Raw genomic sequence first — 121,896 nt, 5'->3', positions numbered from 1 at the left:
CAGCTCAGAACCGTGGGTGTGCCAAGCCTATAATCACCAGATGTGAGCCCATGGAGTTATGGTGGCATCGTTGCCACTATAATAATTTTGGTGAATTTACTGCGAATAGACATGATGCATTTGCGCTGACTTATATTGTCTTTAAATTTCCCCGCAATCTGAGGTTCCCCCCTCCCCCGAATTTTTATTAGTTATTATTACGAAAATTACATAATGTAATTATGTAATTTACGTTTTTTTTTGTGTAATGAACATGAATAATGATTTTTTTTTTGTTTATATGTTAATTATATACACAGAAATCATAAAATATTTTTGTTCATTGGTATTGTTTATAATTAAAAATTATAAAATGGCAGCTCTCCTAGGACAAGGTAGTGTATCACATCTAGAGAGTTTCATAAGTTTCTACATCAGAAAAGCTGAAGGTTTATTGGTACTGCATATTAATCTTACAATATTGATGGAGTGGGATTTCCATTGTTTAAATTATTGTAAATTGAAAAATTAGATAAATTATTTTTAAATATAATGATTTTTATTTTTATTTTTAGGTTGAGGATTTGAAAAGTAATGTAAGTAGAATTTTTGTTAATATTATATAAATTTAAACGCCTTTTTAACCACAGGGGCTTATATCTGGTGAGTATGGGCTTGGCACACCCAGGGTCCTGAGCTAGATGTCATCATTCTTCTCTTTCTTGGTGATTTCCCTTCTACTTCTGACTCTTGCTCGCTCGCTCTCGCTCGCTCGCTCTCTCTCTCTCAGAGTAATTCAGAATTTGTTTTTTAGCTGGTGCAGCATAAGCCCCAGGCTTCCTAGCTACTACTACTAATAATAATAATAATAAATTCGGAGAAGTTGCTCAATCATTGTCGATTACTGTAGCACAATCACATACAAGATACAACGATTAATTAATGTAAAATGGGTAAATTACGGAAACAGTTTGTTCGTACAACTTAATTAAGAGAAATACGGACAAATGAAATTAAAGGTCGTTACAGTCTCAGGCCATATGACGGGCACTTGAAAAGTTTTCTGGCTTACGTAGAAATAATGACGCAATCGGTAATTGATTTTACTTTCATTCAGCGTTGCCTCACTTAATGCAACGTTCCCTCATGCTTTTTAGACAATTTATGCAAAATCCACTGTTCTTTTTCTCTAACCACTCTTCAAACGTATGGATATCAATTTCGTCAGAAGGGTCGATTCATTTCTTTTCAGAAAGCAAGTACTAACCCAAAGTGGTTAGTTACATCGCGAGAATGATCTTCTCTAGTGACAACTGTTCATACCTTTTTTTAATAACGGCACTCCTAAGTAATTTATTTTATTTTGTGGCACCCCACTCAATTTTCTACCTGTTAGATCTGCTTCTCTCCCTGTATATTATATGTATATATACAGGGTGTTTCAGTTAAACGTTTCAGAACTTCTAAGAGGGGTAGGGTACATCCTGACAACTCGAAATCATATAGCAATGTGGGGTCGGAAATGCTTTCCTGAAGCGGTGTTGTGCACAGAAGCACCATAAAGAAAAGAGACCGTAAGTGAGAAATCGTTTTAATAATACATGAAAAGAAGCAAAAGGTACATGGATTAAAGTAAGTGTTCGAAGTTTCTTCCACGGGCTACAATGCACGCCTCCCATCTCCGACGCATGGACATCCGAATATTCTGGAATACTCCAGGCAGCGTGTCCAGACACAGAAACCGGAGGATTATGCACCTCGTATTGCTTTCGCACAGTGGTACCTTGGAAAATGTGCTACAAATCCCCTTTTTCCTGCTGAAGTGTTGTTTTCCGATGAGGCATCCTTCACAAGGGAAGGAATTTTCAACACGCAGAACGACCATATCTGGGCGGTCGAGAACCCGCATGCAATACGACGTCGTGCAGCACAGATTCGATTTTCGGTCAATGTATGGGCCGGTATTATGGGAGATCACCTCATCGGACCTTACCTGTTACCGTGTCGTCTAACCGGACCTATCTACTTGATCTTTCTGCAGCAAGTCTTGGAACAACTTTTGAGAGATGAACAGATTTCTGCATCGACGCAACAGACAATGTGGTTCCAACACGATGGAGCCCCTGCACATTATAGCGGAGATGTTCGTAACTACCTGGATGTCACATTTGGTCAACAGTGGATCGGACGTGGTGGTCCCGTGCGTTGGCCTGCTCGGTCACACGACCTATCATGTCTTGATTTTTATTTCTGGGGTCATATGAAATCGCTAGTTTATGACACCCCTGTTGACAATGCTGAGGAGCTGGTTGCAAGAATCGCAGTAGCTGCCGAAGAAATTCGAAATTCGCCTGGAGTATTCCAGAATGTTCGGATGTCCATGCGTCGGAGATGTGAGGCGTGCATTGTAGCCCGTGGAAGAAACTTCGAACACTTACTTTAATCCATGTACCTTTTGCTTCTTTTCATGTATTATTAAAACGATTTCTCACTTACGGTCTCTTTTCTTTATGGTGCTTCTGTGCACAACACCGCTTCAGGAAAGCATTTCCGACCTCACATTGCTATATGATTTCGAGTTGTCAGGATGTACCCTACCCCTCTTAGAAGTTCTGAAACGTTTAACTGAAACACCCTGTATATAATATTAACAAAATATGTTATATGATAGTTATTACAATAATATAACTATAAACAAAATTATAATTCATAATACAAATTATATATATACAGGGTGTCTCAAAAATATTGGTACAATCGTTTAGGGTAGGCAGGTAACATTTAAAGGAATGTGAATCGCATAGGAACACATAACCGGAAACGTAACCGTAAGTCGGTACACGGCGCTGTTCGTCAGTCCGTGAAGGGAAGATTTCTGGTTTACTCATTCAAGCAGTAGTCGCCGCAAGAAGAGCATGCTTCGATATACGAACTGTGAGCTGGCAGACATGCACCCAGTGTACGGATTAGCAGAGGGCCCACACGTTGTGCGCCCCCATGCGGCACAACATCGCTTCGCAATAAATGTGTGGGCAGGTATGGTCGGTGACTGCTTAGTCGGCCCATACCTGTTACCATCCTGCATGAATTCTGCTAAATATCGGATCTTTCTTGAACAAGTTCTACCAGGGTTACTTGACGATGTTCCACAAAATGTGAGACGCAACATTTGGTTTCAACATGACTGGGCGTCTGCCCATTATGGAAGGTGTGTTTGTGACCATTTGAACAGGCATTTTGAGCGTCGATGGATTGGCCAGGGTGGACCCGTTGCCTGGCCCCCACACTCTCCTAATTTATTGAGCCTTGATTTCTTTCTGTGGGGGGCCCTCAAATCTTTCGTGTATGAATCGCCTGCGGAGACGGAAATGGATCTCGTGGCAAGACTCGTCTGCGCTGCTGCTACTGTCAAAGAAACTCCAGGTGTGTTCGACCGTGTCCGCCAATCCATGCTGCATCGGTGTCATGCATGCATCGCATCTCATGGTGGAACCTTCGAGCATCTGTTGTAACATCATGAAATGCATCCATCTCGTACTCCATTGTTAATATTATGTCAAATAAATGTTTGCCACTAATTACTGTCTTGTGTCATTTCTGCTTCTTGTGCCTCTGCTACTACTTTCCTGTGATGTTTCCGGTTATGGGTTCCTATGCGATTCACATTCCTTTAGATGTTACCTACCTTCCCTAAACGTTTGTACCAATATTTTTGAGACACCATGGATATATATATTATAATTTTATTCTTTATATAGAGGTATTAAATAAACATCAATTATAGATCACCACAAAATTAAAAAGATACCATACACCTTTTTATAATGAAATAAATATATAAATTAAAATAAACAAATAAGTTTAAGTACTGGGTAACTTAAACCCAAATTAAGTGGCACCCCTTCCGGCACCCTGGTTGAAAACCACTACCCTAAATAGTTGGTTGTTTTGTGGTGCCTAGCGAGAGTTGCAACAATGAGTGTTGGCTTGAAACTTGAAAAGGAAGGAGCCCTTGAAAGTTTTTGCATTTGCAATAGATAAGTTATAATAAAACTCCTGAATGGTTTCAGCAGGACCGAATTTAAATTCGGTCCTGCTAAAACTATATTCCTATATATCATTGACAATACATGGTGTATTGTCAATGATATATAGGAATATAGTTGTGACCCTAAGCTATAACAGATATGAGGCCCTTCTCTCTCTCTTACAGTTCACCTGTGACAATATTAAAAAAGGATTTTTTTTTAAGATGGAGCGAGGCCCTTGTAATGTGAGGCCCTTATCTGCGGCGCCTCCGTAGCCAGGTGGGAAGGAGCAGCAGTGCGTAGCACATGCTTGTTGATTAGACCGGGGTTCGAGCCCGTCACCACCAAATACGGAGGATGTGGAAAGGTCAGGGAATGACCACCGCATATCGCGGAGCAATATGGCCTTAGTTGCTAATGCTCCTAAAAACCAAATAACTAACTAACTAACCCTTATCTGCAGCTTGTTTAAAGTTGTTCTTGAAGTTCTCTGAGCAGTGCAGATGGGCTGCAAGAGTAGCTCATGGTGTATTGTCAATGATATATAGGAATTTTTCTAGCAGGGATAAGGAGGTGATTATTCCCTTGTATAAGGCAATGGTCAGGCCACACCTAGAGTACTGTATACAGGTCTGGAGGCCTCATTTCAAGAAGGATGTAGACCTGCTGGAACGAGTACAGAGAAGGGCAACAAGATTAGTGAATGGAACAAAGGGGTGCTCTTACGAAGAAAGGCTTAAGTTTTGCAAATTACAGTGTCCGGAGACTAGGCACCAGCGAGGTGATCTGATAGAGGTGTATAAAGCCTTGAATGGTTTGAGCATGCTCAATGCTGATGGGATTCTTCCTCTCGCTCAAAATAATCACCTGAGAGGGTGATTATTCTGAGCGAGAGGAAGACAGATGTAGGATAGATGTGCGGAAATTTGCCTTTAGCCAGCGGGTGGTTGGTTGGTGGAACCGACTTCCATCCCTTGTTGTGGAAGTTGATAGCCTAAATAAGTTTAAGGCTCAGCTGGACAGGTATTTTGAACGAACAGAGGGGTGAAGTGGAAGTGGTGTTTTTTTTTTTTTTTTTTTTTCTTTTTTTGGCTGATGCTGCATAAGCTTGCTTTCTTGCATCAAATGCCTCTACTAATGCTAATGCTAAATCTGGCCCTGGGTCTGAAATTACAAAAACGCAGGTGCCTCCGTAGCCAGGTGGGAAGGAGCAGCAGTGCGTAGCACACGCTTCTTGATTAGACCGGGGTTCGAGCCCGTCACCACCAAATACAGAGGATGCGGAAAGGTCAGGGAATGACCACCGCATATCCCCGGAGCAATATGGCCTTAATTGCTAATGCTCCTAAAAACCAAATAACAAACAAACAAACAAACAAAAACGCAAATAATGCATTTTCCCATACTGATGTACACTGAGTGTTCACTGAATTATGACCACCTACCTAATACTTCGTAGGTATTAGTTTTTGCCCTCAGTACAGAAGCTATCCGAAATGCCATTGATTCAACAAGATGTCAGAAGCGTTTGGGAGGTATGGCCAACCAAGCTGCGTCTAATGTGGTCAGCAATGTAAGTATGGAGGTGATTGGTGTATCCAGAATCCTGATATGCCTTTCCATAGTGTCCCACAAGTGCTCTATGGGATTGATATCGGTGGAGTTCAGAAGCCAATCGATATGCTGGAAGTCAGAACTGTGTTCCTCAAACCGTTCCTGCACAATAAGTGCCCAATGGCCCGGTGCATTGTCATCTTGGATGACACCATCACCATTCGGGAAGAAATATAGCATAGCGGGGTGTACATAGTCAGCAAGCAGTTGATGCTAGCAGAGATCACTGGTACGTTGTTCCACGTGAACCAGGGGTCCAAGTTCCTGCCAGTGAAACATGCCCCACACCATACAACCACGTCCACCAGCCTGCACTTTTGATACCATGCATGATGGATGAAGAGCCTCATGTTGTTGATGCCAAATCTGTACATGACCATCCACAGTGTGGAGTAAATAATATGACTCATTCGACCAGCACACCTTCCAGTCTTCTAATGTCCAACTTGCATGCCTTTGCACCAGGTGAGTCTTTTACGCTGATGAACCTTGGTTAGGTGATGATGCCATAGGGTCTGCTGGCATAGCCCATACGTGCGAGTGTGTGATGCATGGTCATGGGCCAACTACCCAATACAACATGGGCCAATCCGGCCCATGTTGTATTGGGTAGTCAACTCTTGAACAGTGCTGTGCCTGTTCACTTGTACGAGTCGTCAGACCTGGTGCTCACTTTTAACATCAACCTTTCACTGACATTTGCAGTTTTGCCACGGGGTCATTGTTTGACCATTTTGATGCCAGTCCTGGTACACTTTAACAGTGGTGGCTCTCGAACATTCCTACAGTTTAGCCGTTTGGGAAATCAAGGCACCAGCTCGTCGAGCATCCACAATCTGTCCTTAATCAAAGTCCAATAAATCCTTCCTTTTACCTATCATGCTCAGAATTTTACTACCTACTGAACCACTGACACTTTATCTATGCTACATAGGTCGACTAACTCTGCACACTCTCGTATGTCACGTGGTCAACGGGTTGCATTCAGTTTTCATAGGGGTGGTCCTAATTCAGTGATCACTCAAGTGTATACTGAAAATGCAACTGACGGAGGGGAATACAGTACATTTTTATACTATGAATGAAATCAGGGGCATGTTCAGGGGTGGGCAGAGGGGGGAATATTCCCCCCTAACTAAAAATTAGAATTTAAAGAAAAAATCCAAGAGGCATTCTACAAAAAAAAAAATGCTGGTCACCATGCCCCCCCCCCTCCCTTACGATGACACCTGGATATGCCACTGAATGAAATATTCATATCCTCAAACTTAAAAACGTTTTAAGACTTCAGAAAGTCAGATCAATGCTTAAAATGCGAGGTGTAGCTAGAAAGTTACAGAAATGATTTCACTCATAAGTTAAAATTCATCCTACCAATTATTTAGTTTTGTCGCCTTCAAATATGCTTTCATTTATGCACATAATAAAGTAATATTTATTTGTTTAATTATAATGCCTTCAAATACATAAAACTATTCATATAAAACAATTTAAAATACAGGTCTATTCCTATGCAAAATAAAGTACAAAATACATTTTCAAATTTCCCTCCTCCTTAGTTGGATGCCTGAAACTATTTTTGTCTTTCATTACATCAAAGAAATTCATGTTGATGTTAGTGTTAATTCTTAATCCCCTTCAAGTGTTCTTCAGTTAATTATCACCTGAGATTTTGCAGCCTACAATTTTGATTTTCCTTCTTCCTTATTTTTTAGACTGCCTGACAAAATTAATAGAACAAAATGTTTTTCATGAATATTTTATTGTGAATAGTACTGCCGAAAGCAAATATTTGATATAATAGGCGTCCCAGCATGCAAATTCCAAGTATCCAACAATAGAAATCTATCTACTGCCTTAAAGAGCCGCACATTATGCAAATTATTCATGCCTATGAAAACAAAGTTGTGACCATATCACTTCAATCCACCTTTTAGGCTCGCTCAGTGGGATAGCCACATCTCCAATACTCAAGATGGCAAGTCGTCGTTTAGATGAGTCTTTAAGATGGTGGGCCATTGGATGACTTGAAGCTGGGCAGTTTCAGGCGGAGCTGACACATTGGCTCAATGAGTCATGCAGTGTCATCTTGGCACTGTGGAAGCAGTTTGATCTGAGGAACTTTTATGGGCTTTTTTCACAATGTGGCTGAGTTAGTCAGTCTCAGGCATAGTTAGAAAATTCTTCCCCATAACTCGGGTTTTTCATCCAGAAAAAACAGGCAAATCAACCAGAGAACATGCACAATTTACAGACACAATATATGTGGGCAGATGAAATAACTTTCTGGGTGTCCCAAATGAAATAGTTTTTTTTTTTTTTATGGAAGCAGTTTTGGGAGACAGGAACCATTACAACAAGAGCAGCCCATGGTCGCCAGGGAGCTACGTCAACCAGAACAGACTGCTTCTGGCTCTAACAGCAAGACGGATCCCTATGATGTCTTGTTATCTACTGTCTCTTCAGGTTGCTACGGCCACAGGCGAAAACATTTTCAACCCAACTGTGTTAAGAAGGCTCAGTTCAAGTGGACTACATGCAAGGAAGCCAGGGTTTGTATCCCATTAATCCCAAACCACTGCAGAGCTCGTCGAAACAGGAGCCATGAACATGTGATTTGGAGCCCTGACAAATGGGGTACAGTTCTGTTCTCTGAGTCCCGTTGTAGCCTACAAACAGATTCTAGACATTATTTAACCTGGACAGAATGAGGAATGTGGTATCATCCCTTCAACATCAGAGAAAGGGACAGAGTGGGACGGTGTTCTCGTGTGGGCCCGAATAATGATTACTGCCTGTACCTCTCTTCATGTTTTTGATAGGGGTACTGTAATTGTGAAAAGGTACTGAGAACCTTTTCACAATTACAACCTTTCCTTGAATCCCATGTGTGACTTTTTAGGTGTGCGGTAGGCCTAGATTTTCTTTTCATGCATGACAGCATCATTGCACATAGTGCTCAAGTGGTGAAGGAATATCTTTAAACTGAAGATATCACATGGCTACCGCAGCTAGCATAATCGCCATACTTAAATCAGATCGAGCATGTGTGGGGTGCCCTTAGGCTTCTCATTGCACGTGGACACCCAACTCCTTGGTCACTTGATGGGCTAGGATGTGCGCGCGGGTGTAAGAATGGAGTTTTTCCACAGAACCTTATAGATACCTTTATGTTGAACATCATTCACCACTATCATGCCTGTTTAGCTTTTTGGAGGGATCATATGTAGTACTGATGTCATGTGACCATATTTTTGAGCATCTTGTATTGACTTTTGTAATGTGACCTTTTTGGTAATTCTTATACATCCCCTATAAATGTTCTTTATACCTGTCCGAAGTTTCTAGCTGTTTTCTCATTTCATCATTATTCTATGGTAAACCACCATACCAAATTTTGTCCCACTTCATCTCAAACTGCACGAGTTATATCACATTTTCCACATGTTCTGCTAATATTTTGTCAATCGGTGTAGTTGGAAGTGGTAGTCTAGGTGTGGCTATGAAGTTCCAGAATGATTTGTATAATATTGAATTGCAAATTACTCACTTCTATCCTTATCAAAGCATTTCCATTGAGTAGTTTTCTTGCCCTCACGGGTCGCATAGTTAGTATAATCACTGTCTTCTCCATGCCAGGATGAAAATGCTGGCTTCCAATCCCATCAATGACATTAGAAATTTTTATGGGCTTTCTTCACAATTTGGGCTCAGGTAAGGGAAATATTTTTTCTCTGTAAATTCTGTAGGGTTTTCGTCCATAAAAACAAGCTTGTTTGTTATTTGGTTTTTAGGAGCATTAGCAACTAAGGCCATATTGCTCTGGGGATATGCAGTGGTCATTCCCTGACCTTTCTGCATCCTCCGTATTTGATGGGCAGGGGCTCGAACCCTGGTATAATCAAGAAGCGTGTGCTACGCACTGCTGCTCCCGCCCATCTGGCCACGGAGGCGCCTAAAAACAGGCAAATCGACCACAGAACATACACATTTTACAGGCGTAATGTATATAGCGCATTATGGTCTAAGTTGCTGATGTGCCTAAAACTCTACAACAACAACAACCCACTAGCTGAAGGCATGAGCAGTTCTCCATAAAGCCATATCTTCTGACATGACTAGAAGTATTTCTGGAACTAATTTTATTGACGTCGATTTTAGGCCTTTGACCTATGTCACTGGACTTCTTCCAAAGACCAAAATGAACCCCTTTCAGTGAAGTTTGATGGAAAAAAATAGATTGCATGAGCTAACTCACAGGATTAAGGGAATTGTTTCATGTAATGGAGCCATATCTGTCAGAAACTGCAATGCAGTTTCTGACAGATATGGATGACAGCACATTAGCTCACATCACTTTGTTGATTAGTTTCAGGTATTCCACACTTTCAGATGGAAAAATGAATACTTCAGATGCAATGTTCTCTGTTCTACCAATTTGGCTCAGTCCTCATGGGTAGCAGAGTGGTTATAATCACCTTTTCCCCCACATTGGATGGAAAAGGCCCAGATTAGAATTCCATCAATGACAGGAGGAACTTTAGTGGGCTCTTTTCAGTCGGTCACAGGCAAGAACTGCAAGGTTCCCCCATTACCTTGGGGAGGGTCAATTGAACATTCACACATTTGCAGAGCTTTGTCATCATCACAGAGATTCGCTGGGTATAACCAGAGTGTGTAGGACTGTTGCCACTGATGTGCTGTGCGTCCTGGTTGGGAAATTGACAGCGGAATTGGTGGTGGCACGTTATGCTCTGTACTTTGCCTTGAAGAGAGGGATTTCCAGGGTGATATTTGGTGTCAGGTCGTGCCCGGTGGGGTAGGCTGCTGTGATGCCTGATTTACCATCTGAATGAAGGTGAATCAATGATGAATTGGTAGCCATATGGGAAATGCAATGGACTAATTCTGAGAAGGGTCGGCATTTATATGCTTTTATGCCTTCAGTTCGAGTTGTGATCGGGGAACGACGTTCTTGGCTCCGGTTCAGGTTTGCAGCGTGTGCTGTTCTCATTGGACATGGCCTGAGATCAAGGCTGTTTCAATTGGGTTTGTCTCCAACGAGGCTGTGTGCTTGGGAGTGCCGGAGACTGGCCTCCACATGGTGCTCGATTGTCCATATTACTTGGACCTGAGATTTCAGCTGGAGCGAGGGACACTCGCTCTTACTATAGGAAATCTAAAGGAATTGTTTACTGACAAAATTGCTTATGGATATTTTATCCAGTTTTGTAAAATGGCCTATTTAAGGAGCAGAGAATTGAGATAGTAGTGACCTACTCCCCGTGGTGGGGACAGTAACTTGTGGTGGGGCGTGATTGGACCATCCCCTCTGCGAGGCTAAAGGTCGATCAATTTCTTAACACAGTTATTTGTTATTTGAGTTGACCAGTTGGTCCCTGTATTAACCCACTAATAGAAATTTGTGGTTTAAATGCAGTTGAGAACTAAGATGCATATGAGTGAGAATCTGGGTGGTGTCTTAGGATGAATGCTCATTCAAATGACAAATGACTACCTTCTCCCCGAAACTCTGGTTTAACTTTCAGAAAAATAGGCAAACTGAAAACAACAGAGAACATATGCAGTTTATATATGTAATACATGTTGGTAGGTTCTTGGGTAACTGTAATATGACATTTTTTTTTTTATTACTGATTTGACTCCATCTGACTCCTTTGAATTCTCAAGCATTAAAACATCGCTGAACAGACACATTTTGGGTTTTTACAGTATCAAGGGTATTAAACTGGAGTAGTTTCAGTAATACTTCTAATCAAGGAAGAAGAGAATGGCTTTGTGGAGAGCTCTCCAAGGGAACTGCTTTGATGGGGAGAAAAGCAAATAATTGGCATTTCAATATTAACTTAATAAGTCATTCTAGAATAGGGTTTTAGGTGCATCAGCAACTTAGGCCATATTGCACTGTATATATTATGTTTGTAAATTTCATGTTTTCTATGGTCTATTTGCTGGACAAAAACCCAAGTTTCTGTGAGAAAAAACCAGGATACTTTCACCTGAGACTGTATAATTCAGCTCTGTTGTGTAAAAGATCCATAAAAATTTCTCGTGCCATTGACGAGATTTGAACTCAAGTCTTTTGCATCCAATGTGGAGAAGACAGTGATTATACCAACTGTGCTATCCATGAGGGTTATTACTGGAACTAAACAGTAATGAAGAAGCAAATTCGAAAATGAGAGCTGCAAAAATCTCAGGAAATGATTAACTGAAGAACACTTGAAGGAATTCAGAATTTTGCCATTAACACAAAGATGAACTTTTGTGATGCAATGAAAGAGAAAGTTTCAAGTATTCCACTAAGGGCAGGCAGTTTCAAAGTTTATTTTTTACTTAAGCATAGAAGTAGAATGATATTTTATATTATTATTATTAGCTATATGGTGCAAGGAAGCCTGAGGCTTATGCTGCACCAGCCGAAAAAAAAATTTCTCTGAATTACCCTGAGAGAGAGAGAGAGAGAGAGAGAGAGAGAGAGAGAGGTTTTGAAAGTATTATAAGTAAATAAATGATGCTTTATTGTGCACAAAGTCAACGATTATTTATGTCAATGGGTTTTCATCTTGTAATTAGATAATTTTAATATATATTTTTTTCTACTAGCCTCATGATGACTAATATATTTAGATGTAGCCCATGTTCTAGAAAGGTTGTACACTCCTGTTTTGCAGCTTCCTCAGATTTAACATTATTATTAAAAAAGAAAATTAAAATGTTTTCATTTAAAGGTTTTTAAGTGAAAGTTTTAAAAGTTTTCCAGTTCTCATTATGATCATTTATGATAATTGAAAGTTATTGAAACTCGAAAAAAAAATATATATATATATATATATAAAATAATAATAATCAGTTAAAAATTATGAGAATACCCAGTTTTCTTAAATTAGACAAAGTTCTGTGTTTTTTTCCCCTGACTTTTAAATAAGACCCCCACTGACTGACCTTTGAAGATGCAAAATAAGAATATATTTTAGCATAGTATTGAAGTTTAGTTTAGAAGGTTTAGTATGTTCCATTGATAATTGCAATCATAATAATAATATGGTTTCCTATAGAAAGCCAATTTGGATGAATTCGAAGATGCTCAATCCCGATTGATAAAAGTGGAGGTGAGTGAGCCTTATTCAAAAAAATGCAAACTTAAGATTTACAGAAGAGCATAGTATGAATAAAAATTTAGAGCAATTAATAAAACTAATAATACTTCATTAAACAAGCAGTTTAACATGACAAGGTTTGATGTTAAACTGTTTATTGCCAGGGTTTGGTGATTAACTTCTCCTGATTTTTGGCTCTTACTGCATAACATATAAAGTGTAAGAAAATTATATGTTCATTTATAAATGTTAAGAAAGTTCACATTTTAGATATATCTCATCAGAACCTGTCGAGATCAATAAATTTGTGCAGACGTCTAGGAATGAACTAACTCATAAAATTCAACAAAAATACAATGGATGTGCATGCCATGGAAAAGCATGCCCTTGAGTATTGCATACAGGTCTTGGGGGGCATCATTTTAGGAAGGATGCAGATCTGCTGGAATGGGTGCACAAAAGGATGCTCTTACCAAGAAAGGTTTAGGTCTGCAAATTGCAACATTTGGAAACTAGGTACTTGTGAGGTGATCTGACTGAGGTGTTTATGGCTTTAAATGGACTGAGCAAGCTCAATGCTGATGACATTCACCCTCTTTCTGAGACTATATATATGTGGAGACAAATTCAAACTGAGGGAAAACAGTTGCGACGGTTGCAAGACAGATGTGTAGAACTTTGCCTTCAGCCAGGGGATAGTTAATTGTTGGAATAAACTTCCATCTGCTGTTATGAATGTTGGTAGTTTGAATAAACTCAAGGAAGAACTAGAAAAACTGTTGGAGGGGATGGACAAGTGAGGTGGGACATTTTTTTTTTTTTTTTTCTGGCTGAGGCTTTATAAGCTTGCTTTCTTGCATTATTTTCCAATACTAATACTAAAACAAACATCAACTCATGAAAATGATATAAATTTCATACTATGAATAAAGCATTATACAAGGTTTATGAAGGGGCGTGACCACAACTTAATGTTACAGAGCTCTCACATGTTACTAGTAAGGTTATTCATGACATCATTAGGCACCAAATTCCATTCCTCTTTGAAGGCAAATTTCAGCTCATATAGAGATTCCAAGGAAGGATGGAAACTTGCACTTTATCCTCAAAAGTGCTCTGCATTTTCTATAAGTTTCAAGTGTAGGGATGTGATAGGTGACTCCATTTTCTAGGTGTTTTCATTTCTAGAAATTCATCAATTTCTGGAAATTCTTAGCCTCTGAATTTCATCTGTATATCATTGAGCAGTCAAGGTTTGAAGACTTGGAGGGATGTGTAGCAATTAATGGTGATTCTTTCCCAGATCATAATTGCTCCATACAAAAACTATCCTTTTCCCATAAGTTGAAGCACTAATCTTGCTTACCGCATTCTCTCTAGATGCGAGTTAACTCAGCCACGAAATAAAAAAAATTGACATATTAGTGCCACCATCTGGCCACGTGTAATATGTCCATAAATTGCATGTGTTCTTTGGCCAATTTGACTGTTTTTCTGGATGAAAAACACGAGTTTCTGTGGGAGGGACTTTGCTGTCCATGCCCGAGATCAACTAACTCAGCCACGAAATAAAAAAAAAAAAAAAAAGTCCATAAAATTTCCTTGCATAATTGAAGGAATTTGAACCCGAGCCTTTTCTACTGGTGTGGGGAGGTCAGTGATTATAATTACTGCGCTACTTGCATGGACTGGACTGGACAGTTACTAAAATGTTTTGAGCCATGTATATGGCAATGTGCTATGATGTTGTTGTTGTTGTAGTGGGGTTTTAGGAACACCAGTGACTAAGGCAGTATTGTTCCATGTATACTGTCTGTAAATTGCGTGTGTTCTGTGGTCTACTTTCTGTTTTTCTGGATGAAAAATCAGAGTTCCCGGGAGAAAAAATCGTGCTACCCTTGTCTGATACTGACTAACTTAGCCACATTGTAAAAAATGGCCCATTAAAATTCTTCGTGTCATCAGCGGGACTCGAACTTAGGACTTTACCACCTGGTGTGCAGAGGACGGCAATTCTTCCAAGTGTGCTATCCTGCTTCAGTTTTGGTATGTGCTAAGGCAAATAGTGTCATGAGTTGCCATTATATTATGTTTGTAAAAGCATGTGTTCCTTGGTCAGTTTTACTATTTGCTGAACGAAAAATGAAAGTTTTTGGGAGATAAAACTATGCAGTAATCTTCAAAGACTTGACTGACTTGGCTAGGTGAAAAAATGGGGGGGGAGGAGGAATGAAAAATAAAATAAGTTCTGGAGTTTGCAGTTCAATCTGCTATCCTGGGTGCTTAATTAGGTAAGAATAAAAGTTAATCTTACTTTGATGGGAATTAAGCTAGCCCTTTTTTATAAAATATAGTAGAATAGCAACAGTAACCTCTGTCTTAGCCACAAGAGTGCATTATTATGCAACGAAATGACACTGTCATCTCATGAATCATTAAATGAGCTTAGATGATTCATGTAATTTTTTGAGTTGACTGTATCACCTCTACATAAGGCTGGCCAAGCACTGGCAAATGGGGCACTTACCCCAAGCAAATTTCTTAAGGCATAAATAAAAAATAAGTTGCAGAGGTGAAGTACGAGCTACTTACCCCAGGAGCTTCTAATGCTTTGAAAAGCCTTGAATTTCTTTAGTCATGGTGATTAGCATTAGCATTAGTAGAGTCATATGATGCAAAAAAGCAAGCTTATATAGCATGAGCCAAAAAAATCCTTCCTGTTTCACCTATCCATTCATTTCAAAAGTTTGTCTAGTTCAGCCTTGAATTTATTTAAGCTGTCAACTTCCACAATGACAGATGGAAGTTTGTTCCAGCAATTAACCACCCACTGGCTAAAGGCAAATTTCCGCACTTCTATTCTGCAACCGGCTTTCCTCAATTTGAATTTATGCCCCCTCAGGAGCAGAAATGACAAAATGACAGCTTTATGTCGCTGTCATTTTGAATAAGGAATGTTCAAGGTCTCTTCTTGGATACAGTCCTATTAATAGTAGAATGATGACGGTTAGACTTCAGAGCCAGCCAGTAAATCTCACAGTTTTAGTTGCATATGCACCAACCAGTGGTGGATTGAGGATAGTTGGGGCCCCTAGGCAAATTATATTTGGAGCCCCCCAAAAAATAATAATAAAAAAAAAAGAATAAAAAATAAATAAAAGTTAGGTGGCAAATAAATGAGATTTTGTACTTTTGAATTTTTTTGCTTAAATTAATCAAGATTTTTATGATGTTTACTGAAAACATTAATCTATTTTAGAACACTATAGGAAAATGTCTTGGCTTGGGGCCCCCCCAAAGCCTGGGGCTCCTAGGCACGTGCCTCATTGCCTTAATGGGTAATCCACCACTGGCACCAAATCAACATCCACAGATGAAGGTATGGATATTTATTATGAAAATCTCCAATCAGCTCTTGATCTGGCCCCAAAAAAGGATGTTTTGATACTTGTGGGTTATTTTAATACAAAAGTAGGCAAGACAGTTTCTTCTAGTCTGGAATGTGGTAGGTTTGATCTTGGCACTAGAAATGAATGGGGTGAAAGTTTAATTGAATTTTGTCATCTGAACAGTCTTGTCATATGTAACACCTGCTTTCAGCAGCACTCAAGAAGGCTCTACACATGGAAATCTCCTGATCATAAAACAAAGAATCAGATTGATTACATCCTTATGCAACAAAGGTGGTGTTCCAGCATAATCACAGCAAAAACGCTTCCTGGAGCAGATTGTGGCAGTGATCATCAGCTATGCCACATCGTTCTCAAGCTGAAGCTGAAAAAGATCACGAATAAGGTTTTCCCTAGACGATTGGATGTAGAAAATATTCCAAATGATTATATACTTGAAACAGGCAATTGTTTTCAAGCTCTATTAGAACTAAATGACGATATGCTGCCTGAGGAAATGTGGGAAAATACAAAAAGCATTATTAAGGATTCAGCAAATAGATACATTAGAGAAAGGTCAAAAATCAGGAAGCCATGGATTACAGAAGCCACTTTTAAACTTATTGAACAGAGAAGAACTGCAAAAGCCCAGGGTGTACAAGGAAACGAAGAGTATCAGGAGCTAAGCAAAGTCATCAAGTGCTGTTTAAGCCAGGACAAATTGGATTATATCAATCGAAAGTGTAAGGAAATCGAATACCACAACAAATGAAACAACACTAAGAAGATGTGTGATGTAATTAAGTCCTTAATATAAAGACAAAAGTTCTGACCAAAACTTAATGTAATTAAAGCCTCTAAAGGGGAAATTTTAACAGAGGAGAACACAATTAAAGGAAGGTGGAAAGAATACTGTGAGCAGCTCTTCCGAGCACCTGCTGACACTAATGATCTGCCACACCCTTTTCAAGAGTGTGATCTTGAAAAGTTGAAAAAGCCATCAGAGAACTGACATGTGGCAAGTCATCTGGAATTGATGAAATCCCAGCAGAATTGATTAAAGCTACAAGTGTAAAGGGCGAGTTTTTTCATAAAATTATTGTAAAAATTTGGGAAACAGGACAGTGGTCATCAGATTGGAAGAAATCAATTTTCATTCCCTTACCAAGAAAAGGAGATCTGATTATTTCCTCAAATTACAGGACTATTAGCCTAATTTTTCATGCTAGCAAGAAAAGGAGATCTGAAAATTTCCTCAAATTACAGGATTATTAGCCTAATTTCTCATGCTAGAAAGCTGCTGGGGACTGAGGGGCGTTTGTTTCATTATACTGTCATGTGCTGGAGGGTTTAATCTTTTCCTCTTCATGCTGACCAGGCGTCTTGAAGAGAACCACTCTACATGTTTGTTGCCACCTAAGTGGTGTAACAGGGCTTACCATCGAGAAGGTGTGCATGAGTAGATTTTAGGAAGGTAGGCCAACTGGACTTCTCCTAAATCTTCTGAAATAGAAAGATATTGGATCCATTAGTGTTTTAGACTGAGTGTCTGATAACACACAGAATGCCTGTTCCCCTCTAAGCCCCTAAAAAAAAAAAGAATTAGTACCAATTTATAGATTTACACCCAAGGCAATGCTTAATTTAAAGTTCAAAATCTCATTTTATTTACCCTTGTATTTACAAGTATATTGTCACCATATCGAAATTTTAATTGAGAAACAGCAGTGTAATTATTTTAAAAAATTATATATTTTTTATTGTTTAACAATCCAAATCCTGTAAAGTTATATATAATTATTTTTATTAGGAAGAGATGCCAGATAAAGCATATCGAAGTGAAGTCGCACATGTGGGTAAGTAATATCAAATGTTTTAGAAATGTATTTTTAAACTTTAATTGTTTTTAGTAATGATGATGTTTTTAGTATTCTTTAAACCATGTGATATGTTTATGTTATATGTCTATATTAATAAGTATGAGACAACAAATTACTGATGCATTTAGGTGATGAAGCATATCACCTAATGAGGAGAGAAAAGTGTATGTTAACAAGAACCTTTCTCTGGAAAAGTGCTTGTTGACAGTGATGCTATCTAAGTATAGATTAGAAACTAGTAGTGGTTAACATTGTGGCTGTTGAAGACCAGCATTAAGTAAATAACGGGGGAAATCTTTTCTACTAGTGTCCACAAACCTCATTTACAAATCTCAATTGTTATTGTATGACGGGTACATGATACAACTTGAAACAATTTCCAGGTAATATAGGATATCTTCAAGTTTTTTGTTTGCCACTGGAGAATGTGCATACTATAGTAGATAGCAGCATAATTGCAAAATCATGGTGGATTTTATCAACCCTGAAAAATAACTGCCTTTTGTGCAATGAATTGCCCCAAAGTGTACAGACTATTCTTTTTTGAAGAAACTGCCATCACAGGCACTGTGTATCTGGACATGTTACAGAATTTTCTTATGCCCCAAGTGCAGGATGATAATGATGGTAACTTGATTTTCCAACAAGCTGAAGCTCCGCCATATTCCACAGAGAAGTTTGTGCATACCTGAAGACTGTTTCCTGGGAAATTGGAAGAGGATTGGAAGAGGAGGACTGATTGTATGGATTATATTCGTGGATTGAAAGAAGAGGACTGATTGTATGGTTCCTGTAATCCCCTAATATAACTCCTTTAAATTTTACTCTCTGGGAATGCACGAAGGACCAAGTGAATGTTTCGCTTATGCCAGGAACCATTATGGATGTTTTTTTTTTTTTTTTTTGTTTTGGTTTTTAGGAGCATTAGCAACTAAGGCCATATTGCTCCAGGATATGCGGTGGTCATTCCCTGACCTTTCCGCATCCTCCGTATTTGGTGGTGATGGGCTCGAACCCCGGCCTAATCAAGAAGCGTGTGCCACTCACTGCTGAACCGTTATGGAACTTAATCAACTCATTTGCAGCAATCTCCTCCATTGACATGGATTTGTTGTGGCAGATATGGGAGGAATTAAATTACAGGCAGGACAATTGCAGAGTAACTAAAGCTGCCTACATTGAAAAACTTGAATCTATCATTTATCTCCTGGACCTGGCTTCAGGTTTGTCATGTATCCTGTTTACACAACAACATTTAAGTTTTGTAAAGGATGCTTGTGAATATCCTAAATTTTTTTTTATATGGCACAAATTAGCACTGTTTGTTTGTTGTTTGGTTTTTAGGAGCATTAGCAACTAAGGCCATATTGCTCCAGGATATGCGGTGGTCATTCCCTGACCTTTCCGCATCCTCTGTATTTGGTGATGATGGGCTCGAACCCCGGTCTAATCAAGAAGCGTGTGCTATGCACTGCTGCTCCTTCCCACCTGGCTACGGAGGCACCTGCACAAACTAGCAACATTCTTTTTGATTCTGAAATTATCTGGCCTAAATCGAAGAGCAGACAGTAGCAAAACTATCATACTGCTATGTCTGCTGCCCTGTGCATGCCAACAACTGGCTTGATATTGTTGTTAAGTTGTGCACACTACCTGGTATTAATGTGACATATTTGTATAGTTTTTTGACTCGCTGGCCATTTTATAGGGTTATATATCATCATAGTTTACCATGGTGGAGTTCAACTACCATTCCAGAGATATCTATCAAAAAACAATACATGTTTGTGTCCATATAAATTTTTTTTTTTTTTTTTTCCTACTGTACGTAAAAACCATTTTCAGAGGTTGGCAACCCTACATGGAGTATAAATGGAAATTGTTATTAATGTATGTAAAATAATGAAGATGCCAAGCTTATGTATCATCAGCCTTACTATCTCCTGTTTATTTCCATCTACTGAATTTCAGAAGGGTGTCTGTATACCCCTTTAATTTACAAAAGCTGTCCAATTCTGAAGGTTACCTGATAGTTTTTCTAATAACTAATTATTCTTGGGCTGAAAGCAATTTTCTGTCTAGTCTACAACCAGAAAGGAAACTATAAATTGTGCAAAATAATAATGAAGGCTTGAGATCAGGTGCATTAAGAGCCAGTATGGGCTTTGGGACAAACAGCCTAATCAACTCCCCCCCCTTCATTTCTTATTTTCTTAACTTATGATAGTATTAAAGATTTTAGGACCTATTTGCCTTTACAGACACAAATTTGTTGCTAAATTTGCATAACAGACCTACCTTAATTGTAATCTTTGTCACTGAGGTCTGCTAGCACATTCTTCTTTTCAAAATAATCTACATCAAAATATATACACCTGCACCATCAATGAATATGCTCAAAGAAGCACTCCTAGAAGCCATTTCTTGATAAGTCTTTGAGAATGGTTGTTGGATCCACAGATTCTCAAGCTTCTTTAATGAAAAAATAATTGCCATTTGAAAATTGTAGTTTTCATCAAACATTAGTCTCTATAAATCTCAGTCTCTATAGTACATAAAAGTTTGTTCAGTCTTCAACTCTTCAATTATGTAACTATAAAGTGGTTTGCACTAATAGAATTTAACTTAAATTCACTTTGCAACTACTAAAAAAACATGCCAGAGTTTGCAACTGTATCAGTATATTTTTGGGCATTGACTCTCCTGCCATCTCCCCACAGTTTTCAGAAACTTGACTGTTTATTAAGGTGGTGCTGTGAATGTCTGGCAACACAACCTTAAGGATTATCTGCCCTTGTATCCAGAACTATCAGACAGAGCCATCAAACACTTCCAATAATCTACAATTGTGAATTGTAGATTTGGATTTTCAAATTTAATAGAAATCAAGAGGATATATACTGAGTGGCTACTTTATTAGGTATGCTGACCTAACAGCGATTTGGTTCTCCTTTAATCCCCAGAACAGCCAACATTCATATAACACAGACTTAGTGAGGAGTCAAAAGTGTGTCACAGGAGCATGCTTCCATGTTGACTTAATTGCTTCTCATAGTTGTTGCAAATTGGATTGTGGATCAGTACTCTGAAGAGCTTATTCCAACTCATTCCACAGGTGCTTCAGTTGGACAGAAGTCTGGTGAGTGAGGAGGCCACCACAGTACATTTGAATTCACTCTCATATTCTTAGAACCAGTTACGTGCAATTCTGTCCTTATGATATGGTACATTATCATGTTGGAACAATCCACTCCTTCACAGATGGATATACTGCAGCCAGGAAGGGATTAGCATTAGCATTAGCATTAGTAGAGGCATATGATGCAAGAAAGCAAGCTTATTCAGCATCAGCCAAAAAAAAAAAAAAAAAAAAAAACAACCACTACTCCCATTTCACCCCTCCGTTCGTTCGAAATACCTGTCCAGCTGAGCCTTAAATTTGTTTAGGCTATCAACTTCAACAACAAGCGATGGGAGTCTATTCCACAAACCAACTGCCTGCTGGCTAAAGGCAAATTTCCGCACATCTATCCGACATCCGTCCTTCCTCAATTTGAATTTATGCCCTCTCAGGTGATTATTCTGAGCAAGAGAAAGAATCCCATCGGCATTGAGCACGCTCAAGCCATTCAAAGCCTTATACAGCTCTATCAGATCACCTCGCCGATGCCTAGTCTCCAGGCTCTGTAATTTGCAAAACTTAAGCCTTTCTTCGTAAGAGCAACCCTTTGTTCCATTCACTAATCTTGTTGCCCTTCTCTGTACTCGTTCCAGCAGCTCTACATCCTTCTTGAAATGAGGCCTCCAGACCTGTATACAGTACTCAAGGTGTGGCCTGACCAATGCCTTATACAAGGGAATAATCACATCCCTGTCCCTGCTAGAAAAATTCCTGTATATCATTGACAAGACATCATGAGCTACTCTTGCAGCTCGTCTGCACTGCTCAGAGAACTTCATATCTGCCTGCACAATTACCCCCAGGTCCTTTTCATTCTCTACCACTGTCAGCGTAGTACCACAGAGTTGATATGTTGATCTGGGGTTACTGTTTCCCATATGTAGTACTTTACATTTGTCAATGTTAAACTTCATTTGCCACCTCTCAGCCCATCTGCTCAACCTTTCCAGATCCTGTTGCAGCAGCATAGTATCAGTAGTGTCCTTAACAACCCTGCCAACCTTTTTTATCGTCTGCAAACTTGGACATTAAGCCTGATACATCATCATCAATATCATTTATAAATACAGAAAACAACAATGGACCCAACACTGAACCCTGAGGAACTCCACTAATAACATTAGTCCACGTTGAGCAGTGTCCATTGATTACCACTCTCTGTCTTCTGCCACTCAACCATCCCTTTATCCATAGCAGCAATTTGCCTCCAATGCCACACTTCTCCAATTTGTGCAGCAGTCTTCCATGCGCAACAGTATCAAAAGCCTTTCTAAGATCCAAATATATAATATCAAAGTTATTCCCTGCATCCAGTTCTTTTGTGACTACATCATAGTATCCAATCAAATTGGTCAGACAAGACCTGCCCTTAACAAAACCATGCTGTGTCTGAGCTATAACTGAATTCTTGTCCAGATGATCCTGCAGTGCTTCTTTAACCAGTGCCTCCATTAATTTTCCTGGAACCGAAGTTAAACTAACAGGTCTATAATTACTTGTGTCAGCCTTTGATCCTCCTTTGTGAATTGGGGTTACATTTGCACATCTCCAGTCCATGGGTACCTCCCCTGAGTCCAAAGAAGCTCTCATAATTATGGCTAGGGGTTTGCTTACTTCCTTGGCTGCCTCCTTTAATATAACTCGATAGATCCCATCCACCCCGGGTGCCTTTTTTATGTTTATCCTCAACAATTTCTCCTCCACTTTCCTCTCAGTTATTAGAAAATCATCTAGCTCACTGCCAATGTTTACTTCACCTACGACATTCCCCTTCCTGAATAACTCCTCATGTGTGAATGTAGATGCAAAATACTCGTTTAGATTGTTAGCCACCTGAGCTGGATCCTCAACTGTTGAACCATCAACATCCAGTGGACCAATCTGATTCATCCCTTTCCTTCTTGAGTTTAAATAGGTAAAGAACTCTTTCCTGTTTTTCTTTGCATCCTTTGCCAAGGATTTCTCATAATCTGCCTTTGCCTGCCTAATCTCCTTTGTGACTTGGTTACAGACCAACTTATATCTATCATAGGCTTCCATGTCACCCATTAATTTGTATGTATCCCATGCATTTTTCTTCTCTGCCATATGTCTCATTAGTTCATCTGACAACCATTTAGGCCTGAACCTTGAACAATATTTCTTGGTTGGTATGTAAAGCCTGGTAGCTTCCAAGATTAGTTCCTTGAATGCTTCCCATTTTGAATTTGCTGTTGGTAACATCATCAGTTGGTCCCACTGTATAGCATTTAAATACTGTCTCAGACCATCATAGTCGCCTTTACGAAAGCAAAAACCCTTCCCTTTACCTCTGATGGTAGTTACCTCCTTGAGTAAATCCCACTTCAGCACACTGTGATCACTGCCACCCAGTGGTTCCTTTATCTGCAGATTCCTAATGCATGAAGTATCACTACTGATAATCAGATCAAGAGTATTACTCCCTCTAGTTGCCTCCTGAACATGCTGGTGTAGAAAACAATCATCCAATAAATCCACAAAAGCCTTGCTAGTGTGTGAGTGACCAACCCACAAATTCCAGTCAATATCTGGGAAATTAAAATCCCCCATTATAAGACTCTCTGATTTACTGGCCCATTCTATTTCCCTGTACAGTATCTTATTATACTCATCAGAGTCATTAGGCCTATAGCACACTCCTACTCTCAATTTTGATTTACCTATGCTTATGTCACACCAAACTGACTCGACACTGCCCTGTCCATCAATGTCGACTGGCTTCACTTCCTTGGATTTTATGTGTTTTTTAACTAATAGCATAACCCCTCCTCCCCTCCTGTCCTGTCTATCCTTTCTATACACATTGTACTCCCCAAATTCCAGTTCTGCATTCCTTATATCTGTGTGACACCACGTCTCTGATATCCCAACAATATCTGCCTTTGATGTTTTGAGCAATACCTCAAATTCATCAAATTTATTTACTAAACTCCTAGCATTGGTGTACACACAAGTATACATGCACCTGTTTCTATTCTTAGCTACCCTAACACAACCCATGTGTTTACTTGTACCACAATGACTTCCAGCAGTCTCTGAAATATCCTGCATCTTGTTTTTCAGGCTTCTGCTCATTCCAATAGAAGCAGTGCAAGAATCTCTTTCACCTCTGCCAGTGGCTACTGTTAATCCATTAGTCTTTGTCTCGCCCCAAGCTAGCAGTTTTCCGACCCACCTAACACTGCCTCAATAGCATCAGCAAATATTCTTGCACCCTTTCTATTTAAGTGTATCCCATCCCTGTAGAAGCAATCTCTCCTGTTAACAAGTACATTCCAGGCTGAAAAAAATTCTACCCCTTGAGCCTTGCACAATCTTTCCAGGGCCGAATTGATCGACAAGGCTCTCATCATATACTCCCTCCTATCGTGTCTGGGCAGAATTGCAGACACTTTCAAATTCAACCCTACTTCACGGCTTTTTTTCAACAGTGACCTGTACTTGTTAAGTAATTCCGCTGGTCTCCTACTCTTAATATCATTAGGATGTGTGATCAGAAACAGGTTGTAGATAACCTAGCATCCAAATGTAGAATAGATGTGCAGAAATTTGCCTTTAGCCAGCAGGTAGTTGATTTGTGGAACAAACTTCCATCTGTTGTTGTGGAAGTTGATAGCTTAAATAAATTAAGGAAGAACTGGAACAACCTTTGGATGACTGGATGGGTGAAATGGGAAGTTTGTTTTTTGGCTGATACTATATAAGCTTGCTTTCTTGCATTATATGCCTATGCCAATGCTAATATTGTTTTTATTTAGTGTATTTTTAATCTGGTCATGCAGAGATAATTTTGATCTCCATGTTTTTTTTTTTCATATTTGCACTCAAAAATCATTTCAGTGCAAAATATACATCACGGTCAAAGCCAGTACAAATGAAGTACATATTCCAAACTGAATTTTTGCAAACTGACTGTAACATAGTATCTTAAAGTCAATAAAGAATTTGATTGTGTGGGATCCGTGAAAGCGTGAGGCCTATTAAGAAATATGTTTTGATAGAAATATTTGGAAATTATCTTTAAAATATATTTTTTGATTAATAATCTGTTTTTTCTTTATTTTTTTAGTGGGCCTTCCAAAAAATATTGCAGAGGAATATTTGGATTTTAGATATAGGGTAATTTTACAAAATATTTTACATATTTATTAATTAATATAATACTGAAATAAATTATTTTATTGCCATTTTCCATGTTTCTGTTGGATGTCTTCATAACTAGTGTTTTATGAGAATAAAAAATATTCTTTTATGCCTTCATAACCTGTGTTTTATGAGAATAAAAAAGATTCTTGATTCTTGTTATTAACAAAAATGACAAACCTTCTCTTTGTCCCCTGCCTCCCTCTTTCCTTTTCTGTTTTGATTTCTTAAACTCATGGAAAAGCCAATATAACCTAAAAGTTTAATTATCTAAAATGTCATTTTACGTATGTACTGCCAAAGGCATTATATTTTAAGAAATTCACAATTTTCTTTTGTTGCATTTGTATGCAAAATGAATATTGTTTATGTATTGCTTAATTGTTTGCACATTAAATGCTAATTGCTGCAAGTCACCAGAGTAAGTTGCCCTATGAAACTGATATTTATTAGGCCATTCTGAACTGCTGATTGCCATTTGTGGTAGTTATGTAGTCTGAACTACCAGTGGCCACTGGTGTTTCACACTGATAACTGCGAAATGCAGAATGCTACAGGAAAATGTCAGGATAATGAAAACAAGTTAGGTAATAGTAGTAGTAGTAGTGGCATGTGATGCAAGAAAGCAAGTGTATGAGCTTATGCAGCATCAGCCAAAAAAAAAAATCACACCATTCCCTCCAAATGCCTGTCCAGTTCCTCCTTAAATTTATTCAACCTAAACTTTCACAACGACAGATGGAAGTTTGTTCCAGCAATTAACCACCCACTGGCTAAAGGCAAATTTCCGCACATCTATTCTACATCTGTCCTTTCTTAATTTGAATTTATGCCCCCTTAGGTTCGTAATCTGAACAAGTGGAAGGATCCCATCAGAATTCAGCATGCTCAACCCATTCAAGGTCTTATACACCTCAATCAGATCACTGTGCAGGTGCCTAGTCTCCAGCCACTGCAATTTGCAGAACTTAAGCCTCTTTTGGTAAGAGGATCCCGTCATTCCCCTCACCAATCTTGTTGCCCTTCTCTGTACACGCTCAAGTAAATCTACATCCTTCCTAAAATGAGGCCTCCAGACCTGCTTTCTTATATTATATGCCTATGCCAATGCTAATATTGCTTTTATTTAGTGTACTGTTAATCTGGTCATGCAGTACTCAAGGCATGGCCTGACCATTGCCTTATACAGAGGGATAATCACCTCCTTTTCCCTGCTAGCAAAATTCCTATATATTATTGACAAAACCCCATGACCTGCCCTGGCAGCCTGTCTGCATTGCTCAGAAAACTTCATATCTGCCTGCACAATTACTCCCAGGTCTTTTTCAATTTCTACCACCTTAAGTGTAGTACCACACAGTTGGTATGTTTCTCTGGGGTTCCTTCTACCCAATATGCAGTACTTTGCATTTGTCAAGGTTAAACTTCAGTTGTCACTTCTTAGCCCATCTGCCCAAATTATCTAGATCCTGTTGCAGTAGCACACTGCCATTACTGTCATTAACAACCCTGCCAACCTTTGTATCATCTGCAAACTTCGACATTAAGCCTGATATACCTTCATCAATATCATTGATAAATATACAAAACAACAGTGGACCCAACACCGAACCCTGTGGGACTCCACTAATAAAATTAGTCCATGAAGAGCAGCACCCATTCATTACCACCCTCTGTCTTCTGCTTAACCATCCTTTTATCCATTGTAGCAATTTACCCTTAATACCATTCTGCTTCAATTTGTACAATAGTCTTCCATGAGCAACAGTGTCAAAAGCTTTCCTGAAATCCAAATATATGATATCAAAATTATTTTTTGCATCCAGTTCCTTTGTAACCACATCATAATATCCTATCAAATTTGTCAGACAAGACTTTCCCTTAACAAACCCATGCTGTGTCTGAATTATTGCTGCAGTCTTGTCTAGATGATCCTGCAATGCATCTTTAACCAGTGACTCCATTATTTTACCCGGAACAGAAGTTAAACTAACTGGTCTGTAATTACTCGTGTCGCCCTTCGACCCCCTTTGTGAATTGGCGATACATTTGCACATCTCCAGTCCGTGGGAACCTCCCCTGAGTCCAAGGATGCTCTCATAATTATGGCTAAGGGTTTGCTTAGTTGCTTTGCCGCCTCCTTTAATATAACTGGATATATCCAATCCACCCCATGTGCTTTTCTTATGTTTAACTTCAACAATTTCTCCTCCACTTTGCTCTCAGTTATTACAAAATCATTAAGTATTCTGCTAAAATTTGATAACCTTCTGCCATTTTCAAACCTTAATAATTCCTCCTGTGTGAATGTAGATGCAAAATACTCATTCAGTTTGTTTGCTATCTGAGCAGGATCATCAACAGTCGAATCATTGATGTCAAGTGGACCAATCAGATTCATCCCCTTCCTTTTAGAGTTTAAATAAGTAAAGAAATCCTTGCTGTTTTTCTTAGCATCTTTTGCCAAGGTATCTCTTAATCTCCCTTTGTCTGCCTAACCTCCTTTGTGACCTGATTACAGACTAGCTTATATCTGCCATAGGCTTCTGGGTCGCTTGATAATTTATATGCATCCCATGCATTTTTCTTCCCTGTTACGAGTCTCATTAGTTCATTAGATAACCATTTAGGTCTAAACCTTGAACAATATTTCTTAATAGGTATGAAACTTTTAGTAGCATCCACGATTAATTCCTTGAATGCTTCCCACTTACAATTTACTGTTGGTAACATCGTCAGTTGATCCCACTGTACAGAATTTAAAAACTTTCTGAGACCACTGTATTCACCTTTACGGAAGCAAAAACCCTTTCCTTTACCCCTGATGGTAATTAAATCTTTAAGTAAATCCTGCATCAGTACACTGTGATCACTGCCATCTAGTGGTTCCTTTATCTGCAAATTCTTAATACACGAATGATCACTGCTGATAACCAGATCAAGAGTATTACTCTCTCTGGTTGCCTCTCGAACATGCTGCTGCCGAAAACAGTCATCCAATAAATCCACAAAAGTCTGACTAGTGTGTGAGTAACCAACCCACAAATTCCAGCCAATATCTGGGAAGTTAAAATCCCCCATTATAAGACATTCTGATTTACTGGCCCACTCTATTTCTCTGTACAATTGTTCATTGTACTCATTCAAGTCATTAGGCCTATAACACACTCCTACTCTTATTTTTGCTTTTGCAGTGCTTATGTCACACCAAACTGACTCAACAGTGCACTGTTCATCTATATCAACTGGGTGCACTTCTTTTGATTTTATGTTTTTCTTAATTAACAGCATAACACCTCCTCCCTTTCTATCCTGTCTATCCTTTCTGTACACATTGTACTCTCCAAATTCCAGTTCTGCATTCCTTATATCTGTGTGACACCACGTCTCTGCTATCCCAACAATATCCGCCTTTGATGTCTTGACCAACACTTCAAATTCATCAAATTTATTTACTATACTTCTAGCATTGGTATACATGCAAGCATACATGCTCCTATTCCTAGTTACCCTAACACATCCCATATACCCACCTATTTCAGGATGACTGCCATCTGTCCCTGAAACCCCCAACACCCTTCGCTCCAGGTCACTACTTATTTTAATAGAAGTTTTGCAAGAATCGCCTTCACCTCTGCCTACGGCTACTGTTAAACTATTAGTCCTTGTATCCCCCCAAGCTATCAGTTTTCTGACCCCCCTAACACTGCCTCGATAGCATCAGCAAATATTCTTGCACCCTTTCTATTTAAGTGTATCCCATCCCTGTAGAAGCAGTTTCTCCTGTTAACAAGTACAGACCAGGCTGAAAAAAATTCTATCCCTTGAGCCTTGCACAATCTTTCCAGGGCTGAATTGATCAACAAGGCTCTCATCATATACTCCCTCCTATCGTGTCTGGGCAGAATTTCACTTTCAAATTCAACCCTAATTCTCGGCTTTTGTTCAACTGTGACCTGTACTTGTTAAGTAATTCTGCCGGTCTCCTACTCTTAATATCATTAGTGCCAACGTGTACAACTATATCACCTTTTGTGCCCTTAAAAGATGATATCCGCTCTACAACGTCATCAACCTTTGCCCCTGGCAGACATACCCTGGTCCTGTTCCACCAATCCTTTTTACAAAGCATGTCTCCTGTTTCCCTGACAATAGAATCACCAACAACTACTAGTTCCTGTGGGACCAGTGCATTCTGCCTTGGGGGTTGCTGCTGTGTTGTGCGATGACCAAGTGCAAGCTCTGGAGTTGATGTGGGCAGCTGAGAGCTTGATGGGCCCCTCAATTTAGATCTTTCGAGGGCATCCACTCTGTCCTTCAAACTCTCATATAGGCCCATAACAACGCTGAGTTGTCGCCTGATTTCCTTACACTCCTTACATTGCGCGCACACACAAAGACATCCCCCATGGCAATATCATGTTCTGTTCCAGAGAGTTTGGCAAACATTTCACAAGTTGTACGTTTTTTTAGGCTGTGATGCGTTGGAGAATCACCCCCCTCACTTCTCCCCCGAATCACAGCACTCCTGCCACTTTGTGTCCGTTGCTTTGCTGCTCTAGTTTGGGGCATGCTATTTTAAATTAATAAGATCAATAAATTAAATTAATTAAATGTCAATACTACGCTATCTAACAGAAACAGTGAAGCGTATTACTCTATATAATTATGCGTTAGAGCTATCTAGCTACCTCAATTAAAAATTTGAATTCCCTACCACTATATACAAAAACAATGGCTGCAAGATTCGAAGAAAATAACGGTTTTACGTATATTAAGTAGTAATCCACAAAAACTCTTTATCTAAATTAAAATAAAAATAACCAGCGTAACTATAACTATAAGACTACATATTAAGTACAATATAAAATAACAATTATGTAAATAAAAAGGCAAACACTTATCGCTTTTTCGGAGCCTGTAACTCACAGCTGTAATTTTTAAAGAGAGTCAGCGCCCTCAATGTATGTATTAAAAATAACACAATACAATGTATGTATTGTGTTATTTTTGGTCTTGTTTGACTATCAAATAATATACCAGAGTGGCTAAAACTTCTCTAATGTACTCAAGAATTACACCTTCCATACTAACTTCTACATTGTACCCAAATTCCAGTTCACTGTTACTACTTGATGAAAACAGATAACAGTTAGGTGGGATTTAGTTAGCAGTACTTTTAAGGGGAGTTGTGCAGAGAGGAAATAGGTTAACCTATCAACATGAAATTTTGTACAGTGGTTCCTAAGAATATTATAAACAAGTCCTGAAATTTTGAAAAAGATAGGCACTACTATTCAAAATTTATAATGTTTCTGTAGGGGAGTTACTTTTCTAACATTATGATTTAATATTGAAAAAATTTTTGATATGATAGAAAAGATTGCCTATATCTTTTTAATACTATTTGCATAACTTTATTCCATGTAATTTGCTTTACCAATCTTAGAGTGTTTCACAGATATAATAAAAATTTGATGAAATTTTGTAGCATGGTATTATTGTTGTATATTTGCTAATAGTTTTATTTAATTATTTCATTGTTTTAGTTCAATGAATTCATCAGAAAGTTTGGTGATGGTGATTATGTAAAACTAAGAGCAAGGACAGATGACTTAGAGAGTGAAGTGGCAATCCATACTGAACGTTTAGATAATCTGTTTACGGATGTTGGTGATATAATGCAGAAACTTTTAATACTGGATGATGTTAGTTAACATTTTTTTAAATATGATAATTAAACAGAAATAAATATACAAAATTTTATTTTCAGTTCTAAAAAGAATTTAAGTTTCCAAGAAGTAGGGGAGTGACTAAAAGGAAAGATTAGAGATTATTTATTTTTTACAGAATAATAAGGTACTGTTTTATACAGGTTGGACCAAAAGTCAGGAGGCTTATTTTAAGGTTAAAAGTGCAAAGATTTAAAATAAATATTTATGTATTTAGTATACAAATAGTTTTTTTGTTTAGGTGATCTGAAAGAATCCATATCATTAACTGTAATGTAAAATTTTCAAATGCTATAGGGACTGTTCATCATTTTAAGAAAACTTTTTGGAAGTTGTGCCCACAAGAATGGCTGTTTAAGCAACCTTGCTGTATAGCCAGGCATTACTCATTTGATTATGAGCTGCCCAGTCTCAGTGCACTGGATTAAATTGATTGTGGCCCCTTTTCCAAAAATTAGGTGTAGATAATATCCATACAGTCCCAAATCACACTCCTCATCACTTTGCCAGCTGATGCTTGGACTTAGAATTTTGTTTTGACATGGAGATGTTTTAGAGAAAAATTTCTTGGACTATTTCTTTTTCTTTGGACCATAGTGGGATTTATTCATGGTTTGACAGGGCTAATATTTTCAGCAATCAGAAACCAAATAACATCATGTTATTTGAACCATGTGTTCAAAGGTGCTTCCATTTAAAACAATGTGGCTTGTAATTGAACAACCATACAGAAATACAACTGAACATATACTAATTAGAAACTATTAGCTACATGGAGAACCTAGTTTGGAATTTACTGTGCCACCTAGCAACTGAGGTTATGAACTAGGATGCATTACTTTTCAGCTTACCCTCATAATTTTCATGGAGGATTCAATCCCCCCCCTACTAATATTACTTGAAGTATTTTTTGAACGAAACATTCTTTGAGAGTATCAGTCATCAGGGTACTATCGAATGATCACCATGTTCACATGATTTAGCATGCTTTGATTTTTTTTATGTGGGGTTATAGCAACAATAGACTCTGCCATGATAAGCAAGGACTGTTGCAGACCTTAAGCATATAATTGTCACAGAATGTAAATCATTATTAGTGGACTTATTCATGTCTGTGTCTGCAAAAGTGTTATGAAAAGGCTATAATTTTGTAAACTCAAAAATAACAGTCATTTTGAATGCTTGTATTAGCATGAGTTATACTTATTTTTAAGTTACTAGCTAACCTTATTTTATTATAAACCCTTATTTTATCTGTACTAACCTTATTTCATTTGAATTTGATAATAAAATATAATTTTATTTATATTAATCTTAATTGTTCTTTATATTTATTTATTCTGTGTGCAATGTGCAAATAAATACCCTACCTAACTTTTGGCCCATCTTGTATAATCAGAAATTTCTCTCTCAGTTGTGCATTTTAATATGGTCTTTATATAAAGTAGTTAAGAAATAATTATATTATGGGATTAGTTGGTGTGAAAATCTCAGAGTGATAGAATTTTAAATTGCTGTAGTAAAGATTATACTATAAATGAATGATGGAAAATTAACAACTTTGAAGGACAATAGTGTTTGGTTTATGAACAGAAAAATTTATGCAGCTGATTTTCTGCTTTTGTTTCAATGTTTGTACTTTACTTATTTCACCAGCAGACTGGAAATTTTAAGTTCAACTGGGCCAAGTTCTTATAAACTCTGTTTCCTTTGTTTATTCATTTGTTCTTTGTCTGTTAGTGTTTTTCATTTTATTTTTCAAATTTTATTTCACAGATAAAATTTAATCTTCTTTATCTTCTCTGGCAGCTACCAGAGAAGATAAAGTAGTCTCAGAGAGAATTTAATAACTTTTCATTAGTGCTTTAAAAGCACTAATGGAAAGAATATTTTTTCAAAGTGAGGAATGCAATAGTACATCATAAAAAAAGAATATACAGTATATTTATGTTTTCTTAATTTTTAAGACAAAAATACTAAAATGAATTACTGAATTTTACAAACTAAAATTTACTTTAAGTATTTTTAGTGCTACTAATAAATACAGGGTTAAAATCAGGATTGAATATAAATATTACTTTGAAATTATAGAGACAATTAAGATCAGTTTGTATTCTGAAGATTTGGAATTTTTTTTGAGTGTTCTGGCTAGCCTTATGACATTTTGTTGGGATCTCTTTTAACTATTTGTGTATTGTACCTTGTAATTTTGTATGTCTTATATTCTGAATACAAGGGAGTAAAATCAGTTGCTAGAGTAAAGTGGACACAAATAATACTGAATACATTTAAAGAAAAAATTGACCTTGATAACAAGTAAAACTGAATGTTAGTGCTTGCTTCTTGTTGCAAGTCATGTACAGCATGCCACCCTTTAAGAATAATAATTAAATAGTATTATTATTCTTAAAGTATAATAATAATAATAATAAATAGTATAAAAAGTATAATAATAAATATTATTCTTTAAATGGAATTTAAAGCTTTTATCTTATTATATTCAAAACTACTCTTTTATTGACAAAAGTAGAATTATAATTCTTGTTTCATTTATGTTGTAGACTGTGGTGCAAGTTGAGGAGATTCAAGGTAAATTGAGGCTTATGCAATATGAACTAGATGATTTAACTAAAACAACTGCAGGATTACTCACAGATTTTGCAGCTGCCCAGAAATGGATGCAGGTAGCATGAATTTTTCTTACTTTCCTTCTTTATTTGGTGACATCTTCTTTTGTATTATAATTATTGTTAGTAATTATTAATTTAATTACATTACACTGTATTATTTTTAAAATTATAATTATTGTTATCTTACTGTTATTCATACTTTTTTAATAGCATAGATAAACTTTTATAAGTTTTAATTTTTCAATAGATGAATTTTTCAATAGCTTAGATTTGATCCTTGAATACTCTTGATCTAATTGTCAGCAGTGATTCTTCATGTATAAAGAATCTGCACATAAAGGAATCACTAGGTGGCAGTGATCACAGTGTGCTGATGTGGGATTTACTCAAAGATGTAACTACCATCAGTGGTAAAGGAAAGGGTTTTTGCTTTTGTAAAGGTGAATATGATGGTCTGAGACTGTTTTTAAATTCTATACAGTGAGATCGACTGATGATGTTACCAACAGCAAATTCTAAATGGGAATCATTCAAAGAATTAATCATGGAAGTTACTAGGCTTTTCATACCAACTAAAAAATATTGTTCAAGATTTATGCCTAAATGGATGTCAGATGAACTGATGAGACTTGTGGTAGAGAATAAAAATGCATGGGATGCATATTAATTATCAGGTGACACAGAAGCCTGTGGTAGATATTAGCTGGTCTCTAATAAAGTCACAAAGGAAGTGAGGCAGATTATGAGAAACTTTTGGCAAAACATGCAAAGAAAAACAACAAAGAGTTCTTTACTTATGTAAACTCTAGAATGAAGGAGATGAATCATATTGGTCCACTTGATATTGATGTTTGGACTACTGATGATCCTGCTCAGGTAGCTAACAAACTGAATGGGTATTTTGCATCTACATTCACACATGAGGAGTTATCCAGGGAGGAGAATGCCAGAAGTTTATCAAACTCATGCAGGAGGTATATGATTTTGTAATAACTGAGAGCAAAATGGAGGAGAAATTGTTCAAGCTAAACATAAGAAAGGTACCTGTGGTGGATGAGATCTATCCAGGTATATTAAAAGAGGTAGCAAAGGAAGTAAGTAAATGCTTAGCCATAATTATGAGGGCCTCCTTGGACTCAAGAGAGGTCCACATGGACTGGAGATGTGCAAATGTAACCCCAATTCAAAAAGGAGGATCAAAGGGCAACACAAGTAATTACAGACTTGTTAGTTTAACTTCTGTTCCAGGGAAATTAATGAAGGCACTAGTTAAGGAAGCACTGCAGGATCATCTAAACAAGACTGCAATTGTAGTTCAAATGCAGCATGAGTTTATTAAGGGGAAGTCTTGTCTGACCAATTTGATTAGATACTATGATGTGGTCAAAAAAGAACTGTATACAAAGAATAATTTTGATATCATATATTTGACAGGCTTTTGATACTGTTGCACAAATTGGAGCAGTGTGGCATTGGAGGCAAATTGATGATATGGATAAAGGGATGGCTGAGTATCAGAAGACAGAGAGTGATGATCAATGGACACTGCTCTTTGTGAACTAATGTTATTAGTGGAGTCCCCCAGGATTCAGTGTTGGGTTCATTGTTGTTTTCTGTATTTATTAATGATATTGATGATGCTATCTCAGGCTTAACGTCCAAGTTTGCAGATGATGTGAAGGTGAGCAGGGTTGATAATGACACTAATGACAGAGTGCTGCTGCAGTAGTTTCTAGAAAAGTTGATCAGATGGGCTGAGAGGTGGCTGAAGTTTAACATTGACAAATGTAAAGTACTGTATATGGGTAGCAGTAACCCCAGAGTAGCATATCAGTTGTGTGGTACTACATTGAGGATTAGAGGCAAATGAAAAAGACCTGGAAGTAATTGTGCAGTCAGACATGAAGTTTTCTGACAGTGCAGACAGGCTGCCAGAGCAGGTCATGGGGTATTGTCAATGATGTACAGGAATTTTTCTAGTAAGGATATGGAGGTGATTATCTCCTTGTGTAAGGCAATGGTCAAGCCAAATCTTGAGTACTGCATACAGGTCTGGAGGCCTCATTTTAGGAAGGATGTAAAGTTGCTAGAATGAGTACAGAGAAGGACAACGTGACTGGTGAGGGGAACAGAGGTGCCCTTACCAAGAAAAGCTTAAGTTCTGCAAATTGCAGCATCTGGAGATTAGTCACCTGCTGGTGACTCCGTAGCCAGGTGGGAAGGAGCAGCAGTGCATAGCACACGTTTCTTGATTAGACCGGGGTTCGAGCCCGTCACCACCAAATGCGGAGGATGCGGAAAGGTCAGGGAATGACCACCGCATATCCCGGAGCAATATGGCCTTAGTTGCTAATGCTCCTAAAAACCAAATAACAAACAACAAACAACAAACATAGTCACCTGCAAGGTGATCTGATTGAGGTCTATAAGGACTTGAATAGTTTGAGCATGCTCAATGCTGATGGGATTCTTTCTCTTGCTCAGATTACAAACTTGAGGGGGAATAAACTCAAGTTGAGGAAAAACAGTTGTAGAATAGATGTGTGGAAATTTGCCTCTGGCCAGTGGGTGGTTGATTGCTGGAACAAGCTTCCATCTGTCATTGTGGAAGTTGATAGCTTAAATAAATTCAAGGAAGAAGTGGACAGACATTTGGAGTGAATGGATAGAAGAATTGGGAAGGTGTTTTTTTTTTTTTTTTTTTTGGCAGATGCTATATAAGTTTGCTTCCTTGCATCATAGAGGTGGTAGATGACTTTCATCAACCGGTGAAATACCACCACTTTGCTTATTGGAGGCTTGAAGTGGTGAAACCCATGTTTAGTCTCTAGAGCAAAGTTTCCGGCAACCCCCCCCCATACTTCTCTGTCAACCCATGCACGGTACTAAGTACTATAGATTTTGATACCTTTCGTGTTTGGGGTTTTCATAAAAAAAAAAAAAAAAAAATATGCCTCTACTAATGTTAATGCTGCCTGAAATTGTTCAGGGGAACTCTCTCCCTGCGCCCACCTCCTGAGCAAACACAGACATCCACTAAGAAATAACAATAACTAGAACACAAAATAAATTTTTAGGGAACCAAAACAGTGACCACTTCATCATGGAGGTATTGGCCCTGTGAAAATTCTGAAATGCCTGTATTTCTGTCGTGGCTTACTACATTGGCAAAAATGACCATGGATGCCTGATATGTGTGATGAAAACAGATTCAACAGAAAACATATCTTAAATATGTTTAACCTGATAAACAGGAAAAATAACTCAAAGTCAATAAGTGAAATGTAAGTTTCTGTGTTGATTGGAACCAATTGACAAACCTGTTGAAATTCAGTATGTGTAACATAAATTTTATAGCTAAAATAAAAAAAGCAAGACAAAAATTAAAAAAAAAAAAATGTCACTATGCTTTCATGGGAACAGCTTATGCTTGTCAACTTAGGTATTTAATTTAATTTTATTTTTGTACTTATATGCAGGTTGCAGTTAACACCTGTTTAGAATTTGTTGGAGGTTGCAGCAATTATTATATAAGGTATAACAGTGTTTAATTTTGTTGTATCATTAGTTGATTATACCATTTCTGATTTGTTTTTTTTTCTTGTGAATAATAATAATAATGCTTTTTTTAAGTGTTTATGTAGTTTTCTGATTTTTTTTTTTTTTTATGCTTTCAATCCAGGAAATGCAAAATGAGATAAATGACTTAAAGTATGAAAAAGCTGACAAAGATGAGATGGAGTATTTACTAAGCTTGGTGAGAGATTATTTTATAAGATGTTTCAAAATTTATTTAAATTACATTATACATATTTATAATGGTGTATTTTTCTTTAATTTCTTTTATTTATGTGTTTTGGTTCATTCTTTAAATGAGAGAGAGAGAGAGAGAGAGAGAGAGCCAGCAGCAGTCTTAATACTCACAGCAGAACAGATTTAGCTTTTGGCAGTATGATTAAATTTCCAGTGCTATGGAAATTGAAGCAATGACCCTTCTTGTACAATAAATGGCAGTTTCAAACAAATGATATTGCCAGAGGCAATGTCATTTGTTCAAAAATGGTTCAATAACTGGACAGCTTATTGAGGAAAAGTTTGTTTTGTGTGAGCATTAAGACCATTGCATTAATTCTTCTTCCTCAGTGCAGAGGCCCTGCAATTCAGGTGCAAACCACCCAAACCAACAGGGATTTTTTGTGGTCTTGATGTAGTGGTTTCCCATTGCTTTCTGCACTTGTGTTTATTTTATCCACATCAGCTGATGGGTAGATTTACACATTGTGCAAACTGAAAAATCTTGGAATGATTCATGGGGAAACCCTACTCCCTCTGCCTGAGATCATATAGATCAGATTAGAATCTAGCCCTCCCTAGATGAGTTGTAGATGGTGATGTTCTGTGCGGACTAAGTTGCTATGGAGGACATAGCATTAACCGAGTAGTTTAAATCCTGGTGGCTGCAAAAAAACTTAAGGACAGGAGAGTTTTCTTTACTTAGTATAATTTAATTAATATTATAATTAATTAAAATTATTAATTAATATTACAGCTATAATTTCATTTCGTTAATTATTAATCAAATAAATTTATTTATTCATTTATTTAATTATAATAAAATTATTATTATTAAATAATAATAATAATAACAATACAATACAATTTATTTATCAAGAGAATATGTTTACAAATTACTGTTGTTTAATTCTGTTGCTGGAAATATTATGGGTATATTTTTGTATATAATGATATATATTTATTTTTCATATTCTTCATGTAGATATTTTGTTCCTGAATTCGAATGGGGGAAAAATGGTTACTTAAGTAAAGGCTGTATATAGATAGACAGATTTATATGCCATCCTTCTGTTAGAATATTATTTTTGAATGTTTTTCTCTTATTAGAAAGCTGATATTGTGCAAATGAATCTGAAACTTGATCGGGCTGTTTTTGAAAAGTATGTTGATGAGACTGCCGATGCCATACAGGATATACTTATGAAATTGGCTAGCAATGTAAGCTTATATAATTTCTTATCTTTTATTTATTATAATGAGATTGAACAACATATTTTGAAAGATTTTAGCAGGCAGGATCAAATAAGTTCCAGCACCACTGCATTTTTATTTAAACAAATATATATTTATAAATAATTACCCATTGAATTTTTCAAAATAATGACCTTGATTATATATATATATACAGGGTGATTCACTACCAGTGCGACGAACTTGCAGGAGGTGTAGGGGGCACAAAGACGAATCGGAATCACATAGCATTGCAGGGTCCGAAATGCCTTCATCATGCGGTAGAGGACGTTGAACGGGAGGTCGCGTGAACAGCGATCCTGCTGTAAGTCAGCATTTGCGAACCGGTTCCCGAGGCAGTAGGATGGACGAGTATTCAAACGTTGAACTGGCCAACATGCACCTTGCGTTGGTTGTTTCACGAGAGGTACCATGAATTGAGAGTGAACGACGAGGACACCAGACAATGAGGAGAATGTCCTACATCTTGCAGTAGGCAATCCGAGTACTCAAGCGATAAGCCAACGATTGGGTATTTCCCAATCCACTGTATGGAGGATACTGTCAACAAACCAAATGAGTTCATACCATCTGCAACGCATCCAATCATTGGAGCCTGCAGATTATCCACTCCGGAGGACTTTTGCTACTTGGTTTCTTTAACAGAAATGGTTCGCAAATGCTGACTTCCAGCGGGATCGCTGTTCATGGGACCTCCCGTTCAACATTCTCTACCACATGATGAAGGCATTTCAGACCCTGCAATGCTATGTGATTCCGATTCGTCTTTATGCCCCCTACACCTCCTGCAAGTTTGTCGCACTGGTAGTGAATCACCCTGTATATATATATTTTTTTTTTTTTTAATTTTTTTTAATTTATTTATTTATTTTTTTTTTTTTTCTCAATTGGTTGTATAACTTGTAAAAATGCTTCTTCAGAGGCCTCTTCTGAAACTTTCCTGTTTGCCTTTATAACTTCTGATTCAGCAAGAAACAGTTGTTCCTTTAATGAGTTTTTCAGTTTTGGTAATTTTAGTAATGAATTTAATTTTCAAGGTCATTTGAATATGGTAGGTAGGATATTGAAATCAGTTAATGAAGGTTTGGAAAGTATTCAGAAATTATTGTTGTATAGTGAGCAGTGTTATGTGGCAATTTCTAATTTTTCCTTTCCTGCAAAGAATCAGGCTTCCACCTGATTGCACCCCCAAGCCCTATTGATTTCTAAGTATATCATAGCTTGATTTTGATGGTTGTTGGCGCATCGGCTTCTGTGGCCATATTGCACCTCCCAAGGTTTTTTCAGTACTTTGATCCAAGCCCGAGGCGGGAATCAAACCCGCGACCTTTGGGTTGCCGGGCAGGTACTTTATCCACTCGGCTAGCCCGGTCGGCTATATCATAGCTTAAAAATCTTATTAATATTATGACTTCCTTGTATAATTCCTTCCACAATGAATTATAATTTTTAGTCAATAAATAATTCTAGCATAACTTTAGCTTTAGTATTAGTAGTGGCAAGTAATGCAAGAAAGCAAGCTTTACATGTCAGCAGAAAAAAAAATAATAAAAAATAAAATCCTCTCATATCACCTATCCATCTTCTCCAACAATCTGCCTAGTTATTCCTTGAATTTATTCAAATTGCCGGCATTCACAACAGCAGATGGAATTTTGTTCTAACAATCAACTACCTGCTGGTTGAAGACAACTATCCTGCAACCATCCTTCCTCAATTTGAATTTATGAGAGGATGAATGCCATCAGCATTGAGCTTACTTGATCCATTCAAAGCCTTACATGCCTCAATTAGATCACCTTTCACGTGCTTAGTCTCCTGATTTTGCAGTTTGTCGAACTGAAGCCTTTCTTGGTAAGAGCACTCCTTTTGTTCCTCTCACCAATCTTCTTGAGGCGCCTCCGTAGCCAGGTGGGAAGGAGCAGCAGTGCGTAGCACACGCTTCTTGATTAGACCGGGGTTCGAGCCCGTCACCACCAAATACGGAGGATGCGGAAAGGTCAGGGAATGACCACCGCATATCCCGGAGCAATATGGCCTTAGTTGCTAATGCTCCTAAAAACCAAATAACAAACAAATAACAAACAACAATCTTCTTGCCCTTCTCTGCACCTGTTCTAACAGATCTACATCCTTCCAAAAATGAGGCATCCAGACCTGTATGCAGTACTCAAGATGCCACTTAACCATTTCCTTATACAATGGAATAATCACCTCCTTTCCCCTGCTATCAAAATTCCTGTATATCATCGGCAAAACCCATGAGCAGGCCTGGCCGCCTATCTGCACTGGCCACCTCTGTAGCCAGGTGGGAAGGAGCAGCAGTGCGTAGCACACACTTCTTGATTAGACCGGGGTTCGAGCCCGTCACCACCAAATACGGAGGATGCAGAAAGATCAGGGAATGACCACAGCATATTCCCAGAGCAATATGGCCTTAGTTGCTAATGCTCCTAAAAACCAAATAACAACAACAACAACTATCTGCACTGCTCAGAAAACTTCACATCTGACTGCACAATTATCCTCAGGTCTTTCTCATTATCCACCACCCTGAATTTAGTAATACTCAGTTGGTATGTTAATCTGGGATTACTATTATTCCTATGCATTACCTTGCATTTGTCAATGTTAAACTTAAATTGCCATTTCTCAACCCATCTGTCTAATTTTTCTAGATCTTGCTGCAGCAGTAGCATACATTGATTACTTAACCACTCCACCAACCTCTGTATCATCGCCAAACTTAGATATTAAGCCTGATATACCTTCTTCAGTATCATTAATAAATATAGACAACAACAGTGGGCCCAGCACCAAACGCTGGGGACTTCACTGATAATAATAATAGTCCACGATGAGTAGTGTCCATTAATAACAATTGTCTGTCTTCTCCCATCCAACCATCTCTTTATCCACAACAGTAAATTACCCATAATGTCATACTGCTTTGAAAACAGTGGCCAAGTTTATTAGCATTAGCATTATTAGTAGTATATAATGCAAGAAAGCAAGCTTATACAAAGGGTACTAGGAAAGTTTTGCAATACAGCTTTGTTTATTTAATTTTTTCAAAGTAATTTCCTCTACATTCAGTGCACCTCTCCATCCTCCGAAACCAATCTTTAAACCAGTTCTGGCAAGTTTCACTAGGGAGTAAAGCACACTCGTTGTCCCAAGCCCGTAGAAGGTCCTCATCACTGGAAAATCGCCTCCCTTTTAGCTTCATTTTCACATGCGGGAACAGTGCAAAGTCACAGGGAGCAAGGTCTGAACTGTAGGGAGGGTGCTCGAGAAGTTTCAGTCCTGTCGTGGTCAAATATTCGGTGCAGGCTTTGGTGCGGTGAGCTATAGCATTATCGTGATGGAGGTACCAGGTGTCCATTCTTGACTTTGGCCGCAGGTTCTTCATAGATCCAATGACTTTAGGCAGGCATTGTTCAGTATACCTCTTAGCTGTGACTGTCTTCTGCGTGTCCAAAACGACACGTTCCACAATTCCACTCGATTTGAAAAATACAGCTATCATTTTCTTCTTTACAGATCAGGATTTTCTGACAATTACGGGTGTGTTGTCATCTTCAAAGACCCAAACTTTGTTTTGAGCCTTGGTCGGCAGATCGTAATAGTACAGCCAAGTCTCGTCACCTGTCACGATGTTGTTCACATACCGAGATTGTCCCTTATCAAACTTTTTTAACATCTCCCGGCACCAAGTCACACATCGTGTCATCTGCTCTTCAGTCAGTTGATGCGGCACCCAGAGAGAACAAAGTTTCTTCACGTGCAAATGATCTTGCAGAATCGAACGAATTGCTGGTGCATTTAGGCCCAAAGTATCCTCTATCTGTTGGTAGGTCACTCGCTTGTTTTCGTCAAGCATTTTCCTCACAGCAGTAACGTTTTCCTCCGTAACTGACGTTCGTGGCCTTCCCGGCCTCTCAGAATCCTCCAGAGTGAAATTTCCCCTTTGGAATTCTCTATACCACCTGAATATCGTTGTACAATGTGGACAATTATCATCTAGTGCAAGAGTCATTTCTTCTAAGCACTGGTCTATGGTTAAACCACGCACGAAATTATACCGCAAAACTGTCCTTATCTCATTTCTTGACCACGATGCCATCGCAAGCACTTTACACTCTCACTACTAATGAATAACTGAGCCCATCGACTTGGCGCAGCGGCTACTATGCACGTATGAACATGTCTCAACATGCAGCAACAAGCAGCTTCCTGTGATTCATTGTTGCGTCATATTGCAAAACTTTCCTAGTAACTTTTGTACAGCCAAAAAAAAAAAAAAAAACACTTTCTGCTCCATCTATCCATTCCTTCTAAAAGTTTATCTAGTTCTTCCTTGAATTTATTTAAACTATACTTCTACAAAGACAGATAACAGTTTGTTCTAGCGATCAACCACTCACTGGCTAAAGGCAAACTTTTGCATATTGATTCTACAACCATCCCTCCTCAATTTGAATTTGGTGATTGATCTTGCTCAATGCATGATTGTACCCTCTTTGAGGACATCAGATGTCATTTCATCACAAAGCTACGCTTTAATCCGAAGGAACGGGAGCACCTTATATTACATGAGGAGGAGTACTACAAGGCCCTCTCGTGCTTTGCACATGAGCTGTTTACTCGGCTAAGGGCAATGACCCAACCTCCCCAGGCCTGATGCAGGACCATGACCACAACCAAACTGGATGAGACCTTGATCCCATGACCAACGCCGGCATTCAACCGATCTGTGAACAAGTCAGTAGAGACCTTGTCCCTGGATGTACCTCCTGGTGGGGCCAGTGTTGTGATGCTGTCCTGAACCTGCTGGCCTAGCCACCACTCTGCAGCCAGGCTGCAAACACGCCATATTGGCAACCTGTGCCGGCTCCCTTGTCCGGCCCTTTCTATCCCACCCCGGCAGGGGGGTGGAGACGGTCATACTGTTTCCTCCCCTCCACGCCACCCCCATTCTTCCTTCTGGCAGGGCATGGGCATGCCTTGCTGACACCAAATTGAGGCCTCCTACTCTATTGGCCTTATCCTTCCTCCTTTAACCCCCCAGTCTTCATTCTTCCCCCCCTCTCTATCTTTACACAAGCGAATTCCCCCACACACATAAATTCAATGAATCCAAATTAACTTACGCCCATATTTCGGTCTATCCTTATTCAAGCGACATCACCCTACGCAATCGAGAGATATCACACATATATCTATACATATATGTGTAAAAAAAATTTTCTTTTTTTTTTTTTTTTTTTTAAGGTCCTAGCCACTGAAATCTCAGGAAATTAGGTGGCAGGACCTGCCAGAGTGAACTAAAGACTATCGGGTACCTGGTCTGCCTCCACGGGGCGTAAGTGGGGCAACGTTGGGCCTCAGAAGCGGTCCAGCGGCTAAATGGCCAGAGGAACAACGGTACAAAACACCACACTTCCATAATCCATACACTTTTAAATCTCTGGCCTTCCCAGTGAACTGGTACACCCACAATAAAAGCAACGCAGAGATGGGGGAAACCCCTGGTGCCGTTAGACACTGAAAACACTTACACTTACACTTACACCTCAGTCAGATCAAGATCAATCACTAGAACTTCATATCTGACTGCACAATTACCCCCAGGTCTTTTTCATTGTCCACCTCCTTGAGTTTAGTACCACAGAGTTGGTATGTTTCTCTTGGCTTACTTCTACCCATATGCAGCACTTTGCATTTGTCAATGTTAAATTTTAGCTCATTTCTGAGCCCATCTGCCTAACTTCTCTAGATCCTGTTGCAGTAGCATACTGTCTTTAGTGTCATTAACAACCCTGCCAACCTTTGTATCATCTGCAAACTTGGACATTAAGCCTGATATAACTTCATCAATATCATTGATAAATACACAAAACAATGGACCCAGCACCAAACCCTGGGGGGGGGCTCTGCTAATAACATTAGTCCATGTAGAGCAGTGTCCATTTATTAGCACTCTCTGCCATCTCCCACTTAACCTTCCCATTATCCACTGCAGTAACTTGCCCTAAATGCCATTCCTCCAATTTGTATAGCAGTCTTCCATGTGCAACAGTATCAAAAGCTTTCCTGAAATCCAAGTATATGATATCAAAATTATTTTTAGCATCCAGTTCCTTCGTGATCACAACATAGTATCCAATCAAATGGTCAGACAAGACTTCCCCTTAACAAACCCATGCTATGTCTGAACTATTTCTACTGTCTTGTCTAGGTGATCCTCTGTCACCTCTTTAACCAGTGATTCCATTATTTTCCCGGGAACAGAAGTTAAACTAACAGGTCTAAATTATTTGTCTTGCTTTGAACCCCCTTTGTGAACTGGGGATACATTTGCACATCTCCAGTCCATGAGAACCTCCCCTGACTCTAATGATGTTCTCATAATTATGGCTAAGGGTTTGCTTACTTCCTTTGCTGCCTCCTTTAATATAACTGGATAGATCCCATCCACCCCAGGTGCCTTTCTTATGTTTATCTTCAATAATTGCTCTTCCACTTTGCTCTCAGTTATTGAAAAATCATCTATCTCACTGCCAGAGTTAAATTCACCTCTGGCATTCCCCTCCCTTAATAACTCTGCATGTGTGAATGTAAATGCAAAATACTCATTCGGTTTATCAGCTATTTGGCAGGATCATCAATCGTCAAACCATCTATGTTAAGTGGACCAATCTGATTCATCCCCTTCCTCTGGTGAGTATGGGCTTGGCACACCCAGGGTCCTGAGCTGGATATCATCATTCTTCACTTTCTTGGTGATTCCCTTTTGACTCTCTCTCTCTCTCTCTCTCTCTCTCTCTCTCTCTCTCTCTCTCTCTCTCTCTCTCTCTCTCTCTCTCTCTCTCTATCTTCCAGGGTAACTCAGGAATTTTTTTTGTTGGTGCAGCATAAGCCTCGGCTTTGCTTCCTTGCACCATATAGCTAATAATAATAATAATAATAATAATAATAATAATAATTCTATTTCTCTGCACAACTGTTCATTGTACTCATCAGCATCATTAGGCCTATAACATACTCTTATTCTCATTTTCACTTTCCCAGTATTTATGTCACACCAAACAGACTCAACATTGCACTGTCCACCCATGTCAATTGGATGCATTTCCTTAGATTTTATGTGTTTTTTAACTAGCAGTATAACCTCCTCCTCCTTTCCTACCCTGTCTGTCCTTTCTGTACATATTGTACTCCCCAAATTCCAATTCTCTGCTACTTATATCTATGTGATGCCATGTCACTGATATCCCAACAATATCTGCCTTTGATATCTTGATCAGCACTTCAAATTCATGAATTTTATTTACTATACTTCTAGCCTTAGTATACATGCACTTGTTCTTACTCTTAGTTACCCAATACAGCCCATGTATTTACTTGTTCCATGATGACTTCCAGCAGCTCTTGAAATCCTCAGAAATTTATCCCAGGGGCTCACATCTGGTGAGTATGGGCTTGGCACACCCAGGGTCCTGAGCTGGATATCATCATTCTTCTCTTCTTGGTGATACCCTTCTGCTTCTCTCTTGGGGTAATTCACAATTTTTTTTTTTTTTGACTGGTGCAGCTTAAGCCTCAGGCTTCCTTGTACCATACAGCTAATAATAATAATAATAATAATAACTTGCTCTCTAGGCTGCTGCTCATTACAATAGAAGCAGTGCAAGAATCATTTTCGCTTCTGCCTGTGTCTACCATTAAACTTTCAGTCTGTGAATCCCCCCCCAAACTAGCAGTTTTCCGGCCCACCTAACATTGCCTGTTCATATACTTAGAATGCTTAGTTATCCACTAATGATGGGACAGTAATTCTTAAGTTGCTAGACATCTTCTTAATAAGAAGTAATACACTTGAAAATAGTATTTTGTCTCTCTTGCTGGGCTTCAGGGTGGAAGGATGTTTCTCTGATTTTTTTTTTTTTTTTTTTTTGTCTCTATAGGCATGATTTGCATACATAGGTAGATGGGTTTTGAATGCAGTTAAATAGAATTAACTATTAGAAAATGCATTAAAAAGTTATGATTTTGGGACATTTCCTGGGCTGTCTGTGCTGACTCTCCCTTTAATACCACTGTGAAAGTAGTTGAGATAGATGTATGGCAGCATCACAGCTGTGTAAAATATTTAAAATTTTTTTCTGGAAGCATCCATCATAACATCGTAAGTCTGGATTGTTGTAAGTCGCATATGTTGTAAGTTGAAGAGACTGTATACTTCTCATTACAAGGAAATGCTATTTATTTGAAGTGTAAGAATGAACAATTCAGTACAATTTGTTTTACAATATGAGATGTATTGATGCATTTATGTGGAGTTTTCGTTTGCTGTTACAGCTATGTACAAAAATAATGTGCTTGCACTGCCTGTAGGATAATTACATATTAAATTAAATTTTTAACATGTATATTAATTACTTAATTCTATAATAATTTAATTATGATTTTTTATATCATTTATAATTGCTGTCTCCCCCAAAATCTAGTAAAATTAAAATGATGATATTTTTTTCAATGTTTTAACAGAGAATGTAGAAAAAAAATTGTGAAAATCTTTAAAAGAAGTATGGTAATCTGTAGTACATACTGCATATTTTAATAAATTCTAAAATAAAAATGATATTCATTATCTACATTAATATTACATTCATAAATATATGCATATATGCACATACCCACACACTTTGTTTCTCTTAGGAAAAAGCATGGCAAAAAGCAGCAAGAGAATTGATAGCTGAAATAGAGACTAAATTGGGTAAACTTGAATATGAAACTCTACAGATTCCAATTAAGAACCGAATCCGAGCACTTATGGTAAACTTAATAAAGCTGAAAGAACTTGTTAATAAGAGTTTATATCCAGATGCATCATTAATTACAAAGTAAGTCAAATAGTTTGTATTTGTAGTAAAAACCTTTGTAATTCTCTTATAAAAAGAATTACAAAGTAAGTCCAAAATATGTTATGCTAATTCTGTACTCATACAATATTTGTTGGTACGACATTATCATACATATCATGGATTTAAGCTAGAATTGGCCTGTCTGATTGTGTTGTTATTTTATAAATCTTTTCGGGGGATGTTCAGCACTTTTTTAACAGACTTGTTTATAATTCATTAACAATTTAGAGAGGAAATCAGTATTTTGACTACAGAGATTAGATTGGGAGAAAAGTAAGTTTATTAACTAAATGATGTGCCCACCATCAGTTTTATTAATTGTAGAAACCCTGCAAATCATGTATCCAGCAAAATTTTTGTCTATGAACACTATAATTTTGCACTACTCATGCTTCAGGATTCTTTTTGATAACTTTTCTTATTATTTTTTTTAAACAAGTGTTTATACTATATAAATCTATCCTAATACAGAATATTCTTCTTTCCCATATTTGGTGTGGAATCAATCTTATAGCTGCTTCTTACCTACATATTTAGACTTTTTCCATGTATGCTTATTGAAATTAATAAATATTAATTAAACAATTTTTTTCTTTTTTAACATTCACAGATGCCTTTCTTGTGGTAGAGGTGCACATCTTGCGGGTGGGTAAGTAAACTTTTATTTACTAAAATATATTTTTGTATAATAAAAACTGAATTTATATATTTTTAGAATATTGATAGAGTAGTGAATATTGATATTGATAGACACATATGAATAAAATGTAAGTTCAGAAGTAGGACTTATCAAAATATATAAGCATTAGCATTGATAAATTACTAATATATTCAGGTTACTGTTTCAAATATAATACATTACGTAATATAAAACATTTAAAAAATGTAAGCAGGAATTTACCTATATTTTTTCAGGTATTGTCTGCAGACAATACACACAATAAAATTATTTACACTCATTAATTTTAGAGCTCAGGAAACAAGTTACAATTCACACTACTATCCAAACCAATGAAAGAGCACCCATCCACCATTAATATGAACTTATGGGAATGTATGACCAATTTTGAATGAGATACCAAATCTATTAAATTGCTAAAACTAACTTATCCCTATACTGGACTTGGTTTTTGACAAATGAGTTATTAGCATTTTAGCATTAGCATTAGCATTGTAGAGTACTGTGTACAGATCTGGAGGCCTCATTTTAGGAGGGATGTACAGTTGCTAGAACAAGTACAAAGAAGGGCAACAAGGTTGGTGAGAGGAACAAAGGGGTGCTCTTATCAAGAAAGGCTTAAGTTCTGCAAATTGCAGCACATGGAGAATAGGTACCTGCAAGGTGATCTGATTTGAGGTGTATAAGACCTTGAATGGGTTGAGCAAGTTGAATGCTGATGGGTTTCTTCCTCTGGCCCAGATTAGGAACCGGAGGGGGAATAGATTCAAACTGAGGAAAGACAGTTGTAGAATGGATGTGTGGAAGTTTGCCTTTAGTCAGTGGGTGGTTGATTGGTGGAACAGACTTCTATCTTTTGTTGTGGAAGTTGATAGCCTAAATAAATTTAAGGCTGAGCTGGACAAGCATTCGGAACGAATAGAGGGGTGAAATGGGAGGGTTTTTTTTGGCAGATGTTGCATAAGCTTGCTTTCTTGTATCATATGCCTCTAATAATGCTAATGCATTAGTAAAGGCACATGATGCAAGAAAGCCAGCTTAGATAGCATCAGCAAAAAAAAAAAAAAAAACATCTCATTTCACCCATCCGCTTGCTCCAAGTGTTTGTCTTGTTCTGCCTTGAATCTATTTAAGCTATCAATTTCTACAACGACAGATGGAAGTTTGTTCCAGCAATCAACCACCCACTGGCTAAAGGCAAACTTCCACACATCTATCCTACAACTGTCTTTCCTCAATTTGAATTTATGCCCTTCCCGGCGATTATTCTGAGCAAGAGGAAGAATCCCATCAGCATTGAGCATGCTAAAACCATTCAAGGCTTTATACACCTCTATCAGATCACCTCACTGGTGCCTAGTCTCCAGACACTGTAATTTGCAGAACTTAAGCCTTTCTTCGTAAAAGCAACCCTTTGTTTCCATTCACTAATCTTGTTGTCCTTCTTTGTAGTTGTTCCAGCAGCTCTACATCGTTCTTTAAATGAGACCTCCAAACCTGTCTACAGTACTCAAGGTGTGGCCTGACCATTGCCATATACAAGGGAATAATCACCTCCTTATCCCTGCTAGAAAAATTCCTGTATATCATTGACATGACACCATGAACTACTCTTGCAGACTGTCTGCACTGCTCAGAAAACTTCATATCTGCCTGCACAATTATCCCCAGATCCTTTTCATTCTCTACCACTATCAGTGCAGTACCACACAGTTGATACGTTACTCTGGGGTTATTGCTTCCCATATGCATTAATTTACATTTGTCAATGTTAAACTTCAGTTGCCACCTCTCAGCCCATCTGCTCAACTTTTCTAGATCCTGTTGCAGCAGCACTCTGTCATTAGTGTCATTATCAACCCTGCTCACCTTCATATCGTCTGCAAACTTGGACATTAAGCCTGAGATAGCATCATCAATATCATTAATAAATACAGAAAATAACAATGAACCCAACACTGAACGCTGGGTGACTCCACTAATAACATTAGTCCACAAACAGCAGTGTCCATTGATCACCACTCTCTGTCTTCTGCTACTCAGCCATCCCTTTATCCATATCAGCTTGCCTCCGATGCCACACTACACCAATTTGTGCAACAGTCTTCCATGTGCTTTTTTTTTTTTTTTTTTTTTGTTAGTTGTTGGCGCATCAGCTTCTGTAGCCATATTGCACCTCCCAAGGTTTTTGCATTTTCTACTGTGATCCAAGCCTCAGGTGGGATTCGAACCTGTGACTTTGGGTTGCCAGGCAGGCACTTTATCCACCTGGCTAGCTCGGTCGGCCTTCCATGTGCAACAGTATCAAAAGCCTGTCCAAATATATGATATCAAAATTATTCTTTGTATACAGTTCTTTTGTGACCACATCACAGTATCCAATCAAATTAGTCAGACAAGACTTCCCCTTAATAAACTCATGCTGTGTTCGAGCTATAACTGAAGTCTTGTCTAGATGATCCTGCAGCACTTCTTTAACCAGTGATTCCATTCATTTCCCTGGAACAGAAGTTAAACTAACAAGTCTGTAATTACTTGTGTCATCCTTTGATCCTCCTTTTTGAAATGGGGTCACATTTAAACATCTCCAGTCCATTGCTTCCTCCCCTGAGTCCAAGGAAGCTCTTATAATTATGACTAAGGGTTTGATTACTTCCTTTGCTGCCTCCTTTAATATAACTGGGTAGATGCCATTCACCTCAGGTGCCTTTATGTTTATCTTCAATAATTTCTCCTCCACTTTCCTCTCAGTTATTACAAAATCATCTAACTCACTGCCAGAGTTTAATTCACCTCTGGCATTCCCCTCCCTGAATAACTCCTCATGTGTGAATGTAGATGCAAAATACTTATTTAGTTTGTTAGCTATCTGAGCAGGATCATCAACAGTTGAATCATCGATATCAATTGGACCAATCTGAGTCATTCCCTTCCTTCTAGAGTTTACATAAGTAAAGAACTCTTTGCTGTTTTTTTAGCATCCTTTGCCAAAGAATTCTCATTATCTGCCTTTGTCTACCTAACCTCCTTTGTAACTTGGTTACAGACCAACTTATATCTATCATAGGCTTCCATGTCACCTGTTAATTTGTATGTATTCCATGCATTTTTCTTCTCTACCACATGTCTCATTAGTTCATCTGACATCCATTTAGGCCTAAACCTTGAACAATATTTCTTAGTTGTATGAAAAGCCTAGCTTCCAAGATTAATTCTTTGAATGCTTCCTATTTTGAATTTGCTGTTGGTAACATCTTCAGTTGGTCCCACTGTATAGAATTTAAATACTGTCTCAGACCACTGTAGTCACCTTTATGAAAGCAAAAACTCTTCCCTTTACCCCTGATGGTAGTTACCTCTTTGAGTAAATCCCACTTCAGCAGCCAACCGGGCTAGTCGGGTGGGTAAAGTGCCTGCCTGGCAATCCAAAGGTCGTGGGTTCGATTCCCGCCTCGGGCTTGGATCAGAGTACAGCAAAAACCTTGGGAGGTGCATTATGGCCACAGAAGCCTATGCACCAACAACTACCCACTTCAGCACACTGTGATCACTGCCACTTAGTGGTTCCTTTATCTGAAGATTCTTAATGCATGAAGAATCACTACTGATAATCAGATCAAGAGTATTACTCCCTCTAGTTGCCTCACAAACATGCTGCTGTAGAAAACAATCATCCAATAAATCCATAAAAGCCTTGCTAGTGTGTGAGTGACCAACCCACAAATTCCAGTCAATATCTGAGAAATTAAAATCCCCATTATAAGACACTCTGATTTACTGGCTCACTCTATATCTCTGTACAGTTGTTTATTATACTTATCGGAGTCATTGGGCGTATAACACACTCCTAATCTCAATTTTGTTTTCCCAGTGCTTATGTCACACCAAACTGACTTGACACTGCACTGTCCAGCCATGTCGACTGGCTGTACTTCCTTGGATTTTATGTGTTTCTTAACTAATAGCATAACCCCTCCTCCCTTCCTATCCTGTCTCTCCTTCCTGTACACATTGTACTCCCAAATTCCATTTCTGCATTCATTATATCTGTGTGACACCAAGTCTCTGATATCCCAGCAATATCTGCCTTTGCTGTTTTGACCAACACCTCAAATTCACCAAATTTATGAAACTCCTAGAATTGGTGTACATGCAAGTATACATCCACCTGTTCCTATTCTTAGCTACCCTAACACAGCCCATGTATTTACTTGTGCAATGACTCCCAGCAGTCTCTGAAATTCCCTGCACTTTGTTTTCCAGGCTGTTGCTCATTCCAATAGAAGCAGTACAAGAATCACTTTCACCTCTGCCCGTGGCTACTGTTAATCTCGTAGTCCATTAATTTATCCTCCCAAGCTAGCAGTTTTGAACTCGCCTAACACTGCCTTAATAGCATCAGAAAATATTTTTGCATGGTCATGGATAAGTTAAACTTTGATGCTAAGTGAATGAGACATCAAGAAGGCTTTTCATACATATATGTACTTGTATGGCCATTAGCCAAAAAATAAATATGGACACATTACATGTATGGAATTTTTACATAACTTCATTTCTGAGGGATTAATAATTTTGTGTTTAATAATTGGATTGCATGTTCATTATTTTGATATTTTCAAAGGGAAGTTTGTTTTTGTTGTTGTTGTTGTTGGTTATTTGGTTTTTAGGAGCATTAGCAACTAAGGCCATATTGCTCCGGGGATATGCGGTGGTCATTCCCTGACCTTTCCGCATCCTCCGTATTTGGTGGTCATGGGCTCGAACCCCAGTCTAATCAAGAAGCGTGTGCTACGCACTGCTGCTCCTGCCCACCTGGCTACGGAGGCGCCAAAGGGGAAGTGGATGTTTACAATTAATGGAATGACACCTTACATTTAATCCTGATTTAATACTCACAAGAACAGTGCTGTTATGAATGCCATTACTACTGAGATATTATTTAAAAATAAAATATATCCATTTCTCAATAATATTTATTTTATAAAAGCCTTGGTTGTGGCAATTTACTTTGAGCTTCAGAACTTTCACATTACTCCATTAGTTTCAAACATTTATTCAGCTTTGAATTTGCCAAAATAATGGACATAGAACATAATATCACAATTTTTAATCTCTGAGATTTTAGAAATAAAGTTAACCAGAATTCCCGAAATGCAAGATGTCTGTATTTACTGACACAACTCATTTGCCAAAAAGCACTGTATGGCTTATAGTTAAACTATTTTATCATCTTTTGCCGTCTTGTTCAAAATTGGTTAGATATACATTTTTATATATCATTTACAGATGCCTTTTCATCATGTTAATGATGTTTCCTAAGTGCTAAAATTCATAAGTGTAAGTAATTTTATTGTGTGTATATCTGCATGCAGTACCCTACAAAAAAACAAAGGTGTGTCCTCTTATATTTGAAGCTATCTACTTCTAGTTACATTGGACCCCCGCAATCTTTTTATTAAATATTAAATAACATAAAACATATAAAATAAATTATATAAATAAATTATATAAAGTATGAAGAAATGGGTTATGGTCCGTTTTTAAGTTATTTAGGTTGTTCAAACTGAAATTCAAAATTTGTACCTTACATATTGTATGTGATATACAGAAACTTAACTGTTTTGTTAAAACGACTGTGTATACTCATAGCTAAGATGAAAATTTATATAGCTGTTTGTGAGATGACTTGGGTATGTATATGAATGTTGGGGTCATCACATGTTATCACAGGAATGTGATTTAAGGCCTCTGACTTAATACCCATAATAATGCTACTGTTATGAATGCCATTACTATCATCCAATGAGATATTATTTATAAATAAAATATCATACTTTTATACAGGACAACATTTCTCATTAACATTTATTTGATTAATGAAACCATACAGGTATGCATATATCTTATAATTTAGCTCTAAACAGGATAAATGGAGACAATTGTTTTTTTATGCAAAATGGAATATTTGCTTGGATTTTGTTTTTAGTTTTTGTTTTTAGATTTGCTTAGATACTGTTTGATTATGTATATATAGATAATTAGACTAATATTTTAGAGCAGAAAGCCTCAAACCAGTTAAAACTCAAACTGTGATATTAGTTAGTGTATTTGTATCATTGCTACATAGTTGAATTTTTTAGACAGACCGAAGTTTGTACATTTGCATCATGGTGCCAATGTACAATATTTAATTAAACATTTACCATTAAATATAAAAATTTAATATAAAATATTTATCATTAAATATAAATATTTAATGATAAATATTTATCATTACTGTACTAATTGGATTGGAACCATTTAATCTAAAAAAATTATTATTTTTCAAACTTATCTATGCCTTTTAATCTTCAAAAACAACAATAATTTAATACTCTAGGAAGTATATAATTATGTAGATTTAATACTAAGATATACATGCCACTTAATGAATGATTATTAATAAATATTTTTGATTAGGGAGTGTGAAGACCATAGAGGTTTTTCAAGTGAACCAAGTGGGAGGTCCAGGTAACTGATCAATAATTAATTTCAAGCTGAAGTGTGAACTATAGAACAATTTTAAATGCAATATAAAGTATCTGTTCTATATATGTGTGTATGTATATATATATATATATACATACAGGGTGTCTCAAAAATATTGGTACAAACATTTAGGGGAGGTAGGTAACATCTAAAGGAATGTGAATCGCATAGGAACCCATAACCGGAAACGTCACGGGAAAGTAGTAACAGAGGCACAAGAAGCAGAAATGACACAAGACAGTAATTACTGGCAAACACTTATTTGACATAATATTAACAATGGAGTATGAGATGGATGCATTTCAAGATGTTACCACAGATGCTCGAAGGTTCCACCGTGAGACGCGATGCATGCGTGACACCGATGCAGCATGGATTGGCGGACACAGTCAAACACACCTGGAGTTTCTTTGACAGTAGCAGCAGCGTAGACGAGTCTTGCCACGAGATCCATTTCCATCTCCACAGGCGATTCATACACGATAGATTTGAGGGCCCCACAGAAAGAAATCAAGGTTCAATAAATCAGGTAAGCATGGGGGCCAGGCAACGGGTCCACCCTGGCCAATCCATCGATGCCCAAAACGCCTGTTCAAATGGTCCTGAACACACCTTCCATAATGGGCAGGCACCCCGTCACGTTGAAACCAAATGTGTCTCACATTTGCTGGAACATCGTCAAGTAACCCTGGTAGAACTTGTTCAAGAAAGATCCAATATTTAGCAGAGTTCATGTGGGATGGTAACAGGTGTGGGCCGACTAAGCAGTCACCAACCATACCTGCACACACATTTATTACAAAGCGATATTGTGCCACATGGGAGTGCACACCGTGTGGGTTGTCGTGAGCCCACACATGAGCATTGTGCTAATTGAATAAGCCTTCCCGAGTGAAATAAGCCTCATCCGTGAACAAAACATAGGCTGGAAAATTCAAGTCTTGAACACTTTCTTGGAGAAACCACTGCGCAAAAGCCACATGTGCAGGATGATCTTGAGGGAGCAGTAACTGAACCCTTTGGAGATGAAAGGGGTGTAAGGAATCGTCATGGAAGACACGCTGTACACTGCAACGAGACACTACTAAGGCAGAGGCAATGGCACGTGTGCTGGTAGTAGGATTGTTCTGGACGGCATTCAACACACTTTCTTCCATGGCTGGAGTTTGCATCAAACGTGGTCTGCCCGCACTACTCCTGTTACCTCTAAATGACCCATAATTGCACAAATTTTGATGCACATGTGCAAACAAATGGTGGTCTGGTACATGTCTGTCTGGGAAGCGTTCTCCATAAATTCGTTGAGCGGCTTGTCCATTGCCCTCTGCTAATCCATACACTAGGTGCATGTCTGCCAGCTCACAGTTCGTATATCGATGCATGCTCTTTGTGCGGCGACTACCGCACCATCTACCGACTTATGGTGACGTTTCCTGATATGGATTCCTATGCAATTCACATTCCTTTAGATATTACTTACCTCCCCTAAATGTTTGTACCAATATTTTTGAGACACCCTGTATATATATGTATATATATATGTTTTAAATTAAATAAAATAAAACATAAGCCAGTAGTATGGCAAAAACTGTAGAGCGAAAATAAATAACCAAATAAACGAACGAACGGAAAAGAAGAATAAAAGTTAGACATAAATAATAGCCCAGAAACCCCTATATAATTTCGATCTTTAAATCCAATTAAAATGACGTATATAAAATTTAGAATAATGCCAATTACATGTTAATTTAGCGGTACCCCCCCCCCCCCCCGAGAGGTACCAGTTCCAAAAGAAATATCACCAAAAAAGGGGGGTTGAAGGAACTACTAAAAGATAACAAAATCAGAATAAATTAAAATAAAATAAAATAAAATAGACTGACCATTATGCCCCATATCGACAGAGGACCACGAGGCCAATAATGGTCATGGAATCGCTGCATTTCAATCGCTATACAAATCGTCACAATGATGAAAAGATCGAAGTACCAAATCACCCTTCCTCTTCCGATCAATCCTCCAATGCAGAGGATTTACACGGCAGTGGTCCTTATGCAGCGAAAAATAAATTATAGAACAGACAGCACTCTAAAGCAGAGCCACACCACTGACATACTGTAAGCTGAATCAGCTTATATAGAAGAAAGGAAAATAGATGGCGGCACAGGCGCTGCTAAATTAGCATATCAACCCATACTACCATTGAATTATATTAAATATTGACGAAAGTTAAATTATAATAAATTAAATAAATAGATAATTAAGCATTCATTAGAGCTTAATTATTTATTTATCTATTTTATTATAATTTAACTTTTGTCAATATTTAATGGTAGTATATATTTCGGCTTCATATGGAGGAATTGCATATCGCTGCCTCTAATGGATGCTTAATTATCTATTTATTTAATTTATTATAATTTAACTTTTGTCAATATTTAATATAATTCAATGGTAGTATGGGTTGATATGCTAATTTAGCAGCGCCTGTGCCGCCATCTATTTTCCTTTCTTCTATATAAGCTGATTCAGCTTACAGTATGTCAGTGGTGTGGCTCTGCTTTAGAGTGCTGTCTGTTCTATAATTTATTTTTCACTGCATAAGGACCACCGCCGTGCAAATCCTCTGCATTGGAGGATCGATCAGAGGAGGAAGGATGATTTGGTACTTCGATCTTTTCATCATTGCGACGATTTGTATAGCGATTGAAATGCAGCGATTCCATGACCATTATTGGCCTCGTGGTCCTCTGTTGATATGGGGCATAATGGTCAGTCTATTTTATTTTATTTTAATTTATTCTGATTTTGTTATCTTTTAGTTTTTCCTTCAACCCCCTTTTTTGGTGATATTTCACGTCTTTTGGAACTGGTACCTCTCGGGGGGGGGGGGGACCGCTAAATTAACATGTAATTGGCATTATTCTAAATTTTATATACGTCATTTTAATTGGATTTAAAGATCGAAATTATATAGGGGTTTCTGGGCTATTATTTATGTCTAACTTTTATTCTTCTTTTCCGTTCGTTTGTTTATTTGGTTATTTTTATGTTAATTTTTGCTCTACAGTTTTTGCCATACTACTGGCTTATGTTTTATTTTATTTAATTTAAAATATATTTCAGCTTCATATGGAGGAATTGCGAGTCGCTGCCTCTAATGAATGCTTAATTATTTATTTATCTATTTTATTATAATTTAACTTTTGTCAATATTTAATGGTAGTATATATGTATATATGTATATACAGCAATACCTTGCTTAACATGGCTTCAAACAGCACGGGTTTCACTATAACATGGTTTTCAATTAAATTTAAGTTGAAAATTTACTGTACATATTAAAACTCATTCAATAGCCTAGATAAGTGCTCTAAATATATGCTGTGTTGTCATAGCCTAGGTACGGGTACATATATGCTGCGATGCCAACTGTATTGTCTCATATATGCTGCACATATGACAGTAGTCCCCTCAGGCAGTCAGTGGCACAGTGTCCACTTTTCTTAATTCCATTCTGACGAGATGACATGATAGCTTTTCAAACTTTTCATTTCACAATTTATTTTTTCCCTTTAAATATGATCGAAAATATATCTGCGTCATGGTTAGAAATAATTGCCAACAACATGCGTTATGTTTGGCAGCATGTTTTGTCCCATTTGGAAAATGATTTCATTGGTTTTGAATCGCAAGTTCAGACAATTGCCGAAGACATTGTGAAGATCGGGAAAGACTTGGGATTTGAAACTTTGGACACTGCCAATGTACATGGCTGCATTGACTCACATGCAAATAACTTAAATGATGCAACTCTCCTTGAATTTGATAAGAAAATTGCATATGAAGAAGAGGAAAACATTCTGAAATGGATAACAAAAAAAATTTTCAACAGAAGAAAATTGTGCCACATGGGCACAATTTTCTCAAGAAAGTTTTTTGGGGCTTGACATTGCCTGCGAGGCAATTATGAATGGAGATCCAAACATTGGATGTAGCATCCAGATACGGCAAATTTTATAAGATGGGATTCAATGCTACAAAGACTTCTATACCAAGAAAAAGAAGAGATGACTTCACCAAACTTCATTTTTGAAATACTCAAATAAACAATAAAGCTTTTTTCTCATCTCTCATGATGTTACCTTTTCATTAATAACATTTTTGCAGTATTTTTTATTTCAAATCCACTGACTAATAATAATATTAATTAGCATTAGCATTAGCATTAGTAGAGGCATTTGATGCAAGAAAGCAAGCTTATGCAGCATCAGCCAAAAAAAAAAAAAAAAAAAAAAAACACTTCCACTTCACCCCTCTGTTCATTCAAAATACCTGTCCAGCTGAGCCTTAAACTTATTTAGGCTATCAACTTCCACAACAAGGGATGGAAGTCTGTTCCACCAACCAACCACCCGCTGGCTAAAGGCAAATTTCCGCACATCTATCCTACATCTGTCTTTCCTCAATTTGAATTTATGCCCTCTCAGGTGATTATTCTGAGTGAGAGGAAGAATCCCATCAGCATTGAGCATGCTCAAACCATTCAGTGCTTTATACACCTCTATCAGATCACCTCGCTGGTGCCTAGTCTCCAGACACTGTAATTTGCAAAACTTAAGCCTTTCTTCGTAAGAGCACCCCTTTGTTCCATTCACTAATCTTGTTGCCCTTCTCTGTACTCGTTCCAGCAGCTCTACATCCTTCTTGAAATGAGGCCTCCAGACCAGTATACAGTACTCTAGGTGTGGCCTGACCATTGCCTTATACAAGGGAATAATCACCTCCTTATCCCTGCTAGAAAAATTCCTATATATCATTGACAATACACCATGAGCTACTCTTGCAGCCCGTCTGCACTGCTCAGAGAACTTCATATCTGCCTGCACAACCACCCCCAGGTCCCTTTCATTCTCTACCACTGTCAGTGTAGTACCACAGAGTTGATACGTTGCTCTGGGGTTACTGTTTCCCATGTGTAGTACTTTACATTTGTCAATGTTAAACTTCATTTGCCACCTCTCAGCCCATCTGCTCAACCTTTCCAGATCCTGTTGTAGCAGCATAGTGTCAGTAGTGTCCTTGACAACCCTGCCTACCTTTGTATCGTCTGCAAACTTCGACATTAAGCTTGATATACCATCATCAATATCATTTATGAATACAGAAAACAATAATGGACCCAACACTGAGCCCTGAGGGACTCCACTAATAACATTAGTCCACGACGAGCAGTGTCCATTGATTACCACTCTCTGTCTTCTCCCCCTCAGCCACCCCTTTATCCACAGCAGCAATTTGCCTCCAATGTCACACTGCTCCAATTTGTGCAGTAGTCTTCCATGTGCAACAGTATCAAAAGCCTTTCTAAGATCCAAGTATATAATATCAAAGTTATTCTCTGCATCCAGTTCCTTTGTGACTGCATCATAGTATCCAATCAAATTGGTCAGGCAAGACTTCACCTTAACAAAACCATGCTGTGTCCGAGCTATAACTGAAGTCTTGTCTAAATGATCCTGCAGTGCTTCTTTAACTAGTGCCTCCATTAATTTTCCTGGAACAGAAGTTAAACTCACAGGTCTATAATTACTTGTGTCAGCCTTTGATCCTCCTTTGTGAATTGGGGTCACATTTGCACATCTCCAGTCTGTGGGTACCTCCCCTGAGTCAAAGGAAGCTCTCATAATTATGGCTAAGGGTTTGCTTACTTCCTCTGCTGTCTCCTTTAATATAACTGGATAGATCCCATCCACCCCGGGTGCCTTTCTTGTGTTTATCTTCAACAATTTCTCCTCCACTTTACTTTCAGTTATTACAAGATTCTCTAGCTTACTGCTAAAGTTGAATACACCTCTGGCTTTCCCCTCGCTAAATAACTCCTCATGTGTGAATGTCGATGCAAAATATTCATTTAGTTTGTTAGCTACCTGAGCAGGATCATCAACAGTTGACCCATCGATATCAAGTGGACCAATCTGATTCATCCCCTTCCTTCTAGAGTTTACATAAGTAAAGAACTCTTTGCTGTTTTTCTTTGCATCCCTTGCCAAAGATTTCTCGTAATCTGCCTTCGCCTGCCTAACCTCCTTTGTAACTTGGTTACAGATCAACTTGTATCTATCATAGGCTTCTGTGTCATGTGTTAATTTGTATGTATCCCATGCATGTTTCTTCTCTGCCATATGCCTCATTAGTTCATCTGACATCCAGATGAACCATATTAATTGCCAATAATAATTGGCAATCAAGTGCAAATTGTTTATAGATTTATTATAATTTGTTTATAGACTGTTTCTCTGGTATGCATTCATTTAAAACCCATTATAATTATACCTCAATCAGCACGGTTTCACATAACACGGAACAGTTTCGGTACCAATTATCAGTGCTATGTGGGGTATTGCTGTATATATGTATATATATATATATATATATGTATGTATCTATATCTGAAAATTTCAAATTGTAAATGTACTGTTACTTAACAGCATTCAAAATATAATAATTACAAAAAAGATATAACTTTTTTGTAATTATTATATTTTATAAAGTGCATAGGTGTTAATTACTTCTGATTCTTTCTCATCATAAATGTAAATTAATAAAAACTTACTTTTCCCTACAGGTACCATCAAAACTTTAGGCTACGCATGACACTAAGTACTATAGGTTCTAATCTTGTGTTTGGGGTTTTCATAAAAAAAAAATATATATATACACACACACACACTGCCCTACCATTAATATCCAGACACCTGCCTTTAGTCAACAAAAGAGCTTTTATTGTGTCATTTAATAATTTGTGTTGAAACCTTTTGCTTTTATGACAGCCTTCAATCTTCACGGCATACTCTCACCCAGCTTTTTATAAACGTCAGGTGATATTTCCTCCATTTGGCCTTTAATGCAGCCACCAGTTCGGCCTTGTCCTTTGGGTGAGTTCAATGTGCACATACCTGATGATCCAATACATCCCAAAGATGCTCAACTAGGTTCAGATGAGGACTCTGAGCTGGCCAATCTAACTTTTCTACCCCCATGTCCTCAAACCACTCCGTTATGACCCGAGCAGTATGGCATGGCACATTGTCTTGTTGATACAGGTATGGGCCTTCCCCGAAGTATTACCATAATGTTGAAAGTGCATAATTATCCAGGGTGTCCTGATATTGCACAGCATTCTTGGTTTCGTTGCTAACAACTAATGGGCCCAAGCCAAACCATGAAAGGAGCCCCACGATACTGCCTCCACCAAACTTCATTGTTGGGAGGATACAATCAGGAACTGTTCCCCTGGTATTCGCCACACCCAGGAATGGCCATCAGACTGGTAGAGTGCAAACCTTGACTCGTCTGTCCATAGCACTGTTTTTCACTGCTTTACAGTCCAGGATTCATGCTTCTTACACCATGTTAATCGGCATCTAGCATTTGTTGAGGTGATAAATTCTGTTGAACTTTTGAGGTAATTCTGTTGAATGTGTCATCTTGCATGTCCACTTTTTCAATTGTCTGTTCGAAGCCCAGTGTGCATATTTATAGCAGGGTCTGTGATGTGTTGCATGCATAGGACTTGTTTCCCCATCCATGGAGGGTGTGTCCGGATATTAATGGTGTATATATATATATATATATATGCAAGTAGGATTTAATAAGTCTGATAAACTTGATGTAGGCTTAAACACACACACACACACACACACACACACACGAATACAATAATTATACTGCATTTTCTGAAATGTAGCTTTCATGAATTAATGATGAAGACAAATATAACTACATTTGTGAAAGAGCATTTCCGCAAAAATAGTCACTCATTAATGCCTTTTTCCAAATATTTGGGATATAATCACATGGTTCTCCTGTTATTCCTGCATAATAAAAAATACCTTATCTCTTTTGACAATGAAGGAATTTGACTATGTTGATATCTACTATGCTGCACTATGTTGATATCTACCAATATAGTTCAGGGTCTAATTTTTTTCCTGTATTTAAGTATTTAAAGGTTTTATATATGGGGATCTTATCTGTTGTTTGGGAAACCTCAGATTTTTGAATAGATTCTTTCTGGACAATTCCTTATTAATGTTTAATCTTGTTAATGCTCAATATAAATTCAAATTGGAAAAGGATAGTTATAGAATAGATGTGTAAAAAGCTTCTTTCAGCCAGAGAGTAATTGATTATTGAAATAAACTTCCATCTGATGCTATGGAAAAGGATAATTTGATTGAATTTAAAGGAGGATTGGATAAATTATCACAAGGTATGGGTAAGTAAAGTGGGCATTTTTTTGGCTGATGCTGTATAAGCTTGCCTTCCTTGAATTTTTCTGTCAATAAATAATACTTATGCTACTTTTTTTTACCTTTTCTTGAATCTGTTTTATCAGTGTACTACAGAGCACTCATTGATAATAACATATGTACTAACTTTATTTTTTGATTTTTCCTGAGACCATGATATTTTAAGAAGAATAAGGAATACGGGATTTCAGTAAAATTTTAGTGATGTGGTTTAGCAAATATAAGTATTTGATAAATGACTTCATGGGAGAATATCAACCGAAGTTATGATGTCAGATTCCTAAATGAGAGTTAACATCTACTATGTACTTTGAAATGTTATTTTTTTGAGGGATAAGATTAGAAAAGCCACAACTAATATAGCATATTTTCACAGATATAACAAAACTTCATCAGTTATTTTAAATATTTCAGTATGAGTTTTGTATTCAAATAATTTAGAAGCAAGTAATTCTAATATTCACAATTGCATGTGGTAAAGTCAAATGGGTAAGAATGACAATGGAAGTTTAATTACTGAGTTTATATATTAATGTGCATATTTGTCTAATTTCAAATCCCAGGCCAATGAAAACTTAAAATCAGTTCTTTCTGCACATTCTGGATGTTCTGGTTTCAGGTTACAGCTAAATTGAGATACTATTCACTACCATGCTAAAATTTTCCCCAGTTCTAATGAACTGGGAAAACATTTAGTATGTTAGTGAATAGTAGCCCAATTTTGGCATCTTGGTGAAGTGGTATAGGTTTTATTAATATTTCAGCATGAGTGTTGACATTTTCAGTACTACTAGTTTCCAAGTTAGAGAACAGAATGACCAAAGATATAACTTACATGATATTTCATCACCTTATGTGTAAAGCTCACATAGCTACCATGTTATTAAGTACAGTAAAATTTTAAAATTATTATTATATTTAACTGGTTGTTTAAATTCCTTAGATATTTCCTTTTTTATATGTATAGAACAGAAACTGATTGAAATGTAAACCATTCCAGGTTAACAAAACATGAAACATGAACAAACTCTTGTATTAAAATAAGTTTTCTTGACCTACAGTTATTGATTTAATATCTCACAGGATATGTTCTTATTTGCAAGAGCAGAATAGAGTAAACAAAAGATATATATATATATATATATGTAATTATGCATGTATTTTAGAGTCTACTGATTTGTGGGATGATAAATTTGATCTAACAGGAACAAAAATTGCCCACACCTCAGGTCAGTTAGCTCAGTCTTGCTTGAAAGGGCTTAGAAAATATTCTTCCATCTGAATTTATAAATAAATGATTTATTACTTAATATGTTAAGTTATAATTAAGATTATAATAAGTTGAATATAAAAATATCTCTAACTGGAGAATTTCTTTAATTTTTATAATACTTATAAACTTTTTATTAATATGAATCCAAATTAACTACTTTGCAATTTTCAGTCATTATATTTAGATATTTTATCAAGACTAAAATGTCTTATTTAATTTTTACAGGAACGATGAGGGTGAAATGAAAGACCTTTTACCAGCATCTCCAACACGAAAGAGGCCTGCTACTGATGATGATGAGCAGAATGCATCATTTATTAGGTAATAAAAAGCTGGCAGACTACTTTTCTTTAAAATAAATCAAAAATTGTTTTTCAAAGAATAATTTCAGGATTATTCTTTACTAGAAAACTGTTTTGAAATTTTATATTTTTCTTCTTAAAGAAATGCATTGAAAGTTGAGTAATGATTAGGAAGGATAATTTATTTTTTATTGATAGAAACTGCCAACCTTTTGTATTAGTGATACAGTTTTAGTTCTGTACAACTTGGAACTGAATTATATATCTTAAAATATAATGCTTATTAAGTCTTAATAAGTATTAAGAAAAGAATTACTAGTGTTAAAAATTAATTTAACTATCAATTATTCTGGATTTCTTTCTTAAGCGGTATAAACATATTAACCAGCCAGACAGTTAAATTAATAAGCTAAGTTTTCAAGGATTCTTGAATCATATTTAAGATTAGAGGTATTGGTTTTCTAATTTTTAGTTTTTTTCTTTTTACAGTCTTCCTGATGAAAAATTAAGGTAAGATAAATAGCATCTTGTCTTATAATGCATATTTATATCCATTTTGTAATGCTTATCTCTGTATATATGTGAGTTCATATCATCAGCTTTGCAAAAAACTTATTGAGACTATAAATCATCCATGTGTTTAATCATTTGCAGAGCCTAATCCTCTTTTTCTCATGTCTTTATGCTTGACAGTTGTAGAAGTGCAAATTGCATAGAGCATTAAATGTGCATTAAAATTTTCATGGAAGAATATATAATTATTTACGTATAGAAAATTTTATGTATTGTAAAGTATGTATTTAATTTTTTATAGAGTGTAAATTACATCATAGATGTATTTTATGATACAGTGCACAGTTAATGGTTTGTTTCATTTTATTTATAAATAAACTACTTGTTTTATGATGTCTAGTTGCTCTCCTAATAAACAGAAATGTGCCAAGGAATATATATTTAAAACGGTATTTATAAGAGTTGTATAATTGGTATAAACATATTAAGCAGTGATTTGATTTTTTTTTTAGTATGAGTACAATAGTCATCTTATTGAGATGCACAGTTAAACAAAAAAGTTATAAAGTTTGATTAATGTACTTGTGAATATCTGAAAAAAAATTGCAATCAGATGACCTCTGTATTTCTACTCAATGTACATTTGGTAACTTTAATGTCTAAATCAATATATATATATATATATATATGCATATATAATATATTAATATAAAATATATTTTAGATGAAAAAGATGTGTATGTGTAAGTATATAAATTCCTTTTTACAGAACATTCTACTGGGGCATAGAAATACATTTAAATAAATCTTTCACTTTAAAAAACTCACAAATGAATTATGAACATCAAGTTCATGACAATTACATATCACAGTGTGCTAGAGTTCTTCAAAAACATATTATTATGTTTATTCAGTAAGTAACATCAGTTTGCTATAGGTCATCATCCAAGTTTTTGTAACAAAAGATGAGTTTAAGATTGCTTTCAGTGCAATAACAGGAATGTGCTACCCTTTGAATGGCCAGATATTCAGTTCAGAATTATATCTAAAATGAATGTAAATTAGATACCCTGATGATTCAATCTGTGACTAACAGGGATATTATTTAAGTTAAGCTGAATTCTTATCTAGAGGAAGAGCTATAAATGTGGTCTTCAAAAATACTACTTTTAAAATCAAATATTTAGAGGCCAGAATTGGACTTCTTGTAGTCAATACTGTTAAAACTCCAGATTTTTGACTTAATCAAGAGGGGTAAAATAAAAAGATGGTGGTATTTTCTGGACATGTTCAGTTTTTAAATTCTAAAATTATTTTAGAATTAATGTTGCTTAAATTGATTCTCTTATCTAAAGTTCACATGTTTTAACAAGGTATAAGGTGAAACCAACCAATGCAAATTAATCTTAACCTTGCTGTTGTAATTTTGTAGAAAGCAGTTGGAACAGTAGCTGCCACTTTGAGTTTAGAATCGTCCCAGTGAAAGTTCAGTGTAGATTATCAGTTTATTCTATTCTTTCTATTTGTATTCAAAAAGAATAAGTGCTGATTTTCATAATTCACAGCATAACATGTCTTTAGAATATTTAACTTAAGCTGTTTTACATGTGAACAAAACTTCAGTTTTGTATCAAGAATGACAAAAAATAACTTCCTTTACCAGAGGCAGACAAATGTTCTCCATGACTAAATTAAGTGAGACTGAGCAAATGTGCTTTACTTTGATGTAACGTAAGCCCTGAGCTTCTGTCACACCAAAGTAAGATTATATAGGATTGTGTTATAAGCTAAAATGCTGTGATGATAACATAATCCTATGTTTTGTCCTATTACATAATTTTACTGTAATCCAAGTAAGATTGATTTTCAGGCAAAATGACTGTGATGAGTATAATGAACAACTGCAGTTATGAAGAGAGCAGGCCAGTAAGTCAGGATGTCTTAAAGAAGTTTAAACTCTTGTGGGAGAGTATAAACTTCTACATATTGATTTGCATTTGTGGGTTGGTAACCTGTACTGTAGAAAAACTTTTCTGTATTTATTGGATGAATTTTCTACACTATTGTGTTAGAGAGGCAACTACAGAAAGCAGTACCCTTGATCTTATTTAACAGCAGTGACTCTCCATGTATTAAGAATCTCTAGATAAAGGAGTCACTAGGTGGCAGTGATCATAGTGTATTGTTGTGGGATTTACTTAAAGATATAGCAACTGTCAGGGGTAAAGGAAAGGGAGTTTTGTTTTGTAAAAATGTCTAAAATTGTTATAGGCAGCTTTAAATTCTTTTCAGTGAGACCAGCTGCAAATTCTAAATAAAAAACATTCAGGGAAGTAATTGTAGATGCTGCTAGGCTTTTTATGACTAAAGATATTGTTAAAGGTTTAGATCTAAACAGATGTCAGATGAACTAATCAGACTGGTTGCAAAGAAAAAAAAAAGATTATAAATTATCAGAGGACACAGAAATCAACAAGAAGTGTAAACTAGTCTGCAATCAACTTGCTAAGGGAGTTAAGTAAGCTAAGGCAGTTTACAAGAAGTCTTTGGCTAAGAATGCAAAGAAAAGTAGCAAAGCAGCCTTTGCTTATGGTAGCACTAGAAGGAAAGGGATGAAACACATTGGTCTACTAGATATGAATAACATAAATATTGTTGATCCTGTTCAGGTTTCTGACAAACTAAATAAATATTTTGCATGTAAATTCATGTGCGAGGGAGTTTTTAGAGATGAAGACACCAGAAGTATAGCAAGTTATGACTGTGCACTAAATGATTTTGTGATATCTACAAGGAAAGTGGAAGAGAAATAGTTCTAGAATAGAAATAGAGAAATGAGCTAAAAGCAAATGAGAAACATGGTGCTGACAGAATGTATCCAGTTATGGTAAACAGAAACATCTAAAAGGTAAGCAAACCTTTAGCCATTAATATGAGTGCATCCTTGGGTTCAGAGGAGATCTTATAGACTGGAACTATGTGAATATTTTCCCAATTCACAAAGAGGGTTAAAGAGTGAAGTGAGAAATTACAGATGTATATGCTTGCCTTCTGTTCCAGGGAAAATAAGGAAGTCACTGGTTAAAGATGTAATGTAAGATCATCTTGACAGGAGTGAAGTTATATAGCAATTATAGCATGGATTTGTTAAGGGGAGATCTTGTCTGACCAATTTAATTAACTACTGTGATGCAGTAACAAAGGAATTGAATGAAAAAAAATTGTGTAATTTACTTAGATTTCACTAAAGCTTTTAATACTGTTCCACATGAAAGACTGCTGTTCAAATTGGAGCAGTGTGGCGTTAGGGATAGTTACTGTTTTAGATAAAGGGATGGTTGAGTGTCAGTAGACAGATAATGGTTATTAATAGGCACTGTGCTTCTTGGACTAATGTTATTGGTGGAACCCCTCAGTTTTTGGTGCTGAGTTCCTTAATGTTTTCATCATTTATTAACAATATTGATTAAAGCATATATCTAAGTTTGCTGTGGTGGTTAATGGCAAGAATCATGTATGCTACTGCAATGAGACCTGTAGAAATTAGGCAGATGGGCTGAGAAGTGGCAAAGCTTCTCAGCCTATCTGCCTAACATCGAGGTTTAATGTTGATAAATGCAAGGTATTGCATTATGGTTACCTGTAATCCAGAATACCAATTTGGTGATTTCACACTCAGGGTGGTAGAGGATGAAAAAGACCTGAGGTAATCATATAGTCTGATATGAAATTCTATGGGCAATGCAGATGTGCTGCTAATACAACTTATGAGGGTTGTGGTTGTGTCAATTGAATACAGGAATTTTTCCAACTCAAGCAGAGGTGATTATCCCATTGTATAAGGTGATGGTTAAGGAATGGTAGTCCATATCTTGAGTTTTTCATGCAGATCTGGTAGCTTCAATTTAGGAATGATGTAGATCTGTGGGAACAGATGCAGGGAAGAGCAACAAGATTAGTTAGGGACACAAAAGTATACTTTTACCAAGGACTTCAGTTTTGCAAATTGTTAGCATCTGAAAACTAGACACCTCTGGTTACACTAGATTGAAGTGTTTAAGGCTTTAAATGGATCAAGTAAACTAAATGCTGTTAGCATCCTTACTCTTTCTCAGATGACATATAAGCAGATATAAATTTAAATTGAAAAAAGATGGTTGTAGTATATATGTGCAAAAAATTGCTTTCAGCCAGAGTAAATGATTATTGGAACAAACTTTTATTTCATGTTGCAGAAGTGGGTAGATTAAATAAATTTAATGAAAGATTGGACAAATTACTAGAGGGGATGGATGGATGGATGGTGTGGGTAGTTTTTTTTAAGCTGATTCTGTATAAGCCTACTTCCTTGCATCATTTGTCATGTCTAATACTAACTATGGGAAGTATGGCAGGCAGGAATATCATATATTACATACAATACTGAACAGGTAGTTTTAGAATGATTTCAGAATTTTCATTCTGAAAATTTCATTTAGTCATAAAGTAGATATACATATTGTACATACAAGCATTTGAAATATGTATATTATAATGGTGTTGTAAAGAACAACAATACTTGCATTTGTTCAGCTAAGTAATATTTTCCTTTATTAGTCTCCGCCGATGTTTATAATTGTTTCACTTAATTTTTTCAGTCACCTTACTTTTTTGATGTGTGCAGTGGTGAATTAAATAACTATTCTGTGCATGTCTGGAGTTATGTGTTTAAAATAATTCTTGAGAGTCATATGTTAATTTATTCTTTATTTTTCAAATTGAAACTTCTTAAGAAACAGAGAAGCAAATGGAAAGATTGCCTCAAGGTGTAAGAACAAAAGTGTGACAAAAACACAGACGCATTCTGGGTAAGACATAAAATCTCTCTGTGTCATTATTCTTATTAAAGATCATAGCAACGCGAGCATTTTGTTTCATTTGATGAACAAAAATCACCAGCACCATATTGTTTTCAGGTAGCCATATTAATGTTGAATACATCCTGATAAAGTGATGAAATATATGTGTTTTGGTTTGTAATTTAGAAATGATAATTTCTGTTTGCTCTGGATTACTAGGGAAAATGGAGAATGTTTAAAAGAGCAGTTTTATCTGCTCTTCATTTCACTTATTTACAAAACAGCTATCTGAGTGCATCACTGATTCATAACTATTGGCACCCTTGGTAAACCTTTAAAGTGGTTCTTATGCAAAAAATATTTTTTGCACGTTGTATTGTTTTTTTTTTTTTTTGTATTAGATGGAAACTTAATGCAGTGTAGCATTTTTTGCAACATAAAATGACATTTTGCCATTTTATGTCACAAAAAGTGATAATTTTTTTTTTTCACTATTGAGCTAAGTGATAAATTTTTATTTCACTACTGAGTTAAATAAACAGACAAATTCTGAATGTGTACTGATTTTCCTTTAATTATGGATGGAATTATAGGATTAAAGTTTATCTACTCTTGTGGAACAAGATGATGCTCTGTCTGTAATTAACAGTTGAACAAACAGCATACTGAAACAAAGTTTTTGAACTTCAACTGCACCAATTAAAAACATTTGGTAATTTCCTGTTCAAAAGTTAATCTTTCCTGCTTTGTGATTTGTAAATAATGTTTTTGAGTTACACATACTTTTTTGAATCAGGTATATTGTAGGTTCCATCTTGCACCATCAGTTGAGAGCTACTACTGTAAGGAAATAGCATTCCCTTTGAAAGATGTGACCACACCTTGATTCATAATATGCTGGTTCTGATCTGTTTAATCTCCTCCAGCATTCACACTTGACATTAGAGCATAATGGCTTTGTAATATATCTCAGAAAGCAACCAATAGGCCTGCAGAATGAAGGTGGCAGTTTATTAGTTGTAGAAGAGCTAACTAAATTTCTGAACCACAGCTCAGTGGGACTGGAAAGGCCTGAACAGCTACTATATCAGAGTTTAGTATTTGGGCACGACATGAGTTGACACCACAATATGAAGGTATGAGGTACAATCAGAAAGTAGGACTAAACTACTGACATTTGGGAAATGATGAAGCTTACCAGATGTTTGGATGGATCTCTTTTGAAGTAGTCTCCTTGAAACTGTATACACCAATTCCTGTGCATCTGCAACTTCTTGGAGCACTCCTGTTAAGTGTTTTTTCAAATTGTTCTCTGTATTGTATTCTGAATAATTTTCTCAGTTGTTGAAAATGTGTTGCCTTTCAAGAAGACTTTAAGCTTGGGTTAAAAAAAATAAACCCACAGGTTGCTAAATCCAGTAAGTATGGCAGATGAGGGACCATAGTGATGGAGTATTCCACAATCCTTGAATGGAAGGTGCTGAGTGTGCAGGAATGTTGCCATGATGCAAGCACTAGTTCCTGACTGTTTTCTTTGAACAGCATTGTGCAATCACTGTAGAACCATTTTATAGTATTCCTGATTTTTGATGTGAACAGGTGAGACAAATTTGTAACAAACAGTGCCCCTGTGAACAAAAAATTATTATTATTATTATTATTATTAGCCACACAGTACAAGGAAGCCCGAGGCTTATGTTGCGCCAGCCGAAAAAAAAAAAAAAAATCCCGAGTTACCCTGAGAGAGAGAGAGAGAGAGAAGTAGACAGGAATCACCAAGAAAGAGAAGAATGATGATATCCAGCTCAGGACCCTGGGTTTGCCAAGCCCATACTCACCAGATGTGAGCCCCCGGGGTTAGATAAGCATGATCTCTGCATTTGATCGGGAATGTTTTGCTTTTTATAGACCTTGGAGAATGCAGCCTTCCATTGAGAGGATTTTACCTTTATTCATAGTCATACATCCATGATTCATAACTAGTAATGATGGAAGAAATGAAGTGTAGGTCAACAGCAGCATGTTGAAAGATCCTGATGTGCATGAATTTGCCGCTTTCTGTGATCATCAGCGAGAAGGGCAACTAGAGCAAAGATCATCCCTGAAGAAAAAGTGGTCCTCTTTAAACTTTGTGATGCATTGAAAAGTCTTTGAATGACATATTAAAGACTTCTCAGTAGTTTGCAAAGCTGTTTTTCAGTAGTTAGTAATTATTCTCCAAAAGCTGATTTTAATATCTTGTGGATTGATTTCTTTTGCACTTTCTTTGATTTGAAACAAACCTTGATGCAAATTAGCTACTCAGTAAAAAAAGACATAAAATACTTTCTATTCTGTGTGCACTAATTATAGGATTAAAGTTTATCTACTCTTGTGGAACAAGATGATGCTCTGTCTGTAATTAACAGTTGAACAAACAGCATACTGAAACAAAGTTTTTGAACTTCAACTGCACCAATTAATCCATTCATCTGACTGCAGATGAATGGATATTTCATGAATGCTATAGACAGTGGAGTCACTGAACATGTTGTGACATGTATCAGCTCATTGTGCCACCTCAAATTGAAGATATAGAGTTAATCCCCAAACATTTTGATCACACCTTGTATATCTGCTTTTGTTCTTATCTTTTACCTTCAATGACTGAGTAAAATATGTCTATTCAAAGCATTCTTTTTTAAATAAAATTAAAAGAATTTTTTTTCTTTAGACCAAGTGGAGGTACTCTTGATCAAAATTCCCACAGGTCTAAAGGAACAATTGTATTGCCTAAACTACCAGAGACAGATAAAAGCCCATCAAAGTATGTTTATCACATTTCATGTTAATTTTTTTGAGAGTTTCTTTAGTATAGAGTAAAAATGCTAAAAAATCAACATTGAATTAATACAAGTATGTGTATTGTGATCTTTTTTAGTATTAATATATTTATATTTACTGTGATAATTTTTATAAATAGTATTTCAATATGAAATCTTACAAAATATTTAAAATATTATTCCAATTATCATTCTCACAGTTCACTTTCTTGTGTATAGAATAATGCATGGATGAAAATTACTATCATCAGTATGTAATTGGGGGGGGGGTGATAAATTTTTTAGCCTTTTTAATAAAATGGCCCACCTAAAAATACAATCATTTACAATCAGATATTTATGAAACAATGAAATCTTAAATCAATTAAACATGATAGCACAAGTTATATGCACTTTTCAAGGTTACTCGATGCCAAGAGCATGATGCCATGTCAGGTATAGCAACTATCCATTCTGATTCTGGGAGGAGTAATATTGATTTAGTGAAATTCAGTAAAGGTTATAGATTGGTTTGACTTATTTAAACATTTTTATAACTTGGTTCCACTTTCTTTTTCATGTATAACTGGTTTTCCAAATTTTAAAATTTTAACTGGGTTTTTTGAGCCTCCTTCTGCTTATAGCTGCTTAAATATAGTGTAGAACTTTTAAATTGTATATGAAATTATCTACTGAATGAAGTCCATTTTATTTTACTGGAAATATAGCACATCAATGAAAATTTGTTAAAATCTAGGATAATATAATCACTCAGTATATTTAATCCAATATTTCATAGCACACTTTATATGCTAACTGTTGTCATCTCCAGAATAAGAAGTTAAATTTGTTCTCCATGGCAGTATAGTAGTTTTGCCACTTATCACTCATTCGGTGAGCCTGAGTTCATATTTCTTCAGAGACTGGAGAAATTCTTAACCATTTTAGCAGTGCATTTAGCAGTTCCTGGAAAGTGAGTTTTCTGCTCTCAGGAGGTCTCAAAGTAGGATTTTTTCCACAGAATTTAGAATTTCCGTAAAAATGAAAACAATATGCATAAATGCTTTTAATGTTAATTTTATTTGATAGGCAAAAGTTTAAAATTCCAAAATTTGTAAAAAAAAATAATTGTTAAAAAATTACTCTTACTTTTTTTTGATAGAATATATATCCTCTAAAGCTATTTGTACGTCATCCAGTTTCACCACCAAATCATACTGGATCTGAATAATTTCAAAGTTCAGTTTTGGCTTTCATAAGCCCATATTGAATAATTGAGGCTAATGGGAGTGATCCCCTTTTTGATTTTCAAAGCTATTTTCATGTTAATATCTATTATGAACTGTACTGATTGTCCCTTAGAAACAGTTGTAGTAACCAGTGGAAGATTTTAAGAAAATTTTTACATAAATAGACATATTTTTTGAAATTAAATGTAAATTTATATACACACTGCTGTGGGCCCATATGTGAAAAACATTAATTCGCCTACATGCTCCTGAATACTGCAGTTATTTGATCTTGGGGGAGGGTGGAAGGGGAAGGTGTAGGATTTTCTCCATGGGTTATTCCAAGTTTTTCAGCCACGAGCATACTTGTACATATATAATACAGCAGGCCCCCCGTTATAACGCTGTTCGCTATACGCTGATTCGCTATAACGCTGTTATTATATTATAACCCGTGTCTGACTATAACGCTGTCACAGATCACTATAACGCTCTTTTACAGATTACATTTTTGACATATTTAACGAAATCGTTTCATTTGATGGAGTCGATAGCTTGAAAATGAATAGCAAAACAGCATTAAAACGTTTCCCACGCCGACTTGAGAAATTTTCCCACGCTCAGTGAAATTTTCTTGCACGCTAATTTAATTTCAGTACAGTGACTTGTTACGTAGTTCCTAGATCAACATTTTAAAAAATGACAAAGTATATTGCTTGTAATATTTGCGTTATATGCATTTATCCGAAGTCTAGTCATCACTCAGTACCGTATTAGACAACGTGCGAAACGGACAGTTTACTTGAACATTGTATCATAATTAATGCAACCAATGCAGTTACATTTTCGAAGAATGAAAAAAGAAGGAAAAATCAACAACGTCTGAGCATAGTACGAAGACTATAAATGTAAGAAAAAGACTGAATTTGAAAATTAGACGTTTTGAAGCGAATCGATTCCGGTCAACGACAAGCAGATGTGTGCCATAATTTAGGACTTGCAACTTTAACTGTAAGAACAATTATAAAAAAATAAAGAATTCATTTTTGCAGCGGGAAAGGTAGCTGTTCCACTGCAAGCAACTAGGACTAGGCCGGCTATTAGGATTGAAATGGAAAGACTTTAATTTTATTGAAGATAATGTCCAATGCAGAATTCAGTTAAGTTAAATATTAACAAAAAAAAAAAAAAAAAAAAAAAGAGAGAGAGAGAGAGAGAGATTAGCCAATATGATGATCTGAAGAAAACTCGCCTAAAAAAAAAAAAAAAATGTGGAACCATTTAAAACTGGTAAGGGCTGGTAGAATAGATTTAGAATCCAGGGAGTGCAGATCAAGGAGCCGAAACTTTCAAAAAAGAACTTGTTAAAATTATTGAAGAGGGGTATTATGTGTTATACTTCTCAACAAATTTTTAACATAGATGAAGCAGGACTTTTGTGGAAACGAATGCCTAAAAGAAGTTTCATATTGAAAGAAGAAAAAACATGCCAAGTTTCAAAGCGGCGAAGGATCAGTTGACGTTATTGTTGGGTGGTAACGCTGCGGGCCATTTAAAATTAATACCCCTTTTAGTTTATTTGGAAGAGGGCCAAAGTTCAACTCAAAATCCACACATTTTTCATGATTAAATTCATCCATTAAATTAAATCAATTAAATTCATTATTTTAATTGGAATTTTAAGTTTACTTTTGATACGCAAGTAGTTACCACATAATTATACGTATGTAATGCAGAATATTTTATATGTGCAAATATTTGAATATTAAATATTTTGACCGACATTTGTGCATCTTTTCATTACCGTTTATTATTGATTAGGAAATATCCTATGGCACCGACCGCAGCTCACAAATACATATGTTACCTTATGGGAAAGCGGCGCTCGCTTAACGCGGATTCACTTAGCGCTCTGTTTTTCCGGAACGAATGATCAGCGTTAAGCGGGGGTCACCTGTAATGCATTATCAGAAGTAGAGTAGAATTGTTGAATATCTTGCTATTGGCTCGCATGACTTAACTTTATTTAATTTAAGTTTGTAAAATATACCTTGACCTCAATAAAGCTTAATTTTGTTCTTCTACAACATAGTTTCTTAGCTTGACTTATCCTAATCTTTTAAAAGTTAATAACTATGCATGCCTTTCACTCAATACTACTTAATTTCTTTTCTTTTTATTTTTTTTCCTGGTCAATTACAAATGGAAAACAAATGCCATAATGCTGTTTTTAAAAAAAAACTTGTGTTAAATGAAATAAGTGAAAATCTAAAAGTAATCAATTTTTGCATGTATTTTACAACAAACTGCATTGAAACCAGGAGGAGTATTTGGAAGTTGCTTATGAGAGTACACAGGGCATACTGAGACACCCTCATCTCCTTTGTAGCTAGCATGTTCTACTAATTTATAATTAAAAAGAAAAACAAATTGTATTTCAATAGAAATAAAATATAGAAATTCTTCCACCCCAGTCCGAATTTGTTAGAAACTACATGGTGAATGACAAAAACCCCAAAAGACATTTTTCACCGACATATATTCACAACCCCAGTGTGAATGACAAAAACCCCGAAAGACATTTTTTCAATAAAACCCCTAAACCATGCCATAGCCCTAGACTGAGCAGCTGTGGTTCTCTGCTACAATAACCTCGATTAGTAATAGTTGCCATTCAAGAACATTTCAAGACTAAAGGAAGAGTCCTTTGAACTAGTCAGTTAAACACCCTCAGATAATATTTCCTTAATGGCGACTACAATCAGAATGTTGAAACATTAGAGAGAAATAGGAAATGTTGATTCATTATTAAGGAATAAGAAACTAATTAAAGCCTCTGTTGAGCACAGTTGGAACCTGCAAATCCTTTGAACCTAGCCAGAAAGAATGTTTAGAATCAAATAAACCTTAGATGGTGGAGAGAGGAAAAAAAATACTGTGAAAAATAAATAAACCTGAAATAAGGATCAGTGGACTCAAAATTCTTAGTAACCAGCTGAACAGAATATCAGCTACTGGTGCCTTGCAGCATATGGCTAAATAAATATCCTAAGCATTTTTTCAAAATAAAAAAAGTATTGATCGTTCTTGTATAATAATAGAACACAAGCTGTAGATCAGTTTTGCCTCACTCTGTGTCTAGGCAAATGTCTGACATTCAGACATTTGCCTAGACATGAGAGCACTAAACAAAATTGCCACTGTCTGCTGCATTATTTTTATCTCTTCTGCCTATATCTCGCGATGCCAAAAGATGTAAAGCAAATTGTGGTTGTTGATATGATGAGACCCCCAGTAGATGAATTCTTTTATTTTATTTCTATTCTGTTTGATTTTTTAAAATTTTGCACCTTTAGAAAATGCTAACTGTAAAGGGGATAGAACGTTTCATTAGTTTCAGTAAGTGTCTTGTACTTTTTTTATCTTCCAAACATTCTTTCTGATTCTAATTTAGTGTAGAGTAAAATATGTGCATTTATAATTCCTGCATATATTTTCTCCTTCTCCCACATATTTTGCTATACGTTGGATTCAATATGGCTCAATATAGAAGGGTTCTCCTGCATCGTTTTTATTGCAGTATTTGTACAACAAACACTTAATTCAGTTAGTGCAGAGATGTGCTTTTTTTTTAATTCTAATTTTTATATTTCTGAAGAGAAAGTTTCAACAGGTAGTAGCAATTTTATTTATTGGATTAACAACGTTGGATACCCACCAAGTCATGCCACAGCAGAGGCAAAAGTGCCTCACTGGCATTTGGGATCTATGGCTTGTGTTCTGTTGTTGTATGTCATCAGTTCACTCTTCTTATTTTGAAAAAAATTCTTAGAATAGTTATTCAGTCCAATGTAGTATAGCACCAGTAGCTCATGAGGTCTATGCTTTTTCCCAGTCAAATCTCAATTGGTTCAGTTTGTTATTAATTCTACAAGCTTTTTTTGTTTTTCCCCATTCCTGATTGGTATTCAGTTGCACCTTCTGTTTTTTGTGTGCCAGCTATAGAGTTTAAATTTTCTCATAGGTCATTTCCCTCTCCACAGTTGACATTTATTTCAGATTTACACATCTGTTCTTTTTTTGCAAGTTACAGATAGAAAAAACAAAGACAAAACAATAAGTAGACAATTTTGTTTAGTGCTCTGGAGGTTGGTGAGTGACATTCACTTGTTACTTGTTTGGAGAAGTCTGGCCTTAATCCTGTCAAAGACTGGAAAAATTCTTAAAGTCTCTTCAATTGGGTTGTAGCTAGCCAATGTCAGTCAGAGGGAGTAAGATTTCCCTATGATCTATTCTGGGTTTTTCAGCTCATAAAACATGGCCTGTGAACCCCCATTTGTACAGACATAATGACAGTGCACTATGGCTTTAGATGTTAATGTGCTATGTAAAATAATAATGACAACAACAAAAACACACTTGCCTGGTCACTAGGCAGAAATGGATCACTGGAATTTGTGGCCTATGGTTTGTGTTCTGTTATTTCATTATAATAGTTAATACTTTTCTTATGTTGGAAAAATGTTTAGATTTATTTAGCTGAATTCTGCAAAGTGCCCATAGCTGAAGGCCCTTGTTTTCTCACTTCAGACCACTATAGGTACAGTTTTTCTTCTCTTCAGATCTGTGTTCCATCTCTAGCTGGTTACTAATTATTTATTTTTCCTTTTTTATTCTCCCCCCCCCACCATATGAGTTTTTTTTTTTTTTTTTTTTCCAGTTTTAAATGTTCCATGGTTGATTCAAAGAATTTTCTGGTTCACTCCTACACAACACAGGCTTTTTAATTTTGTTATATATATATATGAGTGATAGAAAGATGAAATTTTTTTTGTTTGATACCTTAATCTCTATCGCAACCACCCAAATTTTGGTTTCAATCTGACGATTCATTTTTTTCTTTGCAGCACTGAGTGAAATGAAGTGTCACAATGGATAAAATGGAATACAATACAGATCAGTGATTTGGTTCCGCTTTCTGCAAGAGAAAACACCCAAAACCATCCATGAAGAAATGGGTGCTGTTCATGGAGAAGACTGCTCATGTTATAGTGTTGTTGCACATTGGTATAAACAAATGTGGTGGAACCTCATTGCATGATGAAGAAATACCAGGATGCCCAACAACTACTGTAACAGAAGAGAGTATTGCAAAAATTGAGGCAATAATTCTAGATCACCATATTAGCATCAAAAAACTTGCTGCAGAACTCCAAATTAGTGTAGGTCTGCGGAGAACATCAGTTGCATATGAGTAAAGTGTCTGCTAGATGGCTTCCCAGACGTTTGACTCATTACAAGGAGGAACGGGCACAATGTGCACATGAAATGCAAGAGTAGATTGTTTTCACAGCTAGTTCACTATGGATGAAAACTGGATCCATCACTATGATCCCAAAACCAAACAAATGTCAAAACGATGGAAGCATGCAGAATCACAACCCGCCAAAAAGGCAATGTGCTGCTATAAAAGAAAAAAATATGGGTAAGCTGTCAAAAGGTGTGTGTGCCTGATCCATTGTGGAAGCATGCTCCAAATTAGTGTAGTTCTGTGGAGAACATCATCAATCATCAGTTGCATATGAGTAGTTTCTGCTAGATGAGTATTATTTCCTTTGTGGAAATAATGCCCCTGCACATTCCTCGCAGGCTGCAGTGAGGTGTGCCCATGAATGTTTGTTTGAAGTATTGCCACATCCTGCTTATTCCCCCTGACTTTGCACCCTCAGATTTCTTCCTTTTTCCTGTCCTAAAGTCCTTTCTTTGTGGAAAACACTGTGGTTTGAAAAACAGTCAGAGGACTTCTACAAAAATGTGAAATTTTGTCATGACTATGTCAAAAAAATTTAATATATATAGTGTTTGTTTCTACCTTCAATCACAACCACTTTTGGGTGAATACAAATCTGTTTTGAACCACTTTCATGTTTTTTTAATTTATTCTTTAAGTTTTTTTTTTTTTTGCCACATTTTTCTCGTTTGTTGTTTGTTTATTTGGTTTTTAGGAGCATTAGCAATTAAGGCCATATTGCTCCGGGATATGCAGTGGTCATGCCCTGACCTTTCCGCATCCTCCGCATTTGGTGGTGACAGGCTCGAACCCCAGTCTAATCAAGAAGCATGTGATACGCACTGCTGCTCCTTCCCACCTGGCTACGGAGGCGCACATGCTTCTCTTTCTGATGAATTTTATGTTAATATTCTGATGATAGTTTCCATTAAGAATACATTATTTGGGAGTATTTAATGGCCTGGTTCAAAAACTTTCTTTTAGTACTGATCTTTGATTTGGCAAGTATTAGTGATTAAGTTTGTCATAGGATAAAAGCTTCTCAGTTCACTCCTGTGGGAAGGTTTAGCAGTTATTGAAATACCATGTTTTTTTTAAGGCTTGTCATTCATTAAGGTTTTGGAGTTCCAAGACCTTAATGGTGACAAACCCAAGAGGATATGGCATTTCAATAGAAGAGATGAGTCAACAGCAGGTGGTCTTTATATTTTATTTTTATTTTGACTGATTTGGTATCGAATTTTCTTTATTTATTATTATTTAAATTTTTTTTTTTTACCTTTATAGAAAGACCTACAGAGAGGATGAGAAAATCTCACTTAGCCTTCTATACTTTCATAAGTGTCTTCCAAATATTCTTTCTGATTTCAGCAAAGTATAATGTAAAGTACATGCACACATAATTTCTGCATATAATGGACTTGGCACACAATGGCCTGTTTCCAATGCTTAAATAAAACTCAAATCAATCAACCAACCTGCTTATAATCTTACATTTACATATTTCATTAAGCAATGTTTAGTCATTATTTACTACACAAACAAATGAACAAATATGTTATTTAAGCATAATGGTTACCAGATTGGAACTCTTTTAAACTTTTACATAATACAACTTCAATAACATTATTAAAGAGCTGCTAATTTTCCATCGAAAACTTGAAGTACCTTTAAAACTAAGAGCAAGCACTTTTTCGGGCTAGAATGTGAAAAGATAAAAAGTTAATGTTTTTGAAAAAGTATCTCATGGATAGGGATTTAGTGACATCCCAAGCACTCTTATCACTGACTTTTTCCAATAGTTTCTGATTATAGGTAATTTTTACTCGTTCAGTATTTCATCAGAGTATCTTTGTATGGTAGTGAAAGTTTTAGCATGATTAGTTATTTAATTTTTAGGTGGTGTAGTTTTAATACTAGTGAAGATTTTCTATATCTTTACATGCTAACTAATAACTTAAAATATTGTCTTATTTTTTTTCAGAGATTCATCTTTGTTACAGCCACCTTCAACTCGATTTTGTGGGGGTAGACATACTGTAACAAGCCCACTTCAAAAGGGGTTGACATTTACTCAATACAGGTTAGTGACAAATAGCCATATTAACAGTATGAGAATGCTCTGTAACAAAATATTAGTTTTTTTTTTTTTTTATATCTGAATTGCTGCTCAACTGCTTTGAATTTTTATACACTCAATATTCATTATAATGAAAGGCAGAGTTGTATGTAAACATGAATAGCATTCACAATTCCATGGTATCCACATATTTAAGTTACAAATCATATTTTATTAGTAATAACTGATAACTGATTAGTAAAGCTGTAATAACTTAAATAAAAGTAATAAAGTAATGGTATTTTGGAAACTTGCATTCCTAAAGAGTCTTATCCATTTTTGTTGGTAAATGTAAGTGATGTACTATCCTAAGGGAAGCAATCAAGAGCAACTGAGGCTGTGGCTGTTTGACCACAGGCCCTGGGACAAACAGCCACACAAGGTCCACTTGTTTTTCCTTTCAGGGAGGTAAGGCTCCGATTTCAAATTTAGGTCTCCCCCACAATGTTTTGGCTTGGGGCAGCTGCTCTGCACTCCCTCCTTCCCTTGGCACTCCTATATGCAAGTAGTTCCATGTCCCTAACTACATTCCTGTTAGGAGTTGTTGCATGGCAGCCACACAAAGGTATCTTCATGTACAGCAGACAATCTTTTGGTTATTGGCTACGAAAACCACTCATTTTAAAAAAAATCATGAACAGAATCTAGTAAACAGATCTACAATAGGAAACCAGAATTTTCAGCATTCTAGTGTTGCCATTAACTAATTTTGTTAATATGTTCCTGTAATAACATCAACAAAATTTCCTGGGGCTATAAATGATTAACTCAGACCAACAACATATCCAAATCCTAAAGCTTTTTAAGCTCCTGTATCTGTTTTGTACAGATACTGATGTATACCACCAGTGAACAGTATATCAGAAACAGTGCCCAAGTTGGATATTGATGTTATCTGCAGAACAGAAATGATTTGCTTTGCCATGGCTATAAAAATGAGTAATGTTATTCTGGTATACTCATCTTTGTTTACTGGATTGCATTCCTCACTTGTGCCCTCAGATTGTGTTGGGTTGAGATATAGCAACTGTGTAGACATTAAAATAGACAGAGGGATCACTATGATACTCCTTGAGACTCTTCTTCATGATGCAAATGCAGGAGCACACACACACACACACATTGCTTTCCAGCTAGAATTAGCCACTTACTGTGGTGAATTTTAATTCTTGGGGAATTGAAAGTTACCATTAAGAAGTTTTTATGGGTTTAAATAACAGATAATCAGCCATTTTATATGTTCTCATTTTGACTCATTTTTGCAAGAACAGAACCTTTCTTTTAATGGATAGACAGAAATGTCAGACAAAATGACAGAAATGCTTTGAGTAGACTTATCTGAATTGTGCACGTGCTAACATGTTGGAGTGTGCAATGTGCATGAATGAGTTCTTCTCCATTACTATTTTGCCACTGCTCCTAGGTTTCTTGCAAGAAGTATTCATATCTATTTTAGGTAGCATGTACTACCTGCAGCATTTCACTTAATCTTACAGTTCTTTGAACTCTTGATGTTATTTATGCAAAAATGTGTGTGAAGAAAAGTTGGGTTGTTCATAAACTTTTTCCATGCTGTCTCTAAAAATCATTTTCAGCAGTTAGAAACCCTGTTTCCTCTCCACCCTTCCACATTCTGAGTCTTTTTCATTCATGTCTGGTGGAATAGAGTCAGCAAGGTTGTTCATTAACTGATCTAGATGTCTCTTTAAGTGTTAAAAGGTTTTTGCTCAGTGGGCTAGCTAGTGGTTGTTCTGTGAAAACTGTTTTAAATCTGTACCCTCAGATGTAAGGAATGTTGGGCCACTTGCTCTGAAAAGATGTGACTCATACTGTAGAAGAAGTGAGAAAAAGCTAGAGTATTGCACTTGAGCCCATATATAATTTTATCCAATTCAGTCCTCAATTAAGCAAGGTATTATCATTGCACCATTTGGTGAGATTCTTCTTCAACTTGGTATTATATAATTCAATGGAAGACCAGCTGCTCCTCTGTGGGTTGCATGCAATACATCTCAACTCTTGCTTTATGTTTGATATCTGGATGGTCATCTCAAGTCCATTAAGCATTTATAATATCTTTGCACCTTGAACATGGTTGATAGATACACCTAGGGTTGCTAACAGTCCCATTAGTGAAAGGTGCAAACAGTGGATTTGGTCAGAGAAAAACTGGACTTTCCTGAAATTCAGCACACTCAACACTCACGAATATGATCTGAATATCAGTTCTGTTGGTGTTTTAGATGTTTAGTGACAGCCTTGGCTATTTGACTAATTCGTCACTGAAAGAATTTACTACTAACCTGAGAAACTATTATATATGCTAATTTATGTTAATAAACTTTATATTAATAAATTTTAACTAAATTTCTATTAAATTTATTTACAAAAATTAGCAAAATTTGAACTTATTTTACTACTGATTGAGAATTTTTTTGCTTATATCCTGGTAAGTATATTTGACTAAGTATCTATCATTAAAAATGAATTAATGAATATTCTCATAATATATAACAAAATTAAAATTTTTCTCTTTTTGCTTAGGGTTCCTGACAAAACAAAAACGTAAGCAAATTTTCGTAAATTTTTAGAATAAATTTTAACTTAAATGTTAATTTAATCATAAATATTCTTACATAAATATGACAGAGTAACTGTATTTAAGAAATAAATGTATTTTTATTTATTTAAATTCAGCATAGTATATATTGTCCTGACCATTTGAAACATCTAGAGCTGAAAGATATTTTAGTACTTTGAAAACAGTGCTAATCTGCACTTAAGAAATACTGTATAAGAAGATAGGCCATTATTACTTTCATTTCATTAAAAATAGTTAATATTTATTTCATGAAAAATAATTAAGTTTTTTTACCCGTTGGCTCGGGTGCAATACTCGAGCCTTTTTCCATTTCTTCTTCTTTACTCCTAGAACAGAGAAACAAAGTTTTTCTACAAATAAAGCAAGGTATTTTAAACCTAATGAAAAGAGGAGAGAGAGAGAGAGAGAACAATCTGGTTGTTCTAAATAATGTATTGTACTAGTATCATAATGTTCAGTGCTAGCAGAATCCAGCATTAACTAGACCTGACTATACTGTATGATGTAGGGTCGGCTTCCATAGCAGAGTGGTCAGCCACAAGGATGCATAAGTACATGTGTCTTGAGTGACTGGGGTTCAAGCCCACGACTGTTGAATATGGTGCTGTTTGTTGTATTCTCTCTGTCTTGTGAACTCCTCTGATGTGTGGTTGTTCCAGAGTATAAAAGAAAATTTAAAAAGCAGTAACTGTGAGTAAGTGCCTTTATTTAATAGGCTTTCAAAGGGACATGGGAGAGTGTGGTATGGAGAATTGCAGTAAAAATTATTGGTTTAGATAAGATGTCATAACTGTCAATTTGAATAAAGAATGCCTACTTTGGATAAAGAATACCACAAGCGCTCTCTTTCCTAATTTTATTTATACTGAAAATTCTAGGAACAAAGAACTTGAATAACCTAGCATAATTATAGAAGTGGGAAAAATGAATGGTGACTTAATGAAATACATATTTGTCTTAGTGTTTGTTTTTAGTGTATCTATTAGTACTTTAATCACATACCCAACACTCTTGATCTTTTTCTCTTAAACAACCCTTCAGAGAATGTGGTCAATATTAATGGTCCTCTAAGCACCTTGGATCACAACTTGGTGGTGGTTTCTTTTCTGATGGGATCGCTCACTCTCACTTAAGGCCATTCTCGGCTTTGTGCTATTTGTACAAGATTGCAACATGGGATGATTTGTGAGATTTCTGTTCTTTTTTTTTTACTCAGTTAGATTACTGTTTTAAATCTTCTGATCCCAATTTTTGCTCAGATCATGTCAGCAAAATTATTCTAGTAGGAATGAAATCCTTCATTCCACATTCCACCCTAAAACATCATCCTTTATCTAAACCTTGATTTTCCTATAAATTTGCTAAAGCTATTCAAAAGAAGAATGTTGCATATTGCAACATTATGTGTCCTGTTCTCCAGCTTCATTTTCTGTGTAAGGGCAGTGAGGTTAATTAATGACCCATCTCTTTCAAAGCCTCTCCTCTCTCTATTTCATAGATAATCAGTTTCTGCTGCTTTGCCTTTTCTATAAATACATCCATTCTGAATTGGCATATGTAATTTCCCACTCTCTTCAAACCAGTTTGATCACATGTTGCAACCAGTCAGCATCTATTCACTGTCCAACTCCAAGATGAGGAACATCTATTCACTATCCAACAGTGAATTTTCTCTTCCTCATTTATCCTTTCTTCTTCTTGCTTCACATGTATTTCACAAAAGCTGCAATCTACAGAAATTCAAGTTTAATGCAAACAAGCACCTATTGTCTTCTCATCTTTCAACCCATGCACAGTACCAAGTATTATATGTTGTAACCCCTGTTGTGTTTGTGGTTTTCATAAAAAAAAATTTAAATAAAGTTTAAAAAATAAATTTAAAAAATCCAATTTTTTTCTCCATTTTGAGATAAAAAGAAACAGGTTCTTTTTTATATAAATTATTCTCATTTTCTTTTCATTAATACAGATTTTATCCATCATAAAACTTGACTAATTAACACCATATAGACATAACAGGGAAAAGGTAGTGTACTGAACTCACTGGCATAGAGCTCAAACACTTTTACCTAAACTGTACCATTTTAATAACAAACCATTTAATTATTACTGTACTACAACAATCTGGGAGTTTCTACTCGTATTACATAATAAAGGTAGCAGTCAGTACAGTGTCTGTGAAATTTACACTTTTCATGTTCTGATGTCATGTTCTGGTGTCACCAATTTTTCTGTCATTAGTTCTAGATTGCATTTCCCTATCACTATGCAGCCTGAATATTTCTCCTTTCAATTTCCATCTTTTTAGTCCATTGAAGGGTGCTGTCAGTAGATGAAAGTTTAAGGATGGTGACAAAATTGTTGCTAAGTAAAAAAATGTTCTGAGAGATTGAAGACAATATCTACCATCAACAAATACTAATAATTCTGTCCAGGTAGTGTAAAGCTATAGAAAAAGTTGGAAATTATGTAGAAAAACTGAGTGTGTAAACAAGATTGAAAGTTTATAAAAAAACATGTGGGGTAAAGTGACCAAAAACATGAGAATGAAATTTCTTGTACGTATTTCATCTTATTTTTTTTTTAAACAGATTCTTTTCTAATCATGTTTTTTTGAGAATGCACCTGTTTCTGCTGTAGATTTGAAAAATTTTTTATATTATTTTTTTTTTAATAGGACAGACATTCCAATTATTGGATTTGATGGCCAACCATACAAAGGTTTCAAGACAGAAAAAGATATAGATGAACTCTCCGATTCTGATAAAAATATCAATGTAGATGAAATGATGGGCCCAAACTTTATAAACTTTCCTCCCAGGCCTGAAGAGTAAGTGTAATATTTCTGGTACAATAAATATCCTTAGCTGTGTTCAAATTCATATAGATAAAGTAACAATAAATAAATAATTTGTGAGTTTCATGGATGAATTATTGTCACTTGTGATTTTATAGATTCTAATAGTGGATTAGAATTTAATAGTGGATTATCACTTAACTTGACAGCAGTCAAGCTAGTTGTTACAAATGCAGCCTGGTTTCCCTGATTTTTTTTTTTTTTTTTTTTTTTGTTTCTGAAAAAGGTTTCAGATTTATTTGAATTCTGCTTGTCTTATACCAATACTAGACTAATGGAGAGCAATACTTCTTAAATTAAAAATATAAATTTAGAAATGTTTTAATGGTAAATGTTTAAGTTTAAAAAGGATTTTTTTAAATAACAGATATAAAAAATATAATAAAATAACTATACTATATTAAAAATAAAATATAAATATGAAACTATTAGTCATTTCCATTTTTAAGTTTATAAAATTGTTAAGCATGAAAAATTCAAACTTATGCATCAATATAGTTCATCAAGTAAATAGATAGATAATAATAATAACTGAGGCAAGAAATCATTTTATATAATCATTAAACATAAAGCAAAGAATACTTAACTTCTGTAATAGTAGTGGAAACCTTCTGACAAGAAACATATTTCTTTATGTTTTCCAAAACCCAAAAATAACAGAACACAATGGATGTAAAAATAGTAATACAAAGAGTGGCAGTTCATCTTTCAGCATATTTCATGTAATTACTCTGAATAAACAATAACTTGGTATTTCAAAAACTACTCATGCAAAGGTTACTTTAGGAAGGTACAGAGAGGAACAGCCAATGTATCTAATATTTCTATATTTATTGTGAGAAATGTTAATGTTTAGTCATAGTGCGTGTGATCACAGTACAGCCACTCCCCAGCTTACGTAATACTCGACTTATGGAAATTCAACCTTCCGTAAACTTAAAAAAATCGTGGAAATATTTTGCATCCTGTAGGAATAAATGGAGGTATTGTGAAAATATCGCAGTGTGAACCCAATAACACATTGTTTTTTTGGTAATTCATTCCAAGAACTCAAAAATTGAAATTTTCAATATATAACTAAGCTATTATATCTCTCTGAAAGGTCATTTGTATAATGGAAATTGCACTATACTTTCATTGTTATCATATGTTCTGTTATAAGAATCAATTTTGAAAGCCTTTGTGATATTTTTATAAAACACATTTCTGGAGGTCACTACCATAAAACAATAAAAACAAATTGCACTTTCCAGTTTATTGGGCTTTTCTGTTAGTGCAATCTATTATAAACGGGTAGTAAACTCTATCTTATTGCATTTGCGATAATACCGATAACTGGAATTCTGTGGGTTTTTACATTACAGTATTATAGTGAAATGAGTTCCCTTTCACTGAAATCTTCAATCATATAAAAAACATAAATAAATGTTCAGAATCTTCTCTTCATTCCTATTTACTTATTACAATGGTGAACGGAAAGTGCAAGTGCTGGCAGAGCTAGGAAATTAAACAAAATTGATTTAGAAATGAAGATGAAAATGATTAAGAAGTAAGAAGCAGACAAAGTTTGTCATCTGTTGCACAGAATTAGGTCTTGCTGCTTCAACAGTGAATACTATTTTAAGGGACAGTGCACGTATAAAAGAACATGTTAAAGGATCAATGCATTTAAGATCAACAGTGATCACAAAACAGCGTTCAGGTGCTATATCAAAGATGGAAAAGCTATTAATAATAATATGTGCTCCTAAGTCTAATAGGCATTCAAGCAAAAGCAAGAAGTATTTATGAAGATATTAAGGATAAGTATGGTGAACCCCAAGCCAAGTTTGTGGCATGCAGTGGGTGGTTTAATAGGTTCAAGCATCGTGCTGGTTTCCAAAACATTAGAGTATGTGGTGAAGTCACCAGTGCCGATTCTGCAGCTGCAGAGAAATCTTGTGATGTGTAGGAAAACCCCCTTCTAAATCTCCACAGCCCTCAACTTTCACAGTGGCATCTAATCAGCTGGAGAGTTAATACTGGCTGACCGGGCTAGCCGGGTGGGTAAAGTGCCTGCCTGGAAACCCAAAGGTCGTGGGTTCGATTCACGCCTCGGGCTTGGATCAGAGTACTGCAAAAACCTTGGGAGGTGCATTATGGCCACCGAAGCCTATGCGCCAACAACTACCAAAAAAAAAAAAAGTTAATTCTGGCAACAATGCTTGAAATGTAAAACTTGCTAAGTTATGCTTGTTTCCTTTATAATTTTGAAATTTTTGTAATTTTTCCTACGTATGAAATAAAAAAATTGAATAAATAATTCTATTTGCATGTTCGTTGAACATTTCTTTTTTGTTTCAATCAAATTCAGCAAGCATAGTTGTGAGTGCTGCATAAGCATTTAGGGAAATTCTGACTTACGTAGAGTTCCACGGAATGCAACCCTTTCGTAAGTCAGGGAGTGCCTGTATATAAACATTTCTAGTGGCATTTTATAATAAAGCTATTATTGAGATTCCAAGTAACAATGGAATTCAACTTTGTCTTCCTACTTTTTTTAAACATTCACTACAGATAATACTTGTAACAAAGCATTATCTCTAGCATTGAACCTTATCCTTTTGGTCTAACATATTGACTGTGCTACATTATTTAACCTTATTCCAAAAGGATAAGGTTAAATGCTGTGATGTGCCATTTAACCTTATCATTTTGGGATAAGGTTAAATGCTTGATCAAAGCACAGGTAACATGGAACTCAGATACTGGCAACATGGTTTAATGGAACTCAAGCCACGATTCTTCAGTGTTGCTTTTCTCAACCAGGTGTCTGCAACCTTGAGACTTTCTGTAGAATTTTTAGTGCCTGCAGTATGGAATGATCCAAGGTATCAATGGTTATATGTAGTGAATGGTTATATACAGGAATACCTTGGATAGTCCGGTTAATTCGTGCCAAAAAAATACTGTGCTATGCAAAACTGCACTGATCTAGGTATTATTAGTATGTATTTTAATGTAATGTGTTCCGAAATTTTGATCATATGGCTCGAGTTGCAAAAATATATAGGTGTTTGTTTACCATAATATATTGATGCACACGAAGTTTTGGCAAAAAAAGAAATTAAAATGATAAAAATGAAAAATACTATTACTAGTATTTTTCATTTTAATTTCTTTTTTTTCAGTACAGTACAAATGATTTTTATTGCAGTATGTACATACCAAAAGAATATAAGTGAAGTATGTACTGTATTTTTATTTTGAAAAATAACTGATCAGCTTAGTTTGCACAGTTTTTTTCTTCTCTTTATCTGCATACATCTCTTTATAACATTGAATGTCATTTTGCAACACCTGCCTTACTTTCATACCTCGTTTGATGTTTGGATCTAGAAAAACTCTCAGTGCCATTACATTTATTCTTTCCACTCATATTTGTGTATAAAGGTGTAACATTTTTAAAAAATAATCTTTAATAAAAATACACAGCAAAAAATATTTGTACAGCTTACTCACAGTGAATGACCTCACTGCTCGGAATCTAGACTGTTTACTAATGTATGAATGCTAGCAGAGTCCGTATGTAATGGGAGTTGTGACAACAGTCACTGTGGCCTTGAATCTATAATGCATTGGCCTACCTGCTGGCATTATAATACATACATACATATCAAATGTATTGGTGTGTAACGCAGTTAATTTTTTTTCAATATGTAAACCATAAGCTGCATAAGCTTGCTTTCTTGCATCAAATGCCTCTACTAATGCTAATGCTAATGCTAACCACGCTATAGCGAAACCTGTGCTGTTCGAAAACGCGCTATGCTAGGTATTCCTGTATAGTGGATTGATGGTTATATGTAGTGGCTAAAACCACTGGTTTTAGCCACTACATATAATCATCAATCCACTATACAGGAATACCTTCTCATGCCTACGATTGATGTTTATATGTAGCCACTAACATATAAACATCAATCTTAGGCATGAGAAGCAACCACATACTATATTTCTAGCTCTTCCAAACTTCAATGTGATGATAATGATGCAAAGAATGTTATTTTGATAAAGTAGCATTTTTTGCATGGCAGGTATGACTCATCACTCCATAAGTCCAATTTCAATTATTTCAGACAAAGCACCACTCCAAGCAACTTTCAGTAGTTGTTGGCATTATCAGGCTTATTATAAGTACAGTGATAGTACTGTTGCTAATTGGCAGTTTTATATTTGTTTCTACTTTGCATATGGCAAGTTGGATTTAATTTTTTGTGCCATAAGGAAGTCTGAATGCTTTGAGAGTGTAGTGCTTAATATATTAAGTTGTATTTATGTATTACAATCTGGAGAATGAACTTAAATTATATATTTTCTTGAAATTATAAATGTGAAGTTTAAGTTAATTCTTTAAATGGACAAGTTCTGTGTATGTATTGTCAGGAAAGAAACCTACATGAAATAGTTTCTGGTAATTCTTTTGAATATTTCATATTACTTACATAAGAGAATAAGGAAGCAATATGAGATATTTCTTCCAAAAGTATTTTGGATAAGTTATTTTATAAGAAATATAAAACACAAAACTCTTAAATAGCTGAATAATTCATTTATTTATTTGTTATTGAAGTGTAAAATTTAATTCTTTTTCTTTTTTTTTTTTTTTTTAGTGTTAAACATCCTCGCTACTGTGGTGGTTTTCACACAAAGAGTGAACCACTTCAGAAAGGACTAAAACTTGCATCTTTGAAGTAAGTATAATGTCTGATTTTTATTTTTACTACATCTTTTATCATCAAATCTAACTTAAGTCCTATTAAAGTGTTAGGTCTTGAGAATAGAAATGTAATTAGTTCTCCTATTCTTTTCAATGCTAATTCTCTGATATGACTTCTTTCCTTTGAAAATAAAAGAGATAATTGGAGGGTAGAGAAATCATTTAATAGTCAAGTTTTATATAATTTTATCTTTGGGTTATTATTAAGAAATTAATAAATCACTCTTACATAGCTTATATAAAAACAAAGGATGTGATTTAATTTTCATAAAGAACTTAGTTTAAAGTAGTTAGGAAAATAAATATATGTATGATGAGATTTGAGACAACAGTGTTCATTCCTAGGCACAAGTCTTGACGTAGTAGCTGTAGGGTTGTTGAAATAATAGTTTCCACAATGCAATGTATTTCTACTAGTTAGGTAACATATCATTATTATATTTGTCATTATACATTGATTACATATTATGTAGGAATAATAGTTGTTCTTTAGTAATTATGTAATGCATTACATAGTAATGTGCAAATCACAATCTGCAAATTACTAATAATACATTACTTATATAAGTAAAGAAACTACAGCCTGTCAGTTGCTAGGTAAGAATATACAAAAACAATTTTCATGCAATCCTACGTTCTTACATGAATCATTCAATCAATGCATCCTTCTTCATGCAATTTTAATAGCCATAGTAAGAGCACAGAATTGCAACTAGCTACAGTGTAACCTTTAAAAACCTTTTGTCAGAAGTCATATTGCATAACTGTAATTTACTCTGTTTTAATAAACAATTCCACCACTACAAAGCACTCTACTGATCAGTGCTTCATCTCAACTAAACTCCAAACAGCACTCTGCATACATTTTGCCATTACAGCAGCATCATATAGTGGCAGGGGATATAAGCTACAGAAGCTGTTAGGTATTTCTGCTGTACCCTATGATTTGGTAGTAATATTTTATGAGAGAAGTTTTAATTTTTATTATATTAAGCTGTTAATTAAATTAAATCATTTGAATATACTGATAACTATAATTGGTTGTTTCAGGTTGGTTGAAGATCCAAACAGGTAAGATATTGTTTGTTTTGTGATTTTAGTATACTATCCTTAGTGGTATTTAGATGATTGCAAATGAAAATAGACTGCTTAGTTTAGAATATAAGCAACTTATCTGTGTAGTGAATTTGGTTTTTTTTTTTTTTTGCCCCCTCCAATCAAACTTGTTCCATTAGTCTGATTTTTTTTATGCCCCCTCCAATCAAACTTGTTCCATTAGTCTGATTTTTTTTATGGTTCTAGCCTAAGTTAAAGCTAAGAAGTACACCAAATAATGAGATTAATCATTGCTATACACATGGTAAAAAATAAAACCCTTCACCTTCTTTTCTTCACCATCATCTTCATAATAAATGTGTGTGTGTACACACACATGTTTATTATTATTTTTGTTTCATTTAGTCTCCAGCCTCCTGGATGAAGCCAATCATTTATTTTTTCAGTGGGCTAGTTTTCCATAATTTTACCACTGCTCAAACTTCTTATTTTTCCACCACAAGATTAATGATATAGATCAATGGTAGGAAGATTATTCATCAGCGACAATTTAATGTGGTCTGCTGTTAAGACCAGTATGGAATTGTTCTAAATATTCTACTTTAAAGAAAATAGTAACATCCCTTCCATTTAAAGTCATTTGCTCTTCCATAATGTCTGTCATATATGGTCAGAAGATATCACTGTTGCTATCTTTTTGCCAATTGATATACTGTTGGTGGAAAGAGTAGAGGACATGAAAGCAAAATCCAAAATTTTGTTCTGAAGTTCAAATGTAGTTTTAGCTACTTCTGGTCTTGAATTACTCATAGCAAAGTGATGGTAATATCACACTGACAGCTGAAATTATCTCTGGCTCCTGCCTGCATTGGTTAATGCCCAGTTGGTCTGTTATAACATACTAGATATTGAAAACTTCATATCTTTTGTCTGAGGTATATATACTCAGGATTACTATACTGAGAAATAATATAATGATAACTGCATTTCACTCTATGCATGTAGAATACTTTTTCTGTATATTGAAAATTTGAACTTGATAAATTTAATAATAAATTTAAAAAAAAGAAACTTCAAACATGCTCTGGTGGTGATGATGCAGTTAGGCAATTGAATTTTGAGGGTTCAAGAGGGAGGCCATTTCAGCCTGAAATTTAAGAATCATCAAGCTTCTCTATTCTTCTTGAAAAGAGTTTCATATAGTCCATTGGTTCATCTTTGTAACTCCAAAAGCTTGAGATCCTTCATATTTTAGTTCTTATATGATGTTGTTTAGAACTTTTTCCAGATTTGAGAGTTGCTAAAAGACCACCAACATGAACAACATGAAGATGCAAGCAGAGGAACTGTACCAAGGCGCTCCACAAATATATCTCCATCTTAGAGGGCTGGTTTATCAGCTGAATGTCAACTCCATTAGCATTTTGGACTTGCACATGTGATCCTAAGTAAATAGAAATATTACTCCCCAAGTCACAGTTTGGATGAAAAATCATATCACAAATGATGATATGGCTTTTATGCTATAAAACATTATAAGATGTAATTGCCTTTAAAACTGATTTTTAGCCAAATCAAAATAAAAAAAAATTGTAAATGTTAGAAATGTAAAATCACTTTTTAAATTTTGTTTTTTTTTTAAATTTTGGGAATAAAAACAAGTCCTTCCTGCATATTTTTTCCCAGCAGTATGCTCTAAATGGTAACACATTTAGAGAATATTCATTGGAAAAAAAAAACTATATACCTGAGAACTTTGTGTATCTGAGTTGTTAGCTGTTTTGGAATTAGTGGAAGTGTACAAAACTGCTCATTCAGCAACTGTAATTTTCCACTCCTTCAGGGTCAGAAGGGCGGTTTCTAGATAAAGTCTGAAATTGAGTGATGGGAATTCTCTAAATAGAAGATGAATGCAAAATTATGTATAGTTCAAGAAATTTCTAACAACAAAAAATGGTTTAACAGCTGATTAATAAAACACCATTTTCAATTTAACAAAAAACTACAAATTAAATTTTTAAAAAACAAAATATATTTGCTGGATGGATGTGACATCAACAGGATACAACAGATCAAGGGTTAAAAGAAGGGAGGTAGTTGTTATTGTTTTTTTATATTTATACAGTTAGACTGTCTTGTTATTCCTTTTCTGTTCTTTAATTGGACATAAACAATGACTTTAAGTTAAACAAACCTGTCTTTTATGTGAGGATTTTATAATAAACACAATTTGCACTTATTGCCCTACTTTTGTTGTTGTTTTTGAGAATTTTGTGTTTTACAATTTTATTATTGCTTGTTTACTTCTTTATTATCTGCCCTGAATCTAAAGTGTCAATAACAATTGAAAAAGAAAACAAGATAGTAATATAATTTTTCTATACAGTTGTAAAGAATACAAATTAGGAGGTTTGCATCTGTTTTTTTGTCAAAGCTTTATTAAATTGCATCTTATGGATTAATTATAATTAATCATTTCAGTTATTATAATTATCTTTTTTTTTTTTTTGAACATTTACTTAAAAAGTATTCAAATGCCATGGGATTTACCAAATTTTATTTATAGATTTATGCTTTTCTTTGTAAATAATAGCATTTATATTTTAGAAAAGAAATACATCTTCAGGGATATGATGGTCATACTTACCATGGATGTACAACAATGAAACCTGTAGACCTAGGAATTCCAGCAAAAGACATTGTACCTCATTCCATGAACATGAAACTAGAATCAGGGTGTGTAATATTTGGCAGGCTATTATAGCTGAGTTAACTGTTTAGCATATAATTATTTTTGGAAAATTAATAAAAAAATTGAAATAGTTTATTTTCAAAATTACAGTGGCTGACAAAAAAATTGCATCACTTGTGAATTTTGCAAATAATGTGTTTTGCACTGCATTGTGGGTAGCAGAAATGTTCAAAATGCATTTGTTAGATGGGGTCATGTACTTTAAATTAGCAAAATAAGTCCTCAGTATTTTGTTGTTCCTCCTTGAGCTGCAATTACAGCTTTGCAATGATCTGGCATAGAGTTGATCAACTTTTGGATATACGGTTGCCCAATTTTGTGGTACCACACACTTACAATTTTCTCCTGCAGCTGAATCTTACTTGTTGGCTTCTTCTGAGCAATTTTAGTTAACATTATGTACCAGCAATTTTCAATAGGGTTCAAATCTAGACTGTTGTCGGGCCAGCCCAGCACTGTAATGTCAGCATTTCTGAGGTATGACTGCACCTTAAGGGAGAAAAATGAGGGAAAACATTGATGTAAGTATGTTTTAAGCCTTGTGAGACAAGAAGACAAACTCATTATTAAATCTAAATAGCATACAACTTACCAATTTTGCTGTGTGGCAAGCTGCTGAGTCCTGTTGAAAAATGCAGTTTTAGACGTCTGTGTGGTGATCCCTAATAATGGGTTTCGGGCATTCCTCCATGGTAGCAGTGTAGGTTTCTGCATTCACCGTTCCATTAATAAACTTAATTTGCCCCACCCCTTTGCTTGTTATGCATCCCCAGACCATCTGACTGGCGGGGAACTTTACAGTCAGTGTTATGCAGTCAGGATGATATTCCTCTGATTTTCGTCTTCTGACATATTGCTTCCCATCCGAGCCATGCAGGTTGAATTTCGATTTAAGCCTTTCTTTGTAAGAAAGGCTTAAATTTTGCAAATTACAGTGTCTGGAGACTAGGCACCTATGAGGTGATCTGATTAAGGTGTATAAAGCCTTGAATAGTTTGAGCATGCTCAATGCTGATGGGATTCTTCCTCTTGCTCAAAATAATCACCTGAGAGGGCATAAATTTAAATTGAGGAAAGACAGAAGTAGGACAGATGTGTGGAAGTTTGCCTTTAGCCAGCAGGTAGTTGGTTGGTGGAACAGACTTCCATCCTTTGTTGTGGAAGTTGATAGCCTAAATAAATTTAAGGCTGAGCTGGACAGTTATTTGGAACGAATGGAGGGGTGAAATGGGAGCTGGTTTTTTTTTTTTTTTTTGGCTGATGCTACATAAGCTTGCTTTCTTGCATCATATGCCTCTACTAATGCTAATGCTAAAACTCCATATTTGCAATACGGACACTGCGAGGACAGCTCATGGGGTTTTTTCAATGATATACAGAAGCTTTGCTAGCAGGCATAAGGAGGTGATTATTCCTCTGTATAAGGTCATGGGTAGGCTGCATCTTGAGTATTGTATACAGGTCTTGAGGCCTCACTTTAGGAAGGATGTAGATATGCTGGAATGGGTGCAGAGAAGTGCAACAAGGCTGGTGAAGGGAACAAAAGGGTGCTCTTACCTAGAAATGCTTCATTTCTGCAAATTGCAGCATTTTCAGACTAGGCACCTGTGGGAATCTGATTCAGGTGTTTAAAGCTTTGAATGGATTGAGTAAGTTGAATGGAATTCTTCCACTTGTCAAGCCTACACATATGAGGGGACATAAATTCAAGTTGAAAAGAGAGGTAAGAATAATCCTCACATAGCACATCAGGCTTCCGGAGCAGTTACCAAGAACACAAACTCAAAGTCCTCTGCCAGTGTCTTTTGGGGCATCCAACTTTTTTTTTTTTTTACTAGGTTCCAAAACAGATTAAATTCAGGGGACAGAATGCAATGGGTTGCAGGCCACAAAAACAGTTCTTTGCCACTAGTCACATGTTTTTCAATATGCAGAAGGTGGCTTCAAAATGGTTATGGCATGTAACCATTTTCAAAATGGTGTTGCAGTTAATGGTCCTTTTGGATAGACAAAATATCTGGCTGCATATCAACACATGCAATTGTATACAATTTGTTAAGTGAATAATCAGGCTTAGTAATAATAATCAAATAAGTTGCTTCAGAATCTGAAATAATTTTCTGATTCTGAAGGTTATGGTAAGATGTGTGGACTGCCACATTAAATTATGTCTTTGAAAGGTTAATGTAATGGGCTGGAGTGGAGAAAGAACAATCACCCTAACTTCACACATCATATATTGCTCTCCACATAAGTTCTTCATGTAAGCACTATTAGTAGTCATATATTTTTAAAATTATTGTATCACTATAAATATCTTATATATAATATATTTTATTATTTTTTTTTGAAGAAAGAGAAGCAAATCTAGCTCCCCTGAAAGGAAAACTTTAAAGCCATCACTTATAAGGTTAGTGTAAAAAAAGTCATTTGTTTTTGTTTATTGTTAACCTAAACACATATGCATTACAATTTTACATACCACTGTTGTTGTTATTATTTGGTTTTTAGGAGCATTAGCAACTAAGGCCATATTGCTCTGGGGATATGCGGTGGTCATTCCCTGACCTTTCCGCATCCTCTGTATTTGGTGGTCACGGGTTCGAACCCCGGTCTAATCAAGAAGCGTGTGCTACGCACTGCTCCTGCCCACTGAGGCACTCGTACCACTGTTAAGAACATATCTGGCTAGGTCAGGGCAAGTTCAAAGTGTGTTAGTTGTCTGGCAGCGCCAGGGGTTTCCCCCATCTCCACAATGTGTACTCTGTTTGTGTAGCACAGAACTCTGTGTAGGCTAGATTTCAAAAGTGTGTGGGGAGTGGAAAATCAGGGCATCCAACTTTTTTTTTTTTACTAGGGTCCAAAACAGATTAAATTCAGGGACAGAATGCAATGGGTTGCAGGCCACAAAAACAGTTCTTTGCCACTAATCACATGTTTTTCAAAATAAGATTTAATTTTTTTGATAAATGTTTATATTTAAAATTTAATTTTTTATGCTTAATAATTAAGTACAAAAATCCACCATAATTAGTATAAGACACTAAATATTGCTAAATATTGAGGAAGACATAAAATATCATAAGAAAACAATATAAAAAGTCAAATGTTACAAATTATTGATATTTTCAAGAGTCATTGAGAAACTGTATTTGTATTAGTAGTGGAAAATTATACAAGTATAAATACTAGCCAAGTTAAAAATTTCTCACATCACTTGGTCATCTCCTCTTATAGTTTGTCTAATTCTTCCTTCAATTTATTTAAACTATCCATTTCCATAACAACAGATGGAAGTTGGTTCTAACAATCAACTACCTGCTGGCTGAAGGCAAACTTCTGCATATCTATCCTGAAAATATATACTATGACGTATTGGTATAGTAAGCTAAAATACAAGGCTATTATTAACAGCCTTGTATCTTGTTTTTTCATAGAAAGTTGATTTGTTTTCAACAGCAGTGACATCATTGCCACTGTTAGTAGTTTTTTTTTTTTTTTTTTTGGTAGTTGTTGGCGCATAGGCTTCTGTGGCCATAATGCACCTCCCAAGGTTTTGGCAGTACTTTGATCCAAGCCCGAGGCGGGAATCGAACCCGCGACCTTTGAGTTGCCAGGCAGGCACTTTACCCACCCGGCTAGCCCGGTCGGCTAACTGTTAGTAGTAGCACCTATTTTGATGTTCTCTGAGTTTATGTATATTCCATGGTGGAGTTGAGCCTGTTGGTTCAAGCTCCTCCCCCAACTTCTCTTCAGGTTAATTTTAAGTTATACCAGATGGATCAGGCAAAAACGCTTTGGTAATATGCAAGGTCTATGTTATTTTCATATATGGTCAAATGATATGTTGGCCCACACTGTGTTATTCATCAAAGCTATAATGTGTCACACATTAAGTTTTATCTTCATCATTGATTTCCATAAAAACAAAAGAATGTAACTGTACCACTAGGTTGATTTTGGGATAAGTACCAAAGAAAATAAGGTACTGAATTGTCAGTAGTGTGTTTGTAAATTGGATGTATATATGTATACCTTGCAGACTGGTATGCATGTATTGGAAGGAAAAACTTGAGTTTCTGGGAGACAAAAGCTGACATCTCTGCCTGAATCCTCTAGTCAGGAAATGGATCTCAGAGCTTTTCCAAATAAGTGGTCAGTGTATCTAGCAGTCATTAGGAGAATAAAATCATAACTGTATTCTTTGGCTCAGGGCGGGGAATCAAATACACTTGACCACCAGCTACAAGCAATATATACTATGACACTGTTTCTTGTTGACTTCTAAGCAACTAACCTGATCATTCACAAAATCTTGATTTTACAGTTTTCAGATCAGATGGGCTATTTTTACAATTTGTTTTATTTCTTATGGTTGACTTAGATTGGTTGTTTGTTGCTACATTGCAGTGATAACTAATCTGTGGTGAAAGAATGACTATCACTCCTTATATCTTGCTACCTTGATTCCATTTAAGGGCAAGCTATGTCTCTGAAGTAGTGGGTATATCTACAATTAAATCCATGTATGCTTTCAAAAAATGTACATTACACTGTTAATTGCATCCCGGTATATTAACTACCATGTAAATTCCATTGGGTGGCTTCACTGGAGTATTAAAAAAATCTCTATACACTTAATAATATAATTAAAATGTTTTCCAAAAATACCAGTAGTATGAATAAGAATATTTTATTAGCATTATGTAAAGTTTTAATGTAAATGGCCTTTTTTTATGTAGAATCAATAGCAGAGATTAAATTGACGTCAAGATTTAGTTTACATAAGTATTTTTTGAAATTAAAGTTAATTTAATTAAATTAATGATATATTATTAATTATATGCTTATTTAATTATATGTTAACTCATTTTGTTTTCTTATTTCTTATAGTATATCTCTGCAACCTGGAAAGTAAGTATATTTATTTGTATTTTTTTTATAAATTTATGCCCATGCTGACATATTGTATGAATGTGGAGTCAGTTAAAGTAAACCTGAATATGGAGAGAGAGAGAGAGAGAGAGAGAGAGAGAGAGAGAGAGAGAGAGAGATTTGTTGTTAAAGATTTTTGGGCAAAATTTAACTTAGATTTTTAACTAAAATTTAACCTAACGTAGATGAGTTTTTCACTTATTTTAAACAAACCCATCTGTATGAACTCTACTGATGCTAAGTAAGACTAACTTTCAGACAGATTTCTAAATTTATGAATAGGCACACTTTGACTTAAATTGCCCCCATTTTCTCATAAATTAGGCATCAATTAATAATTAATTAAATTGTTTTAAACTGTTTAATTTTCAAATTAATTAAGAAAATAATAAGCAGTTTATTGTACAGGTACAGCATCCAAAATCCAACAACCCTGGGAACTAGGAATTGCTGGTTTTTGATTTTTTGAAATAAATAAATCAAACCAAACATGGAATGTCAGAATTCAAACATGGATAAAGGAAGAATCCATTGGTAGTGTGGTCATTACTTTCTGATAACTTTTCTATTTGATTAATTTATTTTTGTTAATGACATTACTGTATTCTTATTTATTCTTTTTCCCTTGGGCCATTGGAAATGGGAAACTTGGCACTGTATAGTTACTTCTATAATATTCCATTTAAAACAATAAAATAATGTAGGGAGACAAAAATACAGGAAACAAAATAATGCACATGATATATTTTTTTTTTTTTTTTTTTTTTTTTTACAGGATTATTTTTATACTTTTTAGGAATAAAAGTATAGACTTTTAGGTCATGGGCAGCATGCCATTATTGGAACATTGCAATCTCTCCATAAATTTTATAAGTTTATCTCTGAATTTTGGTGATAGGAGTTCCATTGGTTTTTCTAAAGCTGATTGCACTTTTTCACATTTCCAACATTGGGGTAAGCAAGCCATTTTATAATGATAAACTTTTCTTGTGCATATGTCACTCACAGACAAGAACACTGGTTGGTACAATTTGCTAGATGACAGAGTGGGCCCTACTTAACAAACTGTTATGAAGTTGAAGATAACAGCACTGTTCATTACTATTTTTTTATATATATAATCTGGTTTTATTTAATTTAAGGTGCATGATTTTATTATTTTATTAATTAATTCAATGATTTGTTACATTTTTAATTCTGGAAATTTTGCATAATTGTAGTTAATTGTTTAATTTAATCTGTAAGCAAATATAAAAGAATAGCTTACAGTGTCTGCTAACTTCACTCGATATTGCTACTCTATAAATTTTGGTACTTGGGGTTACTCAATGGATTTGGAAAGATCACACAAAAAAGTTAAATTTTTTATAAATGATATATTAAAAATGGGTTCTTTTGATTTTAGGGTAGACTCAGCATCTGTCATGGGTTCGGGTAAAGTATATCAGGAATCAATTCTCGTGCCCCCAAGTGAGGTAATGCCATCAAACATCAATTATTGTATATATTATAAAAATTATATGGATATATCTCGTATATTTCTCAATTTTTCTAAAAGATTTCAAAGTGCTGGACTAAATGATGATTTGGTATCAGCCTTTTTCTAAGAGATGTATAATACTTGTAGAAACTCTGGTTATATCCTGAGTATGGTTATATATCTTGCAATGGCCGTCATACCCGAGGAGGCAGGAGTGGAACTGCAATATCACACACACGCTTTGAGTAAACCAAGACTCAACCCTCTGACCATTAAATATGGTCGATCTTGCAACTGGACCAGCATGTCAGATTATGATCCATTTCCCTCACCATAACTTGTTGAGAAGGACTGCATCCTGCAGTGGATTGACAATGGTTGCAGATTTATTTAACTGAATAAGAATCCCTTTAAATTGTTGAAAATTAATTGTGGGTATTATGGTAATACGATAGCTATTTACTATATTTTTCTGTACAGATATGATCCCTAAAAAATTAATTTAAATTAGATGTTAAGTGTCATGATAAATGTATACTATCACTGTTGTGTTGGTTGAATTATTTTAAAATTAAAAAATATATAATAATAATAAATCCTTACCTAAGTTTATAGCATATTCCTATCAATTTATTTCTGATTTTTGTAATGAATAGTGTCTAATCAGGTATTACCATTTGTCTTTCCATTTTTTTCTTATTAATATAATAACCGGCGGAATTACTTGACAAGTACAGGTCACTGATGAAAAAAAGCCGTGAATTAGGGTTGAAATTGAAAGTGTCTGCAATTCTGCCCAGACACGATAGGAGGGAGTATATGATAAGAGCCCTGTCAATCAATTCGGCCCTGGAAAGATTGTGCAGGGCTCAAGGGGTAGAATTTTTTTCAGCCTGGTCTGTACTTGTTAACAGGAGAGACTGCTTCTACAGGGATGGGATACACTTAAATAGAAAGGGTGCAAGAATGTTTGCTGATGCTGTCGAGGCAATGTTAGGTGGGTCGGAAAACTGCTAGATTGGAGGGATACAAGGACTAATAGATTAACAGTAGCCACTGGCAGAGGTGAAAGTGATTCTTGCACTGCTTCTATTGGAATGAGCCGCAGCCTGGAAAATAAGATGCAGGATATTTCAGAGACTGCTGGGAATCATTGGGGTACAAGTAAACACATGGGTTGTGTTAGGGTAGCTAAGAAAAAGAACAGGTGCATGTATACTTGTGTGTACACCAATGCTAGGAGTTTAGTAAATAAATTTGATGAATTTGAACTTTGCCTTCACAACGAGTTGCTCTAGTACTGCTTTGTTTTCAAAAAGTCGACCTCGTTGAAAGATTCATTGGGCACTTGTATTGCTCAAAACATCAAAGGCAGATATTGTGGGGATTTCAGAGACGTGGTGTCACACAGATATAAGAAATGCAGAACTGAAATTTGGGGAGTACAATGTCTACAGAAAGGATAGACAGGATAGGAAGGGAGGAGGGGTTATGCTATTAGTTAAAAAACACATAAAATCCAAGGAAGTGAAGCCAGTCGACATCGCTGGACAGTGCAGTGTCGAGTCAGTTTGGTGTGACATAAGCATTGGGAGATCAAAATTGAGAGTAGGAGTGTGCTATAGGCCTAATGACTCTGATGAGTATAATAAGAAACTGTTCGGAGAAATAGAGTGGGCCAGTAAATCAGAGAGTCTTATAATGGGGGATTTTAATTTCCCAGATATTGACTGGAATTTGGGGGCTGGTCACTCACACAGTAGCAAGGCTTTTGTGGATTTATTGGATGATTGTTTTCTACATCAGCATGTTCGGGAGGCAACTAGAGGGAGTAATACTCTTGATTTGATTATCAGTAGTGATTCTTCATGCATTAAGAATCTGCAGATAAATGAACCACTTGGTGGCAGTGATCACAGTGTGCTGAAGTGGGAGTTACTCAAAGAGGTAACTACCATTAGGGGTAAAGGGAAGGGGCATTGCTTTCGTAAAGGCGACTACAATGGACTGAGACAGTATTTAAATTCTATACAGTGGGATCAACTGATGATATTGCCAACAGCAAATTCAAAATGGGAAGCATTCAAAGAACTTATCGTGGAAGCTACTGGGCTTTACATACCAACTAAGAAATATTGTTCAAGGTTTAGGCCTAAATGGTTGTCAGATGAACTAATGAGGCATATGGCAGAGAAGAAAAATGCATGGGATACATACAAATTAACACGTGACACGGACGCCTATGATAGATACAAGTTGATCTGTAACCAAGTTACAAAGGAGGTTAGGCAGGCGAAGGCAGATTACGAGAGATCCTTGGCAAGGGATGCGAAGAAAAACAGCAAAGAGTTCTTTACTTATGTAAACTCTAGAAGGAAGGGGATGAATCAGATTGGTCCACTTGAGATCGATGGGTCAACTGTTGATGACCCTGCTCGGGTAGCTAACAAACTAAATGAATATTTTGCATCGACATTCACACATGAGGAGTTATTCAGCGAGGGGAATGCCAGAGGTGTATTCAACTCTAGCAGTAAGCTAGAGAATCTTGTAATAACTGAGAGCAAAGTGGAGGAGAAATTGTTGAAGATAAACACAAGAAAGGCACCTGGGGTGGATGGGAGCTATCCAGTTATATTAAAGGAGGCAGCAAAGGAGGTAAGCAAACCCTTAGCCATAATTATGAGAGCTTCCTTGGACTCAGGGGAGGTACCCATTGACTGGAGATGTGCAAATGTGACCCCAATTCACAAAGGGGGATCAAAGGCTGACACAAGTAATTATAGACCTGTGAGTTTAACTTCTGTTCCCGGAAAATTAATGGAGGCACTGGTTAAAGAAGCACTGCAGGATCATCTAGACAAGACTTCAGTTATAGCTCGGACACAGCATGGTTTTGTTAAGGGGAAGTCTTGCCTGACCAATTTGATTGGATACTATGATGCAGTCACAAAAGAACTGGATGCAGGGAATAACTTTGATATTATATACTTGGATCTTAGAAAGGCTTTTGATACTGTTGCACATGGAAGACTGCTGCACAAATTGGAGCAGTGTGGCATTGGAGGCAAGTTGCTGCTATGGATAAAGGGGTGGTTGAGGGGGAGAAGACAGAGAGTGGTAATCAATGGACACTGCTCATCGTGGACTAATGTTATTAGTGGAGTCCCTCAGGGTTCAGTATTGGGGCCTTTATTGTTTTCTGTATTTATAAATGATATTGATGATGGTATATCAGGCTTAATGTCCAAGTTTGCAGACGATACGAAGGTTGGCAGGGTTGTCAAGGACACTACTGACACTATGCTGCTGCAACAGGATTTGGAAAGGTTGAGCAGATGGGCTTCGAGGTGGCAAATGAAGTTTAACATTGACAAATGTAAAGTACTACATATGGGAAACAGCAACCCCAGAGCAACGTATCAACTCTGTGGTACTACACTGACAGTGGTAGAGAATGAAAGGGACCTGGGGGTGCAGGCAGATATGAAGTTCTCTGAGCAGTGCAGACGAGCTGCAAGAGTAGCTCATGGTGTATTGTCAATGATATATAGGAATTTTTCTAGCAGGGATAAGGAGGTGATTATTCCCTTGTATAAGGCAATGGTCAGGCCACACCTAGAGTACTGTATACAGGCCTGGAGGCCTCATTTCAGGAAGGATGTAGAGCTGCTGGAACGAGTACAGAGAAGGGCAACTAGATTGGTGAATGGGACAAAGGGGTTCTCTTACGAAGAAAGGCTTAAGTTTTGCAAATTACAGTGTCTGGAAACTAGGCACCAGCGGGGTGATCTGATAGAGGTGTACAAAGCCTTGAATGGTTTGAGCATGCTCAATGCTGATGGGATTCTTCCTCTAGCTCAGAAAAATCACCTGAGAGGGCATAAATTCAAATTGAGGAAAGACAGATGTAGGATAGATGTGCGGAAATTTGCCTTTAGCCAGCGGGTGGTTGGTGGGTGGAACAGATTTCCATCCCTTGTCGTGGAAGTTGATAGCCTAAATAGGTTTAAGGCTCAGCTGGATAGGTATTTCGAACGAACAGAGGGGTGAAGTGGAAGTGGTTATTTTTATTTATTTATGTTACTTTTTTTTTTTTTTTTTTTTTTTTTTGGCTGATGCTGCATAAGCTTGCTTTGTTGCATCAAATGCCTCTACTAATGCTAATGCTAATGCTAATAATTAAAAAAGTTTATGCTAATGCAGGGCATTAAATACCTTTTACAATTCTCATATGTAAAACAGAATTGCAAAAGGTGTTTTCACTATACTTAATATATTTCTCTGCATTTTAAAAGCAAATACTCATTTTAAGATGCTATATTATATCAGTAATTATGGTATACTGCAGTCTGTTTTCTTTGATTTTCTGTTATAGCTAAAAAAAATGAATAGACCAAGAGGAAGCAGAAAGCATATCTACATGCCATCTTGGTGGGATAGTGCAGCAAATAAACATTCCAGAATTAGTCCAGATCCAAATAAGGAATAATAATCTATAATCTTCACAAAACCTGGTAACAACATTATCTGACAATTGTTGTTACAAGGTTTTTAAAGAAATGTAACTTTTTTTTTTCATTAACTAAAGTTATTTTGTAAATAATCTGTTTATATTGAATAAACTATTCTACAAATCTGTGCTATGCATATTAACAGGTAATTTGCTTCTTTTACAGGAATGAGTCTCTTTATTTAAAGATCTCTGAAAACATTTAAGAAATAATTGTTGAAAATTGTATATGACTCAAAGTATAATCCACTTACTATTCATTCTTGTCATTGCAGATTTTTTGGTTATCTCAATATTTATTCTTTTCTTATTTTTTTTATTATGCTCCATATTATTTTTATTTTATTCTTAATCCTTCATTTGTTTTGGTTTCTTTTCTCATTTTCAATGAAACAAAGAATAAATGAAAATTTTTCTGTTGATGGATGTTATTGATTTTGTTGATTATGTAGTATAGTATTGGACTAATGGCAGCATGTGGAACAGCTGCCATTAGCAGCTACCTAAGTTATCACTATCAATTTCTTTGCAAAACAAACATTACAACTGGAGTAATTGCCCTTGTAGACCAAGTTTTCTTATAAACCGACCAAAAATTACTAAATACTTTATTATATTGATAACAGAAATTATAAAACCAAATATTTAGACATATTTATTTAGAAAAGCCATAGAATACATGAAGGCCATTAGGATATTAAACCTTTATGTCTTTTGAAGGTTAACTACTATATTTAATAACCACTCATATACCATGTGATGTTGTTGTTGTTATTTGGTTTTTAGGAGCATTAGCAACTAAGGCCATATTGCTCCAGGATATGCGGTGGTCATTCCCTGACCTTTCCGCATCCTCCGTATTTGGTGGTGACGGGCTCGAACCCCGGTCTAATCAAGAAGCGTGTGCTACGCACTGCTGCTCCTTCCCACCTGGCTACGGAGGTGCCTTATACCATGTGAAATTAATAATATAGTTTATTAAGCTTATTGCCTACATCACTATACATTTAAGGTGACGTTTCAGGCATCTTACTAATACCCATCATCAGATCATTATGGGTATTGGTAGGATGCTGAAACGTCACCTTAAATGTATAGTGGTTTAGGTGATAAGCTTAATAAACTATATAATTAATTTCATGTCGTGTATGAGTTTTGAGTCAGTAATTAAATATAGTAGTTTATCTTCATGGAAAACAACCACGTAATGTCCTTCCCTAACTATTAGCTTTAGGTCTTTTATAAAAATTTGTACTTTGTGTGATGACAGATTTTCACTGCTCAGAGTAGAACAGATTTCATTCATGCATCTAAGTTTTTCTGCTTATTAACATTCAGTAAATGAGTTGAGAATTTCTGCATTGCTTTCTGTCAACAAATCCTTTTTAATCTATTTTATTTAAGATATCCTCTTGTCCTTTATAATCAAATTAAAATTTGTATGCATTGCTTGCATGCTATTTGCCTCTTCAATCCTATTGAATTGTCCTTTACGATTTTAATTTTTATAATTTAGTTATTTTAAAATATCAGTTTCTAATTATGATGTTATTCTAATGTGGGTTTTAAAGCTTATGTTATTCCTGTTTCCTCTCTGTCTCCTTTCTTTAGACTAAATAACAGAGTTTAAAGAGGTTCCAAAATGTCAGTTTAGGGCAAGATTATCTGTCTATTTGGAACCTATTTCATAATAACTGTATTACATTTGGGGAACAGTAAACTATAATTTTGTCTGTTTATCCTGTAGAGTGAAGTGTTTTATTGCTTTAAAGTTAATTATCAATCTGCATCATGCCTTTCACTTAAGGAACTGCAAATAAGGAATTATTCAGTTCCTTTTAGAGTGAACTGGAACTGAGTAGGTTCCTTTCACAAACAAAATTAATTATTAAATTAAGCAGAGTTTACAGATCATTTAAGTTCTAAATAATGCTCAGTAGACTGCTGGGTCAGTGTTATGTAGTTTATTAAAGTAGGGAAAAATATATAGTTGGTTTGAGGAATAATCTTTTAATATGTTAGCTTCTCTAGGAGGATAAGGACAAATTAATGTTTTCATGATAATTAGAAGGGTGAGAGTTTCTGACTGGCAGTTAAGTTGTTTAAAATATGAAAATTTTGCATAAACAAAATTCACTGAAATGTTACCACTTCTCTCTCTTTCTCTCTCACTCTCAGGGTAACTCAGAAATTTTTTTTTTTTTTTTTTTGGCTGGTGCAGCATTAGCTTTAGGCTTCCTTGTACCATATGGCTAATAATAATGATAATAAGAAAACCTTGTCATGAGACCTCTAAACAACTTTGAGATTAATGATCCTGGAAATCGAATACTAGGATTGTTTGTCTCCATGGTATTACGAGGTCTTTATTTCCTTAACTACTAAGATGACAACCACATAACATTCTTCTTTCAACTAATTAGACTAATGATCATTTAAAAAATTCTTATCATAAATGAAAAGAGTGTCAATTTTATCAGGTCCAGTTTCCTTGCAGATTTGATTACAAAAATTTTCTGATGTTCTCACTCAAGATTACATGTGATGAAACTGACCCCAAAGGACGTTGGTATTGGTGACTACGTTGATAATTTATTTCTTATAGAATAATAAAGAAAATTCCTTAGAGAAATTTGCCTTTCAGGTTAATTTAAAGTAGAAATTTTAATTTTCTTAAGGAAATTTTTGTTTTCTTATAGAAGAACAAAGAAAATTTCTTAAAGGAATTTTTTTTTATATTCCTTATTTATTTATCCCACTACTTTGTGACCTACATTTCTGGGCGCCTCTCTGAGCACAGAGCTCAGAGAGGCACTCACTCATTACTCTGGCCCACTTGGTTATAAATGAGCATTTCCCCATTTTTAACACCACTCTTACTACTTCATAGGATATTCTTCTGGCTACTTCATAATGCCTTATCAAACAAGAGATTATCCAACCTCATAGATAGTTTAGTGATTATGACTGTTAGTGCCGAAGGCTACGTTGAAATGGTCTGGGTTTGAGTTTCATAGAAACAGGAGGAAGTATTATAGGCTTATTTTTTTAGCTTTTTTTGTGTTCAGTTGGCAAGCTTACTGGTCTCAGACAATGGAAAAGTGGACATTCTCCTGGAAACTATTTTTCAGTTCATAAAATAAAGCTGGCTAGAGAAATACAATTTACAGCCAACATAGTGATGCCTCATGGTTGCTAAATCTAAAACAGCCAACCAAGAGATTGAAGTTTTATCCTTCATTGTCTATTGCCCTTTTTAATCATAGATTCTGTAGTTTCCTGCTAACTTCAGTTAGTGTTTAGAAATGCTGGTTACAAAGTAGGGATTTACCATGGAAGCAGGCTTGTGAGCGGGGAGTGTTAGGGATGTGTTTTACATACAAAATCAACTAAGGCTGTGAGGCATCAGCATATTCTTCAGTTAGTTTGCTGGACAAAAAACCCGAATTCCCAGAAGGAAAAAAGTATGTGACCCTTTCTTGAGACTGACTCACTTAGCCACATTATGAAAAAAAAAATCCACAAAAATTCCTTGCATCATTAATGGGGTTCAAACTTGAGCCTTTTCCACCTGGTGTGTGAGGATGGTGATTGTAACTGCTGTTTTACCTGCAAGGGCTATTATGTGGGGAATATGTAATATTCAGTGATAATAACATGTAAATTAGTCAGAAGATAAATGATGCTGCATGCATACTTAGCATATTTACAAAACAAATTACAAATTTTGTTTTTAAAATCCAGTTATAACTAATTTTTCAACATATGTGAAGGGACCTTAGGGTATATATGTGGTCATGTTTTAATTCTGATCTGTCATCTTCAAGGTGGCTGTCGTTCACTAAGTATATAGCATAATTGTTTGGTTAATTTATACATTATTGTAGAATATCACATATTCCCTGCCCTCTGTGGTAGACCACTACTTTGTGACCTACATTTCTAAAAACTAACCCCTTCAAACATCCAATATCATTCATAAAAATGCAGAATTCTCACTTAATTTTCTCCTCCTTTCATATAGCATACACAAAGGAATCACTAGTGACAATATTATTCCTGTTAGAGACTGCTCTGAATGCATGGCATAGCTGAATGGTCAGGAGTGAGATTGAAGTAGCACATGCTCTTTGAGTGGATTGTGGTTCAAGCCTATAACTACTAAATAAAATTAATGATTATATTCATGATCTGCTGTAAACTCCTTTGATCTAGTAGTCATGCCAGAATATAAAAAAAAATGTTTAATTACTTGCATACTACAGTCAGAAAAACTTAAAAGATAATGTCCCACAGCAGATTAACCTGCAGAAATTATTTTCCAAATCAGCCATTGTGAATCAGCACTCACAGAAAGCACATAGTTATGATCACTTCTTTTCTTCCATTCTGTGTACACAAGAGATGGGTTTAAATTTAGTCAAAGATGAGAGGAATTCTTATGGGCATTTATTATAGAATAAAGGCCCATAAGAATCCGTAGGCCTCTGTAGCTGAGTGGTCAGGAGCGGGAATGCAGTTGCACATGCTCTTTGAGTAGACTGGAGTTCAAGCCCCTGACTGCTAAATACAGTCAATCTGCTAACCCACACTGGACCAGTGTGGCAGATTACAGTCCATCTCCCTCAACATGAATCATTCAGGAGTCTTCCATCCTACAGTAGATTGATAATGACTGCAGTTTACCATTACCTTTTACCTTTATGTTCAATATGGTTGCCATATGTCTAGATTTTTCCAGATGCATGATAACGCTATGAATACATACATAACTTATGAACATGTCTGGTAATCCCTGAACTAAATTTTGAAACACTTTTTTTAATGAAAATATTATCTAGTGGATAATAATTCAATAATAATTGCTTTTATGAAAACTGCTTATTTCTGTTATTTAGCCATAAGTGTCAATTCTTTCCAAAAACATCCTGAACATATCTTCATCAGCTGTAGTTATATTCAGAGTTATAGCTAATAAATAAGATATTAAAATATACACTTGAACCTCTCAAATCTGAAAATTCATTATTTAGCTAGTTTTGGAAAAGTGGACAAATTTGTCAGATTTTGATAAGTTTGGCTCTAAAAGTGACCACTCTGACTGATAACCAGTGTTCTTGTAGGATTTGTGCATGGGAACCTAGGACTCACTCCTTAGCATTCACTTTAATATTTTGGAGGGTGGGGTGGGAGGGGTCTAATAGCTTCCAGCAGCTTTTAAAATGTCATCACGACTAAAATTATATAAAAGTGTTCTTGGTGGGGCTTTATCTACCTAAGCTCTCCCTCCTTCCCACCCTCCCTACATATGGTGCATCTATGATCATAATTATTGAAGTTAAACATAAGAAAGCACCTGGGGTGGATGGGATCTATCCAATTATATTAAGGGAGACAGTGAAGGAAGTAAGCAAACTCAGCCATAATTATGAGAACATCTTTGGATTCAAGGAAGGTCCCTGTAGACCGGAGATGTGTGAATGTATCCCCAATTCACAAAAGGGGGATCAAAAGGTGACACAAGTAATTACAGACCCATTAGTTTAACTTCTGTTTTGGTGACAAAAATGGAGTCACCGATTAAAGAAGCACTGCAGGATCATCTAGACAAGACTGCGGTAATAATTCAAGACATAGCCTGGGTTTGTTAAGGGGAAGTTTTGTCTGACAAAATTTGATTGGAAACTACAATGTGGTCACAAAGGAACTGGTTACAAAAAATAACTTTGATATTATATACTTGGATTTCAGGAAAGACTACTGTACAAATTGGAACAGTATGGCATTAAGGGCAAGTTACTGCTACTATGGACAAACGGTTGGTTGAGTGGGAGAAGACAGAGCGGTAATCAGTGGACACTGCTCTTTGTGGACTAATGTTATTAATGGAGTCACTCAGGGTTCAGTGTTGAACCCACTGTTGTTTTCTATATTTGTCAATGATATTGATGAAGGATTAATCAGGATTAATGACCATGTTTGCAGATGATACAAAAGTTGGCAGGGTGGTTAATGATAGTAATAATAATTGTATGCTACTGCAACAGGATCTAGAAAAGTTAGGCAGATGGGTTGATAAATGGCAACTAAATGTGAAGTACTGCATATGGGTAGCAGTAACCCCAGTGTAACATACCAACTGTGTGTTACTATACACAGGCTACTGGAAAATGAAAGAGACCTAGGGATAATTGTGAAGTCACATGAAGTTCTCTGACCAGTGCAGACAGGCTGCCAGGACAGTTCATGGGGTTTTATCAATGATATACATGAATTTTGCTAGCAGGAATAAGGAGGTGATTATCCCATTGTATAAGGAAATGGTTAGGCCACATCTTGGTCTGGAGGACTCATTTTAAGAAGGATGTAGAGTTCCTGGAACAAGCACAGAGAAGGGCAGCAACATTAGTGAGGTAAACAAAGGGGTGCTCTTACCAAGAAAGGCTTCAGTTCTGAAAATTGCAAAATCTGGAGACTAGGCCCCTGCAAGGTCATCTGATTGAGATGTTAACGGCTGTGAATGGATTGAGAAAACTCAGTGCTGAAGGGATTCATCCTCTTACTCAGAATATGATATGCACATGAGGGGGCATAAATTGAAATTGAGGAAGGACGGCTGCAGTGGAAGCTTAACCAGTGAGTGGTTGATTGCTGGAACAAACTTCTATCTGTTGTGGAAGTTGATAGCTTAAATAAAATCAAGGAAGGACTAGATAAACTACTGGAGGGAATGGATAGGTGAAGTGGGAGGTGTTTTTTTTTTTTTTTTTTTTTGGGTGGGGGGCCTGATGCTTTGTAAGCTTGCATTGTTGCATCGTATGCCACTACTAATGCTGCTAACTACGAGTGCTCACGTTGAAGGACAGCCGTATATATTGATTGTAATTACATAAAAAAAAGTGACGCGAAATACCAACCTAGAGCGTCATTATTATTAGCTATATGGTGCAAGGAAGCCTGAGGCTTATGCTGCACCAGCCAAAAATTTTTTTTCTGAATTATGCTGAGTGAGAGAGAACAAGAGTAGAAGTAGAAGGGGAATCACCAAGAAGGAGAAGAATGATGATATCCAGCTCAGGACCCTGGGTGTGCCAAGCCCATACCCACCAGATATGAGCCCCTGGGGTTGTGCTAATTTTACCAAAATTCCTACTAACCACGGTTATGCGTATAATTTATTGTAACCTCTTAAAATTGTTTATTCAATTTGGAAACAAAGCATAAACCATGTTCTTGGCACAAAATAAACATGCGCTCGCACGCACAAATTTAGAACAGAAAAAAATCGGAAAAATGGAGAGATGCTGTTTCACCAATTTTGCAATTTTCTACGAAATAAAATGATGCTCGTTGCACTAACTTGTACTTTTAGTAAATTTCCGTAGTCTAAGGCTTTCAGCCCTAAATCCTTTTTAGTACTCTACTATTGCGCACCTTCTGGAATCTCTCATAATGTGGAGTTAAACTTCATTACTGGGTTACCTACCCACGGTGCCGTCTGGGTGGTGGTGTCTGCCGAGAATAAGTAACATTAGTCTTCTTTACTGGGGAACCGTTGCTTATTTGAGGTAGTGCAATTACAGACAACTCGTTGTGAAAGCGTTCACAATATGAGATGTAACAAAAATGACGCCATTTAACCTACTTCGGTGATTTACTATGAACTAAATTAATGCTTTGACCTAACTTGTTCGTCTAGAAAATTTCCCGTAGTCTGAGGCTTTCAGCCCTAAACCCTTTTCAATAATGCAACAATAAAAATACATTTAAAAATGCGATTGAAAGGGCAATGATTTAAGCAGGAAAATTATATAGGTTATTTACAATGAACTATTTGCATGGAAATATGAAAAGCAAAGGCAATTTGGGCAGAAAATTTTTGCCGTGTTACGAAATAACAGAAGCATGATTAAATGAATCACGTGGTTCCCAATCAGCTGGGCGATGCTCTGGTCCCGAGAAGTCTCGGAGCCATCTGAGTGAATTCCTTAAGTTTGTCAATATAATTTAGGTATAAATTTGTTTTTCTAATAAATTTATAACTGATTATAATTTCTGTGCTATCTTCTGGGTGAGTTTTTCATTGTTCAAAGCTATTTATCCTTGAGATTATTAAGTAATAGTTTATAATAATAGTTGATAATATTAGTTATTAGTAATAGTTAAAGAATTAGCTGTTTCTTTCCAGTTATGCAGTGTTAAACAACTTCCCAAGATTCTATTTATAGGGGAAAATACAAAACAAACATTGAATGAATAGCAGAAGACTAGCCTTCTTCTATGTGTAGGTCAACGTTTTTTTTTTTGTTTTGTTTTGTTTCCTTTCGTTTGGCTTCTGGACGTAAAAGGTGCCCTTTGATTGGAATCAATCGAGCATGGATATCCATCTGTGCAAATGTGGAGTCGATATTACCTCGCGCCCAGCTGCAGAGAAGCGGAAGTTGGCTGCTTTCAACCATGACAATGCTGTCGACTGTTGATTAGTCCACAAGGTATAGTTGGGAATTGCGAACACCTTTCTTCGTATTTCTGGATAGTTTTCAGTTATCAACTTTATCGGATGCTTCACATCTGTTTGTGTTTATTCTCATCCTTACATAGAATTCGATAGTAGTGATTATTAAGTGATGACTTTAGAATATTGGTTATTCAGACATATATCCGAATTATTGAAGCATGTAGAATTACTTTCAAAATGTGATTTAAAACATAAATACAATTATTATAATTTATCGTTTCAAAGTTAAAAAGATATTTGTTAAGTGATGTTTCGATCATTTGTTCGTATTTCTTCAGATACAAGTTATATTGAAACTGTACCGTTTTGAAAGTTTTAATTTTTCTAAAAATTAAATCGATTTTTATTAATAAAAGAGCTGTTCGAGCTTTTAGTCTGGGTAAAGTATAGACTTAGGCAGCTGATACTGTATGAATATTTTTAATTTAAATCTTGATAATTTGGACATTTAAATCCTCATATATTCGACACGCAGTTTGGTTTATCCATTGCCATTTTTTGTACATTTGAATTACTGTTTGGTTATTCAAGATTGTTCCCAACTGCATACCAATTTATTATATTTTACCGATAATTTTAGATATTGTAGTTAAACTTACTGTGATATTTAACGTTAAATAACAGCACTGGAAAATTAATTAATTAAAATTATCACATTTTCAACTATTTGAACTAAATAACAATAGATGGCACCACTAGTTATCTAGGACATGTTGGGTGTATCTTCTGGTGTGGTGTTAGTTTTTATTTTCTAGGAGATAATTTTATCTATTTTCAAAATAATTATGCACTTTTTATGATCATCATTCCTAACTTTTAAAATCATTCGTTATTTTATGATTACTAATATTTCTCCTTAAATTTTCTCTTAGTTACCTATTGTTGAATTTTTATCATTTTCCCCATTAATCTTTTTTCTCTTTTTTTGTTATATATATTTATCTCAACTACACAGAGAATACTTTAAGGTTCCTATTAGCTCTTTCTGTTGTCTTATCCATTCGTATCTTTTTTTTTTCATATTCGCAGTGACGTATTGCTGTGAATCCTTCCTGTAAGAAAATGTGGTTTAAGAACTTTTTTTTTACGTTTTCTCTCAGAAAGGCAATTTGTTAGTGAGTTAGCCTCTCTGATTAACAAGCTGTTACCTGATAGGTTTAAGTGAATAAGAATTACCTTCTGGTAAAGCCAGTCGTGGTATAAATCACTCTCCGATGATCAATAAGCTCCTGTAATTATAGTGCTATTTGATACAGCTGCACAGATTTTTTTTTTTCATCGTGTTTCTGTGGACAATGCACCAGCGCCACCACACGACTGCCAACGAACCCCTAAAACGACTTTGGTTAAGCTGGAAAACATCGATTCTTCTTTTGCAGTGAGATTGCCTTTCTTTCTTTCTTTCTTTCTTTGGTTCTCTGCGTCTAATCGTTTCTAGATTATTTTTCTTGTTCAGATTCTGCTAGAAGTGTCCACGACAGTTATATTTTGCGCTGCTTACGTGCATTCAGATGACCTATTTGGCGAAATTCTATTATTAGAAACTCAGTCAAACGTTTCCTTCGCAATGTGTTGGGATAGTTTATGATTCGTTTATTTATCTGAAATAAACCATTTGGTTTGGAGTTAATTGAAGATTTTTGAATTTAAATTGTCACCGGTGTTGTGGGTCTGTTAATAGTGGAACGATAAAGGATTGGAAAATTTCTCAAAGAGAGACTAAAAATATCATAGTGTACGGTATTTCTAAGAAGTTTAGGTGCATGGAAAATGAAGGATTAGAATGTGGAACAAAAGAGGAATACAGCTCTGCATTTTGACAATAAGTTCTCAGTAATGGTAAGGATGTTGGAATGAAAAGAAAAAAAAATGAAAAAAAATTATCGCACGGAAAAATGGAGATGATTGAAATCTTTTGGAAAAGAAAAGAGGAATGCGAAATTGATCCATATGAAACTAGTGAATGATTGAAAATCGTATTTTTGGGAAGCAAAGATGATAGATAAGTTAGATTCAATTCGGAAGATATGAGAAGAGTAAATGGTATTTCTAAGTTCCTCAGAGAATAAAAGAAGGGGTAGTCGAAAAGGACAGAGAAAGAAAATGATTCATAAATGTGTGGTCATGTGGCCAGCATATATATATATATATTATGCATATGTAGTTTGTAACTGCACTTTGAAAGTTTATCTTTCTCTCTTTCGGCTACACATGGTAGGTTGCGAAAGTGAATTTAGATAATACAGGAAGCGTGGGATAAATAAGTAGTGATAAAAGTTGAATTGAGACAGAAAGAAATCTGATAAAGAAAAGAAGATCGGAAAATAAAAACTCTAAAGAAACGTAAGGAATAAAAAGGAAGGAAAGTAAATTAAAGATTGAATGGAAAGGGGAAAGCGAATCATGCAGAAAGAAAAGAATTAGAAAGAATAAATTATTATGAGCGTTGTTACAAGAAATTTTCCACTAACTGTCTCCTGGATTTCTCCCATATTTAATCGTGAGCATCTCTATATATGTCTTATGTTTTTGATGGAAAACTGGAACAGCTCTGAAGATAAACCACTTTCATCTAAGAGCAACAAAATAATTCATTAAGGAAGCAATTGGAAGGGGAAAAAGTTCCCGTTCTTCTAAAAAGAAAGTACAAAAAGTGCTTTCTTTTTAACAAAGGCGTCTATGAATACATAATAAGTTTAACAAAAGGTAACTTTGTATTACTGCTTGCATAACTTCTTCAATTTGTCTTCTATGATGCCTTGCGCCCACGTTCTGTTGCTACCCCATCTTACTAGATAATACTGCAGTGAAGACAATCCACAGGGGCCCGCCCACCGAACTCTCGGGATGTGGTCCGATTTCAACAGGATTATAAACCTAAATTAAACGGCGTTCGTCTTTGGTGGTCTTGTATATTACATTTATGGGTCATTTAACAGTCAGTTATTGTCATGGTGTTACGTGTAGTTCTCCGCAGAAGCCACGGACAAGTTACGGCTGATAAAAGTTATGACTTCCAGTTATGGTCACCCATGAACATCCCAGAGGTGACGGCGATAAGTTAGCTAGCACCGCTGGGAGATTGCTTCCATTTTACTCATCCATTGGGAAAATGTTTCTCGATATGTTTTTCGATTTGTTTTAGGCTATGTAAAGATAATAATTTTTAAATGATGGCCATGATAATAACATATCTTCGATACAGGAGCAATACGCACAGACTAACAGCTAAATTTTTTTGTTTCTTAAATTCATTTATATTTTTTTCTTTTCTGTGGTTAATAGAAGAGAAAAGTAAATAACTAATTATATTTTTAGCAATTAATTACTAGTTGATTAATAATATTTAAAGTAATTGTTTTCATGTCACTGCATACAGTTCCCAAATCCACGTTTTGTAATACTTTATAATTAACAGCGAGTAAAATGCAACGTATTTTGTTGATATAGTCACCATCTTCTCCACACTGGATGGTAAAGAGCTGAGTTCGAATCCTATCAATGACGCGAGGAATTTTTAAAGGCCTTTTCCACAATGTGACTGAGTTAGTCGGTCTCAGGCGAAGATAGCATAGTTTTTTTCTCAGCGGAACTCTGGTTATTCGTCTAGCAAACAGAAAATCGACCATGGAATACACGCAGTATTTACAGATATATAATGTGCAATATGACCTAAGTTGCTAATGCGCCTAAAACTCTACAACAACAACCCGAATCTTTAACAATAATTCAAATATAACATATTTAACGCTTCTGCTGTGATTTATATAATCAAATAATAATATTTCATGATTTAGTATTTAGTAAACTGATAACGAAAAAAGAAACAAAAGACAACGACTCTTGTGCGCGAACCAAAAACATTTCGTTTCTACGCATTCTGCATATTATCCATTCATTCCTCCGATAAGCGCTCTACAATGCAATAAACATAATATCCAGTGCTACAGCTACAACGTACAGTATTTGGATAGCCTATGCGATATGTATGAAAAACACAAATAATTTCCGGATTTCTATTGTCTGACTTTAATTAAATTTAGGAAGATCTACAAATCGTTCTAAAAGAGATAAATATAAAATTTCTTTACAATTCATTCACTGGCAGTTGAGTTATTACATGCAGACGGACAGACATGTTGAATACAATAAGGGCTTTACGCATATATACTGACACACCTAAAAACAGAGGATTACACGTGTGTAGCAAATTTATTCACATCAACTGAGCTAGCAAGACCCAGTTGACATAGCAAATGAGTACATTGGGGAAAGGTATCATCGTAGGGAAAAAATATTTGAAAAGGTCAGAACTGCATTCTACAATATGTTTCTTAAAATGTTGTTTGAAATATGCTCAATAAGTATGTTCTTTTCAGAAAGGAGGAAAATTGTATTTGGTGGAAACATATGTTGGAGACGTTAAATTGCAATCCCGGTTGGATCTTATCAATATTGATTGTGGGTTAACTTGTCATGATAAGCTTGGAGATGTTGGTCCTATATGACTAAAGTCCTCTGACTGTTATCTTTTATTATAGAGTAGAGATCAGCAATCTATGGTACTAGTACCACAGATGGAACTGGAAAATACCTGAAATAGCACGATTGTATTTCCGTATTTTAACAATGATAGCCACAAAATTCGCTACAAAGTCAAATAACTGTATCCAATCTAACATCACAGTAAAACCTCCTAAATGCATTTAGAATATTTCCCTCCCTCCACCTTGTGTGTACCCATTTTAACAAATGAAGACAAGAGAGTTGCCATACACACAGACTTCCTGATTTCAAAAATTTAGTACCGGAACCATAGAATCCAAACATACTGAACCAGACTCCTATTCTCCAAACAAGAATAAATCTAGCGAAACACCTCTGAAAAGTTGAAACTATCATTCAAATCAGATAATAAAAGTCTTAGCAAATTATTGTGGAACCGTTCAGAGATACGTATGTCTGGGTATATGTATCGAGGAGTCGAAATTTGAGGCGTACCACATCTCCATACATGTAATTTTACACTTTCTGATTTTAACGTTCAGACCAATTAAAGGTGCACTTCAACTTGAAAATGCAGTGCATAACTTCCTACACCCTTTGCCAGATACTTTCTTCTCCGGGAGATTGAAAAACTTGCCAGTTTTTGTTGTTGTTGTAGGGTTGTAGGAGAGCATCAGCAACTAGGGCCATATTACTCTGTGTATATTGTCTGCAAATTGCGTGTGTTCTGAGGTCGAGTTGCTGTTTCTGGACGGATAACCTGAGTTTCCGGGAGAAAAACCATGATACCCCCGCCTGAGACAGACTAATTCAGCCACGTTGTTAAAGAGGCCCATAAAAATTCCTCCCATCATCAACGGGACTCGAACTCAGGTCTTTTTGACCCGGTGTGGGGAGGACTGCAAACCTACCAACAGTACTACCCACGAGGGCAGCTTGTCAGTGACTTGAAAAATAATGTATTACCACAGTTCTGCAATGTAACTATTTTGAAGCTTCACCGCAATTCACTTTATTTCTTCATTGGTATTTTTTCATCTCTTTTATTAGTTTACAGAGATCGCTGTTTTTATGATTTATTTATTAAATAACCAGAGTCAAATAAACATACACGTTAAAATACAGAATGATATGAAAAGGTATTTACTTTTTAAAACACAGTGATGCTATCAAAATTCTTTTTCGGTATTTCTATAAATGTCACAACATTGTTCTCAGGAATACGAAAGTAACCCAAAGGAGATAAAAATGATGTACTTGATTTGTACTGCTGTTTCAAACTATCATTCGCAATGTGTGTTTCTTTGAAAGAAGGCGGATACTTTGCGAAAGTAAAGCCCTACAACGTTATTCTGACCACAATAATTTTTTACCTGAATTCTGGAACAGCTACCTCGCCAGATCACATCCAAAAGTTTGAAACCTCACTCTACCCATGCACTTTCGGCCGATATCTAATCCCTCAACGCTCCTAAAAATCCTGGAAAAAATTATGCTGCCATCTTAACAAATCACGTCCTTGAGGAAAGCCGACGCAGATCCTATGCCATCCGAAACCAGTACACAGTGACGTACCTCCTTGAAACCACACGTACTATCGTATTGTCTGCTTTTGAACGGCAGGAGGAACTCGCTATCACGTACCTAGATATTGAAGCTCCTGGAATTTGATGCTATCAACGTGTAGGTACTCCTCTGCTTACTTGAATCCCACTAACTAATCCACGGTGATATCCTCTGGTTCACAGCAAAGCTCCACATAGGGTATTAAAGATTGATGCCAATGGACAATCGCACAAGAAAGCGATCTCTGCTGGAGTTCCATATGGAGGAGTCCTATCTGGTCTGTTATTTATAGCCATCATCGCACCTCTTGTCAACGAGGAAATCATTATGTACGCAGACGATATAAAAATTCTGACGCCTATTGCTCTCAACAGTAACCTTGAGGCCACCGCATGTATTATAACGGTCTTATCAACATCGCCTCATATCCAGAACAGTATGGACTGTCAATTAATCCACAAAGAACAAATCTAACGTTTTTTACATCAAACCAACTCCAATAGCTGCAGTATATGATGGAACCGTAATATGGGAGTAGTATTTGACCCAAAAATTCGGTTTTATGCTCACGTAGACAAGCTTACGTCCGGAACAGCCTCTTTTCGAAAGACAGCTAAAAGACTTAAAGTCAAGGATCCTCGAATAATTAGGAGATGCTTTAAAACAATAATCTGCACTCCACTCCTTTGTGCCGCTGAAGTGTGGGCATCAGCAGCTACAACAACGAGGAAGACAATCCTTACTGCAGAATTCTTACTCCTCCTTAAA

The 121,896-nt window shown here is 35.9% G+C and overlaps 1 protein-coding gene across 1 annotated transcript; it reads left to right on the top strand.

Annotated features, from left to right (window-relative positions):
- The first annotated feature begins 352 nt into the window (after positions 1–352).
- On the top strand, positions 353–100,528 carry LOC150089962 (uncharacterized). Its single transcript, XM_090390145.1, has 23 exons — positions 353–436; positions 555–575; positions 12,701–12,754; positions 17,942–17,987; positions 25,283–25,332; positions 30,906–31,064; positions 33,650–33,772; positions 37,401–37,475; positions 38,621–38,731; positions 47,489–47,673; positions 48,305–48,343; positions 54,836–54,886; positions 64,718–64,813; positions 65,284–65,304; positions 72,859–72,951; positions 81,450–81,548; positions 84,129–84,149; positions 86,864–87,016; positions 91,696–91,776; positions 92,853–92,873; positions 95,466–95,594; positions 97,964–98,020; positions 100,504–100,528. Exons 1-23 carry the CDS (start codon positions 353–355, stop codon positions 100,526–100,528), a joined length of 1,794 nt encoding a protein of 597 aa, XP_090246271.1.
- The last annotated feature ends 21,368 nt before the right edge of the window (positions 100,529–121,896 follow it).

Source organism: Mastigoproctus giganteus, chromosome 2, assembly GCF_048544385.1.
Source record: "Mastigoproctus giganteus isolate SK-2022 chromosome 2, ASM4854438v1, whole genome shotgun sequence".
NCBI lineage: Eukaryota > Metazoa > Arthropoda > Arachnida > Uropygi > Thelyphonidae > Mastigoproctus > Mastigoproctus giganteus.
Note: the sequence above shows the minus strand (reverse complement) of the source record. Positions and strands in the feature narration are given on the sequence as shown.

Excerpts from the sequence above, each read along its gene's own strand:
- LOC150089962 (XM_090390145.1), top strand. The coding sequence starts at position 353 with ATGGCAGCTCTCCTAGGACAAGGTAGTGTATCACATCTAGAGAGTTTC. Across the intron at positions 33,773-37,400 it reads CTGCCCAGAAATGGATGCAG|GAAATGCAAAATGAGATAAA; the intron begins GTAGCATGAATT and ends CTTTCAATCCAG. Across the intron at positions 72,952-81,449 it reads ACAGATAAAAGCCCATCAAA|AGATTCATCTTTGTTACAGC; the intron begins GTATGTTTATCA and ends ATTTTTTTTCAG.